Raw genomic sequence first — 144,179 nt, 5'->3', positions numbered from 1 at the left:
ATTGTATTTGGGGGGAACCCACACCAATTTTTTTTTAATTTTGGCGTGAAGTTCCCCTTAAAATCTATACCAGACCCAAAGGGCCTGGGGTATGGACTGAGTTGGGGAACCCACGTTAAATATTTTCCTTGATTTTTAATCTATATTGCCGGGAGCTGGCAATACATTACAGCCGCAAGCAATTTTAAATTACATATTTTTTCCTTTAGAAATGTCATTTTGCTGTGGCACTGTTCTACACATTGCACAGATGTGCCACTTTATAGGCAGACTAAGGGAAACCCCCAGGTACAATATTTAAAGGAATATTTCATTTTTATTGTTTCACTTTAAGCATTATTAAAATCAAAATTTTATGGCAGTAACTTGCATATAAACCTTTAAAATGAGCACTTCATGTTTGTGTCCTATAGACTTTAATAGGGTTCGAATGTTCACTCGTTTTGCCTGTTAGCATATGCCTACTAATTACTGGTTCACTACAAATATATGTTTTTCTTTTTTGATATTCAGCAACATTTAAAAGGGCATTTTACCTGCTATATAATATTTGTGCTGGGAGAAAGCTATGCACTCTCCAAGTTTGTCGGACTCTTCCCATTGATTATCTTTGACGGACACTCCTAGACATAGACGCTGTCAAAAAATTAGTTTCGTTTCTCTCCATTTAGTTTCATACCAAAAAAAAAATTTGTATTTCGTAATTCGTGTACGAAATTCAATTCGGATTCGTGCGAAATATGAATTTTCTTTCGATTCGTAAACTTTTCATTAAGATAACGAAAGTTCGCCAAGGCAACATGTCAGCTCCCTTGGAGTGAACCAGGTGAGTTACTGATGTCTCGTTCTAAGGTAAGTATTTCATAATGAGCTAGTATGGGGTGCATACTAGCTCATTATGCCTTTTGCCTTACAGGTGTAGAATTTTTTTTTGGGGGGGGGGGGGGGGTTATACAACCACTTTAAGACCACGTATCACCTATTCTCTTTTCTTTTTACTCCTTTATCCATTTTTAAAATGTTTTCCTTCTCCTTCCTGAGAGTCAGCCAGAAGTTCACTTGGACTCTCGAGATACATATACCTTGGTGTTGGTGGGTGAGTTTGCCTATTACAGTTGTTTTTGTCCTTTTCCAAGTTAACTGATTCCACTGGAAACATGTGACTGCTTTCCCATTATCTTCAGGGGTTGGGCTCTCCATCTAAACGTATTAAGGTTTTTAATTACTATAAGTCGCTAGGTGCTGATATTGTAGCTCTTCAGGAACCGCATTTAGCCTCTTCCTTCACTCCCCACTATATAGAATATCTATTCGTTATTTTGCTAATGCTATGAAGAAAAACCGAGGGGTGACACTGTGTTTATCGTGACAGGCTTTTATTTACTAAATCTAAAATACTGAGGGATAAAGACAGGCGATATGTATTGGTGAAAGGACACTTGGGGGGAATTTAGTGACGTTTTTCCTCTATTACGCAAAACACGAACCAGGTGGCTTTTTTCCACTCCTTGCTCCGATCTTTGGTGCCAGAGTTTGAGGGAGATGTGATCTTGGCTGGTGACTCTAATCTGACGTTAGACCATATATTAGACAGATCTCAATTATCTCAACTTCAGTCCCCTCCTAAACAAAGCCGAAAATTTGCTCAACTGTTACATCACCATGGCCTTGTTGATGCTTGGGGGTAGGCCAACCCTACCACTCAAGACTATTCCCACTTTTCTAGAGCTCATAATCAATATTCACGTATTGATCATGTCTTTCTCCAAATTGATCTCAGTAAGTCTTGATACATTCGTCTTACCATGTCCCTGTGGTACTGATGTTCTCTAACATGACAATCAAATTGGCTAAATCTCACTGGAGATTAAATTAATCTATACTCGGTAACTAATCTTGCTGCTTAGATATTATTACTCACCTAAAAGCATATTTTGATACTAATAAGGCAGAAGACACCACTCCCGCCATTAATTGGGTGGCACACAAAGCTTCTGTATGGGGTTTTTTGATTCAGTTAGCATCCAGGCTTAAAAAAAAAGCTTGTGCTGAAGTGATCTTTGCCAAAACTAAGGAATATGAAACCATAGCTAGCCAACACAAACGTTCCCCACATCCAGACTTGTTGATCAAATTCGAACAGGCCTGCACAGAGCTCCAAATCTTGAATGAATGAATGAATGAATGAAATACTTGTATAGCGCACAATGCGAACTGAATCGCCTCTAGAGCTCCAAATCTTCCTCACTACGAAAGCAGAGAAATGCCTGTGCTGGTCCAATCATACGTTTTTTACCTGGCATGATCGACCGGGCATGTTGCTGGCAAATAAACTTACCCCTAAACACACACATACAGCTCTCCCAAAAACTAGACTCTCGGGAGGAAATCTCTCCCAAAACCCCCAAAAGGTTCTTCAGGAATTTCAAGATTTTTATACTAAACTAAACACCCCACATTCCTTCTTCCAATAGTGACTTCCTACATACCTTATCTCTACCATCTCTTACAGAATCTTATAGGGAACTTATGGACCAACCCATTACATGTGAAGAAACACAACACTGTCCTTACATAAATCACCTGTCCCTGATGACCTCCTCAATAATTATTATTATGACAGAACCCACTGTAACTGTGTGTATTGGAGGGGGCTGTGGGCTGGCCTCCTAACCACAGACTATAGCCCAGCAGAGAACAAGAGACTAAATGGCAATCTAATGAGGTCTCTATGTAAGTTGCATCCCTTCTCCCCATCCTCCCCCTCTTGTTATTGTGTTTAATTATGTTAGGTCATGGCACGTAGACAAAAGGTGTGGAGACACATCCCAGCGGGGGATGTGTAAGGAGTGGCTGCCTGCTTATCATAGTCCCTTGGTGTGTTTCAACTGTAATTGTTTGAACAGTGTTTCGAGTTTCCATTGGTTCTTCCTTGTCCCCTACCCCCTCTATGACAAGGCTAAGGGGAGTGTCCCTATCTGTGTTTAAAGGTATATGTTTTGTACTTAACCACCTCGCGCCCGCCCTATAGCCGAATGACGGCCGTAGAGCAGGCGCGTTCGTCCGGGAGGCCGTCCCTGGACGTCCTAATGTTTACTTTCGCAATGCGCGCCGCCACGGGCGCGCATTGCGGAAGTTCTGTGTTCGCCTTGTCCCCCGGGGACAGGCAAACACAGATCGCTGTAAACGGCCAATCACAGCGGCCGTTTAAAGCACGATCGGCATGTCCAATGGGAGATGATCTCATATGTAAACATATGAGATCATCTCTCAGCGCCGCTCTCCCTCCTCACACAGACAGAGTGTGAGAGGGGAGAGATGAACGGCTGCAGCGGCAGCCGTTCTGCTTTGCTTTGTTTTGATTAAAAAAAAAAAAGTAAAAAGAAAAGTGCCATCCTCCCCCAGCAGTGCCATCCATCCTCCCCCAGCAGTGCCATCCATCCTCCCCCAGCAGTGCCATCCATCCTCCCCCAGCAGTGCCATCCTGCCCCAGTGCCATCTGCCCCAGTGCCATACGCCCCAGTGCCATCCACCCCAGTGCCATCCACCCCAGTGCTACCTGCCCCCAGTGCCATCCACCCCAGTGCTACCTGCCCCCAGTGCCACCTGCCCCCAGTGCCACCTGTTGTCAGTGCCATTTGTCCCCAGTGCCATCTGTCATCAGTGCCACGTATAAGTGCCATCTGTCATCAGTGCCACGTTTCATCAGTGCCACATAGTGCCATCTGTCATCAGTGCCACGTATTAGTGCCATCTGTCATCAGTGCCACGTATCAGTGCCATTTGTCATCAGTGCCACCTGTCAGTGTCACGTGCCATCTGTTGTCAGTGTCACGTGTCATCAATGCCACTTGTCAGTGCCATCTGTCATCAGTGTCACGCGTCATCGGTGCCATGTATTAGTGCCATCTGTCATCGGTGGCACGTATTAGTGCCAAGTATTAGTGCCATCTGTCATCAGTGCCACGTATTAGTGCCACGTATTAGTGCCACGTGTCATCAGTGCCACGTATAAGTGCCACGTGTCATCAGTGCCACATATTAGTGCCATCTGTCATCAGTGCCACATATTAGTGCCATCTGTCATCAGTGCCACGTGTCATCAGTGCCACATATAAGTGTCATCATTGCCACGTATCAGTGTCATCTGTCATCAGTGTCACGTGTCATTGTCCTGGTGCTTCAAAAGTGTAATAAATAGTCAACAAGTTAGATGTGTAATTTATGTTCCTAGAACACATGATGGCGCTACCTGCATGTTGGGACTCTCTATGTGGCCAGGCTGTGAAAAAGTCCCACACATGTGGTATTGTAATACTCAGGAGGAGTAGCAGAATTTTTGGGGGCATGTCATTTGTGGTATACACATGCCATGTGAGAGAAATAACCTATTACAATGACAATTTTGTGGAGAAAAAAAAAAGAAAAATCTTAATTTTGCAAAGAATTGTGGGAAAAAATGACAACATCAAAAAGCTCACTATGCCTCTTACTAAATACCTTGGAATGTCTACTTTCCAAAAAGGGGTCATTTGGGGGGTATTTGTACTTTCCTGACTTGTTCGGGTCACAAGAAGCGAGATAGTCCACCAGTACATCAGATGTGATCAATTTTGTACGATTCGCACCACAGCTTGTAGACTCTCTAACTTTTACAAAGACCAAATAATATCCACTAATTTGGGTTATTTTTTACCAAAGATATGTAGCAGTATAAATTGTGGCCAAAATTTATGAAGAAAAATTAATAATTTGCAAAATTCTGTCACAGAAACAAAGAAATATCCGTTTTTTTTCAAAATTTTCGGTCTTTTTTCATTTATAGCGCAAAAAATAAAAACCCCAGAGGTGATCAAATACCACCAAAAGAAAGCTCTATTTGTGGGGAAAAAAAGGACAAAAAATTAATTTGGGTACAGTGTTGCATGACTGAGTAATTGTCATTCAAAGTGTGAGAGCACCGAAAGCTGAAAATTGGTCTGGGCAGGAAGGGTGTTTAAGTGCCCAGTAAGCAAGTGGTTAATAAACAGTTTAGGCTCTGCATGTTTAACTCAACAGCTGTGTGATTTTCCTCGTGATTGGGGGGTGGGGGTGAGGGCTGGTTATGGCAAGTCTGCCGACTGCGGGTGCTTTTGGAGAACAGGAGAGACAGGGCTGGCGGAGGTGCCCAGCCGGGGTATCTGAGATCCGTCAGAATTATAAACCGTTTTCTGAACAGTTGGCTCCGCATATGCCTCTCTATTTTAATTTCTTGCGAGTTGGTAGAGAAGTTCCTTTAGATGCAAATAGGGCTTACATTAGCATCATATCCAAATCAAATAAAGACTCCACTGATATCCTTAACTACCGCCCTATTTCATTGATTAATTGTGACAAAACATTTAGCTTTATGTCTCAGCTTTATGTCTCAGTACTTTTCTACCACAATATATCCATAAAGACCAATCAGGCTTTCTAATAGACATGTGCGATTAGTTTCGTACGGAAATTCGTTCATATTTCCGGAAATTAGTTTACGAATTTCGGATCCAAATTTGTAATTAACGAAAAGTTAACAAACCTAAAAGTTAACCACTTCCCAACCGGCGCACGCTGATGTACAATCGGCAGAATGGCACGGGCACGCATATTGGCGTACAGGTACGTTCATTTCTATATGCCGCCCTGCCATCGCGTGCGCGCTGCCATCGGCGCTCGTGTGCCGGTTGGGACCCCTGTGAGTCCAGTCGTGGGTCCCGTGGACTCAATCGCCGCGGGGATACCCGCGATCGTCTCATGGGGAGGCTGAACGGGGAGATGCCATTATAAACAGCATCTCCCTGTTCTGCCTAGCAACAAGTGACACTGATCTCTGCTCCATTTTGCTCCACAGTTAGTAACACGCCCCTAGGAACACTTAACCCCTACACTGCCACCCCCTGGTTAACCCCTTCACTGCCAGTGTCATTTACACAGGAATCAGTGCATTTGTATAGCACTGAAATGACAATGGTCCCAAAAATGTGTCAAAAATGTCTGATGTGTCCGCCATAATGTCGCAGTCACAATAAAAATCGCTGATCACCGCCATTACTAGTAAAAAGAAAATAATTAATAAAAATGCCATAAAACTATCCCCTATTTTGTAAGTGCTATAACTTTTGCGCAAAAAACAATCAATAATCGCTTATTGTGATTTTTTTTACCAAAAATATGTAGAAGAATATGTATCGGCCTAAACTGAGGGAAAAATTTATTTTTATATATTTTTGGGGGATATTTATTATAACAAAAAGTAAAAAATAATGCGTTTTTTTCAAAATTGTCGCTCTATTTTTGTTTATAGTGCAAAAAATAAAAACTGCAGGGGTGATCAAATACCACCAAAAGAAAGCTCTATTTGTGGGAAAAAAAGGACATCAATTTTGTTTGGGAGCCACGTTGCTTATCAGTTCAGTTGTTAGTTAAAGCGACGCAATGCCGAATTGCAAAAAGTGGTCTGGTCTTAAGCCAGCAAAATGGTCCTGTCTGAAAGTGGTTAAAAACCCAGGAAGTCAGCACAGCACAAGGATGGTGGAACCCCTCATAAAGATAAATTCATCATGACAAAAATTCGTAATTGTTACGAAAAGTTAATGAACCTAAAAGTTAAAACCCCAGGAAGTCAGCACAGGGATGGTGGGAACCCTATGGGAATTTCTATGCTTAAGAATTTCATACGAAATTTTCATTAACGAATTTCGGAATTTCCGGATTCAAATTAACAGAAATATGACTGGTGTTTTGTTCACCAATCAGAGGAAGTCAGCACAGCACAGGGATGGTGGGAAACCGCCATTCCTCTCCTTGACAACGAGGTGAGAGGTTGCTAGTCCCTTTGCTCCTGTGCTTCCAGAGACCAGGGGCTAGAGTTGCTTCTCTGCCCCAGGAGGGATGCTGGATCCTGGGGAGGACCCCAGCGGGGGCCCCCTGGCTAGGCCTGTGGAAGATTTTGGGCCTGGCCAAAGGAGTGATGAGTCCCTGCCTGCCTTTAGACAGAGGATTGTTGGAAAGCTGAAGCAGATTGAGAAAGAAGAGGAGAGATTGTTGATGTTGATGACTGAATTTCGGAAGAAAAAGCAAGTTTGTGCCAAATTGTACAGCAAGAAGAGACCGGCTCTGAGGCCTGAGCTGAAGGACTTGGAGCAAGCTGTTAAGAAGCAGAAGGAGCTGGTGAGCTCTCTGGAGGAGAACAGTGGCATATTTAAAGAGAAATATAAGAATGAGGAGCGATTTAATCGCATGAGGAGAGGAGCCGTGTCCTGCATGGAAGGTGATCCCACCAGTGAGGAGATGCAAGTACAGACAGCAGAGAGTGAGAAAGTGGGCCCAGAGGATGAACCCAGCTCTTCAACACCTCAGACATCTGCTGAGCCCTCAATGGCGGAGGCCTCTGTCCCCTTCCCTCCCCAGCAATATGAAACATCTGAGCAGGAGGATGAAGGTCCTGACATGTTGGATTTGATCAACAAACTGGAGTCCAGTCCTAATGCAGCTCCCCAGGATGGTGAGGAGAAGATGGACACCATTCCTAGCCCTGTGGAAGAAAGACCTGTGGAGAGAGCAGGTACAGTGTGTGTGCAGGATGGTGGGATCTTTAATGACAATGGGCCTGCTGAGGGTTGTAGTGCTACAGACAGTCAGCCCAGACCCATAGACAATGTACAGCAAGCAATAAATAACTGTCAGCTTTAGTCTGCAGAGAGGTCCACGGACAATACAGAGACTTTGCCTGGACCAGGCACAGCGGCTGTTCCTGTGAATGGTGGAGGAGATGCTGGGTGTAGTAGTGCTACAACTCTCCAGGAGTCTGCAGCAGCCAAGACTGTGATGGCTCCCAGGATTGAAGCAGAGTGTTCGGGGGAGGGGGTGGGTCCTGCTAATCAGAAGACTGCTATCCCAGCTGATTCAGACTCTCTGCCAGCAGGTTTGAATGTATCTGAGGACAAGACTGCAAATGCTGGTGGTGGAAGAAAAACTTATGCTGGTGTTGCTGCCACAGGATCTGGGAAGGGGGAACAAGAAGGAAAGGAGCATGGGGACGTTGTATCTTCCTCCCTGTTTAAAAGGAGGAATGTTGTCCAGTTGAAATGGGAAGGTGATGGAAACCCCCCACATAGGAGGACAGTGGTGGATAAAATCCTGCAGATGGGGTTTAGGCCTGCAGATATCTTCGCCCTGATCAGTCCGGCAGGTTCCTATGAATATGATTTGTCCTTTATCCATCCGGAGTCTTTGGACATATTTTGGGAGAAGTTTGAACACGTGTGTAGGGGCCTGCCAGACTGGAAAGGGCTCATCCCCAAACTTATTTCACGCCAGCCCCTCATTAAGATGGTGACAGTTCTGGTACGCAATGAATCCATACCCCAAGGGGATCTGACTGTATGGTTGAGGAGGTATGGGGACGTCCTGAGCCCCCTGAGAAAGATTTTGGACGATCGGGGAATATGGACAGGGGGATGGTCTGTGCAGCTAAAATTAAAGGTTATTGACAATGTTGTCCAACATCTGCCATCCTCAGCTTTCCTGGGGAGGGACAGGCTGACCATCTTCTACCCGGGCCAGCCAAAGCTCTGCAATAAATGTGGAGATAAAAGGCATCTTGCATCCTCCTGTCCAGTGATGAAGTGCTCTCTGTGTCAGGGTATAGGACATTTGGCAAAAGACTGTAATATTATCAGGTGTAATCTGTGCAATGCAGTGGGACATCCTTACAGTCAGTGTCCTGAGGCAATGCACAACAAGCCTGAGCTCCTGAGGGAGTTTTTCCGTCTGGACATGGAGGATGCACAGAGCTCAGCAGCTGGAGGGCCTGTGAGTCCATCTGAGTCTGTGCTAATACCCAATGTGTCTGCGTCTCCCCAGTCTGTGCCCATACCCAATGTGTCTGCGTCTCCCCAGTCTGTGCCCATACCCAATGTGTCTGCGTCTCCCCAGTCTGTGCCAATACCCAATGTGTCTGTGTCTCCCCAGTCTGTAGGTAAGGTTTCAGTTGCCAAGAATGTGTCCAATCCTTCTGTGTCTTATCCTTCTGTGTCTTCTAAAATTGCAGAGGCAGCAAGAGGTGCTGAGGCAGGTGCATCAAGTGCGGTGCCAGTCCCCCTCCCCCGACGCTGCAGGGTCTCTGTCATGGGGTGCAGAGGAGTGGGGTGGATGGTGAAGAGGCTGGCCTGGTGGTAGATAAGGGAAGGGAGAGTGGGGGGGAGGATAGGTGTGGGGAGGCTGTTGACTCTGATTTGTCCAAGGATGATATGGAGTGGTTGGAGGATAAAAGGAAGAGGGGCAAAAGGAAGGGGAAGAAAAGAGGTGCAGTTACCTTAAGTCCTGAGGTTTTGCATGTAGAAAATAAGTTTGAGGTCCTGTCTGAGGATGATGATGATGAGTGGGACTCGTTCAGTTCAGCGTCCTCTATGGACGATGAGTGTCAGGGTGCAACGAAGCGTGCTGGTTCTCCCGGCAGAGGGAGTAGTCAGGCTAAGAAGCGTCTGCCTCAACTACCCTAATGGCAGTTCCCACTCCGTTTCTATAGAAGGCTCCATGCATGGTGACGGTGATGTTCCTTAGTCTGGCTCTCCCGTAGGGATTATGTTGTATGCTTTTTGGTTTGCACCATTTATTATGTTCTTGTTTTGTATAGTCATATTCAATTATTTTGTAAATATGTTTTATTTATTTATTATGGTTTTATTGTATATAAGTTGTTGTTTGTAAGATTTTCAATAAACAAAATTAACCCCTCACAATGGGCACAGCGGGTGTACACTCAGACCCGGGAACGAAATTAAAGGTTAAAAACCCAGGAAGTCAGCATAGCACATGGATGGTGGGAGCCCCTCATAATGATAAATTCATCATAACAAACTTGCGTTATTTTAATGAAAAGTTTACGAATCTAATGAAAATTTGTATTTCATACGAATCTGAATTGAATTTCGTACACGAATTACGATTTTTTTTTTCTACGGAACGAAACGGAACAAATTTTTTGACGGCGCCCATGTCTACTTTCTAAACCAATGCCAAATGTTAGATCAGATTCGTCAGTCTATAGCATTGATTTCTGCAGTACATTCTAAATGGGATGCCCCTTGGTCTAGGGAACTAAATCTTCAATTGGGACTACTTATTTACCACTTTGGAGGCCTTTGGATTTGGTTCTACTTTTATCTCATTACTAAACATGCTTTATAACAATCGGTCGGCCCAGTTTTCCATTTGGGGTTATAAATCATTATAGTTTCCTATCCAACACGGAACAAGACAGGGCTGTCCACTTTCACCACTACTATTTGTGTTAGCAATTGAACCCTTAGCTGTGGCAATCCGATCCCACCCTAGTATACATATGATGTAGACAACAAGAGCATAAATGTTCCCTGTTTGCTGACGACATCCTCATGTATGTCACTAATCTTGAAGTCACCCTGCCTACTCTGCTAACTTTCCACCAATTCCACAAATTTTCCTTGCTCTCATGGCTTTCTTTAAATATAAAAATGAAGGCCCTTAATATTTCTTTACCCCCCTTGAGGGTGCGAAAATGACAAACTACCTATAATCTTCAATGGGCATCAAGCTCCCTCCCATGTTTAGGCAACCAGATGATGTCTTCCATTAACACCATGTATCGGGCTAATTATCCTTCACTCTTTCGTCGACTCCCAGAAGATCTTTAAAGCGGGGTTCCACCCTAAAGTGGAACTTCCGCTGATCGGAACCCTCCCCCCCCTCCGGTGTCACAATTGGCACCTTTCAGGGGGGAGGGGGGTGGAGATACCTGTCAAAGACATATTTACACCCACTTCCGGGCATAGACTCCCGTGGGAGTCTATGCCTCTTCCTGTCCTGCCGCGCTGTCTGCTGGGACACACACGGGTCCCAGAGACAGCGCGGATAATTCCTATTGCGCTGCGCGACTTGCTCATGCGCAGTAGGGAACCGGGAAGTGAAGCCGATTCGCTTCACTTCCTGATTCCCTCACCTAGAAGGGTGGCGGCAGCAGCCGAGAGCCGAGCGATCGACCGGCCTCGGCTGCCGGCATCGCTGGAACCCGGGACAGGTGAGTGTCCATTTATTAAAAGTCAGCAGCTGTAGTATTTATAGCTGCTGGCTTTTAATATTTTTTTTGTAGGTGGAATCCCTCTTTAACAATTGGCAGACTATCCCTTATCTTGGTTTGGTTCAACTCTATTAAGATGACATTTTTACCCAGGATAATTTATTTTTTCTCTGTCACTTTCACTTGTTACTCTCCATCTCACAACAATCTTTACCCAAAACGCACACATGTGTCTTTACAAAGCATTAGTAATTAGCATTAGCATTGCTAATACAAATTTAAAATGAATCACTTTTTTTGTGCTTTTTATTATTTCCAAATATTCATAATTTGAGCCCAAAAAATGTAATATGTGTACCAACATCAAAAATCAAAATGTAATTCCCAAAAATGTGAGGGTAATATTCTACTCTCACCCACAAAAATCCACCAAATATCACAGAATAAATCAAGAAGAATAACTCCTGAGTAATGTAATTCCATCACCTGTCCAAAGAAATGCAGTATTTATGAGTATTTATGTGTATTTATGTGTAGGAAGTTACCACACGTAGCAGCTCTGTAGCTTAGAGGTTAGAACTTCTGCTTAGCATCCCTGAGTGTCTGGTTCAAATCCCCAACATGGCGCTTCATGTAGAGAATAGGGATGAGCCGAACACCCCCCGGTTCGGTTCACACCAGAACCTGCGAACGGACCGAAAGTTTGCAAGAACGTTAGAACCCTATTAATTACAATGGACGCAAACGTTTGAAATCTAAAGTGCTAATTATAATGGCCAATATGCATGTTATTGTCCTAAAAAGGGTTTGGGGACCCGGGTCCTGCCCCAGGGGACATGTATCAATGCAAAAAGAATTTTTAAAAACTGACGTTTTTTCTGGAGCAGTCATTTTAATGATGCATAAAGTGAAAAAAAAAGTGAAATATTCCTCTAAATATCGTATCTGGGGGGTGTCTAAAGTATGCCTGTGAAGTGGCACGAGTTTCCCATGTTTAGAACAGTCCCTGCACAAAATGACATTTGTAAAGGTAAAAAAGCCATTTAACCACTTAAGCCCCGGACCAATTGTCAGCCTAAAGACCAGAGGTCTTTTTACAATTTCGCACTGCACTGCTTTAACTGGTAATTGCGCGGTCATGCAATGTTGTACCCAAATTAAATTTGCATCCTTTTCTTCCCACAAATAGAGATTTCTTTTGGTGGTATTTGATTGCCTCTGCGATTTTTATTTTTTACGATATAAAAGGAAAAAGACTGAAAATTTTGAAAAAAAAAGATTTTCTACTTTTTGTTATAAGAAAAATCGAAATAACTCAATTTTAGTCATACATTTAGGCCAAAATGTATTCAGACACATGTCTTTAGTAAAAAAAAGTCAATAAGCGTATATTTATTGGTTTGCGCAAAAGTTATAGCGTCTACAAACTAGAGTACATTTTCTGGAATTTACACAGCTTTTAATTTATGACTGCCTATCTCATTTCTTGAGGTGCTAAAATGGCAGGGCAGTACAAACCCCCCCCCCAAATGACCCCATTTTGGAAAGTAGACACCCCAAAGAAATTGCTGAGGGGCATGTTGAACCCATTGAATATTTTTTTTTTGTCCCAAGTGATTGAATAATGACACAAAAAAATTAAAATAAAAGTTTACAAAAAGATGTCACTAAATGATATATTGCTCGCACATGCCATAGTTATATGTGGAATTGCACCCCAAAATATATTCTGCTGCTTCTCCTGAGTACGAGGATACCACATATGTGGGACTTTTTGGGAGTCTAGCTGCGTACGGCACCCCGAAAACCAATCACTGCCTTCAGGATTTCTAAGGGTGCAAATTTTTGATTTCACTCCTCACTACCTATCACAGTTTCGAAGGCCATAAAATGCCAAAATAGCACAAAACCCCCCCAAATGACCCCATTTTGAAAAGTAGACACCCCAAGCTATTTGCTGAGAGCCATGTTGAGTCCATGAAATATTTTATATTTTGCCACAAGTTGCGGGAATATTACAAACTTTTTTTTTTTTTGCACAAAGTTGTCACTAAATTATATATTGCTCACACATGCTATGGGCATATGTGAAATTATACCCCAAAATACATTCTGCTGCTTCTGCCGAGTATGGGGATACCACATGTGGGGGACTTTTTGGGAGCCTAGCCGCGTACAGGACCCCGAAATCCAAGCACCGCCTTCAGGATTTAAATATAAAACGCTACCAAAAAAAACTGTTAGCGATCGCAGGGATCAGGCCTGACTCTGCGAACGCTGCAGTTATGTGTTTAGTGTTTTGTAAGTGACAGTGATCGATCGATACTGCACTTGGGTGGGCTGGGCGGAGGGGCAAAACGCAGGTGCTAGCAGGTATCTGGGCTGATCCCGCTAACAATGCGTTTTTTTGGAACCCTAACCTGCTGGGGACGCTAGTATAGATCTGATCAGATCAGATATTGATCTGTTCAGATTCTATACCACTACGGGAGGTTTATGCTTTGCGCGTGGGTGTTAGCGGTACTGGCACTAATCTAGCGCTGCCTGGGGCGACGCAGACCCTGACCCTAAAACCTAATTGATATCACCCGCCGGGTGATCAGGGGGTTAAACCTTTATTGGGTAATAAATGGTGGGTGCCCTGATGCTATAAAAAGCAAACTAAGTAACCAGCGTCACCCGTAACACTTATACGGTGATCACTGGTGAAAGGGTTAACTAGGGGCAATCAGGCGGTTAAAATCTTTATTAGGTAGTATATGGGGGTCCCTGATGCTATATAAAAACCTGACGGGGAACCTAAATAACTAACTGGCTATCCAGCGTCACCAGTGACACTTATACGGTGATCGCTGGTGAAAGGGTTAACTCTAGGGGCAATCAGGGGGTTAAAATCTTTATTAGGTAGTATATGGGGGTACCTAACACTATAAAAACCTGGCGTGAACCTAAAAAATAACTAGCTACCTAGAGGCACCAGTGACACTAATGCAGCGATCAGAAAAACGATCACTTAGTGACACTGGCAAAACGGGGTGAAAGGGTTAACTCTAGCGGCAATCAGGGGGTTAAAACCTTTATTAGGTAGTATATGGGGGTCCCTGACGATATAAAAACCTGGCAGTGAACCTAAAAAATAACTAGCTACCTAGCGGCACCAGTGACACTAATGCAGCCATCAGAAAAACGATTGCTTAGTGACACTGGCAAAAGGGGGTGAAAGGGTTAACTCTAGGGGCAATAAGGGGGTTAAACCTTTATTAGGGAGGGGTAGGGGGCTACCCTGGACCTAACACTAACTGCCCTGATAGTTTTTACAGTTACAACTGACACTAAATGCAGTGATCAGTAAATAAATGATCACTGCAATCAGTGACACTGTGACGGGGGGGGGGGATCGGGGGGGTGATCAGGGGGTGACAGTGTGCCTATGTGTACCTATATGTCAGTATAGTGATTGGTGCACATTTACTATGTCTTCTCTCCTCGCAGGCCGGTCAAAAATACCGCCCCGAGGAGAGTGACATCACTTCCTCCTGCCTGTGTTTACACTACACAGGCAGAGGAAGCTTCTCATTCGCCAGGAGCGAACGAGAGGGGATGGCCAGAAACCAACGGCCATCCCTTCATCCCGGATCGCTCCTGAAGCAAAACGGACTGCCACAGCCACAGCCACAGCCACAGGGGGTCTGATCGGACCCGCCACCCGCTGGAAGGCAGGCACGTATGGGTACGTGATTGTGCCCATCCGTGCCATTCTGCCGACGTATATTTACATGCAGGGGTGGTTAAAACTGCTTGCGGCTTTAATGTAAAGTATGGATGAAAAATGGCATGGCTGCCCCTTTGGGTCTTGTATGGATATTAAGGGGAACCCTGCACCCAAAATATGTAATGTCAATGTTAGAGCCGGTTCACACAGGGGCAACCCGTCAGGCGAGTTAGCCGCCTGACAAGTCGCGTCCCGCTCTCTGTGCAATGGAACCGTTCTAATCGGAGCAACTCAAGTCGCTCCAACTTAGAAAAGGGTTCCTGTACGACTTTTGGGGCGACTTGCATTGACTTCTATACAGAAGTCGCTTTGCAAGTCGCCGGAGTGGTTGCGTCCAGGTCGCCTGAGGCAGTCGCGCTGTAAGTCGTCCTGCCTCAGTATGAACCGGACCTGAGGCAGATGCCTGTGTTGCACAAATGAACTACACAACACCAGCAACGAGAGGGTAGATTCAGGTGCATGCTGTGCAGGAGGCACACTACACTGACTGAATATTAGGCAGATGCCTATGTTGCACAAATGAACTACACAACACCAGCAAAGAGGGGGTAGATTCAGGTGCATGCTGTGCAGGAGGCACACTGCACTGACTGAATATTAGGCAGATGCCTGTGTTGCACAAATGAACTACACAACAACAGCAATGAGGGGGGGTAGATTCAGGTGTGTGCTGTGCAGGAGGCACACTACACCCACTGTAACAGCGCTAGGTTAGGAAGCAAAGCAAAGCTGACACTGTCCCTGCCTACCCTGCTCTCTCCGTGAACACTCACTGTAACAGCGCTATCTAAAGAAGTAAAGCACAGCTGACACTATCCCTGCCTATCCTTCTCTCTATGAATGCCGCAACACACTACACAAGGCCGCTGCGCTGGCAGCCTTATATATAGTGTGGGGTGTGTACTAAACCCCCTGAGCTATAATTGACCACAGGCATCCAACCTGTGGCCAATTATGGCTCTCCTCGCTGCCGGCGCTGTGATTGGCCAAGCATGCGGGGTCACAGTGCATGCATGGCCAATCATCAGCCAGCGATGCACTGCGACTGGCTCAGTGCATTGTGGGCTGTTCGTATCACATGAATTTGATGCAAACGGCCCACAAAGTTCTGGTTTCGGCGAACGGACGAACGGCCGATGTTCGATTCGAACATGGATTCGAATCGAACACCGGGCTCATCCCTAGTAGAGAAGCAGGTCCTATAACTATGTCTAAATGTAGTATTTATGTGTAGGGGGGTTCCACCATCATTGTAAATCTTGCCAGATACACTATTTAGCCAAAAGTATTGGGACACCTGCCTTTACACAGAAGTGCATTTGTGAGGTCAGGCACTGATGTTGGATGAGAAGGCCTGGCTCGCAGTCTCTGCTCTAATTCATCCAAAGGGTGTTCTATCGGGGTTGAGGTCAGGACTCTGTGCAGGCCAGTCAAATTTCTCCACCCCAAACTTGCTCATCCATGTCTTTATGGACCTTGCTTTGTGCACTGGTGAGCAGTCATGTTGGAACAGGAAGGGGCCGTCCCCAAACTGTCCCCACAAAGTTGGGAGCATGAAATTGTCCAAAATGTCTTGGTATGATGATGCCTAAAGAGTTCCCCTTACTGGAACTAAGGGGCCAAGCCCAACCCTTTGAAAGTCAACCCCACACTATAATCCCCCCTCCATCAAATGATTTGGACCAGTGCACAAAGCAAGGTCCATAAAGACATGGATGAGCGAGTTTGGGGTGGAGGAACTTGACTGGCCTGGACAGAGTCCTGACCTCAACACAACAGAACACCTTGAATATGAATTAGAGTGGAGACTGTAAGCCAGGCCTTCTCGCTTCTTGTCCAACATCAGTGCCTGACCTCACAAATGCACTTGGAAGAATAGTCAAACATTGAGATAGACTCACTCCTAAACCTTGTTGACATCCTTCTCAGAAGAGTTAAAGCTGTTGTAGCTGCAAAGGGTGGGCCAAATGAATTTTGAACCCTACGGACTAAGACTGGGAAGCCATTACAGTTCATGTGCATTTAAAGGCAGGCATCCTACTACTTAGGCCAATATATTGTATATTGCTTGTGACACTGAGCATGGCTATGGACTTAAAGGGGTTGTAAAGGTAAATGTTTTTTCACCTTAATGCATTCTATGCATTAAGGTGAAAAAACATCTGACAGTGCCTGCCCCCCCCCCCCCCCCGTTTTACTTACCTCACCCCTCAAAAGTCCCGCGCTCGTCCCCGACTTCCTCTTCACCACTCAGCCTGGCCGCTGATGGATGGATGGAAAGCAGAGCAGCCATTGGCTCGCGCTGCTGTCAATCACATCCACTGACGCGGAGCGCAGGGGGGCGGGGCCGTGTGATACAGCGAGTGGCTATAGCCACCAACTGGACTGTATCACGGGAGTGTGCCCGCAGGTGCTTCTCACCATGCAAGGGAGCTCGCCTGAACGTGAGAAGTACCTGTGGGAGGAAGCAGAGACAGCCGCCGAGGGACCCCAGAAGAGCAGGTTCGGGGCCACTCTGTGCAAAACGAGCTGCACAGTGGAGGTAAGTATAACATGTTTGTTATTTTAAAAAAATAAAAATTTTAACTTTACAATCCCTTTAAGGCTGGTTCTCACCACAGATATGCAGATACCATGTGTGAGGCTGCCTGCTGGCTTAGTGGGTAGCAATTCTGTCTAAAGCCTCATACACACGATAGGACTTTGTACAAACTTTCCCTTGGATTTTTGTACAAAGGGCGTTGGCCCTGAACTTGTATTGCATACACACAGCAGGACTTTTTCAGCCAACTTTTACCAAATCACGTGGTTTTTCTGCTCTTTACCGCCACCTTTGGTCAACTTCTGTATTTATGTCTGATCTTTTGCATTGGTTCTGAGCATGCCTGTTTGTACTTTGTACAAAAGTCCTATGGTTTTCTGTACACACGATCAGACTTTGCTCCATCGGACTTTTGTTGCCAGAAAGTTTGTCCGTTCGCACAGCCAACAAAAGTCAGATGAAAACCCAAAAAGTTTGTCCGATGGAGCGTACACACAGTCGGATGTTGCTCCAAAACAGCTAATTTGCATGTTTGTTGTCAAAAAGTCAGATCGTGTGTATGGATCTGCGTTACATCAGAGGGGGACGGGGTCACCCATACATCACTGGGGAACCCCATGGCTTCCCTCACCAGTGTCAGAGGGGGCGGGGTCAGGTGACGGGTGGCCCCTCCCTCCTAATATAAGAAACGTCAGCGCTGGGATCCCCGCAGTGTCTCCGCAGTGGAGACAGAAGACGGATGCATGTTTGGACAGCGCTGGACTGAGAGATCCCCCGTCGCTGGATCAGATCAGCCATCGCTGGACCTCGGAGAGATGATCATCCGTCGCTGGATAGCAAGAGTGGATTAGCACTGCTGGAATCTTTTTTTATTTTTTTTATTTTTAATAAAGGAATTTTGCAAAAGTGTGTTTGTCTTATTTAACCATTTTTACACTTTCTTTGTGAAATGGTACCCCCTTACCATTTCAAATGGGAGGGGCCGGGATCTGGGGGTCCCCTTGTTAAAGGGAGCTTCCAGATTCTGATAAGCCCCCCATCCGCAGACTCCCACAACCACCAGGCCAGGGTGGTGGGGATGAGGGACATGGTGGAGACAAGGTGCTTTGAGGAGGCACAGACGACCCAAAGCATCCTCCCAATGTTGAGGGCATGTGGCCTGGTACGGTTTAGGAGGGGGGGCGCTCTCTCGCCCCCTCCTCTTTTCCTGCGGCCTGCCAGGTTGCGTGCTCGGATAAAGGGTCTGGTATGGATTTTTAGGGGGACCCCCACGTCAATTTTTTTTTAAATTTGATGCGGGGTTCCCCTTAATATCCATACCAGACCTGAAGGGCCTGGTAATTGAATTTAGGGGAACCCCCACACTTTTTATTTTTTTTTATTTTTTATCAATGTATGAATTGTCGGCTCCCGTAATACAGAGAACACTCAATGAGAACACTCATTGAGTGTTCTCTGTATTACGGGAGCCGACAATGGAAAGTGATTTTAAAAGACTTTTTTCCCCTTGCGAAATGACACTTTGTGCGGGGACAGTTCTAAGCACGGCAAACATGCGCCCCTTCATAGGCATACTATAGACACCCCCCAGGTACGACATTTAAAGGAATATTACACTTTTATTGTTGCACTTTAATCATTATTAAAATCACTGCTCCTGAAAAAACTGCAGTTTTTAAAACTTTTTTTTGCATTGATCCATGTCCCCTGGGACAGGACCCGGGTCCCTAAACACTTTTTAGGACAGAAACTTGCATATTAGCCTTTAAAATTAGCACTTTAGATTTCTCCCATAGACTTGTATAGGGTGTTCCGGCTTTTCGAATTTTCCGCGAACAGCCTTAATTGTTCACTGTTCGCAGAACAGGTGAACAGGCAATGTTTGAGTCGAACATGAGTTCGACTCGAACTCAAAGCTCATCCCTACCCACTAATAAAAAAAAGCTGCTCTTCTTCTGCGGCGGTCTTTCTCTGCTGTGTTGTCACCCGCTGTGTGGCGTCTCTTACACAGCCATGGAGCGGACTCTCCGTGTGACATAATCGGATGGCCACAGAAGAAGAGCAGCTTTTGTTTATTGGTGGGTAACCAGCTGCGCGGAAGAACACATCAGCGGGAGAAGACAGCGGTGGCAGCAGAGATAGCTCGGGGAGAAGAAACATCAAACTCTAGTAAATGTAATTTCTATGTATGATTGTGCTATGTCCAATAGGCTTGTGGTCAGCACTTCTAACTTGAACAACTCAGGCTTTGAAGGACTTATGGGTTCAAATCCCACAAAGCGATACTAAAAGATTGAATTGGTAAAAAAAGGCAAATGACTATTAGCCAGTTAGCCAAAGCAGCATATGCTGAAAATAGGTGAATGCCAATTAGCCAATGAACTTTAATTTGGCTGATTGTATTATATTCAAATGCATGCAATGATATGTAAGTATTCAATACTATTATGCTGTGAAATTACAACCACAAACCACACACTAGCTAACGGGCAGTTTACATATCTTTGTTTGTTTATTTTAATTTGCTTGCACACTGAAAAAATAAACACAGATGGTGGATGGTAGGTCGGCTGCTATTTGAACTTGTACCGTGAGTGCCGTGGAAACAGCTGAGTAGACCACTAAGCCATTGTGCTAAGTACAAGACCTGCATAATAGTGTAGTATGATTAAAGAATGAAAATAAGTTTACTACCGTGTTTCCCCGATAGTAAGGCACCCCCGATTGTAAGACGTATCAGGAGTTTCAGAGGGGTCGGCTAATATAAGCCGTACCCCGAAAGTAAGACATGTGTCTTACTTTCGGGGAAACACGAGGGTATCCCTCTCATCTAGCTGCGCGCCGCCTCCTGCCCACGTCCGCACCGTCCCCCTCTCCATACGTCGCCGCATCTGCCATTTCCCTCTGATCTTAATGAGCGCCGCCTCCTGCCCACGCCTGAGCTGTCCCCCTCTCCATACGTCACCGCGCCGTCCCCTGCACTTGTCACTGCCGCCTCCTGCTTAAAATACGGTAATGCACACAGTATTAATCATACATCAGTAAAACATACACACTGGCATACTGGGGTATCATCTGCTGTATGTAACCCAGTGGGTATCAGCAGGTGTCACACTGGATTAAATACAGCAGGTGGTACTGTATCACACTGGGTTAGATACAGGTGTAGGTACAGGTTTGCATTTTGCTGTGCCCACATGAGCTGTTTGACGGCTTAGGACGCGCCTACCGTATGCAAATTTACTCGGGCACGTCCCTACTCCAAAGAAACCTCCCCCCCCGCCCGTCACAGAAGGTAAAATGCATATACACTAAAAAAACACATTTTAAACAGTTTTTTTAGCTGTCAGTGCCCCTTTAACTGCGGGATGCGGACGGTTAGAGCGGGATGAGCGGAGGGATGTGGAGGCCGCGGGAGCAGCAGTAATGTTTTCCGTGGTCCATAAGGACCATGGACAACATACAAAAACACGCTGTGTGGGATACTGTATGGGGCTGTAACCCTATGGGAGACTGTGATACGGAACCACAAGCAGTGCTTATACCGTATGCTATATTTTAGCCCCTAGACATGAGCGCTTCCGGTTCCAGTGGTAAAAGGAAGAGTTACACAGTGGAGTATAAAAAAGCGATTGTCGAAGAATCTTGGGGCAAAAATGTAGTGCAGTTCTGCAAGGAGAAAATGTTGGATCACCGACTGGTCCAAAAATGGCGTGCAGAATACACTAACCTGAGTGAAAAAGTGGAGAGCGGAATGGCTAAAAAGCGCAAGATTGGATGTGGTCGGCAACCAATGTATACAGAGCTGGAAAGCCTGGTCTCTGAGTGGGTTGCAGACAGGAGAGCAAAGACATTGGTGGTGACCAGGGCTCAGATTCAGGAATATGCCCTTGCAGTGTCGCCACAGTTTGACATTTCCCCTGAACAATTCAAGGCATCACAGCACTGGGTGGATAACTTTCTTGAACGCAATGACCTGTCTTTGAGAAGATCCACAACCCTCTTTAGGTTGGAAGATGCTGAGATTGTTAAACGTGCATTAGCCTACAAGAAGTTTGTGGATGATATTGACTTCTCTAAATACAGTCTTTGCAACATGATCGCCATGGATGAAACTGCCGTGTTCATGGGCCAAGCAGCTCAAACCACCATTGATCAACGAGGTGCCTCCTCAGTGTACGTTCCCTCCACCGCTTATGAAAGTGCACGTGTCACCTGCATTTTGACGATTCGTCTGGATGGCACTAAAGCAACACCGCTACTCATTGCAAAGGGCAAGAAGGAGAAGATTGAGCGGGTTTCTGGCATTTATGTGCTGGAAACTGAAAAAGCCTGGGCCACACAAGATGTTATAAGAAAGTGGCTTTAATGCTGCCGCTTGTAATGCGCGGGAACAAAAGAGGGATGCTGATCTGGGATGCAGCCAGCACACACCACGCCAAAACCATGAAAAACGTCCTTCATGAGCGGAGAATCGACCAAATCATGATTCCTGCAGGGATGACGGCTTATCTTCAGACTCTCGATATCGCCATTAACAAGCCGTTCAAGGACTATCTGCGTGTGGAAATCAATGACTACATTGAAAACCGAATGGAGAGAAATGTACGTGGGAACTTTGTGAAGCCCAGACTGCCAGAGATTGTTAACTGGGTGAAGAATTCTTGGAATAAGATCACTAACACCTGCGTTGCAAATGCACTGCGAGCTGGCTACCTGGACAAAGCCTGCTCATTTCAGGACAGTGCCGTTGCTACCCATGAGAAATATGGGCCAATGATTCGGCAAGAAATGTCGTCCCGAGAGTCCCAAGAAAATCCACAGGAACCTAAGAGTGTGGATGTTTATGATGATATTCCTGAGGATGATGACATTGTTGTCATGGAATAAATCTGTTTTATCTTCCAGTATTCCACTGTTCGTTCTTACCATTTTTCATTGTTTTACATGTTATGCAATGTTGTAACAAGACATTCTTGGCACTTCCTTTTATAAAACAGTTTTGTGGTGAATACAATACTGTTCAGGTTGTTAATAAATGTTAATTTTATGGTTAAAACAAAAAATTCGACAATTTTTTTCCAATATAAGACATACCCCGAAAGTAAGACATAGTGGGGCTTTTGGGGATAAAAAGAAAGTAAGACACTGTCTTACTTTCGGGGAAACACGGTAGCTTGGAGAGAAGGGGAGAAACTGCTTTCAATCACCACCCCTGGCAGGTCACCGCAAACCCCACTATGGGACAATCCTAGTTCTGCCTGAAATATGTGGGCATCCAAACTCCCAATGGTGGACCAGGCTGCATATATCGCGCTTGTCCCATATAATTAAGGGAAACGTATTTGAGTCCTTTGAAAATTCACGGGGTAATTTTACATTAGATCATACATTTTTCTATAAGTACCTACTCCTTCGACATGCCATTCGGGCGCAGTTTGGCTCCCTGACCATAGAGCTTAAGGAATCTCCTATGGAAGACCTGTTGTCCTACCCGGATCTTACTAAACAGGTTACAACTTTCTATAGTCATCTCTCCAGGGTAGGGGCAGACCCATTTCAAAATTCCTTTATGAAATGGAAAAGATTGATACCTGACCTGTCAGAGGAGGGTTGGGAGGAGGCTACAGAAATTTGTTTTCAAGACATTATAAGCACTTCCGATCAATATGTACAATTTAAGTTTATTCATCAGTTGCATTATACTCCGGCTAGACTGGCTGGAATGGGTCTGAGAGCTGAGGCCCTGTGTCCTAGATGTACATTTGATAAGGCTGATTTATACCATATGTTCTGAAGCTGTCCTAGGCTGGATTTGTATTGGAAGGACCTGTTTAATTTTTTTGAAGAACATCTTGCTTTCCCGGTACCCCAAACCCCAGAGGTGGGGCTGCTGGGTATACTGAATGACTTTATCCACAGGGCATCAGCTCGGACTTTACTACATACCATTTTATTTTATGCATGTAAAGTGATCTTATTGCACTGGAAAGAGAGTGACCCTCCAAGGATTCAATCCCTATATGGTATTATTAATGGAGAACTCCCCAAATTTAAAATTGTGTATAAAAACAGAGCTTGTTTAAAAAAGTTCCATAAGGTGTGGCAGCCGTGGTTGGATCTCTCTGGTTCTTTCTGGGGGGCAGTCCTATCCTCGCAAGTCCCCTAGGTGGGGCTGTGGGGGTTGGGCCGGGGCCTTAGGTTACTTGGCGTATTCTACTGGTTACTGGGGGGAGGGGGCGGATTATGGAAGAAGTCGGTAGTTATATGACCCTACGAAGATGCTACGTATGTTAAAAATGGTGATGCCCAGTGGGACGGTGGCTTGTGTGGATGTGATGTGTGTGTGTTGGGATGCCTGCTTGTCTTTTTGTGTCTATGTTTTGTTGGGGTTTTCTTTGTTTCTGTGTTTAATTGTTTTGATTACTCCTGTGGTGTGCCCTCACCGTCTATTTTATTTTTGTGGTGCTCCGAGTACCACCATAGCTTTTGCTAAATATGATGGTGTAGGCAGCGAGCTGTATGTCAGCTCGCTGGCTGGAGGGTTACCTACATGGGCAGTGCTCGGGCCACTGCATACATCACTTTATGCTGAATTCTACGGGTTTATACCTCTGTCTGTACATCTGGAGTGCTGCTATTCGATATGTATCCTGATTGATGTATAAGCTGTTCTGTTGAAAACTTAAATAAACACCTTTTAAAAAAAAAAAGAATGAACATAAATAATTACGACTTTATAGCCACCTAAATAAAAAAATAAAAAAAAATAAAATACAACATACAACAAATAGGTAACCTAAATGTTTAATACATGTAACGTTACAGAATAGCAGACATTACTATGTTATAATCATTCATAACTGCATTTGTTAGCAAACGAAGGAAAAAATCTAGGAATACTAATTGCACTATATATCAACAGTTGCACACAAAGTAGAGCACATCTCACATAAAATGTTTCTTTCACATGCATGGATCATGGTTACAGTGCAGTTCTATATAATAACTTGGGGAAAAATATGCATTCGCGTATAGGAGGATGCGCTAATTAGTGCAGATTTTAAAATTTACTAATGCTTGTTCGTTGCTAATAGCGCTCCTATTCATGCGCACATTCGTCTGTTGAACTTTTACTTGGCTAAAATGCGCGCTATTATTTGCAATAGTGCCCAGTACTTCCTGGCGCTATAGTAAATGACCCCCTATATGTCTTAAAACTGTATGATGAGCTTGGTCTCCCTAATTTACAAGCTTACTATCAAGCTGCTCATCAAATAACTCAGCTTTCCTACACAACGTCCAAGGGATTTCCACCCTTCTGGGTTTCTATTGAGGCTCTTTCATGCCACCCATTTGCCATTGGCTCTCTAATGTGGCTTCCTAGCCGCCTTCACCCCCCTATTTTGTGCCCCACCCTATCTCACACGCTAGCTGTCTGGGATGAAGTACGACATCATAAATCCCTGTAGTCCCCACATATCCTGCTAGCCGCCTTGTTCTGTAACCCTGAGTTCTCCCCCAGCATGACTCCTGTGTCGATTCAATGGTGGCTCAACAAGGGACTTTTTAGAATAAGAGATTAAGGGCTCTTTCACACAGGACAGATCCCTGATGATCGGCCCCGTGGACATCCGCTTGCTCAGCGGGGATCGATGTAGCAGGAAGATGACAGGTACGTCTATGGAGCATCCGTTCAGGTCTGCCTAAAAAACTGACAGGCGGACCTGAATGGGTCGGTCGTGTGAAAGAGCCCTATCTCAATGGGGATCAGCCACATTCTTTGCAATATTTTAAGGACACATCACAGATGCCCTCTAGTGAACTGTTTAGGTAAAATATGCTTATTTCTTTTGTGCGATCTAAACTTAACCTATTAGATGGACCCCTTACAAACTTTGAATTATCTTGCCTAATGAGGGGCCTCCTATGGGGACAGGTATCTACGGTATATGCTACTCTTACTGACCCGAATACTAAGCTCCCTTACATGCTTTATCCAAAGTATCTATTAATACAACACTAATTGCAAAAAAGCTAAAAGCAAATTACAAGACCCTTATTCGCTGGTATTTGGTCCCAACCGGGGTTACAAAGATGCAGCCATCTGCATCCCCCACTTGCTTTAGACGTTGTGGCCAGATAGATTCATGTTTGGTGGCAGTGCCCTGTTGTCACCAGATTTTTGATTTGAATATTTAACCTGGTGTATTTTGTGACAGGAGTTAATATTAGTAGATCCCTGGAACCGACGCTCACGAAAGTGATGACAGAAACGCGTCAGTGCGCTGCTACATTGATATTTTTAAATATTTGCTATTTTTGCACTAGCGCTGCTAATATTTTAGAAATTTTTCTTTGACATTTTAGAATAGCAGCTGCTGACCATTGTGTTATCAATATTTTTTCTGTGTGCGCTGAGGGAGGGATAGTGAACATAGTTTTTTTATCTCTCATTCTTTGATAATATACACTTATTGTTTTTTTTGTTTTTTTTACCAAAAATATGTAGCAGAATACATATTGGCCTAAATTAATGAAGAAATTAGATTTTTTAAATTTTTTTATTGCATATGTTTTATAGCAGAAAATCAAACATATTTTTTTTTTTTCAAAATTGATGGTCTTTTTTTGTTTATAGCGCAAAAAAAAAAAACCCACAGATGTAATCTAATACCACCAAAAGAAAGCTCTATTTGTGGGGAAAAAAAGGACAATTTAATTTGGGTGTAGCGTCGAATGACCGCACAATTGTGAGTTAAAGTAGTGCAGTGCTATATCGCAAAAAATGGCCTGGTGAATAACCAGTTCCCGACCGGCGCACGCCGATGTACGTTGGCAGAATGGCACGGGCAGGCATATTGGCGTACAGGTACGTCCATTTTTAAATGCCGCCCTGCCATCGTGTGCGTGCCACCGGTGGCGTGCTCGCGGGCCGGTTGGGACCCCCGTAAGTCCGGTCACTGGTCCCGTGGGCTCGATCGCCGCGGGGATACCCGCGATCGTCTCACGGGGCGGCTGAATTGGGAGATGCCGTTGTAAACAGCATCTCCCCATTCTGCCTAGAAACAAGTGATGCTGATCTCTGCTCCATGTGATTGGAGCGGAGATCAGTGTTCACTAAAACAAAGCCCAGCCCCCCACAGTTAGTAACACGTCCCTAGGAACACTTAACCCCTACACTGCCACCCCCTGGTTAACCCCTTCACTGCCAGTGTCATTTACACAGGAATCACTGCATTTGTATAGCAGTGATTGCTGTATAAATGACAATGGTCCCAAGAATGTGTCAAAAATGTCAGATGTGTCCGCCATAATGTCGCAGTCACAATAAAAATCGCTGATCGCCGCCATTAGTAGTAAAAAAAATTATTAATAAAAATGCCAAAAAACTATCCCCTATTTTGTAAACGCTATAACTTTTGTGCAAACCAATCAATAATTGCTTATTGCGATTTTTTTTACCAAAAATATGTAGAAGAATACGTATCGGCCTAAACTGAGGGAAACATTTTTTTAATATATTTTTGGGGGATATTTATTATAACAAAAAGTAAAAGATAATGCGTTTTTTTCAAAATTGTCGCTCTATTTTTGTTTATAGCGCAAAAAATAAAAACTGCAGGGGTGATCAAATACCACCAAAAGAAAGCTCTATTTGTGGGAAAAAAGGACGTCAATTTTGTTTGGGAGCCACGTCGCAAGACCGCGCAATTGTCAGTTAAAGCGACGCAGTGCCGAATTGCAAAAAGTGTTCTGGTCTTAAGTCAGCAAAATGGTCCGGTCTGAAAGTCGTTAAGGGAGTAAATCCTTCTAGTCCTTAAGTGTTTAATCAGGCAGACCCAGCTGTGCACAGCTAATAAAGGAAATTGTACAATTAAATTGTATAATTTCACTCCCTGACCCTAGGTTCACACATATGCGATGCTGGAAGCGGCACAATTCCAGTGTGGGTTCCCGCATCGCATTTCTCAAGTCAGGAAAGTAAAAATACCCCCCAAATGACCCCTTTTTAGAAAGTAGGCATTCCAAGGTATTAAGTAAGTAGCATGGTAGATTTTTTATGTTGTAATTTTTCCCACAATCCTTTGCAAAAGCTTTTCTATTTTTTACAAAATTGTCATCTTATCAGGTTACACCCCAAAACACATTCTGCTACTTTTCCCGAGTATGGCGATACCACATGTGTGAGACTTTTACACAGCCTGGCCACATACAGAGAATCAACACTGAAGTAGTACCTTCAAGCGTTCTAGGAGCATAAATTACACATCTCATTTCATTCCTACCTAACACACTTTTGAAGGTCCTTGAGCACCAGCCCAGTGGAATTACCCACAAAATGACCCAATTTTGGAAAGCAAACATCTCAACATATATTCTATGAGGCATGGGCTGCAGATAGGTACTCAGGTTCTCTGATGGGCTGGAGACAGGTACTCGGGTAACTTGATGAGCTGCAGACAGGTACTCGGGTACTCTGATGGGCTGATGACAGGTACTTGGTTACTCTGATGAGCTGGTGACAGGTACTCGGGTATTCTGATGGCCTGGTGACAGGTACTCGGGTACTCTGATGGCCTGGTGACAGGTACTCGAGTACTCTGATAGCCTGGTGACAGGTATTCGGATACTCTGATGGGCTACAGATAGGTACTCGAGTACTCCGATGGGCTGGTGACTGGTATTCGGGTATTATGAAGGGCGGTGACAGGTACTCGGTACTCATATGGACTGTGACAGGTACTCAGGTACTCGGGTACTCAGATGAACTGTGACAGATACTCTGATGGACTGTGACAGGTACTCGGGTACTCTGATAGGCTGTGACAGGTACTTGGGTACTCTGATGGGCTGTGACAGGTACTCGGGTACTTTGATGGACTGTGGCAGGTACTCGGGTACTCAGATGGACTGACAGGTACTCAGATGGACTGTGACAGGTACTCAGGTACTCTGATGGACTGTGACAGGTACTCAGGTCCTCTGATGGACTGTGACAGGTACTCGGGTACTCTGATGGACTGTGACAGGTACTTGGGTATTCTGATGGACTGTGACAGGTACTCGGGTACTCTGATGGACTGTGGTAGGTACTTGGGTACTCTGGTGGACTGGGATAGATACTTGGGTACTCAGATGGATTGTGACAGGTACTCGGGTACTCAGATGGACTGTGACAGGTACTCGGGTACTCTGATGGACTGTGACAGGTACTCGGGTACTCATGGATTGTGACAGGTACTCAGGTACTCAGATGAACTGTGACAGGTACTCGGGTACTCTGATGGACTGTGACATGTACTTGGGTACTCTGATGGACTGTGGCAGGTACTTGGGTATTCAGATGGACTGACATGTACTCGGGAACTCTCATGGACTGTGACAGGTACTCGGGGACTCTGATGGATTGTGACAGGTACTCAGGTACTATGATGGATTGTGACAGGTACACAGGTACTCAGATGGACTGTGACAGGTACTCAGGTGAACTGTGACAGGTACTTTGATGGGTGGTGACAGGTCCTTTTTATTGGGGGGGGCAATCAGTGTGTGTTTTGTATGCTGTAGGTGGTAACGAGATGTGTGAGGAGGAGAACCCAGTAACATCTCGTTACTGTGGTTTGTTTACATTTAGTGATCGGCTGTGAAAGGATCACAGCCGATCACATGGTGAACAGCCACCAGCCAATGGCTATTTACCACCGTCAGTGACGAGCATTGTTCCCGGGAACACACTGCCACCGACGTGCACGCGCAGCGCACTGCCGATCGCGTGCATGCGCCGTGCAAAGTGGGGGCGGTACCACCTGTGATTGGCCGTGACTTCATCAGGTGGGGCTGTGGGGGTTGGGCCGGGGCCTTAGGTTACTTGGCGTATTCTACTGGTTTCTGGGGGGAGGGGGCGGATTATGGAAGAAGTCGGTAGTTATATGACCCTACGAAGATGCTACGTATGTTAAAAATGGTGATGCCCAGTGGGACGGTGGCTTGTGTGGATGTGATGTGTGTGTGTTGGGATGCCTGCTTGTCTTTTTGTGTCTATGTTTTGTTGGGGTTTTCTTTGTTTCTGTGTTTAATTGTTTTGATTACTCCTGTGGTGTGCCCTCACCGTCTATTTTATTTTTGTGGTGCTCCGAGTACCACCATAGCTTTTGCTAAATATGATGGTGTAGGCAGCGAGCTGTATGTCAGCTCGCTGGCTGGAGGGTTACCTACATGGGCAGTGCTCGGGCCACTGCATACATCACTTTATGCTGAATTCTACGGGTTTATACCTCTGTCTGTACATCTGGAGTGCTGCTATTCGATATGTATCCTGATTGATGTATAAGCTGTTCTGTTGAAAACTTAAATAAACACCTTTTAAAAAAAAAAAGAATGAACATAAATAATTACGACTTTATAGCCACCTAAATAAAAAAATAAAAATAAATAAAATACAACATACAACAAATAGGTAACCTAAATGTTTAATACATGTAACGTTACAGAATAGCAGACATTACTATGTTATAATCATTCATAACTGCATTTGTTAGCAAACGAAGGAAAAAATCTAGGAATACTAATTGCACTATATATCAACAGTTGCACACAAAGTAGAGCACATCTCACATAAAATGTTTCTTTCACATGCATGGATCATGGTTACAGTGCAGTTCTATATAATAACTTGGGGAAAAATATGCATTCGCGTATAGGAGGATGCGCTAATTAGTGCAGATTTTAAAATTTACTAATGCTTGTTCGTTGCTAATAGCGCTCCTATTCATGCGCACATTCGTCTGTTGAACTTTTACTTGGCTAAAATGCGCGCTATTATTTGCAATAGTGCCCAGTACTTCCTGGCGCTATAGTAAATGACCCCCTATATGTCTTAAAACTGTATGATGAGCTTGGTCTCCCTAATTTACAAGCTTACTATCAAGCTGCTCATCAAATAACTCAGCTTTCCTACACAACGTCCAAGGGATTTCCACCCTTCTGGGTTTCTATTGAGGCTCTTTCATGCCACCCATTTGCCATTGGCTCTCTAATGTGGCTTCCTAGCCGCCTTCACCCCCCTATTTTGTGCCCCACCCTATCTCACACGCTAGCTGTCTGGGATGAAGTACGACATCATAAATCCCTGTAGTCCCCACATATCCTGCTAGCCGCCTTGTTCTGTAACCCTGAGTTCTCCCCCAGCATGACTCCTGTGTCGATTCAATGGTGGCTCAACAAGGGACTTTTTAGAATAAGAGATTAAGGGCTCTTTCACACAGGACAGATCCCTGATGATCGGCCCCGTGGACATCCGCTTGCTCAGCGGGGATCGATGTAGCAGGAAGATGACAGGTACGTCTATGGAGCATCCGTTCAGGTCTGCCTAAAAAACTGACAGGCGGACCTGAATGGGTCGGTTGTGTGAAAGAGCCCTATCTCAATGGGGATCAGCCACATTCTTTGCAATATTTTAAGGACACATCACAGATGCCCTCTAGTGAACTGTTTAGGTAAAATCTGCTTATTTCTTTTGTGCGATCTAAACTTAACCTATTAGATGGACCCCTTACAAACTTTGAATTATCTTGCCTAATGAGGGGCCTCCTATGGGGACAGGTATCTACGGTATATGCTACTCTTACTGACCCGAATACTAAGCTCCCTTACATGCTTTATCCAAAGTATCTATTAATACAACACTAATTGCAAAAAAGCTAAAAGCAAATTGCAATATACACTTATTGTTTTTTTTGTTTTTTTTACCAAAAATATGTAGCAGAATACATATTGGCCTAAATTAATGAAGAAATTAGATTTTTTAAATTTTTTTATTGCATATGTTTTATAGCAGAAAATCAAACATATTTTTTTTTTTTCAAAATTGATGGTCTTTTTTTGTTTATAGCGCAAAAAAAAAAAACCCACAGATGTAATCTAATACCACCAAAAGAAAGCTCTATTTGTGGGGAAAAAAAGGACAATTTAATTTGGGTGTAGCGTCGAATGACCGCACAATTGTGAGTTAAAGTAGTGCAGTGCTATATCGCAAAAAATGGCCTGGTGAATAACCAGTTCCCGACCGGCGCACGCCGATGTACGTTGGCAGAATGGCACGGGCAGGCATATTGGCGTACAGGTACGTCCATTTTTAAATGCCGCCCTGCCATCGTGTGCGTGCCACCGGTGGCGTGCTCGCGGGCCGGTTGGGACCCCCGTAAGTCCGGTCACTGGTCCCGTGGGCTCGATCGCCGCGGGGATACCCGCGATCGTCTCACGGGGCGGCTGAATTGGGAGATGCCGTTGTAAACAGCATCTCCCCATTCTGCCTAGAAACAAGTGATGCTGATCTCTGCTCCATGTGATTGGAGCGGAGATCAGTGTTCACTAAAACAAAGCCCAGCCCCCCACAGTTAGTAACACGTCCCTAGGAACACTTAACCCCTACACTGCCACCCCCTGGTTAACCCCTTCACTGCCAGTGTCATTTACACAGGAATCACTGCATTTGTATAGCAGTGATTGCTGTATAAATGACAATGGTCCCAAGAATGTGTCAAAAATGTCAGATGTGTCCGCCATAATGTCGCAGTCACAATAAAAATCGCTGATCGCCGCCATTAGTAGTAAAAAAAATTATTAATAAAAATGCCAAAAAACTATCCCCTATTTTGTAAACGCTATAACTTTTGTGCAAACCAATCAATAATTGCTTATTGCGATTTTTTTTACCAAAAATATGTAGAAGAATACGTATCGGCCTAAACTGAGGGAAACATTTTTTTAATATATTTTTGGGGGATATTTATTATAACAAAAAGTAAAAGATAATGCGTTTTTTTCAAAATTGTCGCTCTATTTTTGTTTATAGCGCAAAAAATAAAAACTGCAGGGGTGATCAAATACCACCAAAAGAAAGCTCTATTTGTGGGAAAAAAGGACGTCAATTTTGTTTGGGAGCCACGTCGCAAGACCGCGCAATTGTCAGTTAAAGCGACGCAGTGCCGAATTGCAAAAAGTGTTCTGGTCTTAAGTCAGCAAAATGGTCCGGTCTGAAAGTCGTTAAGGGAGTAAATCCTTCTAGTCCTTAAGTGTTTAATCAGGCAGACCCAGCTGTGCACAGCTAATAAAGGAAATTGTACAATTAAATTGTATAATTTCACTCCCTGACCCTAGGTTCACACATATGCGATGCTGGAAGCGGCACAATTCCAGTGTGGGTTCCCGCATCGCATTTCTCAAGTCAGGAAAGTAAAAATACCCCCCAAATGACCCCTTTTTAGAAAGTAGGCATTCCAAGGTATTAAGTAAGTAGCATGGTGGATTTTTTATGTTGTAATTTTTCCCACAATCCTTTGCAAAAGCTTTTCTATTTTTTACAAAATTGTCATCTTATCAGGTTACACCCCAAAACACATTCTGCTACTTTTCCCGAGTATGGCGATACCACATGTGTGAGACTTTTACACAGCCTGGCCACATACAGAGAATCAACACTGAAGTAGTACCTTCAAGCGTTCTAGGAGCATAAATTACACATCTCATTTCATTCCTACCTAACACACTTTTGAAGGTCCTTGAGCACCAGCCCAGTGGAATTACCCACAAAATGACCCAATTTTGGAAAGCAAACATCTCAACATATATTCTATGAGGCATGGGCTGCAGATAGGTACTCAGGTTCTCTGATGGGCTGGAGACAGGTACTCGGGTAACTTGATGAGCTGCAGACAGGTACTCGGGTACTCTGATGGGCTGATGACAGGTACTTGGTTACTCTGATGAGCTGGTGACAGGTACTCGGGTATTCTGATGGCCTGGTGACAGGTACTCGGGTACTCTGATGGCCTGGTGACAGGTACTCAAGTACTCTGATAGCCTGGTGACAGGTATTCGGATACTCTGATGGGCTACAGATAGGTACTCGAGTACTCCGATGGGCTGGTGACTGGTATTCGGGTATTATGAAGGGCGGTGACAGGTACTCGGTACTCATATGGACTGTGACAGGTACTCAGGTACTCGGGTACTCAGATGAACTGTGACAGATACTCTGATGGACTGTGACAGGTACTCGGGTACTCTGATAGGCTGTGACAGGTACTTGGGTACTCTGATGGGCTGTGACAGGTACTCGGGTACTTTGATGGACTGTGGCAGGTACTCGGGTACTCAGATGGACTGACAGGTACTCAGATGGACTGTGACAGGTACTCAGGTACTCTGATGGACTGTGACAGGTACTCAGGTCCTCTGATGGACTGTGACAGGTACTCGGGTACTCTGATGGACTGTGACAGGTACTTGGGTATTCTGATGGACTGTGACAGGTACTCGGGTACTCTGATGGACTGTGGTAGGTACTTGGGTACTCTGGTGGACTGGGATAGATACTTGGGTACTCAGATGGATTGTGACAGGTACTCGGGTACTCAGATGGACTGTGACAGGTACTCGGGTACTCTGATGGACTGTGACAGGTACTCGGGTACTCATGGATTGTGACAGGTACTCAGGTACTCAGATGAACTGTGACAGGTACTCGGGTACTCTGATGGACTGTGACATGTACTTGGGTACTCTGATGGACTGTGGCAGGTACTTGGGTATTCAGATGGACTGACATGTACTCGGGAACTCTCATGGACTGTGACAGGTACTCGGGGACTCTGATGGATTGTGACAGGTACTCAGGTACTATGATGGATTGTGACAGGTACACAGGTACTCAGATGGACTGTGACAGGTACTCAGGTGAACTGTGACAGGTACTTTGATGGGTGGTGACAGGTCCTTTTTATTGGGGGGGGCAATCAGTGTGTGTTTTGTATGCTGTAGGTGGTAACGAGATGTGTGAGGAGGAGAACCCAGTAACATCTCGTTACTGTGGTTTGTTTACATTTAGTGATCGGCTGTGAAAGGATCACAGCCGATCACATGGTGAACAGCCACCAGCCAATGGCTATTTACCACCGTCAGTGACGAGCATTGTTCCCGGGAACACACTGCCACCGACGTGCACGCGCAGCGCACTGCCGATCGCGTGCATGCGCCGTGCAAAGTGGGGGCGGTACCACCTGTGATTGGCCGTGACTTCATCACGTGGTAAACAGCCATGCCCAATGGCTGTTCACCCCCCTCGGTGGCGAGCAGTGTCTCCATGACACACCGCCACCGAAGGAACAGGGATGCATGGGCACAAACTTGGGCGCATTCCCTATTTAAATGGGAGGCCGTCATATGACACCCTCCCAGAATGAGAGCCGCTCCGCCTGGCCGTCACATGACGGCCGGCTGGCGGCAAGCGGTTAACCATTGACCTGCCCTCATGACCAATTTGGGTTTCTGTTCTGATAAGAATGTTTTCAATCAGTGTGAGTTTTATCTGGTCGCTATTGTTCTCTATTTAATCAAAAATTCAATAAACAGATGGAATCTGAATTCTATAATTTATGGCCATTTTAACTGTCATTGATTTATCTTCTTTCAGTGAATGAGCCCAGGTTCACACTGAGCTGAGGGAATGAACCGTGCGAGTTAAACTGAACTCGCACGATTTCACTCCCGCATGTCAGTCCCGATTTTGGCCACGATTTCAGAGACATCTGTGCAGGTTTCTGCACAGATATCAATGTAAATTGCAGTCCAAAAGCACAAAATGTAGTACAGAAACGACTTTTTGAAATCGGTGCATTGCTGCAGTTGCAGCGTCACACCGATTAGGACAATGCCATTGACGGCAATTGCAGCCCATTTGACATGTCAAATCACATGTCAAAATGCTCCATTGTGAACCAGGGCAGAATCTGATTTGCGATCAGAGGATTTAAATGAGAATGGTAAGGAGAAGCCCAGGAATGGAGTAATCCATGGGCCCTTTTACATTTCTCCATCGTAACATGTGCTGCTGCTTTGCACTGATGTTTATTTTCAATTGGCACTCCATGCACTCAGTCAACGCACCTGTAGCACACCGCAACTCATGGCAGTGCATGGTAGTGTGTTGCAATGCATTTGACAGAACAGGTCATATGCTTTTTTTTAAGAAAGTTAAGGTGCATTGGTACTGGTAGAAAATGTATTTGAATTGGCTGCCTTGACACAATGCATGTTAATTTGCAACATAATGCACATGTGGTTCATGTTAATATTTGACAATTTGCCCACTTTTTGCAGACATCAAAAAGAAGATGAAACCCAAATACAGTAAAACCTTGAAATACGAGCATAATTCGGTTCGGAAACATACTTGTAATCCAAAGCACTCGTATATCAAAGTGAATTTGGTTCCATAGGCTTCAATGGATCAAAAGCGTGTATTGAAAAATGCTAAATGCACTTGCAATATGCAAACTGCATAGGTGTGAATCAGGCTTTATACTCAGTTGTGACATGACGCTACTTGTATATCAAGACGTCGCTTGTTTAGCAAGTCAAAATGAATTAAAAAATGTTGCTTGTCTTACAAAACACTCTCAGACCAAGTTACTTTCAATCCAATGTAATAGAAAGACATTAATCTAAATTTAAACCGAAGGTCGACTCATTAAAAAAACTCAACAATATAGCTCATCTATTTATCTCCTTTAAAAATCTCAGGAAAAAAAAAAAAAGCTAATTTCATATGTTTGAACAACATATGTCACTCACAATAAAAGGTTTGTTTGGCTTTGCTTTCAAAGTCCAATTTATGCATGTTGGTCCCCTAGGCTAACTGTCTTGTGCCTCCTCTCATCAAAGGAGCTGTGTGCCCTCCTTCCCCCAACCACACATTAATTACTATAATCTGCTAATAACAGTATACCTCTAAAGTATATGTCTGGATGTAATTGAGGGGGAAAAAAAAAGCAAAACCTATGCAGTACATATCTGTAATACATTCATCTTGTCCCAAGGTTTATCCCTTTAAAGACCCTGCAAGTACAGAAAAATAACTGTCAATCTGCCAAAATGCTCCTAATTTTATAATATGGACTACATGCCGATTTGAGCAAGGGCTTTTTGCTTAGCTTGAGCCGCACTTCTCACCATAACCTCTATACTGTACTATCTTGTTGGACTCAACCCCTAATCCAGAGGCGGCTTTAGGAGGCCTTAGGTCCCACCCATAATGGGAAAAATAATTCAATCAATAAAAAATAACAGTGTGCCATTATTCAGGATGGAGGCGGGAAAAAGGGTTGGTAAATGTCATTTACCAGCCCCTATCTTTACCTAAATAAAACAATGAGTGATGGGTACTGATCACTTAGTGTGTTCATTTATAATTGAAGCTCAGTAAACTTTGTTTACTATACTTTGGTTTATGAATTAACAGGAGCCTCTGTCTCCTGTTTATTCATCTGCAGTGCAGCTGATGTTACAGAGAAAGGAACTTGAGAATGTGTTTTCTCAGTCTCTCTCTCTCTGTCTCAATAGTGAGACTTCAGGGGTCCATTTAGACCCCTGATATCTCACTAAAGAAACCAAAAGGGGTGCGGAGTGTATGGAGGGGGGTGGTATGCACACGAGAGGGGTGCGGAGTGTATGGAGGGGGGGGTGGTATGCACACGAGAGGGGTGCGGAGTGTATGGAGGTGGGTGGTATGCACATTAGAGGGGTGCGGAGTGTATATAGGTGGGTGGTATGCACACGAGAGGGGTGCGGAACGTATATAGGTGGGTGGTATGCACACGAGAGGGGTGCGGAGTGTATATAGGTGGGTGGTATGTACTTGAGAGGGGTGCAGAGTGTATGAAGGTGGGTGGTATGTACATGTGAGGGGTGAAGAGTGTGTATATAGGTGGGTGGTATGTACATGAGAGGGGTGCAGAGTGTATGGAGGTGGGTGGTATGTACATGAGAGGGGTGCAGAGTGTATGAAGGTGGGTGGTATGTACATGAGAGGGGTGCAGAGTGTAAGGAGGTGGGTGGTATGTACATGAGAGGAGTGCGGAGTATGGGAAGTGGGCAGTATCAAATACACCACTGGTCACTGATGCATTAGTGACCATTGGCAGTTAATTAACCCCTTTGTGCTCCATTAGTGACACCAGTGTCAGTGTTTATGAACTCTTTCATGCTACACCAAATAGGGATTAATTAACACTGACACTGGTGTCACTAATGCAGCACAAAGGGGTTAATTAACTGCCACTGGTCACTAATGCATCAGTGACCAATGGCAGTACATTAACCCCCTCCATGCTGCATATTAAAAATAACATTGTAAATTAACCCCCCCACGAGTTATTCACTTCAGTCAGTTAAAATAGCAAAGCCAGTGTGACAACACTGCCTCACGTCGGGCGGGACTAGAAAGCTCCTGTGAATGTATTGGTTAGTTTGTCATATCACTAAGCATACTCGCACAGTTGCACCGATCTGCTGCAAATATAACCCAGACAGTGTAGCAGCGGCCGGCAGGTGTCACGGCTGTCTGCTGCAGTATGGAGTAAGTGCATTTTTACGAGGTCTCCCCTGCCCTCCAACCAAGTCCGCCTCTACCTCCTGGCGGGTTCAGCAGTGGTCGGCAGCTCCACCTCCACCTCCTCACCCTGCCAGCATGGGGACACTGACGGGGACATTCCCTCCCAATCCCATTCTCCAACGCACAAATCAAGCAAATTAGGTGGCAGTGAGGCCCCTAGGAGCACAAGGCCTTAGGAAATCGCCTTTTTTTGCCTAATTAGAGAGCCGACTCTGCCCAAATCAACAGATGCTATACACTGCATTGATGATGGCCAAATAGCCTGAAACAGCAGAATGCAGTATATTATTAGCCTATTTTTTAACTATACATGAGTGGTTTTGAATGTGTTTCTGGCCAGAGGGACGAAAAGCAATAAGGTGCTTGGCTTAACCCACTGTTAATAACATAGGTGTGAACAACACAAAGCAATCTCCTGCTGTCATGTATCAGATAAGACCAGAACTGTGTGGACTGCAATAGAGGAAACCCAAAACATGTATAAGTGAAATATAATCATTTATTAAGGGAAGTGAATAATATAAGTACAACCAAACAGTGCAATAAATCAACCAACAGAGACCCCCAAATAACAACAGACAGATATGTACAATAAATAGGAAATACCAGAATCATAAACGATAGGCAGGCCAGGGTCATGCACAGAGGATCAGTAGATAAACAAGGGCAGTCCAGAATCAGACACAAGCCAGGCCAAGGTCATACAACGGGAGATCAGCAGATGGGGTAAGGAACACAGGACAGGGAGAGGAGGGACGGATCAGACTGCAGGGCAGGGATGATAGTAACAGGTGGGACAGGATAGGGACCAGGACAGGGAAACGGGTTCAAGGTTCAAGATTCAAGGCTCAGGCTCAGGCTCAGGCTCAGGCTCAGGCTCAGGCTCAGGCTCAGGCTCAGGCTCAGGCTCAGGCTCAGGCTCAGGCTCAGGCTCAGGCTCAGGCTCAGGCTCAGGGCACAAGGACAATACCAAGGCAAACATGTGAGTGCTTGCCAGATATTTATAGGCCTGTGATTGGCCTCAATTGACACCTGATTGTAGGAGGTGCTGTCTGCTCCATACTGCCAGGATCCATCCGCTGGTGGACGCCAGTACTGCAGCCCAAAGATGACAACATCAGCAGGGAAATGCTCTCCTGACAGTTCCAAACTGCCAGGAGACACCTGCTGGTGGACCTCAGTACTGCATGCCAAAAGACATATCAGCGGATGGAACATTTTCTGACACCTGCACTCAGGAGCATAGTCCATGTGTAAGTGGTATAGCCAACCCTTTGGATAGAATAGGAAAAATCATAAGTCTTGCTGCCCTCCTAAGAACAATGGGTGTCCTTAGAGCTGAAACATTGAAAAACAGGGAGGGCACACTGACCTTGCATAATATTAAAGATAACATTTATTTAAAAAAGCATAGTAAAAGCAAGAGTCATACTCACAAATGTTTAAAAAGGCTTAACACATAGTTGCCAATAATCCCGAATTTCCCGGGACATTCCCAGGATTTAGACCCTCTTTCCGATTTTAGTGTTTCCTGGGATTTCCCCGGATTTTTCTTTTGTTTGCTAGAGGTGCGCAGCCGGCGGAAATAATGTCTCCGGCCGCCATTTTCCAGAAAACCAGAACATTGAGCTCAGCAATGGGCAGCGGCGGGTGTCATTGGCCAAGCAAGTCATATGAGGGATGGACGGTGGGCATGAGGGTCTGTGATTCGCTTGGAGGAGCTGGTCACATGTGGATGCAGGGCTGGACTGCGTCTGTGGGTAATCTCGTCAGCCCTGCATGCTGCCGGAGTGAGTCCTAGCTCGTGCTGTGTGTCTCTGTCTCCTGAGGTCAGTCTCTCTCATCTGATCTGTCAGCCGCCCCCCCATTCTCTCACCCGCCCCCCCCTCTCTGTCAGCTGCCCCCCTCTTTGTCAGCCACCCCCCTCTTTGTCAGCCAACCCCCCTCTCTCTCAGACACCCCCCCTCTCTCTCAGATGCCCCCCGTCAGCCTCCCCCCTTTCTGTCAGCCCCCCTCTCTGTCAGCCGCCCCCCCTCCTCTGTCAGACCCACCTCCTCTACCAGACCCCCCTCTTCTCTGTCTGACCCCCCTCTTCTCTGTCTGACCCCCTCTTTTTTTGTCTGACCTCCTCCTCTCACCTCCCTCTTTCCCTCCTCAGGGGGTGGGGGCCCAATAATTTCTGTATGGGGCCCCAATAATTTCTAACAGCAGCCCTGTGCGTGAGTGCACCATTTTGGATGTGCCTTGACCTACCCCCTGTCATAGAGGCTCTATGACAGGGGGTAGGTCAGTATGGAGTGTAGGGGTCCCTCTATGACAGCGGGTAGGTCAGTGTGGAGTGTAAGGGTCTCTCTGAACAGAGGGTAGGTCAGCGTGGAGTGTACGGGTCCCTCTATGTCAGAGAGTAGGTCAGTGTGGAGTGTAGGGGTCCCTCTATGACAGGGGGTAGGTCAGTGCGGAGTGTAAGGGTCCCTCTATGACGAGGGTAGGTCAGTGTGGAGTATAGGGGTCCACCTATGACAGAGGGTAGGTCAGTGTGGAGTGTAGGGGTCTGTACTCTGTATGTAGCACACTCCTGATCTCTGCACTGTGTACCTAGCGCACTTGTGTTCCTGCACTGTGTACATAGCACATTCCTGATCTCTGCACTGTGTAGGTAGCACACTCCTGATCTCTGCACTGTGTATTTAGCGCATTCCTGATCTCTGCACTGTGTACCTAGCACACTTGTGATCCTGCACTATATATGTAGCACACTCCTGATCTCTGCACTGTGTACATAGCACACCCCTGGTCTCTGCACTGTGTACATAGCACACCCCTGATCTCTGCACTGTGTACGTAGCACACTCCTGATCTCTGCACTGTGTACATAGCACACTTCTGATCTCTGCACTGTGTACATAGCGCATTCCTGATCTCTGCACTGTGTACATAGCGCATTCCTGATCTCTGCACTGTGTACATAGCACATTCCTGATCTCTGCACTGTGTACCTAGCACACTTGTTATCCTGCACTGTGTACGTAGCACACTCCTGATCTCTGCACTGTGTACGTAGCACACTCTTTATCTCAGCACTGTGTACATAGCGCATTCCTGATCTCTGCACTGTGTACGTAGCACATTCCTGATCTCTGCACTGTGTACGTAGCACACTCCTGATCTCTGCACTGTGTATGTAGCGCACTATTGAACCCTGCACTCTGTACATAGTGCACGCCTGAACACTGTATGTAGCGCATGCCTGAACTCTGCACTCTGTATGTAGCGCACACCTGAATGTTGCACTCTGTACATTGTGCACCCTTGAACGCTGCACTCTTTATTATAGCTCAATCCTGAACTCTGCATATCATGCACTCCTTAACTCTGTACTGTTTACATTGTGCAATCTTGAACTCTGTACATAGCGCACCCTTGAACTCTGCTTTCTTTAACATTGCACACTCCTGAGCTCTGCACTCTGTACATTGTGCACTTCTAAACTTTGCAAACCCTAAATTGCACACCCATGCAGAGTAGTGCAGGAAGTGGCTGTAATAAGACCTCTCTCATAGCGTGATCCTCATTTGCTCCTGTCCACCCCAGGTGCTCGTATGTGACATCACCTGGGTTGGACGGGAGGAGCGAAGAGGCCGGTGTGAAGGATCACGCTCTGAGAGAGGTCTTATTCCAGCTGTTTCCTGCGCTACTCTGCATGAGACTTGATCCACCCGTCAGCTGTCTGTGATTGACGGGTAGATTGCTGCGGAACCCCTGGGTACCTCTCGCGGAATCTCGGTTGAGAAACACTACTTTAAAGGAACAGAATTTTATTTTTTTGTTGCGTTACAACCAGTGCCCACCGGTGCCCATGAGTGCTACCTTTCAGTGCCCATCAGTTATGCCTGTTCATGAATCCCATGAATAAGTCTATTGATGATGAAACATGTCGGGACGTGGCTATCTGGCGAACTTAGTTGTGGATTAGCTTGAGTTCTGGGTGACGTGCAGTGGGGCTGGAAGGAGGAAAACAAAGGAGATTGCTGGAAACACCCACACTGGCCTCTAATCAGCTGTGCGAGACCGAGTGTGAGGAGGGGTGAGAAGGAATCAATTAATTTCTCTAGTTAAAGGTCCGCCGTGACCACCAATGCCCCAAGATACTGAGATACCTCAAGTGTTCAAGTGTGGAGTGGAGTGATTCATATTTTGGCTTGTTCAGTTATTTTTCATGTGAGTGCATTGAATTTTGGTTTATTTGGATTAAAGTGCTTAACTGTATTACGCTATTAGAGACTTCCGCTGTCATTCTTTCGCAAGGTATATTTACATATAACTTGATGAGAAGGGATCAAGATACACCACAGTCTGGTGGTATACAGCGGGCATCTATCTAGAGGATATAAAGCTTGTCTTGCCAAACACGTGAGTGTGAGGCTTATGAGCCGGTGAGTGCACCCACAACGGGGGTTTTCACGATCACAGCTGGTGTGGTGAAGGAGCAAATTAATTTTGGCGGACACTGATTATCACTTTGCACGTGGACTTCATTATTCGGATTTCATCTTTTCGGATTGATATATATATATATATATATATATATATATATATATATATATATATTTTATTTTTATTTTTTTTTATTTGTTGATTCACGGATTTTTATGTACTTTAATAAATTTTGAGTACCTGTTTAGATTGGCTAATATTTATGTGATTTAATTGCACTTGGATATTTTGGGTAATTAAGTTATAGATATAATTTTTGGGATATTTATATATATATATATATATATATATATTTGCATGTTTAGCACTGTTTATATATATCTACGGGTATACATGTGAGTGTTACTGTTATTTTGTTTTTATTTTTAGGCAGGGTGAGGTTAAGCATTCACCTATTGAGCGCTACGTGTCACATAATTTTTAGTTTTTTTGAAAATTATTGCACTGATTTGATATAATGTTTGTTTAAGTAGCAGCTGAGGGTATAGGAGAGGATAATTGTAGCGCAGTGGTGATGCACATTTTGGAGGGTATTTGAGTTTATGCATCAATTTGGTTTCATGCCTGTCAGTGCCTCCTCATCAGTGCTGCCTATTAGTGCCCATCATTGCCACCTATCAGTGCACATAAAGGCTGCCCATCAGTGCTGCATATCATTGCCCATCAGTGCAGCCTCATCAATGAAGGAAAAAAATAATTTATTTACAAAATGTTATAACCGAAACGAAGAAAAAACCTTTTATTTTTTCCAAATTTTTTGCCATTTTTCATTTGTTTAGCAAAGAAAAAACTTCAGTGGTGATCAGTGGCGTAGCGTGGGGGGTGCGGAGGGGGCCGTGGCCCCAGACGCAACGTTTAGGGGGACGAAATTCTGGCTACCTCCTCCTAAATTTACTTTCCTGTGTCCCCACGCTCTGGCTGACATGCTCAGTATCCAGTGCCCTGTGATTGGGCATATGGGGTCATGTGCGGCGGTGGGACTGGCCTGTCCATGACCGCAGTAGATCCTGGAGTCCCGCCTGTGCACATGTTCAGTCTCCTGCAAACTTTGATTGGGCGAATGGGGTCATATGCGAAGGCGGGACTCCAGGAGCAACTGCGATCATTAACAGGCCAACCCCGCCGCCGCACATGTACCCATACGCCCAATCACAGGGCACCAGAGTCTGAACATGGCGGAGTGAGGGGGACACAAGAAATAGATAGCGTGAGCTGCCACTGTCTTCTCCTCCTCCTCCTCCGGACCGATGGAGAACAAAGAAGAGAAGGTGAGGCTCCCTCATGATCAAAAGAGTCATGTTGCTGGCCGGGGGGGGGGGGGGGGGGTGGACACGGTCTGGGGAGTGGAACCACCAGAGAGAGAGAGAGAGAGAGTAGAAGAGCAGCTAGAGTCATGTAGTGTAGTGGTCAGTATAGGAATACTCCTGTAGGAGGTAGTATAGTGTAGTGAACAGCAGGCCCGGACTGGGACAAAAAATAGGCCCGGGCAATTTAGACTGAGCAGCCAATTTTCCAGCAACCGCCCGTTCGCGAGGGCAGTTGGTGACGGAATAATCACGGAGTCAGTCCTCTGCACTGTAATGTAATGGGGGCACTGTGATATAAAGGGGACTACACTGTAAATGAAACTGTAATGATTACAGTCCCCTTTAACAGTGCAGTTCCCTTTTCATCACAGTGCCCCTACCAATCACAGCCTTCCATTACAGTGCCCCTTACAGTCATGCCCCCTCATTTTTCTCTGTAATCACAGTGGCCCCTTTTACTCTCTGCCTCCCCTGCACAGTCCTACCTTTGGCAGGGCAGAGGCAGGATTCAGCCTGTGTGTCCTCTACTGTCTCTCCCACCCCTCCAACGATGTCCTCCTATAAGCAGAGTAGGCGGGAGGAGCTGTAGATCAGGATTATATGAACGGGTGATTACCTGCTTGTTGATATTAAGACTCCCACTTTATTAAACCTGTATTACCATTGATTAGGTCTTTCTGCACCAAGGCTTTGTTCTCTTCTTTTTTTACCTATAATATTTTAGGTTTTCCCATTTTCCATTTTTCTTTTTTTCCTTTTCTTACTCTTCGTGTTCTTTCATTTTTATCCTTTATTATTTTATCCTTTATTATTAATTTTTTCTCCTTTTTTTCCTTTTCTTTTATTATTATTTATATTTATTTTTATATTTATGTTTTATTATTTTTTTTCCACACTTTATTTATATATTTATTTTTTATTACTTAGTTAATTGTCTTTACTTGTTTTTTTTTTTTAAGTGTATTTTCATCCATTTTTCTCAGTTGCACCTTATCCTCTTAAATTGTCTCCTTTTCCCACTCATTTCTTCCTTTTTTCCTATTTTCATTTCTCTATATTCTTTATCCTTTTTTATTTTTGACTCATATTTTTCTCATTTTCCTCTCCTTTTTCTGTTTATTTTTTTCCTTGTTTTTCTCTTTATATATCCCCCCTTTTTTTCTCTATCTGTGCTTCTTCCTTCCTTCCCCTCTTCTTCCCCCTTTCTGCCTCCATTCATTTTTATCTATTTACACTTTCCTGTGTCCTCCATTACTCCTTTTATCGTTTACCTGTTTTCCTTCTGTGCCCCTTTCCTTGTCTCCTGATCTGATGGCTTCACTTCTCTCTATGCACGTTTACTTTCTTCTCACTCCTGTTGGTTTTTTTGAATGGACGTAATCTGCCTGGGTGGGCGGGGTCTCCAGACGTCATACGTTTCCATTACATGAGCGGCCCCAGCCCTGGCAGCGTCCCCGTTGCCTAGCTATCGCCGGCAGCAGTGCGTGTGCGCGGACAGCAATCGCTGTTTTGATTGGATCCGACCTGCTGCCTAGCAACCACGGATCCCTGCACTCACGCTGTTCAGTGTCTCCGGCTCCTCCTGCCCCTGCTCTGCTGATAGATTACATTGTCGGCAGGGCAGGAGAGCCTGGAGAGGAGACACAGGCACATCCGCACAGCGGGAGGTGACCGCGGCCTGTGTTAACCCTCTCCAGGCCGTGGTCAGCGCTTACCCACCGCTGTGCGGCCCGGTCATCACCAGATATCGGACTGCGGCCCCAAGGTTGATCCCGGCGGGCCCGGCCCACCGGGCAAACGCCCGGTGTGCCCTATGGCCAGTCCGGGCCTGGTGAACAGTATAGTGCAGTGGTTAGTGTAGTGGACAGTATAGTGGTCACTATAGTGGTGCAAGTTAGGGGGCGCAAATTAACTACCTTACCCCGGGTGCTGACAACCCACGCTACACCACTGGTGGTGATTAAATACCACCAAAAGAAAGCTCTAGCTGTCTCAAAATAAATGAGAGCATTGCATGACCGCACAATTGTCAAAGTGTGACAAGCTGACGGCGCTAAAAGCTGAAAATTAGCCTGGGCAGGAAGGGGGTGAAGGTGCCCGTTAAATGGTTTAGAATGCTTTTCGATCCGGCTGTACAGTGACTGCATTGTAGAGTTGGGACAGCAGGTGGCGCTGCCTCGCTAACAGCAGCGTAGAACGTCGTCTAGATGAGCGCTTGGTGATCATTAGTTGTGTTGGATTCTCTCTGAGGTTGATCATTAGGCCTGTGTTGGTACCCGGAAGCGGTGTGTGTAGTGATGGCGGGATATTTTGCAGAACGATAAGCCGGGCCGCTCGGGATAAGTTTGGGATGACTCGCCGTACGCTCAACTTTCATCCCTTTGAGGAGGGAGCGGACTCCAGACGGACGGAGGGAACACAAGGGGACAGGTGAGCAGGAGCTCCGCCAACTGCTGTCTGTTACCTAAGAGAGCCGGCGTCACCTGTATACAGGAGACCTAGACCTCCCCTCATTACCTGTGTACAGGAGACCTCCCCTCAGCCCACCTGTATACGGGAGACCTCCCCTCAGCCCACCTGTATACGGGAGACCTCCCCTCAGCCCACCTGTATACGGGAGACCGCCCCTCAGCCCACCTGTATACGGGAGACCGCCCCTCAGCCCACCTGTATACGGGAGACCGCCCCTCAGCCCACCTGTATACGGGAGACCGCCCCTCAGCCCACCTGTATACGGGAGACCGCCCCTCAGCCCACCTGTATACGGGAGACCGCCCCTCAGCCCACCTGTATACGGGAGACCGCCCCTCAGCCCACCTGTATACGGGAGACCGCCCCTCAGCCCACCTGTATACGGGAGACCGCCCCTCAGCCCACCTGTATACGGGAGACCGCCCCTCAGCCCACCTGTATACGGGAGACCTCCCCTCAGCCCACCTGTATACCGGACCCCTCAGCCCACCTGTATACCGGAATACCGGAGACCTCCCCTCAGCCCACCTGTATACCGGAGACCTCCCCTCAGCCCACCTGTATACCGGAGACCTCCCCTCAGCCCACCTGTATACCGGAGACCTCCCCTCAGCCCACCTGTATACGGGAGACCTCCCCTCAGCCCACCTGTATACGGGAGACCTCCCCTCAGCCCACCTGTATACGGGAGACCTCCCCTCAGCCCACCTGTATACGGGAGACCTCCCCTCAGCCCACCTGTATACGGGAGACCTCCCCTCAGCCCACCTGTATACGGGAGACCGCCCCTCAGCCCACCTGTATACCGGAGACCTCCCCTCAGCCCACCTGTATACCGGAGACCTCCCCTCAGCCCACCTGTATACCGGAGACCTCCCCTCAGCCCACCTGTATACCGGAGACCTCCCCTCAGCCCACCTGTATACCGGAGACCTCCCCTCAGCCCACCTGTATACCGGAGACCTCCCCTCAGCCCACCTGTATACCGGAGACCTCCCCTCAGCCCACCTGTATACCGGAGACCTCCCCTCAGCCCACCTGTATACCGGAGACCTCCCCTCAGCCCACCTGTATACCGGAGACCTCCCCTCAGCCCACCTGTATACCGGAGACCTCCCCTCAGCCCACCTGTATACCGGAGACCTCCCCTCAGCCCACCTGTATACCGGAGACCTCCCCTCAGCCCACCTGTATACCGGAGACCTCCCCTCAGCCCACCTGTATACCGGAGACCTCCCCTCAGCCCACCTGTATACCGGAGACCTCCCCTCAGCCCACCTGTATACCGGAGACCTCCCCTCAGCCCACCTGTATACCGGAGACCTCCCCTCAGCCCACCTGTATACGGGAGACCTAGACCTCTCCTCAGCACCTGGAGACCTAGACCTCTCCTAAGCACACCTGTATACGGGAGACCTGTATGATATGCTATGGGTCCACGCATACATTGGCATTTACAGGGGTATTCGTAGAGGAGCGTCTAGGCCTCATGCACGCAGGGCATGTACTAAACTCTCCTAAATGTCTTTCCTCTGGTCAGCCACGTTTTTTGCAGAAAGTTTTTTTTCCCTGTCAATTGAAATCAACACTCAAGCGATTTGCACAACTAGTGGTAATGTGCATCTAGAGGCGTTTACAGGCGTCAAGCATTTTTTTATGCTAAAACGTAGCTGCGCCTGGACGTGATGGCAGTGTTTTTTTTCTGCATGTAAACACCTATGTCTGTGTGGACACATAACATGTAGGGGCATTTAGAGGCAGAAAAAACCCACTAGACGCTCCTACAGGCAGCATTAAAATCTGTGCCCGAGCTTTTAGGCCTCATGAACATGGACATAAGAATTTGGGCTGCCAGAAAAAATGCCTCTAATCGAATGTTTTTTCTCTTGTGTTCTAGCTACTAAAATAAATTAACGTGCATAAGTGGACATTTCTACATATTTGTGTGCAAACATTGAAAAAACTATTTCCAGCGAACGCATAACTGGGCTATTTTTCTTTCCACCGCTGAAAAAAAAAATTGTGAAGGAAAAAATTACTTATTTACAAAACAGAATAAATACAACCAATAGAAAGCTCTATCTGTCTGGAAAAAATAAACAAATTTTGTTTGGTTACATTATTGTATAAAGTACCTCTGCGCCAACCAACTTGACAAGAGGAATGAAAAGATGCTGCAAACACTGGAGGGAGCTTAACCTACTCCCTAGGCAATATCAATTAGGTGGTTTTAGTGTTGCGCAAATGGGAAAATTCAAGAAAAGAGGGGAGAGAGTGGGGAGTGGGTAGAAAGGGAAAAACAAGAGGGAGGGGGAAGGGAGGAAAAAGAAAAGGGGAAGAGAAGGAAGGGGGAGGGAGGGGGAAGGAGAACAAATGAGTATGCAGGTAAAAGGATAGAAGGGTCAAGATCAAAGAGTGCTAGTGCGAAGTTGGAAGTGTCTAAATGTGCAAAAAATCCTTAATCGGTTAATAAAGTGCGTGCTAGACTGAAATGTTATGGTGTGGCAATCAAATATAGATCCTAATAGAGTGCCATAAAAATAAAACTCACAATATTGGGTAAATGCCTAAGTTAATAGACATACAAATCATAGATGCTGTGCAAAACTGCAATAAGATATGCCAAATGTGAACAGTAAATAAATATATAACTTAAGGTGATAATCCAAAATATATGACTAGAAGTGTGCAATAAAAATATTCACATAAGCACAATCCCATGTGACATGCCAAGTGAGAAAACACAAATATCAATCCAATATAAAGCAAAATACATATTCCATGCAGTGCTTTAAAGTGCAAATAGTGCTGGCAGCAATAAAAAATGTAACAGCACAGGTGAAATGATAAACACATAAAATAAGGTGCTGGTAATCAGTCTGAGCTATTCAGTCCTGTGAGCGTGCTGTGTTCTAAGGGGAAGCACTTTGCTTTGAACTTCAGTGACCCATGCAGACATACATGTGCAGTGACTTTTTCCTCCTATTGTCCAGTAAGTGGACGGATGTGCCCTTACCTCACGGTTGTGAGGTTACAGCCTTAATCAAAATATAGATGGATAGCTTGCTCCTGTTCCTGGGATAGGTATGCCTCACAAGATAAAGAGATAATGTCCCATAGTGTAGTAGTTTAAACTGGTTGAATTTTATTAAATATAGCGACAGGGTACTCACATTCTGAGTGAATAAAAACTGCAATAATAGAGCAACAAGCAGAGTAACGAACGGTGCGTTCCAGTGTCCTTCCTGGTATCTCTCTCACTTCCTTCCTTGCGCATTCGTCACCATTCGTCACGTGAAGAAGTCACGTGACGGTGACGAATGCGCAAGGAAGGAAGTGAGAGAGATGCCAGGAAGGACACTGGAACGCACCGTTCGTTACTCTGCTTGTTGCTCTATTATTGCAGTTTTTATTCACTCAGAATGTGAGTACCCTGTCGCTATATTTAATAAAATTCAACCTGTTTAAACTACTACACTATGGGACATTATCTCTTTATCTTGTGAGGCATACCTATCCCAGGAACAGGAGCAAGCTATCCATCTATATTTTGATTAAGGCTGTAACCTCACAACCGTGAGGTAAGGGCACATCCGTCCACTTACTGGACAATAGGAGGAAAAAGTCACTGCACATGTATGCCTGCATGGGTCACTGAAGTTCAAAGCAAAGTGCTTCCCCTTAGAACACAGCACGCTCACAGGACTGAATAGCTCAGACTGATTATCAGCACCTTATTTTATGTGTTTATCATTTCACCTGTGCTGTTACGTTTTTTATTGCTGCCAGCACTATTTGCACTTTAAAGCACTGCATGGAATATGTATTTTGCTTTATATTGGATTGATTGATATTTGTGTTTTCTCACTTGGCATGTCACATGGGATTGTGCTTATGTGAATATTTTTATTGCACACTTCTAGTCATATATTTTGGATTATCACCTTAAGTTATATATTTATTTACTGTTCACATTTGGCATATCTTATTGCAGTTTTGCACAGCATCTATGATTTGTATGTCTATTAACTTAGGCATTTACCCAATATTGTGAGTTTTATTTTTATGGCACTCTATTAGGATCTATATTTGATTGCCACACCATAACATTTCAGTCTAGCACGCACTTTATTAACCGATTAAGGATTTTTTGCACATTTAGACACTTCCAACTTCGCACTAGCACTCTTTGATCTTGACCCTTCTATCCTTTTACCTGCATACTCATTTGTTCTCCTTCCCCCTCCCTCCCCCTTCCTTCTCTTCCCCTTTTCTTTTTCCCCCCTTCCCCCTCCCTCTTGTTTTTCCCTTTCTACCCACTCCCCACTCTCTCCCCTCTTCTCTTGAATTTTCCCATTTGCGCAACACTAAAACCACCTAATTGATTTGTTTGGTTACAGTTTTGCATGACCGTGCAATTATTCAAAGTGTGACAGTGCTGAGAAGTGGCCTGGGCAGGAAGGGGGAGAAAGTGTCCTGTATTTAAGTGGTTAAAGTGGAACTTTAGTCAGAAAATGAAGTCCTGCTAGATCACTTCAGACTGGCCCCTTTTGCAGGTATAGCTATGTAAAACATTAAAAATAAGTGTCTATACTGTTTCAAATACAGTAATACACCGTCTCACCCTGCTCTACACATGCTCAGTTGCTTTTTTTCTGTTTAGGCGCTGGCTAATTTGTACAGGCCAATCTGCTGACAGCCTTTAAGAGGATTTAAACCCTCCTATCTTTTACAGCCAAGGAAGCTGCTTCTGTTGGATCTGTTACTGCCATGGTGCTGCTCATTTGTTCAGTTATGACACCAGGCAGTTGATGGTTTAACAGTTTGGTTGTAGACACAAGCAAATGTGACAGTTGACAATTCCAGAATTTTTTTTTTTTTAAACTTAAAGTGGTTGTAAAGTCACTTTCTCTACTAACTAGAATCTCCTCTGTTATATCAGGTTAAATCGCTCAGTGCCTTTTTGTTTAAAAAAATAAAATAAAAAAATAAAAATAAAAAAAAGTGTGTGTGTGTGTGTGTGTGTGTGTGTGTGTGTGTGTGTGTGTGTGTGTGTGTGTGTGTATATATATATATATATATATATATATATATATATATATATATATATATATATATATATATATATATATAATTTTTTTTTTTTTTTTTTTTATTGTCATTTTTTGTGTATAGCGCAAAAAATAAAAATCGCAGAGGCAATCAAATTTCACCAAAAGAACATGGGTATTACAGCATTGCATCACTGCGCAATTACTAGTTAAAGAGATGTAGTGCCAAATTCTATAAAGTGCTCTGGTCAGGAATAGGTTAAAACCTCCCAGGGCTGAAGTGGTTAATGTGGAATGTATGTTTGTTTCTTGCTAAAGAAATTTTATATTTGATCAACAATAAAAACACTCGTTATTACATATCTAGAAAAAGAGTTAAAAAATACTTGGTGTTGTATCACATATGATAGTCAAAATAACATATGCACATTTCGCATGTAACCCTCCTTAATCGGGACCATATGTTGTCAATTTTGATAGTTGTCCAACCATTATTTTACCCAGTATAATCCAGGGGTTCACATAAAAGGATGCCTGTCGGCCCGTGGGAATACCCCAGAGAGTCATAACCCCTGGGCATGAAGTCCAGTAAAGGGCCCTAGGACAGGGCTTGACAAATTTGCTTTGACCCTAGAAGCCAGCTAAAGTTAGAAGGCAGTTTTTATTTTATTTTTTTGCCTACTGATTACTATCACCCCCTTCCTGCCCAGGACAATTTTTCAGCTTTCAGCGCTGTTGCACTTTGAATGACAATTGCGCGGTCATGCTACACTGTACCCATATGACATTTTTAGCTTTTTTTTTTTTTTCAGACAGATAAAGCTTTCTTCTGGTGGTATTTAATCCTCACTGTGATTTAAATTTTTGTGCTAAATACATGAGAAAAAAAATAAATAAAATGTCTTTATTTCTGCTATAAAATTTAGCAAATAAGTAATTTTTCCTCTACACTAATGTGGTGATGCTGCACTGATGAAGCTGCGCTTGCATTGCTGGAACAGTGGTAAAGCTGCACTGCTGGGAATCTGGTTAGGCACCGATCTGCCATGTGTAGACTTGACTTGGAGCCCTCCAGGGGGGAACCAGGGTGCCCTGGGGATCCTCTGCGAGATGGTAACCTGCTCGGGGCCACTGCTGAGCCCACTTACAGCCGCCGGTTCCTCTTGCAGGGAGTCTCCATGGACAGCATGATAGACCGGCACCCAGTGGGAGAGTGGATTGAGCCGCACAGGAGACACTGCCTGCCAGCGGCTCCATTACGCCCACCGACCCACCCCTCCAACTACACCTGCATCTGCCCTAACATGCCATTCACAGTTCCATCCTCAGTGCTGCCACTCACCACCCCCGGCATCAGAAAACACTTGCTGGTCCCCCGGCAATGTTGTGCCTGGCTGCAATCGCACCCACCCCATGCTAGCCACTGAGGCTGACAACAACCCAGGTGCCAGCCCGCATTTGCAACCTGGCGTCTGGGATTTGTCGAGCCCTGCCTTAGGAGCACATTTAACGCTTTGATCGCCCATAATGTTAACCCTCTCCTGCCAGTGTCAGTATAGTTACGGTGCATGTTATTTAGCACTGATCACTGTATTGGTGTCACTGGTCCCCAAAAAGTGTCAGGTGTCCTATTTGCCGTAATGTCGCAGTCCTGCTAAAAATCGCTGATCGCTGCCATTAATGGGAAAAAAAAATTCCATAAAAATATCCTCTAGTTTGTAAAAGCTATAACTTTTGTGCAAACCAATCAATATATGTTTATTGGGATTTTTTTTTTTTACCAAAAATATGTAGCAGAATACATACTGGCCTAAACTGATGAAGAAATTTTAGATTTTAAATTTTTTTTTTTCAACATTGTCGATCTTTTTTTTGTTTGTAGCACAAAAAATAAAAACTGCAGAGGTGATCAAATACCACAAAAAAAGCTCTATTTGTGGGGAAAACAACCCCATACATTTTATGTGTAGAGCGTCGCACAACTGTGCAAGTATCAGTTATCAAGTAACTCGGTGCCATATAGCAAAAAATTGCCTGGTCATGAAGGGAGGTAAACCTTCCGGGGCTGAAATGATTAACAATACTCTGTAAACGTCTGAAACTCAGGTGACCAGTTGCTGGAGTTTTGGGAGAGGAATGTTGTCTCATTCTTGCCTGATTTATGATTCCAACAGCGACCTTGGTGAAAAATTGAAGCGCCACTCAAAGCTGAAGAGTTCTTCTCTAAATTCACAGAGGAAGGGATGCCAGCGAGTCAATATAACTATCCAGAGAGTAGTGTGCATCTAAATAGAAGAAATGATGCTCTACCAGCCAGCCCATTTGACATGAAAGTAAGAAGTGTCCTCAGCCTTTGTGTTTCCACCAACAAGTGGTGTAATTCCTGCCACTGGTGTAAAGGAAACCATCACAGCCATGGCTGACTTTGCACCTAAAGGGGGTAGAGGTTCAAGGGGGCAGTAAAACCACAGCTCAGTTGTAAGGTAAAACCTTACAACGGAGCTGTGGTTTTACTGCCCCCCTACATCCCATTGCAATGAGCCACACCAGTGTTACCAGAGCCGGTGAAGCTATTAAGTTTCCCTGATTGTTACCAATCAATACAGTGTCACCAGAGCCAGTGCAGCCAGCTACAGTGTTCCTGATCACCGCCACACCATTGCAGTGTTGCGTCTGTCTGCTGTCTGTTCTGACCCATGAATAGTTTATTGACCACGTTTCAGCATGCTTTCTGCACCAATCCTTTGCCTGTTTGCTGACCATGTCTTTGCTTGCCAACTGAACTGACCCATCTGTACGTCCTCTGACTGTTTTTCTGGTGGGATACCATCTCAGCCATCCCCTAAAGACAACTGCACTCCTAGAAACACAGAGACCCTCTTGTTCTTCCTTTCTTCAGCCTTCTGTACTTATTGGCCTGTGAACATGGCATTCCTGGGGGCAGCCATGTACCAGTAGGCTTGGCTCATAGGAATGGTGACTGCTACAGGTGATATTACACTAAGCTATATTTCCTGACCCATCTGTGCAGAGGCGGCCAATACAGTAATGTTTTTGATATAATTGGTTGATTTTTGTGGTAAGCAAGATGCAATGTCCGGTACATAATCAGTGCAAACTTTGAAAATGTCTCACACATGTTATATCCCTATACTCAGGTTGAGTAGCAGAAATGTGTTTTGTGGCAATTTTCTTTTTTTTTTTTTTAGTATTCCCATGCTGGGTGTGAAAATATCTTATTTAATGAACAAAAAGCGATTTTTTTTTTTTTTTTTTTTTTTTTTTTTTTTTAAAGACTCGCTTTGCCTTTTTAGAAAATACCTTGGGGTTTGCTTTCTAAAATATGGTTATTTTGTGTGTGTGTGTGTGTGTGTGTGTGTGTGTGTGTGTGTTTTTTTTTTTTTCCTCCTGTCCTTCAGGGACTCGAGAAATATGATAGACAGTCAAAAAATTTGACGTGTTGTTAATGCTCCTTGGATTTTGGGCCCCTCTATGCGAGAGAACTTGATGAAATGACAACTGTGAAACAACACATTTGATTTAATTTAACATTTTCCGAAAATTCTGACAAAAAATAAATAACAACAAAATAATAACAACTTTAAAAAAAAAAAACTCATTGTTCCTCTTACTAAATACCTTGGACTGTATACTTTCCAAAAATGTGTCCTTTTGAGGGTATTAGTAGTGTGTTGGCATTTTAAGGATTCAAGAAATGAGACAGTCAGTCAGTACATAAAGATTGATTACTTTTCAAATATATACCATGGTTTGTACACACTGTAAAGCCCCTTTTCAAATGGACGATCCGTTCAGGTCCGCCTGTCAGTTTTTCAGGCGGACCTGAATGAATGCTCCATAGAGCTCTATGGAGCGTCAGATGTCAGCGGTGACATGTTCGCTGACATCCGCACTGCTCTGATCCGAAAGAGTGTAATGGAGGAAAAAGCTATTTTTCCATCCATCATCGGATCGGGTGACGATGGACACTGCGGTCCATCGTCATCCGATCTCCCATAGAGGAGAGCGGCGCTGTGACAGGTCCGTCCCTGCGCAGTGTGCAGAGACGGACCTGTCATCTTCCTGTTCAGCGGAAATATCCCTGGGGTGGATCAGCACTGATCCACCCCGTGTGAAAGGACCCTAACTTTCACATAGACTAAATAAAGTACACCTCTTCTTTTTTTTATTTATTTATTTTTGTAGCAGAGTTCATTTTGTCCTGAATTTATTTCGATTATTTCTAACGTTTTAAAACAAATTTAGAATATTTTTTCCCTTTTATTTTATTTTATATAGAACCCCCCCCCCCCCCTATAAAAAAAAAAAAAAAAAAAGCCTCGATCTTTAAAATTATTTAAATATGAGAGCAATGTTGCACGACTCATTTGTCAATCAAAGTCTGACAGCGCTGAAAAGAGGATGAGTCTGGTCTTCAAGTATCTGCTTGATTTTGAGCATTGTGATTCTACCATGTAATTTGAGCATATTGCATAAGCTGGTGGACAGGTGTTCCCTGTAAAGTGCTTGGTATATTTTTATTATACAGTTTTCTCTCTCAGCCTCATACTCTTGTACAGTTGCTTTTCAGTTCAGTCACTGATTTGGGCCTGTGGGAATAGAGCTTGTTTGTGTTCTATTTTTATTTTGGCTTTATTTACTTTCACACCTTCAATCTTTTGGTAAACATTTGTGGGGTTGTTTGTTTTTTGTTAGGTGTTTTAATTTTTTTTTTATTTCTTTCTTGTTCAATTGTTTATTTACATTTTCAATACATGTAGCAAAAAGGGGGTGAAATCCCCAGAATGATTCTTTTTTGGTAGAAATATACAATGAGCAGCAGGGTGTATCATGTTAACACAAGACACAGTTGAGTTGCTTACACTGGCAGACATCTTTTGTAACAATATGGAATATAAGCAAAAGGTGATTCAAATTTAATTTTCTGGTTTACAAAGGAAACGGGGATCTTAAATACCATTTGGTATATATGTCTTTTGATAGTGAGGCAAATCTGGTTTTAATAGGATATAGAGGCTTTCAAAAGAAGAAAATAAGGAAACTAGGAAAGAGAAAAGAAAGGAAAGTGTGTAGGGGTTGGGGAGAGAGTACTTGAGCACACACACACACACACACACACACACACACACACACACACACACACACACACACACACTAGCTGACCATTTTTCATTCACCATGGACCTGTTTAGTTGAGAAAGTACTTTGGAAACCGTTAACGTGGAGGATTTCCATGAATGGGCAATCATTTGGTAGCCTTAAAAATATGGGTGATTCATTTTGCTGTGGAATGCGAAGACATATCTAAGGGGTTCAGCAAGGCCTCTATAGGGGTGTGTGTTTGTTTTTTGTTTTTTTTGTTCCCCCCCCCCCCCTTCTTCTGATTTGATCCCTTCTGGTTCACAATTTTGACTTTTCTATAATATCCATATGATTCCTAAATTGAATGTATACTGGGAAATTCATAAAGAATGTCTGTGGCACTCTTTAGAACTCCTTCGTGGACAAGTCCATGACCCCAATGGACACTCCATCCTCAGTGCAGCTGAACTCCTACGTGCTGCTGCCAAAAGGTATTTGTAGCTGAGTGGGCAGAGCCTGATGGCATCAGGTCCTCTCCCCAGTGGGTGGATCCATACCCATTAGACAGCCTGCTTTTGGCTAAAGTATTCTCCCATTGCCTGCTGTCAATAACGAGAACAGTGGATGGGAATCTAGTCTTTAAACTTCCCTATCAGGATGTGCCCACTTCCAGCATCACTGGTTGCTAAGAGCCTATTGGCTGTGTAGCAAACTGTGTCTTTGAAAACCACTGATAGGAGGGGGAAGAGGAATCGGTTGCAAACATGCCACCATGCTTCAGAATGTACAGAGATGGGCACTCTGCCTGTCCGTGTGGCAGCTTTTTTTTTTTTTTTTTTTTTTTATGCTGGATGCTCTGAATATTATTGTTTTTTGAGCTTATCGACAGGTTCATGTCAAATGGGTATTGCATTCCTGTACAAATCTAAATGAATGCAAAATTTGTTTGAACAGATACACAAGCCCAAAGCCTTTTAAAAAGTATAATGTTCAGTATTAAAATTATTTTGAAAAATCTGCCTTTTTATTGTCATTATTAAAACATATGTAAACCTGAAATCAATAATGTTATTTATTGCAGCCCACCAGTCTTTTAATGTAGTGGCTGCATTTCCTTTATCTGGTAATGTTGTGTATAACACACTGTCTACGCTAATTTCTCTATAGTATCTATGGAGGGAGCCTTTGTTGTCACACAGGCTAGACTTCACGTTTGCCTTTGTTCATCTCCATTACAGGGTGGATTGAGAGGATTAGTAGCTTACCAAAAACAATGTTGTTTACGCTGTTGTTTCTGCTCATAGCAAGTGACAAACACATTGCGATTCTGTTAAAGGGTAAGTTCATCTTTTGTAAAATGTTACACCCATATTTGGGTTGTAACAGGTTACAATTGCTCCGCCCGCCCTGCCACCGCATCCGTTCAGTGTTCTCTGAATGGATGAACAAGTACCTACCACTGCACTGTTGTTCATTCTCTCATTTTCAGTGTGTGTGTCTTGCCCATATGAGGTACAAGCAGACAGAGATACACTGAGAAGTCTGCAGGTGCAATGCCTAACAGGCTTCAAGAAAAAAAAAAAAAAAAAGCGTTTTTTTTTTTCCTGCAAAGAGATGTGCATTTTTATTTATTTTTTAAAAGGTGAACATCTTTAAGATCAACGGCAATTTTTGGAACTCGCTAAAAAAAAAAAACTTTTTCCCAGTCTGATCAAAGGAAACACTTACCACTGGTAAGCTGCAATATCACATGTTTTGCCTTTGGGTTTAGATGCATCTTATTTCTAGAAAAAAAAAAAAAGATGAGTGCTAACAAGAAATAGCTGTGTTTTTTATTTTGTTTGTCATGTTTTATCTGGTCTTTTCTTTTCAGAAAGCAACATATAACCGATTTCTTCAAACCAGCTTGCAAACCAGGTATGGTCCTCTGTACACCATAACTGCTATATTATGAAATTCGTTCTAACTACTGCATGCTCAAATATGCCTTCTGTCCCACAGGTGCACTTAGCTCTGCAAATAAAAATGTAATTGCCAATAAGCGCTTAAAACTACAGACCCAAGATGTGGACTCCTGCAATTCTAACAAAATTCCACCACCCAAAAGGCAGAGGAAGAGCCCAGCGCAGTCCCCCAGCAAAAGCCCCATCTTAGAAGCCTTTCTGAAAAGCACGAAAGACAATCGAACCATTGTAAGAAACTTTCAGGCTTACTGTGAAAAATGTGGCATGAATGTACTATCTCCTAAAGTAGTAATTGAGAGACTAACTTTACCTGTCGGCACACTGGTTAATTTAAAAGAAGGGTTTAAAAAATGCTTTGACAGTACAGAGGCTGTCACTCGAAACCTGTCGTCCTTAAAACGTTTACAATCTAAAAATTTAAGACCGCTGCCATTTTATGAAAAATCTCACTATAATCAGCAATTTTTTGATAAAAGGAGCCAAACGCCAGTAAGTGGACAAAGAGGTCACATTCCTCAGAAACCTTATATCTTAGTAGACTCCTGGGCACCCCGTAACAGGTCCCATGGAGGAATAACGAAGGAAAGCAATCATGAGGCGGTTAGTCTGGGGAAATCAAAGGGACGTGAATTTCTTTCAAAGGTATGGTTGCATGTGGCTTTGCAGTTATTTCTTGTTTGTTTTGGGTTTTTATTTTATTTTTTATCTTGTGTTTTCATCACTGGATTGTTTGTTTTAGGTTTGACATTACAAACTGCAACCTATATTGACAAAAGCTATTGAAGACCAATTGGCTTATAGGTATAAGTAATTCCAGTAAAAAAAATAAATAAAAAGCATTTGACCTGGATAGATTAGTAATTTCTAGACATGATGCACTGAAAAAAAGTTTTGTGTTTTTTTTTTTTTTTGTTTGTTTTTTCACTTGTGGTGTGTTAATGTGGTACTAAAGGTTTCTTTTTTCTACAATAAAAAGGATGTTTTATTTACCTGGTCTGTGCAACAATATTGGACAGAACAGCCCTTTTTTTTTTTTTTGTTCTGCATTAGGGTAGAAAACCCATGTTTGTGCCTCTTTTCCCCCAACTATCTGTCACCACTCTTGCTCCAGCGCTGTGTCTGCCAGCATCCCAGTTATCCTCTCTACCTGCATTTATAGGACACAGAGGCAGCAGCCATTGGCTCCTGGTGTTGCCAATCAAAACCTGTGATTCTTGGTTGGTGCCATGCCGTATGCGTGTGCATCTGTGGATGCACACAGCCCGGCAGGGAGCATACCCACACAGCTTGCTACAGACACGCTCGTAAAGGAGGGTTGGCTGAGAGTGCCCACAGGGGACCCCAGAAGAGGAGGCAAGGAACCGTTCTTTTCAATACCGTTGCACAGAGCAGGTTAGTATAACGTGAAGCTTTGCAATCCTTTTAACACCTCTTCTAGAGTCCTCTGCCGGCGCCGTTCATTCATTCTTCTTGCGGGTTCACACATAGAAAGCCATGTGCTATGGGGGTACTTATGCAGGCACACTCCCAACCCAGGCTGTATGTGCCCATAGATATAGCACAGCTCAGCCATTCTACCAACTCCCTCCTCACAGAGATTGACTGACAAGAACAGGAACCTATGGTTCCCGCTGCTGTTTCCTCTGAGGACAGAAAGAGAGAGCAGCGGAGCTGCAGGCAGCTGGGCAAAGCACTTGATCGAGAAAAGACTGGTAAATATTTGGGGATGGAGGGGGATGTGTTCAGGTATTGGGAGGTTTTTTATTTAATGCTGAGAACTACTTTAATGCATGCCGTAATGCATATTGGTGCACCAGAACACGATCATTTTGTTGTTTATATACCTTTAAAGGAACTCTCCTCTCAACAAATGGAAAACTGTTTGTAATCCCATGGTCACAACAGTTTGACCTCTAATGTACCATTATTTTGCCAGGACTAGCCTCTGTGATTGGATGCACTGCTGGCTAGCACACATTCATTCAGATATGACTACAGTGTTTATCGGTAGCATTACAGAAGGCAATAAAATGAGGTACAAAAAGTGTTGTACGAGGTACAACACTGTTTCTATGTGGAAGTGTTTGTGGGGGGCCCTGTAATATTCCCTATGTATGAAGCAGTATTTGCTTCTCCTTAGAAAGGTCCTCACCTCATTGGCATTCAGCAGAGTAAATTACTTTCTATATCTCTATATGCATGATTAGAGACACATCAATAAAGTGAGATTCACCAGTTAATGGTGAATGCAAAGGAAATAAAATGCTAAAAAATGAATTTGGTTTCATTGTATCTTCAATGGCTAGTTGTATCAATATTTGTTGCATTATCTAATATACTTGCACTGGGCTTAAACCTCTAGAATCTTTTTTTTTTTTTTTTTTATAGTGTGTGTGTGTGTGTTTGTGGATTTTTGTTGATTGATCAGAAAACTTTTCATGCTAAGTCTTTGTATTTATTTTATAGGTAAATGGAACATCTGTAAGTATTAGGGAAACTTCAAATGTCAAAACTAGTTTAGGTAAGTAAAGAGCTATTCTGGTCTTCTTGGTCTTGTCTTCTGGCACCAGCATGTAATATATTTCAGCTTACCAGTCTTTGGATGTGTTGACTGCATTAAGCTGGCTATACACTGATTGAAATGTGGCCAGTTCATCAGGGACTGGCTGAATTTCGATCAGTGTGTGACCATCCCTGCTCAACAGAAGTTGATTGTTTGATCCTCTCTCAGACCATTGTCACAGTAACAAGTACCTCTGTTCTTGTTGTAGGTGTAAACTTTACATTTTGGATTTGCCCTCACTTTCATAGAAATTGCTGATCTGCACAGTTAGAGAGAGTGGGTCACTGATCTTTTTTAAAGTCCTGATTTTAACCCATCAATTCTATGCAAATTTCAAAAAAAATGTACCTTTTAGTTTAAGTATTCTACAATCGTTAAACATTACAGTATACCAGTGTTTTCCAAACGTTCTAAACAAAGGACCAGTTTGTTTGTCCTTCAGATTTTAGGGGGGCTGGCCAGTGGGAGTAACAATGCTTCCAGTTTGGAGGTCAGGAGGACGAATAATGCCCCATCATTGGTGTCAGTGGAAAGAATAGTGTTTCTTCACTGCTGTTAGTTGCAGGAATAGTGCCCCAAAGGCCGGGTGTCAGATTATTATTATTATTATTATTATTATTATTATTATTATTATTATTATTATTTTTTTCCTTTGTCTTATCAGGGAGATTGCCCTTCATTTCCTGTTCTGTAAGTTATGTAATACAATTCAAAGGAAATCTCTCCAAATGGACTTTTAAATAGTTGTAAACAGAACATTGTTTTTTTTTTTTTCCATCACTTTCAGTCTAGTGACATTGGTCACTAGGACAATTAAAGAGGATAATTCTCCCTAGCATGGACACAGACAGAATTAGTTTGCACTTTAAATACTTTAACCACTCCTGTCCAGAAAATAATGAAGTTGTAAGTATAAAATGGATGGGAAATCAAAGAGGTTCCTGTATTGAGAAAGGTACATGTAAGCATACTGTGGACATTTCTTGTTAAAGAATGTTTACAATTCAGTTTGTTCCTGCAAAATTCACAGCCTAGTTTCCAACTAAAATGTTTCTAAAATTTGCAGAATCTGAAAAAGCAAGCAGCAGTGATTTCGAATCGGAATCTCCTCTCTTCCCTATGGGACCTGTCACTTTAGAATCCAAGAACTCTGACTGCTCTACACCGGACACTCCTTTTAATGGTTCAAAAAAAGTCTTTCGGCGAGTTGACCGGGATAGTGTGGACAGCGATGAATCGTTTCATGCTTTTTCATTAAGCTCTGATGAAGAAGAGGAGACACTCAAACCTCTTGATGAGATTATGAAAACTGTAGCACAGCCTGTGCCAGCTACCCCACAGAAAGCAGACTTATCTTCACTTTCGCTATCTCAGTCACCAATCCATGATACTCCGGTAGGTATAATGTTTATTTTTTTAATGAATGTTCTTTTCTTATGGAGATTTTTATGGCAGTACACAGAAAAAAAATGTAGCGTGAAATACCTTTATGCCTCAACCCAACCACCTCAATACCACCATACGTATACAGTATTTATGGCCTCGCATTGAGGTGGTTTTACCTGGATCATGGTTGAGTCTGCAATCAGTATCAGTTTCCTTTTTCTTTTTTTTTTTAACAGTCGATTTCTTTAATTTAAGTGATATGAGCAATAATACAGCTGCTGGATCATTTTCACAGGTAGCGGAAAGGGGGGGTCCCCCTCCCACCGCTTTCTTTTCCAGGCCTCCCATTGGGACAGACTAATCCAACCAGCGGCATTAGGTGAACTGAACAGAGAGGGGAACTGACTGTTCCTTCCCCAAACTGAGATCAGATTTTTCAAGCCAGGGCCTCATGCACACAGGACGTTTAAAAACTGCCAGCCCTGCTGCCAGGAAAAAACAGTATTAAAAACATGCTGTAAAAACACTTCCTATATTTTAAAACCGCCAAACACAGCTAACAGCTTATCGCAGAGTTTCAACGCATTTAGCAGTGTTTAGGGTCGTTTTTGTGCTTTTTATTTTTTATTTTTTCATTTACAGCTCTACAGCCTCTGCTCCTGGAAGCACAGGCTGTCCATTTTGTGTGCATGGACACATAGGGTAACATAGAGGGTCATTTAGAGGCCTTAAAAAGAAAAACGGCAGACGCCCCCCAAACGGCAGCTGTAAAAACGTCATGTGTGCATGAGCCTTTAACAATTTACAGACCGGACCATTTTGCTGACGTACATCGGCGTGCGCTGTTCGGGAACCGGTTAAAGTGCTATTGAAGGCTCTGTTTGTTATTTATCAAAAAATAAATAAATGTCATATTTTACCCACTCCTTGCAGTGGTTTTGCACAGAGGTGCTCCTGGCCCCCCCCTTCCTTGCCCAGTGCCCCCATAGCAAGCTGCTTACTATGGGGACACACGTTCCTGCTATCTCCTGAGCCGTCTGTGTGTCCATAAGACATTCAGAGTGCGGCCTTGCCTGTCGCTGCTCCCTCCTCACTGGCTATGATTGACAGCAGCGGTAGCCAATGGCTTGTGTGTCCCAGCCAATGAAGAGGAAGAGATCTGGAAGAGTTGCTGCTCTCATGCACCTCGCTGAATCAAGATGGGGCTTGGGTAAGTATGGGGGGGGGGGGGGGCAGCGAGGGATGCTGCACTGGGAAGGTTCACTTGCCTTCTCTATCCTTAGCGGACTGCATTCTTAGTGCTTCCTATGTTTTCTGTTCTGTATGTGCCATATATTGGCACAACCCTGTTTTGAGAGTATTGACACAGGGGCGTGTGCACAGCGATGAAGTTTAGTTGTTTTCTCATAGATCTGGTTGTACAAAACCTGCTTTTTGTTTGCTGCCGAAAATGTACCTTTTTAAAATCTCTGCTCATATTTGAAGTCACTGTTTGGACCATTCCTTTTTGATGTGCGTCAACATATACTATTTTAAAACTGCTCTCTCCAGTTCCGTGCTCTCCACCCTCTCCTTAGCAAATGCCATTCACCCAAACTAGGAAGTAATAAAGTCTGATATCAACTGTTGTGGACACATAGAGCCCTGAATGCTGTTCTCTGCCCCGTTACTGTGCCTGCATGTTAAAGCTCATTATTAAAATAGAGGCTGTGGTGTGGAGATCATAGTATCACACATTGTTCTTTGCTTAACACAGCAGAGAAAGCTCTGTGATTGAAGGTGGCCCATCAAATGGTTTTGAAACATGACGTGACTAATCTGTTATCCCCTTTCTTACGCCTTGTTTTTTTTGCTTGCTTTAGACGTGTTTGGCAGCACGTCAATTGCAGGCAGGTACTGTAAATGATGCCCTGTATTTTTCCTCCTGCAGCAGCCCTGACCCTCCCCCCTACTTCAGCTGCGGAAGATTATTTCAGGGTGGAGAGCAGGGGAAGGGCCTGGTAAATGTCATTTACTGGCCCTTTACTTTTCTGAATGAACACAGTGATCTATACCAATCCCTGTGTTCATAACTGATGCATTGTAAAGTGTTTACTATGGTTCGGTTTGTGGATGAACTGGGAGAATGTACAGAGCCCTTCCTGTTCTCATTTCTCTGCCTGAAAAGTGAGACATCAGTGGGCTTTTTAAAAATAGAAGAAAACATTTAAAAAAAAGACTGACACCATCCACTGCTCTACTCACTGTCCACTATCCCTCTGACTGACACTGTCCACTTTTATGGTAGGCTACATTTATGTTTTTAGTGACGCACTTTTTTTTTTATTATGTTTTTCTTTGTTTTTTCTTACTATGTAGTTAGGCCTTACAAGATAAAAAAAAAAACTGTAAACAGTAAAGAATGATCTGTTCAAGTAGATTTTCACCTCTCAAAAGTTGCCTACCCCGCTGTAGACCAAGCACATTTTTAAATGTATTCATGTGGAGTGTTTTTCCATCCTTTTATTTATTTTTTTAAAACCTCACCTAGCATGCAAATCATTCATAATGGCTAGAAGTTCTGACTTGTATTTCCAGGTCAACTTTCTGTTTAGTGGAAAACGTATGACTATTGGTGTATTTTAACAGTGCTAGGTCCCACTGTCAGAATGGTGGGATTCCTCCATCTTTGCTTTTGTGGATAGAGCAGTCTCTTGGTTGTTTTTTTTTTTTTTTTTTTTTGGAACAGAGGTCGCAGCCTCCATATTTCATTCTGGAAAAAAAAAACCTTGCTTCTACCCCTGCTGGCAATGTTGGTATGTCCTTCTGCATATGTAAAACGAGGGACTACCTGGTCTGTGCCTGCTGGCCAGATGTTGAGAAATGCTGCTTTGCATAATTGAAAAATAATGCAGGTGAGCACATCACAAACTCCTATTGAATATAGACAATTTTTCCTTGGAAGCATGTTTTCGCTTGGCTACATCTGACATGGTTCTGTGCCCTTCTATGTAAGCTGAAACATTGTCATTGTCAAACCAGCGTTTTTTGGGAACCCATATTACCCTCCCACTTCTTATTTTCTGATCTTGGTGGGTTTATGTCAGAAACCATGAATCAGACTGAGACAGAAGTACAATTAAATCACACTTGTTTATTAATGAAAATAAAAAGGTAAATAGAAAAAGCGTAGTCAAGCATAGCCAGAGTCCAGTAACCAGATCGGATAATCAGCCAGGCCTGAAGTCAGGGATCCAAGTAGAGCAACTGCAAGCAGGATAAGGAGCCAGAAGGGATGTCGGCAAGCCAGTCTGAAACAAACCTCAGGAGATGGTTCCTTGTCATGTGACCAACGCGAAGGCAAAGGTGAAGTGAGCTGGAAGGCTTTAAGTAGGCAGGTCAGAAGAGCATTATCGGAAACAGCTGGTAACTGTGGAGAGAGAGAAGAGAGCTGGCAATTAGCCGACAGCTGAGTGGCCAGCCCAGAGGAGGAAGGGCTAAGCCAGTCCTGACAGTTTTTAATGATTTAGATTTAATTGTAACTGAGTACTTCAGAAAGAGTTTTTGGCCTTACTTTGGCTTCAGTTGTCACTATAATGTTAATTACCAAAGTTCTAAGAAGGTTATGACCCTCAAGACATATGTGGACCCTTAAAGATTTAGAGTTTGACCTGCATAGTACAATAAAAAGAACATTCATCATAATGGTTTGGTATGCTTGATGAATTTTAATAGTTTTATTTTATTTTATTTTTAAAGGCAAATAACAGATTAAAGGAACTTTTACAAACTCCTCGCTATGATAACAATCTGTTGTTTCTAGTAAAAGAGAAAGAAGAGAGCGAAAGGTATGTGCAGCCATGTTCTAAAATGATCCATTATACTTGTGTGTAAAAAGAAGTCTTTAAAAGCTTGGCTTATTGAAATTGTAGCGAATGCTGGTGAAAGGGAGATCAGTAATACGTTTTGCAGACTTGGAATATAGCCATGACTTCTCTTATATTGGCCCCTGTTTAAAAAATACACACACCAATTCCTGTGCTAACAATAGAAGATGTACTAAGAAATGCTAACAACTTCTAAATATCGCAATTAACTGCACAATACACTTGTAAAATGTACTTAAATGAATAACCAAAAACTCCAGGGTCAGGTGTGTAATGCATCATAAAGTATTTGCATATGTATACACTACATTATAAATGTGCAAAAATGGTTCACCCAAAATCAAATCCAAACTGTCCAAAAATATGTTTTAATTGTCCCACCTCAAAGTGGAACTAAAGTCATTTTTATATATAATAAATCTTCTGCCCTTGTTTTAACTTTGGATAGTAAAACTGATTTTTTTTTTCTGACAGTAAATACCTTATACAGCCCACTTCCTGTTTCTTGTCTGGTAATAAGCCTAGGCTTATGACATCATGCACAGCTCTTTTTCTCACTCTGGTGAGAGTTTGCCAGGAAGGTGTGGGGGGGGGGAATTTCTGCAGCATATTTTGGCAAGTTAAGAATCGCAGTGTATATATAAAATATGAAAAAGTGGTTGGAAGGAAGCTTCAGAATGCCAAATATGTTTTTATTACAAATTCTGTGAGCAGACTGCAGTAACTCTTTTAGGCCCCTTTCACACGGGCGGCTGTTCTGCCGCTGTTAAAAACATGTTTTGTTATTTTGAAATTCAGAGAATCCTGGCACAGCGTTCACTTGCAGTTGTACATTGCGTTTAGCTGCGTTTAGCTGCGTCTGCGTTTAGCTGCGTTTGGAAAATTCTGTCCATTTCTGATGTGCTTCCTATTGTTTTTCTTTCCTTGTTGCCGCTGCTATCTGCAGGAGAAATGGTACACTGCGATTACCTGCGGTTATGTGCTTATAGCTGCGCTACATCGCACCTGGACGCATACAATTCTATTTTTTCTATTCGCACCGAACCGCATGTAACGAAATCGCGGCTAAACACTGTGTGTGAATGGGGCCATAGGAAAGCATTGCGTGCTTTTAGCTGCGGTAGAAAACTAGAAAATCCGCAGCTAAAAGCACCATTCTATCCGTCCGTGTGAAAGGGGCCTAAATGGGATCAAACTAAAGAAGTGTCCCAGAAATGCTTAAATATGTTTCCTTTTTTTTCACCGTAGGTGGAATAGACCAGTATACAAAAGCTAAAAGTCTAAGACTAGTATAATATCCAAAGGACAGAGTCCAAAGTGATCTATTTTTCTTGCCCATTGGTGGACAAAGAAATTCAGTGTCGGCTTATATTGTCACCTACAGAAGTATTGGACACTGACAAACAAAGTAGGACATCCCGCACTCCTGGCATGCTTCACTTTTTTTTTTTTTTTTTTGCTAATGTTCTAGGAGGATGGATGTTTTTTCTAAGCAGGTCTCTATGTCCAGCCATCTGGATCGTTGCTTCCTAAGGGGTGCCAGACACTGACCCCGCTGGACAGGCTGTTGCTCCTAGCCTTTTGATATTTACTTACATAGAGACTAGGCTACCCAGCAACATTAAAGTGGTTCTAAAGGTAAAAGTTTTTTTTTTTAAATCTTATTGCATTCTATGTATTAAGGTACAAAGCCTTCCCTGTGCTTTTTAGAGCTGCTTTCTATGGGAACACTCGCTGAAGAGGAGGTTCGGGGCTGATCTGTGCAAAACCGTTGCGCAGATAAGTATAACCTAAATATTAAAAAGAAGAAAAAAATTTCATTTAGAATTGCTTGAAATTTTTAAAGAGCTCTTTATTGAGCTTTAAGCAGCAAGCAAGCCAAAATAAAACCGAAAATGTGTTCTCGGCTCACATTTTGTCGCAGTGGTGACTTGTAAGAGATATCTATCATCCATACAATATCTACTATATAAATCATCCCAGCATTAACGCTATATGCTCATTCCTAAAAGCACCCATTTTAAGCCTGGGTTCACACTGCAGCACGCTTCGGCGTGTCTCCATTCACCATTTCAAATTTTGGGCTGAATTCGAACCTGAAACAGACCAAAAGAACCCAGCCTTAAAGTGTTTGTAAACCCTAGTCCTGAAATCTGATCAGATCACATATTTCTGTAGTGTTTACTTGTCTCCAAAGCTCTTAGGCCGCGTACACACGCGGGGACTGTTCGCTCAACTTTGTCCGCTGAACAGTGTTTCGGCGGACAGTCCGCTCGTGTGTGGGCTTTCAGTGGACAGTTTCAGCGAACAGTCTGCTGAACAAAGTTTTTCGGAATTTCCGAAAAACTGTCCGCTGAAACTTTGTTTCAGCGAACAGTCCCCTCGTGTGTAGGCTTGTTCGTCAAACTAAGTTCCGCGCATGCTCAGAAAGGATTTACACGCCGAAGTTTGCATTGCAGTGTATAGGACGTCGTTTTCTAGTCCCGTCGTACGTGCCGTTCACGTCATCGCGCACGGTTTCAGCGGACTGTTCGTTCGTCGTGTGTGGCCAAGTCCGTCCATGCTAATTTTGAGCGGACTGTCCGCTGAAACTGTTTGACGAACAAAGTTGAGCGAACAGTCCCCGCGTGTGTACGCGGCCTTAGGGTCGTTTCTGTTCTGGTGCTTCGTTTTTCTGTTTTCAGCATGAGTCAATTCTGAGAAGTTTTCCAGACTTTCCTCTGCCTATGTGGAAGGAGGAGGAGTGTCCCTTACCTTCAGTCAGCTCTCACACAGTGTATAAGAGCTGTATCTGCAGCTCTTCACCCCCTCATCTGTATTCCTCACATATGCAGAATGATTTTATCACAATTATGCTCTTTTTCGTAGAGAAGAAAAGACTGCAGATAAATAAGTACAACTTATGTAGGAGGATTTCTTTAATCTCTGTGTATCAGCTGAGGCTATTCACTTCACTGCGCATATGAGAGGGTTTACAACCACTTTGATGGCCAATCTTAAAGGGACCATATAATATACTAAGTTAATCAAGCATATTTGTAATCATCCCTTTGATTACATGGTCCGCTTTATTTTTGCCTTTTTGTTGCTTATTGCTCAATAAAAAAAACTTTTTAGAATTTTAATGATTATCTTTGTTTCTACACATACTTCTTTCTCTTCACCTACCTTTCAAAGACTAACATCTGCAAGTGTGACCAGGCTAAATGCAGGGCTATACACATTTAATTTTTCTTTAGTTCAACCAGTGAGTTGAACAAAAAAAAAACCTCACAGATCCCCGCATCCACACAAGTGATGTGACTGTAGGAATCTATCCCACCATACTATTGTATTCTTTGTTTTAGAAAAGTACAACACAAATCTGAGTATATGCGGTTTTGGGTGTGTATTATTCATTTAGCACTGGAGTTTTTTGTTATAGTCTCTATTTAGTGTAAAAAAACAAAAAAATAATAAAATAACAAGAAATCTATGAAATACAAATGTAAACATAGGAAATCAAAATAACTGGGCAGATTTGTCCGTGTTCTTGATGGCTGAACATGCCAGGGTGAAAACTGTGTGGGAAGTAACGGGGCACAGGGCTGTCATTCTTTTTCTAACTTCAGAAGTCATAAAGGCAGGAAAAGCATGTGCATACCGGGTATCCCATCCTTTTATTGTAGATCAGAGTAAAGCACGGATTAAGTCCCAGAGCATGCACCCACAAAAGCAATTTGGCAATGGCAGTTTCTATGTTTTCAGTTAATAGTAAAACATTGGTCCATGTAAAAAGCAGGATTTGTCATTAAAACGAGGAGGACCCAAATGACTTATCAGCAAAAAAACATTTTTTGAATTTTTAAATGCAAATTTAATATGCAATCACAAGGCATGACGCCCTCACCGACTATCTGCCCCCACCCCTAATTATGATGCTGAATGGCAGATCGCCACAGGGGACGCTCCCATTTTTATCTGCAGTTTTTCTTTCTCGTAATCGTTTTTCAGTTGGTGTCCAGGCCTTGTAATGTGTCAACTTGTTATCATGTAACAGAATCAATGCAATCGAGAAGCAGCTTCACAAAGACCTAGAAAGGGGACAGGGAGTGGCTGATGAAAAAGTGATGGACAGTGAACAGAATGAAGAACTTACCGACGAACACAGGTAATCCACTTGTTTACTGAATTTCTATGTTTTCCACTTATATTTATATTTACTTTGTTCTGAAGTACACCAGGAACTGTATTTCATCCATTTTATCCCTATGACAAAGCAGTGCTCTAACTCATCCCTTTAATGTATTCATTAGCTATTAATTTTCTGTAGCTTGATTAGGTCTGTGCCCATTGTGGATTTAAACCGCTACAGAAACTTGTATAAAGCTGAAATTTAGGGAAAATTCAAAACTTATCTTACAGTTGGTCTGCCCCTGCATTACACTGGTTAAATTCTCAATTTTGTGTAGGTTATTTATGAATCAAATTTTACATACCTCGTCACCAACTCCTGCAGGTAGGCTTCCTATTTGCTGTGTGACTAGTAAACTGAAGTTGCCTCTCTGTGGCGTTTCAACATTCAGTGGCACTCTGAGCTGAGGTCTCCACATACGTTGCGGGATCAGCAGTCCTTCATTGTAAGTTAGGATGCCGAGGGTGCACCATTCTATTCCAGAGCATTGGAGGGAAAAGAATGGTGGCTGCTGGTGGGAGTAAGGGATAAGGTAAATCTGCTTTTAACAGTACTCTAGACAAAAACAAGCCCAGCTGCAAAGTTAGTTTTCAAATTTTTATATTGAGTTCAGCTTTAATGTGTTTCTATAATTTTAAGGCAGTGTGTCTCAACTCTAGATTGCCTCCATGACATTACCAACTTGAACCTTATATTCAGGACATACAGTCCAAGTATTTATATTATAAATATATACACAGTATACAGCGTGTGTGTATGTGAACATTTCCTCCTTATGTTTCATACATAAGTTACAATTTATGTTGGGAAAAGGCTGCCAAAACTCCTCTTTTCATGGTTCCTTACTTTAATTCCCACCACCATACTGCCACAATTCTGCAGTTCAGTTACACTAATGCTGTTAGCCTTTTATTTGGGACTGCTATAGCATACTAGGAACATTCTATAGCATAGTGTAGTAATAGAATTAGGAATGCATATGTGGAGGAAAGTAGAGAAGATGGTTTCTAATGTGTTCACACAAACTTTTAAGTTCAGAGGGAACCAGATTCAGATCCCACAGTCACCAGAGTCACAGAGGGAGCTACATGAGAGGCTCTGTTTAAAAATGTCTAACTCAAGGATTGAAAGATCGACTGTTAATGAAACAAGGTAATCCTGTCAGAAACCAGGCCCTTGATGGTGCTGAGAGCCAAACACTGATCCATACCCAGCTGCAGAAAGAAGATGATTTGTCACACAAAGGAGCTGCTAAAGTCCTGTTAGGCTAGGTTAACACCTGTGTGGGCCGTGGTTTGCGTAGGCAAGAGAGCCCATTTGTTTTAATAGACTGTCATGCCACGTGACACGCAGGACAGAAGTCCCTGCACTATTTTTTAAACTGCAGCTCGCATAGTAGCCAAGGTTCCCAATACGGGTGAGATTTCCAGTGACAGCGGCGTGCCATTAGGATTAATGGCTCCCATCTGCGGGTCCCACATTTCTCTGTGTGGGTGGTTGCGGCTGCTGGCTGGTATTTGTGTGGGTCCCACAGTGGCACCACCCGTACAGATGTGAACCTAGCCTTGGGATGCTAGGAAGCTTTGAGTCTATGACCAAGTATAGTATGCCTGCCATGTCTAATGATAGACTTTATGGGAAGCGGCCTTCCTAGCTGTTCGAATCATAGGTAACACAACTTCAAAGATGCCCCTGAGGCAAAAAAATCATCTACATGTTGTTCAAACCAGGGACCGTAAAGTAGGATGACAAAATAATCCTTAAAGTGGAATTCCAGTCAAATAAACTCCCTTTTATTTCTTTGAACTATATAAATTTATAGTAACCACTTTTTGGGTTGCTGAATGCCTGATTGGAAACAACTTTCTGATGCAGACATTCAGCAGTCCACCCCTCTTCCACCAACATCATCTCCTCTCATCAGCGCAGACAGACACTCCCTCATTCGGTTGTCAGTGTTTATTCTCTCAGCCCGCACCATCCCTCCCCCGTTCGTGATCTCACAAGCTTTCTCATGAATGAGGATACACAGGTGTCCTGGTTTACGAGAGGGCTCCGACAGGGGAAGCGGCTCCACCAATCACTCTAGCCTTGATTTGGGTTGTGGCTGTGAATGAGAGCCGAAAATGAAACACGCCAAGTAGCAGCTCTCAGGCTTAGAAGAAAGAGAGATTTTGTTCATAGGACAGGCAATAAACCACTAAAAATTAAGGTAGAAAAACAGTGATTTTTGGAGCACATCAATCAGGTTATATTACATTAATAACTGCTTAGGACTATTTGGGGGCAAGGGTTTCCAAGCACTTTAAAGTGACACTAAACATACACTGTTTATTTTACGTTGCATTTTTTTTTCCTGTATGTGTACACATGTGTGTGTGTGTGTGTGTGTGTGTATATATGTATATGTATATATATATATATATATATATATATATATATATATATGCCAGTCAGCCTGGGTCACGCATCTCTTAGCCTGTGTCTTCAAATAAGAGGGAGGTGAAGCCTCCATTATTCTACATGTAATATTCCACCCTCATTGTGTTTTGCTGGTTAGTGGGCATGAAGGGAGTGGGCTGTCATTTGCCACTGTGTATTTATCGATGTGTGTGACTCTCTAGTCAAATGGGCTGCTCAGATGTGATAGGGAGGAAATGCCTTGCATAGAAACTCACTGAAAACTAAGCATGTGCATAGTTGCAGAGTTGCCACCACAGCTGCAAAATCCCTAGCTGAACTGGGGACCTGATCAAAAAAACAGTACTGCAGGATTAACCAATTTTTATACAGAAAATTAATCTCATAGTGACCGAGTGAGTATGAACAGCATGTAATACACCATTTATTGATATTTTTATGAGGGTTTAATGACGCTTTAAGACAATGATTATTTGCCAGAGCTCATAGAGCATCTGCCAGGAGCCTTACCAGGTCAGTGTATAACATCCTCTCATATCCACACAGTTGCGGGGTAGTTGCAGTGCAGGCCCATTCACCGTGGGTATACCTCCAGATGCAGCCACAGCATGTGTACACCCCCAGTTGCTCCCTCTGCAGCTAAAGGGGGAGAAGTTGGGGGTGGTAAAAACAGCTTAACCATGTGGTTTTACTGCCCCTCCAACCTGACATGTGAACAAGCCCTTGGGTTACATCTGCGTGCTGCATGTAGGGCAGCCCATTCATTTCAATAGGCTTCCCTACCCACAAAAATGCAGGGAAAGAAGTCCCCAAGCTTTTTTTTTTTTATTAATTTTTTTATTGCACTGCACCAAAAGCCCCCCATGTTTGGGGTACCATTAATAATTAACGGTACCCCTAAAGAGCAGAGCATTCGTCTGTGTCTCAGGAACGAGTGCGACAAAGAGAATTCTTGTTGCTCAGTGTATTAGTGCTCGAACGAACACAATCGGACCAAATTTTAATGGTTCAAAGAATGTCAGGCAAAATGTTCAGCCTCACGCATGTTCACTTCATGAAATCTGGCCCTCTTTGAAAAAAGTTTGGACACCCCTGTACTAGAGGATCCCTGTACCTGGAGACATCCCAGATTTAAAATATCCAACATAGATCTTGCCAGTGCTCGTTGGCTCACTGGACATATTTCCAGTATTTAACTAATCTGGTATGAATAGCTACCACTGCATGCTGGCCGACTGGAGAGACTTCCAGGATTTTCCATATCTGGCTTGGATTTTCCATCAGCGGTTGATAGTGTTATCTTTCAAACTAAGGACTGCGTTTCTGTGCGATGCAATTTGAGCCTATTAGTTTTTAATGGGATGAATAACAGTAGTAAAAGTAGTGCATGCACTGTGGGGGCGTGCCTTGGATGTGAGCCGGAGAAGACAAGCCTTCAGAGCTCCGTGCAGATCCATTCTATTAACCCTGACTACTGACTCTATTTTTGCCGTCAGGTGTCTATCTGTTCCTCCGAGCATTCTGGATCTCCTCCGAGCATTCTGCATCTCCCTATCGCAGTGATCGTGCCTGCTATAGGCTGGGGAAAGGCACACAAGGACTCAAAATCCCAGTGCCCTGGGAAGGGGCGGGCTGCTATGTCACTGGCCGCCATCTTAGCATCCACTTCCAGAGCGCAACGTGGGCAGAGGATGCAGCAGAGCCCAGCGGTATCCTCTTCAGACATGGCTTCTCCTCCAGAGTCGGCATCTCCCACGCTCTTGGAGGCAGCCCCAGATTCCATCACCAAGCCTATACTGGCAGCTATTGAGGGATTCAAAACCATGCTGATGGTCTGTATAGAACACCTGGCATCTGAATGCACCTTGATCCGCCATGATCTGGACAAAATAAAAGGGAGGCTTAAAGAGGCTGAGGACCGGATTAGCACGGTGGCAGATCAGCAGGGATCCCAGGCCTCACAAATTGCGAAACTACAGTCGCTGGTGAGTTCATTGGTCAATAAAGTGGACGATGCAGAGAAAAAACTAAGGTGCAATAACATTTGTGTGGTGGGCCTGCCTGAGGGTGACTTTAATGCCATATTAAGTGCCACCGTGGACTCCTCACGGCTACAGCTTCCTCAATGGAGCTGTGGAGATGGAAAAATCCTACCACCAGGAGCTTCTCCCCTAAAACCCATAAATCTTCCTCACGGATTGATCTTGCGTTTTGCTAATGCCACCATGCTGCAGTTGGTGAGGGGTGCCAGTTATCTAGCTGGTAGTTTATTGGACCATACACCTTTATCTGTACACATTGGTCTCCCTTTGCAGATTAGGGGGGGAGCATGGAGGTTGAACTCAAGCTGGTTGGAGGTACCTATTGTATGGAATGCCTTCAAGACATGTATGCGTGGACAGTATATATCAGCCATTAAACAGGCTCGTAAGGCTTTCAACATCAAGTCGCAGGAACTACAGGATAATGGAAGGGCCTGTGAACTCACTCGTGCCACTGACCAGTCAGATGTCATATATATTGCAGAGACTCGCTGTCTTCTGGTGCTGCACTACACTGAGCTAACGCATACTTCTTGGGCTGAGTCCATTTTTGAACAAGGAGATAAAAACTGAAAGTTTTTTGCTATTTTAGTTGCATAACGGAGTCCAGACATATATACCTTTCATTAAAAACAAGCGGGGGGGGGGGGATATCCTCACTGATCCGACTGCCATTTTGGACACTTTTGTAGAATATTATAAAGCAATATATGCGACTATTCCGGCTTGCAATGAACAGGAATTGGAAGCATTACTATCTTCCCTGAATATTCTGTTCTTTCTGAGATGGATAGAAATTTCTTGGAGGCCGAAATCGCAGAGAAAGAGATTGAAACTGCTACTAGAGCCTCCCCCCCTCATAAATATCCAGGTCCAGATGGGTTTTGTATAGAATGGTATAGGCTACATTCGGAGATTCTGGTCCCGAGACTTAGGGCCTTGTTTCGTTTCTGTCTAGAAAATAAACTTCTCCCAGACATTCTTATGGAGGCTCAGGTGATTCTGTTGCCTAAACCAGGCAAAGATCCCTTGGCCTGCTCTTCATATAGGCCTATAGCTCTCTTAAATCAAGATCTTAAGATATTGGCCACCAGGCTGTCACGGTTTATCACTACCCTGGTGGACATAGACCAAACAGGTTTCATTCCCCAGAAGTCTATGGACACTAATCTTTGCAGGCTGTTCGCACACCTACAGATTGACCATGTTAACTCCAGGGCTAGAGTGGTGGTATTCTTGATGTGGCTGAAGCCTTTGATTCCGTGGACTGGAATTATGTCTGTAGTGCTACGACATATGGGGTTTGGGGATGTTTTTATGACATGAATATCTTTGCTTTGTAATAGTCCCAAGGCGGCTATAAAGATTGGCACGCCTGTTTCCCCTCAGCTTGCTGATGGTAGGGGAACATGTCAGGGGTGCCCTCTCTTGCTATCCTTGTTTGCTCTTGCAATTGAACCCATAGCCATTGCTTTGCAAAGCTCACCAGAAGTGAAGGCGTTGCTGGTAGAGGGTATCTGTAAATTCACTACCCTTTATGCAGACGACATGCTTCATTTTACAAGATACAGGACCATCTCTAGAGGCCCCAATTTGGGTCCCCTGCTCCTTCTGTAGGCGTGTGAACAGTCTGTTTGGCTCCTTCCTGTGGTCTACATCATCCCTGGATTAGTCTCTGCACCTTGCAGGAACCTTTGGGACAGGGTGGACTGGCATTACCGGACCTTTTCAAATATTTTGTAGTGGAGCAAATGATAGTTAGCCGATGGCTGTTGAGAGATAATGGGGATGCAACAACGGAACTGGAGGCAGCCCTTATGGGATCTTACGAGGGTCTGTTATCGGGTATATAGGGGTCCCCATGCGGCATCATCTTTTGACTGGCTCGATGCATGCGACAAAGCAAAGGTGTTGATGAAATCTGATACTGGGGTATGGTCACCAGATACCTCCCCTGTGGTTTAACCCTAGACTGCCCTTTTTTGGTGTGATACCCACCCGGGCCCAGATAATTGGGTCTGGTATCAAACAATTGTATAAAGTGGGGTGAGGGAGAGGGGAAACTACTTATGTTTGATCAACTTAAAGATGAGCACAGCTTGCTGAACTGGTATCTCTTAAACTATTTTCAGCAGAGGCATGCATTCTTGACAGTTTGGTACAGACACATTGGATCTTGGTCCTCTCTGGAACTGTTATGTGATGAATCCCTGCAAAAACCATTGTCAGAAGTATATAAAAAATTGTTTGTGGAAAGGCCAAAAAATGCTCAGAGTGTATGGACACTTTTCTGGGGGATGACTGGGATGATATGTGGAATCACTCGTTCGGGTTTCTGGTGTCGGCTCGTGATTGGCTTTTCTGCAAGGATAGCCAGTATTTACAGTACTAGTGCCACAGAATGCTGGCACTGTACTACTAATCCTGCTCATTTTGACCATATATTCTGGCACGGCTGACTGATTTTACAGTTGTTCTGGATGGGGGTTACTCGTACCATTCAGAGCTTGATGTCCCTTCCCATCCTCCTGACAATTTGTCTGCTTGTTGGGCCTGGTGGATGAGGTGGCACCACGTAGGGCCTAAAGCACCATGATATCTCTTTCCCTGTTCTATGCATGTAAAGCAGTCTTGTCATGCCAAAAATGGTCTGAACCCCTTACAGTATTTTACTGGAAGGGCATTTTCAATAAAGCACTAACTTTTATCTAAGCAGGGGTTGTCCCAAAAAGTTTGAGGTGGTGTGGCAGTGCTGGCTTGCTGGCAACAATACTCTAACCTAACTGTCTAAGGGATGGGTTATTGCAGTATGGAACTTGGTGAACTGAAATTTTAAATGTGACCAAGCAGTTGTCAGAATACTTGAGAAGCCAGTTTATACTTTTCTAGTATAATGATGTTTTGTTGGGAGGGCTACCAGTTCTGATTATGCTCCTGCACTTTATAGAATGTTGCACAGGGGAGTGAAGGGGTGAGGATGCTGGGATGGGATGTTTTTGTACTGTATATGTTGTTTAATGTTGAAAAAAACAAAAAACAAAAAAAATAAACGCCCTGCAACTTGATTGCATGGTACTCTTGTGCAGTGCGTTTTTTTAAGGCCCCTTTCACACTGGGGAGTTTTTCAGGCGCTACAGCGCTAATAATAGCGCCCAAAAAAAATCTGGCCCCTTTCACTCCAGTGGGAAAGCCGGAGGGCTTTCACACTGTAGCGGTGCGATAGCAGGACAGTGAAAAAATTCCTGCTGGCCGCATCTTTGGCCGCTCCTACCCGCTTTGCGGGCAGTTTTAACCCTTTTTCGGCCGCTAGTGGGGGTTAAAACCACCCCGCTAGTGGCCGCATACTGCTGCTAAAATGACGGTAAAGTGGCGTTAAATATAGCGCCGCTTTACCGCCGACGCCGCTCCCGCACCAGTGTGAAAGGGGCCTTACAGATTGCAGCTGCAATACGTTTTTTAAGTGGTGTGGGAACTGCACACAGAATGTGGGTTCCCCACACTGCATTCTGGTGTGTGTGTGTGTGTGTGTGTGTGTGTGTGTGTGTGTGTGTGTGTGTGTGTGTGAATGGCCTTAACCATGAACAGCAGAGCTGAAGGCGGCACTCAGTTGAGTACACTAGCAAAAAAACATGGCAGCACAGTGGTATTAGCATTACCCTATGCTGGGCAACAGCTTTTATTGCCTGTGTTAATTTCCTGTATGCAGCAGTATACCCCAACAGTCTAAGAGCTCCTGTGTTCCTCAATGGATGAGAAAGATGTCACTTTTAGGTGGACTGACTATACTTTTTCCTTTTTCATTATAAACAATTGTATGGGTCTGTTATAATGGCAGTCCTTGGCATCACAGTAATACTATTGTTTCCAGGAATGTTTTGGATCTGGAATGTTTTTGTAGTTTATTCTAGAGGAGTTTTTGAACGCACCTTTACTCGCTTTACAGGGACCTATTGAAGAAATTTTCAGTTGCCACAAATGCAATACCAGATCACCATCCAGGAGAGGAAATATTTGATTTGTCTCAATCAGGAAGGATCTTTAACATTTGTACTCTTAACCTGCAACATTTACAATCCATCTCTGGCAGCTCTGAAGAAATTATAATTTTCAGGTAACCTAATGATCTTCTGGATCAGTAATATACTCATTTTGTAGACATAGGTTTATAGGCATCTATTTTTACCTCCTTTTCCTGTATGTTAATTTTACATTAAATTGGGAAATCTCAATTCTTGGCTCACACCTACAGGTGCGACCATATTTCTCTGCGCAGGGCAGCCCTTTCAGTTCATGGGTGGCCCTGTGTGCGAGAAACATGGAAAAGAAGTCCTTGATTCTATTCCAAAAAACGTACCAGGTTAATCTGTATGGTGCTATGGCACCATGCTGTTTGATGTGCATGAAAATGAGCATATTTACAGATTTGTGGGGGTGCCATTAACAACCAATGGTACTGCCGCATGTCTGCTAAAGGACAGCACCGTTTTGCATGCATTCCTGATGCGCAAATGTCTGAGCCTAAAAGTGGACTTTTGCTCTTGGTGCCAGTCAGGCTTTACACAAATCAGTTTATGGCTGTTGGAGGTCTTTCACTGCCTTGTATTTTTCCTGTGCAATGCATCTCTGACCTTAAGCCTGGTACACTAACAGTTTTTCTCCAACCGAGCGGGGGCTAAACAGAATAAAACTGAGGAGCTCAGGAGAAGCTGCTATACTAATGATCTGATGTTAGCACAGCGCCCCCCGCAGAGCTAGTGTGTTCTGACATGGAGATACCCCCCCCACCGCCAGAACGCACTGGCCAGCACTCTTCAATATTGGCTAAGAGTGCTGATCCATTGCAGATCGGCAGACCTTTTTGAGTCATGCCCATTCAACAGAAGCCAGCCTGGCTGCCATACACACAGGACGAATTTATGCCCTTAAGAAATGCATTAAAATTGATTGATTTACAAGTACAGAGCTATTTAACACATTCTGAATAACCAAGGACCATTGGGCAAAATCATAGTCTATGTCCTGACCCAAGAGCAGCTGGTTCCTTTAGGGCTATTAAAATGGTATGAATCCCAACCACTGAGTAAACAAGCAAGTTTGTGTCTAGCCATGCCCTAATGTAAAGCCTGATTGAGGCCCCATTTTCATTCTGGGATCTCTCAGCTATTTATGAATTGCTATCTGTTGTCTAACTCTGTTTTATTTCTTTATGCAGCTGTATTCCTGGAAATCAGCTTATGTTGGCCACAGAAGGATTCCTCACTACTTTGTATCAGTTTAAGCAATGCCCTGAGGTTTTAATGAGATGGTTGTTTCAGGTAAGAAATTTTAGTTGGTGCAGTAGTCATAATAGAAAATTATAGCGTAATAGAGATTAGTATTAGTAATAGAAATTAAACTTTTTTTTTAGTCTACCTTAAAGTGGTTGTAAAGGCAGAATGTTGTTTTGTTTTTTTTCTGTAAAATCAGTCTGTATATGCAGCATAGCATGCTTGTTATACTCATTGTGGAACTTAAGGGGTTAAACCTCTGCATTGTGTAAGGCTATTTTATCCTATATGCATAGAGCCTCCCCCTCCTGCACTGTCTATCTGGGGAAAGCCAAGTAATACAGGCAGCGTAGCCAACCTGCACATGCTCAGTTGTCTCTCTTATGCTGGAGAGAACAGTTTCTTGTTCTAAGAGCTTGCCAGGTCACATGATAGGGACATCACATGTGGGTGTGTATACAGTCTGTAGTGAAAATCTCCTCCTTCCTGTACTCTCAGCACTGGAAAAACCTGCAGTTTATCGTGTAACCGTGGTATACAGATCATCCAAAAAGGTATATGGGGCAACATTTTAATGTAAAAAGGTTTATAAGCTTTGGGCACTGGGGAGCAGATGAACTATTTTCATATTACTGGGTTTAGTAACACTTTAATGCATCCTATGCAAGAAGGGGAAAAAAGGAAAAAGGGGCTGCAAGATGACAGAGTACAGACCGCTATATCCAAATGTTAATTTTATTAGTGAAAGGTAGTACAATCTAAAATCATGGTGCTGCATTGCAGCCACCAAGTGAAGAAACATAAATTCTGCTTAGCAAAGCAAAATATGCATGCTATGCAATGACACACAAACACATGACATTAAACAAAAATACAAAAACATAAAATGTGCGGACACCAAGTCAATTGACACAGTATTCTGATTGGTCAATTCCTTTGCGTTAAGAGGAAATGTACCAATCCAGCTGGCTTTAGACAGGAAAGCAATGACCTAAAATAGACATTTTCTTGAAAGACTATTCGCATAGAAAACTCGGGAGAGCCAAACAAAAAGTAGCCCGATACGATGGAAAAGATCTCAAAAAGACAAATCAGAAAGATGGTGGAGCTTATCCTGGTCCAGTGAGAGTGATCACTCAATTTGGGACCCAATGGAGCACAGTAAGAGATTCTTTGCAAACCTTGGGGTATCCTAACCAAAACACCAGGTCTAGCAAACATAGTGGGCCTAACCCCAAAGATGGTAGCTAGGAGAGCTAAGATCCTAGGAGATAACCTGAGCAGGTCAGAGTTTTCCAAGACAATGGGAACCTCCTGGTTGTCAAAATACCCAAGCGTATGTTCCCATGCGGACACTGCCAGGTTATTCTCCCATGTGGATAGGACTAACACATTTAATGATGCTCTGGGTGAACGCAGTTTTCAAATCATAAACTGTGCCACTAACAAAGTCCTCTACATGTTGACTTGTCTCTGTAATTTATATTTAGGGAAAACAAAATACCAGCTTGGAATACGCATCGGTGAACATGTGTGTGAAATCAGTGAAAAAACCCAGACAAACCTCTAGCAAGACATTTTGCCCAATTTCATAAAGGCAGCCTGTAAGGCATGCAGGTTAAGGGCATCTATACACTGAAACTGTCACCAAGAATAGGTGATTTCAATCTGTTAATACTACAGAAGAAAAGTGGAGGATATACAGATTGACATCACTCTGGCCAATAGGCCTTAATACTGAACTTAATTTGCAGGTTTTCTTGGAAAAATAACTTCCCTCCATCACTCGCCTCCCAACAGTAGCCATTTTTAGCAGTTCCTAACTTCAGGGGTTTTCATATACTAGTAGTGCTCCACTCATCAACATAAATACATATACATGGCCAATGTAGACGATATATACAATAGTCCCTGCTGCTGGACTATGTATATCTATCCATACAACTTATTGCTGTAAGTGTGGTCAGTGTTATATGTGTGTTGTATTCTGTTTCTTCTATGTGTTTCTTATCCTCCTCTGCTCATCTGTCTGAAAATATATAACTAGCAGATAATGGTTGGATATGATCTCTTTACTGAATCTATTCTATATATAGCTCTGTCTAACATGTTAGAAACTGCCTTAACATGTGTAGAGCCAATACAAGATCCAAATCGTCCTTGAAACCATTACACCCAGAACTTGGAAAAAAAATGAAAAATAAAGTTTGGATATATTCTAGAATAAAGTTCTAAGGCCTTGGGATACGAGATCCAATGTGCTCCCAGACACCACAGGGATCTATTGCTATAATAAGCATCCTTAGCTACAGGGCCAGAGAACAGTGGACTGATAGACTGCTTGGGAAATAACAAATTTCCACCGCATCAGCTAATAGTAATAGATTTACAAATGATAAATCTATTCAGGAGAAAGTTATGTGTTGGGAGTTACTATGAGTAGGCTCTAACATTGTTGTGATTCCACTGTCAAACCTCTGTAAGGTCCATGGATGAGGCCCAAGCTGATAAATCTTTAATAAAATTTTTGGTAGGAGTGGGTCTATCGAGTGGGTGCCATGTGTCATTAAAGTCGTCCATAATTTTGCAGATCAATAAGGGGCTGCCTTTTCCAGGAGAGCGTATTGTAAATCATCAGAGAATGGGGGAGGCAGATATACATTAACTATCACATATCTCTGATTTCAGAGTGTAAGCACCAAAACCTCGAACTTGCCCTGGGGATCATAATGCACATCCTTGATTACTCAAGGAAGAGATCAATATAGAGCCATCTCTAGAAAAGGAGGAATACATTGCATGAAAATCCTTTTGTACCCAGAGTCTTTTTAATGTGAGTTTTGCTGCCCGTCAGGTGTATTTTCTGCAATAGAATATGAGGGGTATTGATTTTAACATATTAAAACATCAGTGCTCTCTGGTAGGAGGTTTATAGTCTTCTGACATTACAGAAGAGCACCTTCTGACTCAAGGTTACTTCTGAACATGGAGACGCAAGAAGTTCAATATGGAGAGTGTAACTGAAATATTTGGCCATCAGGGAGAACCAGAAGGGCAGCAAAGTCCTATATGAGAAAGCACACAAGGGACCCGGGAAATACAAAAATATCCCTAAATAAAGAACCAAATGAGAACTTCTTGTCCGTGCACTGCATGAATATTTTAAGGCAAGCAGCGATGGGGCTTATTCCATAGAACAAAAACGGTATAATAGTTCCATCCCAGGCAAGCTAAGAACACTTCACTAGTGTAGGGCCATCGGGAAAGGGGGGAATCCCCCCTTGAGCCCAGTTATATCGGAAAATGTTCTGTTGAAAATACACACTACTCGGTAAGGGTTGCTGGTGAGTGGCAAGGTGGATAACTGTAAGTTTTATACAAGGGGGGAAAAAAAGAGATTTAACCTGGTAGTGTCCTCTTTTGTTCATTGAGGGACACAGCCAGATTGTAACCATTAGGGTGTTAGGCCACTGGCAGGAGGCAGATGCTAGGTACTACAAAAAAAGCACCCCCCCCCCCCCCCCCCACCTGCGACACACAGCTCCTTTTTGTTTGTTTAGGAGTTAGGACCTTTTCTTATCTTCAGGTTTTTTGACCTACTTGTTACTGTGTTTATAGGAACTATCTATGTTTATTTATATCTTTTGTAATTATTTCCAATGCAATATGACTTTTTTATTTTTTTTGTCAGTGCTGCAGTGTTTGTTTTTATTTTCTGTATAATTTTTTTTCTCTGGAGTGGATTTGTATTCCATATTGTCAAAATTTTCTTGCAGATGGTTTCTGTTCATCCATCTTACGCCATATCCATTAAACTTTTAAATGCCTTGATTGAAATAACGTGCAACCATCGTAAGTATTGAACACATGTTCATGCATCTGCTTTTTTCCTGTCTTAATTGTTGATCATTACAAAGATTTTCTTTCCTATAGTTACAAATCTTGAAGAAAAGCCCTGGGTTCCAACTTTACTGGACATAGCAACTGTGTTTGCCAACATGGGGATTGCCTTCAAAACTCTTTTTTCTCTTCCACACATTCAGCCAGCTTTCCGTGACTCTGACCTAGTGTAAGTGCTTCACTTTTTATTTGTCTGTCTTTCCTGGGTTGTAAAATATCTTGTTGAAATGATGCTTGATCAGGCATTAGTTCTGTGGAAAAATAATCTGAAATGCACAAGTGATTGTTGCTGTTGTGAATTATATCAAAGAATTGTATAGAAAACCTGCTTTGGAGCATAAATGTTTTATAAATGAGCAGCCACTTTAAGCAATTTGTGGCACTCGCAGCCAAAATATAATGTATGGAAGCAGTGCTAAATCAATAACCAGGTGATTAAATCCTGAATAGGTATTTGTTAAAACAAAAATGTGTTTTTGATGACTCCAAACTTGTTTTGTGACAAATATGCACACTGAACTAATTTGTGAAAAAAATAATCAGTCTATAAAAGCCCATCAGTAAGGGCATAAAAGAAAATGTGTTTAAGAACAAAGTTCAAAAAAAGAAATAATCACTTTGCTATTCAATTATTCCTTGAGTGACCCTACCTTCCCATTATTTAGTGCTTCCACCACCGTGTGACACCAGATAAATAAGCCTATTGCCGTATCCTGTGGACCATCATATAATATAATATGGTCAAATGTGCAAGATAAATCCCTTTTGAATAGGAAGTCTCCAAATGCTAGGTAGGTATCCAGTCAGGGTTGATCCATCTAGCTTCTCCGCTTTTCTGACTCCCCTATGCTCCTTGCCCCGGTACAGCTTCAGCTCAGCCGCTCAACTCCTCTCTGTGTCTGAAATAATTGGATTGCGAATTGATCATTTTTTGAACTTTGTTCTTCAACACATCTCCAATTGTGCAGTCTTTACGAATTTCCACCCTAAATTCAATTTTGATCTTTTCAGCCACTTCCAGTCCAGGCCAATAATGACGTTTCTGCATTTGTCATACATGCATAAATCTGCTTTTTTTTGCGCTAGAAAATTACTTGCAACCCTCAAACATGATATATTTTTGTAAGCCGAGACACTGTAACATAAAATGGTTGCTGTTGCATTTTTTTTGTGTCGCACGGTGTTTGTGCAGCAGTGTATCAATCGCAGATTTTCATGAAAAAAATATACACTTTTAATGAGTTTTAGTGAACACACCACAATATAATATCCCATTTTTTTTTTTTTATTTATTTTTTTTTTTTTTGGGTAAAACCTAAAAGATGATGTTGCGCTGAGTAAATAGATACTGAACGTGTCAACTTCTTTTTCTTTTTATTTATTTTTTTCTTTGTGTTGCCTGTGGAACAGCACCAAACTATGGTGAAAATAAAATAAATCCGTAGGTTAAACTTTAAATGCTTTTTTACAGGTTACCATTTTAGGATTATACAGGAGGTCTGGCACTAGAATTATTACTCTTGCTCTTACATTTGCAGCGACACCTCATGTGATGTGATCACAGTTTACATATCCATGCGGGATATGTATGCTGGTTTTCGGGGGGGGGGGGGGGGGGGGGGGGGTTGTGCTTTTTTTGTATCAACTTTGTTAATATCACAAGGGATGAACAGCATCTTTTGTGATCGCATGGGCTGTGACGGGTGCTCTTTTTGTAAAGATCTGGGGTCTGCAATACGACAGGATATATTTTAGGTGTTAAATAAAGGAAAGTACTGCAGATCTTTGTAGATTTCCTCCATTGTATTAAGGTGATATTAGGTCAATGCATCCATCATTCCCTTTTTTATTTGAAGAATTGTATGGGACGGCAATTTTGGCAGCTGTATAATTCTTTCAATGTAACTATTCCCTCTTTGTAGTGTCAGTCAGTTTCAGACCTTGACATGTACACATACATATGGCTAAACAAATGCCGTAGCTGAATATGTGTTTCCATTTATGACCACCAACTTTCTTTATTTACAGATCTGCAGTACCTGGGTTGGTGTCAACAGAACAAGGAACTATGTGCACAGAACAAATTTTTTCTCGTGTTCCAGCATCTCAGATCGCTCATGTAATTAAGGTATCAGCTTTATGGTGGTTTAAGATAATAAACTGATAATTCATTGCTTTAGCCACAGGCACATCTGTACTTGTGTTTTGCTACTGATGTGATGGTCAGGTGCATATAAAGTGTTACTTATTTCAGGTCACAGTCAGATAACACCAGAATATCTGTAAATCATAAAATTGCCAATATAAGTTGAACCTGAACTCAAAGTGAAATTTCTTTTGTTTCGGGGACATCTAGAAACATTAATTGTGCCTAGACAGTACCCTGAAAACTATATTTTTCTTGAAATGAATAAATTACAGCGCTCGCAGTAGTACAAATAATGTATCAATGAAACCTATTCATAAGTAAGTGGATGTCCATATATTTTGCTGACTGATGTGCTCCAATTCATAAAATGCGATCCTTCTCCAAAATTCAAAGTGCACCACGCTTCCTCCTGTGTCTCCACTCACTGGATGGAATGGACCCTCAGCTTTGCAGTCTAGGGGTCGTTCAGGCTTATAGTGTTAGTCATGGATGGCAAATTCACATCAAGATATCAGGAAGAAAAAACTATTTTAAAACCATCAAGGAGATTACAGTACTTGGGGCTGGTTATAGATACTGTACAGAAGAAGGTATTCTTACCCCAGACAAGAATCAGTTACATTGTAGGACTAATTCAACTTATCAAAACAAAGAAAAATCCTTCCATGTGGCTGTGCATTGTGTTATTAGGGGAAATGGTGGCCTCCTTTGAGGCCGTCCCTTAAGTGCAGTTTTCACTCAAACTGCTTCAAAACACCATCCTGTCTGTCTGGAATAAAAAGATTCAGGCCTTGGTTTTTTCCAGTACTCTTGGCTCCCAACATAAGTCTGAGCCTAATTTGGTGATGGTTATCCAGCAAAAGGGAAAATCTTTTCTACCGGTATCCTGGAAAGTGTTAACAGATGCCAGCCTTCTAGGCTGGGGAGTAGCCCTGGAAGAAGATTCTGTCCAGGGGAGATGGTCCAGATTAGTGGACCTTGCCTATCAACATTTTGGAAGATTCGGGCAGTATGTCTGCCCCTAGAATCTGGGACGGTCAGACTACGGGACTGTCCTGTCTGGTTTCAGTCCGATAAGGCCACAGCGGCGGTTTACATCAATCACCAGGGGGGCATGAGAAGTCGTGCAGGCCAAAAAGAGGTGAATAATGTTCTAGCTTGGGCAGACCACAACATTCCTTGCCTATCGGCAATTTTCATTTCAGGAATAGAGAATTGGCAGGCGGACTACTTGAGTCACCAACAATTATTTCCGGGAGAATGGTCTCTTCACCCCGACATCTTCCTATATGTCAGAGATCTTGATTTTTCCGAGATCATAAAGATGGCAGTAGGAGTCCTTCGGCCGTTATTGCCAGACCTTCTAGCACAAGGTCCAGTGTTTCATCCTACATTACGGAAGAAAAATGTAACCGGTTTGACTGTTGAATCCCACTTTATAAGATCGTGGGTGATATCCTTCGGTAGAGTCTACTTTGATTAATGCCAGGAATCCGGCTTCCAGAATCATTTACTGTAGAGTCTGGAAGGCATATGTTTCTTGGTGTGGTTCCAGGGGTTGGCACCCCAGGAAGTATGTCATAGGCAGGATCCCTGATTTCCTGCATATGGGATCTGAAATGAAGCTGGCCTTGACTTCTATCAAAAGCCAGTTCCCGGCCTTGTCAGTGTTTTTCTCAATGGCCTCTTGCTTCCCACTCTTGGGTAGATTATTCAGGGGTTAACACTGATTAATCCCCCTATCAAGGCACCTCTAAATCCTTGGGATTTAAAATTGGTCTTATCGGCTTTGCAGAATCGGCCATTTGAGCCTTTACGAGAAATTCCCTTGGTTCTTTTTGACAAGAAAGATAATCTTTCTGGTTGCCCTTTCTTCTGCTAGAGTATTGGAACTAGCGGCTCTGTCTTGTACAAAGCCATATTTGATCATGCATAAGGATGAGGTGGTTTTATGTCCTCATCCTGAATTCCTACCAAAAGTGTTAACAGGTTTTCATTTAAACCAAGATATTATTCTTCTTTCTCCCAGAGCCTCAATCCAGGGAATAGAAGGAACTACGTTCCCTTGATGTAAGAGCAATTAGAGACTATTTAAAGGCGACTGCTCAGGGTCGCCAAACACGTGTTTTTGTTTTTACCGCCAGAGGGTCCAAAATGTGGACGGGCAGCGTCAAAATCCACTATTTTCCAAATGGATTTGTCAAGTGATTGTTCAAGCTTCAGCTTAAAGAAGAAAATTCTTCCTTATGTTCGAGCACACTCATCCAGGGCGATTAGTGCCTCTTGGGTGGTGCATCATCAGGCTTCTATGGCTCAGATCTGTAAGGCCGTGACTTGGTCTTCGGTTCATACGTTTATCAGATTTCATCAAATCGATATTCAAGGTCATACGGATATTGCCTTTGCAGGCTGCAGTATGAGTCCTCTGGCCTCCTTTTTTTTGTTGTCGCCCTCCCTTCAGTTGCCATTGCTATGGGACATCCCACATAGTAAGTACTATGGCTCTGTGTCCCCTGATGTAAGAAAAGAAAACCGGATTTTTAAAGCAGGTTACCTGTAAAATCCTTTTCTTTTCTTACATTAGGGGACACCGAGGTTCCTCCCTACTTGGTTTACACTTGTATTGCTTGGCTACAAAACTGAGGACTCCCAGTAGTGTGAGGGGTTATATAGGGAGTACACTTCTTGCCTTAGGGCGTGCCAGTGTCCATCACCTATCAGTGGCCCTATAACCTACATAGTACTATGGCTGTGTTCTCCCCTGATGTACATCAAAGAAAAGAATTTTAAGCGGTTTTAAAAATCCTGTTTTTTGTAGCTGCTGACTTTTAATAAACAAAAAAACCCTGGAACTCAGTTTTAATGGTATATTGGTACATGGTTGAGCTTGAATTTAGAAAATACGTGGACAAAGGTGAACTTGGCCTTTAAGAACCAGACGATTGTGGGAATGGAGGAATGCTGAACAATATGGTCACTAATATAAAATATGGGCTGCTTGTATTTATTATACTACAACTGATGCATGCAAAACCTCTATTCTAAAATTACTATTCGCACATGATTGAGCAGAAGAGTCTTTTATTGACACAGTTGCATTTGAGAGATGGTGAAATGAGGATCGCTAGTAGAGTTGTGGACTTTTTTTTTTTCCTCACTTGGAACAGAGTGTCCAATCACCATCCTAAGAGAGTTGAATATGCCCGGGCACGTCTGGAGGGATGCTGGGGATACCATGCATGACATGGCAGTAGGTGCAGGGGGCCAGCATAGCCAGGCCAAGGCACATCTCGTGCTCGCGCCAGTATGTGCTGCGTGGTCAGTCTAAATTTCCATTCGATTTACCAAAACTATGTATTAGGAGAACCCACCTAAGCAATCCATTCAATTTGTATCAAATCAGGAAGGCCTTTGCACTACATAGCTGATGGTAAATCTAAAGGAAGATGGTGCAATTAGATTATACATTATGTGTGCACCTTAAAGTGATTGTACAGGCTCATTTTTAAATTTTTATACAATTACAAACATACCATACTTGCCTCCATTGTGCAGCTCGTTTTGCACAGAATGGCCTTGATCGTCGATTTCTGGGGTCCTTCGGCGGCTCCTTCCCACATCAGATAACAACCTAGGAGAAGCGCTCTCCCGGAGTTTATCTTGCGGGCGCGCTCCCGAGTCCAGCATTTGCTTCCATAGACACGAATGCCGGGCTTGCCCCATGCGCCCATGTCATTGAATTTGACATCAGCTGGAGCCAATGGCTGCACTGTTATCAATCTATCCAATCAAGAGCCGGGACCCAGTGGTGAGAGGGACAGCGCATCCTTGCCGAGGGAAATGCGGGGCTCGGGTAAGTAAAAGGGGGGGGGTCACTGCCAGGTGTTTTTTCACCTTAATGCATTAAGGTGAAAAAAACACGAGGGTTTACATCCCCTTTAAAAGAAGAAGTAGGAAAGTGGATAAAAATGAAAAAAAAAAGACAGGGATATATCCATGAGGGAGGTGTGGTCCAGAGTGGTAAAACACTCCCTAATCTGTAAGGCAGTTGCCTATGACATTTCTTGAAAGGTCACATGCCACAGAAAGGGATGGGGTCAGGAAGCATTTTTAAAAATATTGAAACGAGAGGTGAAGATTTAAAGCTTCCATGTACTAGGTAAGTGAAAGATAAGCAAGTTGGGATGGCTTGGGTAGAAAAGACATTAGAAAAGGTTTCTATCTATTATGAAAAGTGAAATTCTGCCCGACAAGGTGAACTTGGCCTTTAACATCACCTCTGTCTAGCGATCAGAGAGCTGACCAAAGCCACAATAAAGGTAAACCAGAAAGCAGCAAAGTAATCTAACTGGCTAGTGCGGGTAAGTGTGACACAAGATTGGCTGCTCAAAACTGCAAATCCTTTGTCAGGTAAAATGGTAAACTTGAATGTATCTTTACTGGTTTGTTTATTGCTTTGTCTTGAGTTAAACTTTTTTTTTTTTTTTTTTTTTTTTTCTTGAAATTTTTATAGTACAAGAAAAAAAATCATGTACATAACATAGAGCTCAGTAGCTCTGATTCAAAGTGCTTAACAAAAGCAAAAGTCAAATAGGAGTAAGGAAAGGGGAGGTATATTTACCCGTATATAATGAAATGGCATAACATGACAGAGCAAAACAATATAGTGAACGATAGTACCTTCATGAGTGGAAACATTGTGGAGTTGTACTTTAAGATCAGGAATTAAATTCAATTTTTTGATGTATAATCAGTTTTTTTACAGTTCTGTATGTTTCTTCACAGTTCTTAAGCTTGTGTACAGCAGTCTACAGGGAGAGCTATCATGACCTGGAAATCCTTGCACTTTTGGTGATGCTTTTAAAAATACATCTGGAAAAAGAAATAAAACACATTCCTGTGATGGACTTGCATTGTCTCATTGCAAATCTTCTTCAAAATATCAAGGACTGGGTAACTATTGTAAGTAAATATAGCAAATTTAAATAATCCATTCTCTGAAGCCATTCTGCTACTTAAAATTCACTGATCTTTTGTCTCCAAGATGCCAGAACTCTGCTTTGCTATGAGTGAACTTTCCAATCACCATCATAATTTCCTAAAGCTGCTACAGCTTGTTCCCACCTTTGAGCTTCGTGGCAGGTAACTCTGAGATAACTATATTTCTTTAATATAACTCAAGTAATATATTAAAATCAAGCTTTTTGCTAAAGGGTTTGTTTTTCCAGCTTTGCATGGAGACCTACATTTTAAAACAGGTCATAGATGTGATTTTCTTTCCCGCAACCATGGGTTTTTATTGTATGATCATGCTAGATGCATAATGCACAATTTCAAACATCAGGCATTGAACATTCCATAGTGTATTGTTGCATCTGTTCATTTAGAGGACGTAATTTTTTTCATATACCACTTGTTAGTAATACATTTTAATCGCCCGACTGCGTTGATTGGGGAATCCATTGGGGAATCTATCCTGTAGAGCTATTGTACTCTCTTGTCTCTGCTGAACCAGGCCGAAACCATCTAGTACTGGCTTAAAGCGGGAGTCCACCGGGACTCCGCGTTTTTTTTTAAAGCTAGCAGCTACAAATACTGCAGCTGCTGACTTTTAAAATAGTGACACTTACCTGTCCAGCGCGCCCGCGATGTCGGCACCCGAAGCCGATCTCTAGATCGTCACTCGGGTGCTGCCGCCGCCATCTTGGGTATGGGAATCAGGAAATGGAGCCTTTCGGCTTCATTTCCCGGTTCCCTACTGCACATGCGCGAGTTGGGCTGCGCAATAAGGACGGTCCCCGCTGCCTCTGGGATCTGTGTGTTTCCCAGCAGGCAGCGGGGCACTTGCGGAAGGGGGCGGGCACTTGCGGAAAGGGGCGTAATCTACGCCCCTTTCCGCAGAGAGCTATCCCGGAAGTGGGTGCAATTACCTGGATTATCCAGGTAACTGCACCCCCCTCCCCCCTGAAAGGTGCCAATTGTGGCGCCGGAGGGGGGGAGGATTCCGATGAGCGGAAGGTCCATTTTAGGGTGGACCTCCGCTTTAAGTGTATGGTATTGTGCCTTCCTTTCTTACAAAGATATTGGTATCAGTCACCAAGAAGTGGGAAGGGAAGAAGCTTGGTTTCAGGCTAAGGATTGAAGTTTTGTCTCAAAACAATAGCTTGCCATAACACCTTTCATCACTGCTCTCCACTGTACTTTTGAAGGGCTCAGATTTCCCCTCAAGGAACGATGTACTGAGAGAAATAAGCAGTTCACCATTGCTGACCACATCCAACAATGCTAGTTTCCTGGTTATCATGCTTGGCATGCAGATCTACACACCATTTTTTTTTAATCTAGGACTTTTAAAGGTAGTTCATGTGTCATTAAATGGTACTCATTAAAATTAATCGTTTTATTTTACTCTTATTAAAATACCATAAATGCATACAAACATATGCAAATTGGTAATGAATATCCAATATACTGTTTCTACATTTCCTGTACCCCACACCCGAGCATTGGAAACCTCTTCAGGAGTTTAGGAAGATGATAGTTGTCAGCACCATTAAAACCATTTGTGCCATCTGTGCATGCAAGGATCCAGCCAGAAATGTAAGTCATAGAAGATCACAGAGGTTCCTGCCCCAATGCTGGTGTTGTCCTTAATATCAGAGATTGTTGAACACAATACATTAGTTTTAGCAGAAAGGAGGATTGATGTCCTGAGTATATTAATTATTTCAAAAGACTGGAAGGTGCCAGATTATGTTTAGACATTTATTTGGGATGCACAGACTTCATCTGTGTAATTAAGCATCCATCTTAAGACAAGCAGTCCCCCCCGTCTATACATGGAGATCATAACAGTTGGTGTAAAAATCCTATTTCTGCAGTATTCTCCTGTATCTCCAAAGTATCAATGCCGTCTGCTGATGCTCAAACTAGTGTTTTATTGTTTTATATCCCTGTCGCTCCCTCTATCCAATGACATATAGAACACTAGCTCGAGCATCAGTAGTCCGCATTGTCACTATGATTTGACGTCTGTAGTACCTTTTAAAAATCCCCATGTTTAAAAAAATTTGTGTGTATATAATTCTCAATGAAGGGATTCTGGTATTCCCTGATTTGGAAATTCCTTGTACATTTACTCTTTGAAAAAACTACATTTGCTGCATGCTTGTTCTGGGTTACTGACCTTACCTTAAAGTATTAAAGCCGATCTTCTCCCTCAAATTGAACTTCCCATCTCTCCACCCCTCCTTCCTTCCTCTGCACAAATTTTTTTTTAGATGCTTATTTTAGGAAAAGACTATGGGCCGCACCCTCCAATGCACATCACACTCGCCTGTGCGAATGATGTGAACCGGGATATGCACGTCACATATTCCAGGAGGCAAAGTCCTTTCTTTCACAAAGAAGGGAGGGGGTCAGGCCTAGCAGCAGGTCATCAGGAAGCTGCCAGCAGAGCCCGGATGAGCTGTCAGTCTCACAATGATGTCACTAACAATATGGCATTGCTGTGGTACCTGATCAGTGGCAGAAGAGAAGAGGATTCTGCAGGACAGCCCTGGATCAACTGGGTAGGTGACTGTGTGGCCTTTGCAAAACCTGCAAGCTAATCAGAGTTTTAAAAACAAATGGGGGGGGGGGGGGAGGAGATCTGCTTTAAAGAATATACAGGAAGTACTTAAATATTTAAATATCACTAGTGTGTGTGTGTGTGTGTGTGTGTGTGTATATATATATATATATATATATATATATATATATATATATATATATATATATATATATATAATATAATTTTTTTTTTTTTTTTTTTTTTCTTTTTGAATTTAAAGAACTAAACTGTATTTGAGCATCACAAACTGAAATTGCTATTTAATTCATATAATCAAAGCAAACTCTTTGATATCTAAAGCAAGGGCTTTGAAAAACACCACCCTAGCATTTCTAGCCACAGCCATATTGAGTAAGGGCAGATGATTCATGCATCTGCCCTAAATCATTTATCCAGAATTATTACATTCAAATGGGGAGCTAGTCTCCAGTTTTCTGTAAACTCCAAAGTGCAAAAGATATTCAATATGTACAAGTGAAGTGAAAGTAAGTATAAGGCCCCATGCACACGAGACGCCGATGCAAACTCTGCTGAACGCATGTTTTAAAAAGCATAAACCTGCGTTTAAAAAAAAAATGCGCGTTTTGCCACGTTTTCATACCGCATTTAGCCGTGTTTGTAAAGATAACGTCATATAGACCCTCCCCAAGCTCAGAAAGCATGTATTAACTATTTCTGCCCTTTTGATCAGAGTGAGCAGCAGCAGAGAGAGCATTTGTATACTTGCATTTGCCTCTCTTTCTGTGTGTTTGTTTTTTTGGGGGGGGGGAAATGGATCCCATATTGAATATATGTCAGGAAATGCTCCTGCTGTTGCTCTTGATGAGGCAGCAACATCGCTGCAAATCGCGTGAGTGGTCCAGAGTCAGAGCTCGTCGATATTGGACCCATCCGTTGATGGCACAGAGAATGTCCATTGGATATTTCATGGTGGGGGGGTTGGGGCTGACTAGACATTGGTATGTAGGTTTTTCTTTGTGGAAAAAATACATTACTATGCTTTGGTCAGACTAAGTGGAGTCACTGATTAGATTAGAAATTGGATGAAGGGTTGGGGCAAAGAAGTGGAGGCATTCCCCATTGTCTAAGCTACCTAAAAAAAAAAAAAAAAAAACCTTTTTTTTTTTTTTCTTTTTTTTTTTATGGCATTGCATCAGTGAGGCTCTGTGAACTATCTAAAGTAATTACGTCATTTTAAACCTTCTTTTTTTTTTTTTTTTTTTTTTTTTTTTTTATGGTTTACCATCATATTTCTGAGCTTTCTGGTCCAAAAAATCGGGTTCCTTGCTTATAAACACGGGTGCTACGTTTAGCTGCGTTTTTTGCGTCTGAAACGTGGAAAAGCAAAGTGTATGAACTCATTTTTTTTTTCTTCTGGAAAAACTAGGTTAAATTCAACTGCATAAAAACGGGGAAAAAAACGAGACTGTGTTCATGGACACATAGGATAACATTGCATGCGTTCAGGGGCAGTTGAGAAAAGTGTCCAACTGCCTCTGAACGTGCGTTTAACAGCGTCTTGTGTGCAGGGGGCCTTAGCTGCTAGTGGGACAGTCATTAAAGTGAGTTTACTTCCTGGAATCTATCTGCCCTTAGCATAGGCATGCAGGTAGAGGGCATGCTTAGCTGAGAAAACCCCTCCTCCTCTTCTCCAAATAAAAGAAAAAAAATGCCCTTGAAGAATCCTGGGATGTATGACGTCAGTTTGGCCAGAAACCTGGAAGCAATTGAAAAAAAATGTACAAAAAAAAAAAAAAATTAATGAGAAACACCTTCCTATCTAATATACTATTAAAAAGTTTTATTGTTGATTTGGGTGTTTAGTTCTGCTATCATGTACTGTATAAAATACCAGTCATAGTGGGTGGGCAGGTCACAAGAAGAAAAATGTTTGTGTATCAGAGTTTTCTTGATCTGTTGATATACATGATAACAAGTTGTTGGAAGTGATGGAAAGAAAAACAGATAATTTGTTAACAAAAACCTGGTCCAGTGTACTTACCCTGACTACACAAATGTGCGTTGTGTTTTGCTTGTTTTGAAACACTATAACATGTTAAAAAAAAAAAAAAAAAAAAAAATACAAATATAGTATATTGCCTTTGACCTGACCAGTAAATGCTCAGATACTTTAAAAGCTACTTTAAAAGAGATGTTGTGCATCTTATCCATTTTTTTTCTTCACATCAGGGAACTAAGAAGACATGTCAGCCTTATTTTCATATCGAATATCCAGCATGGACTCTGTACAGATATACCTCTGGATTATGTGTCTCGGGTTTGTACCTGCAGTTTTTTTTTATATATATTATTTTTTATAGTTTTATGGTTTTTGGTAGGGATTCCTTGTGGCATGTTGAGATGTACTCAGTGGTTCATGTTTGCTTATCAGATGCTGCTGTTGTGTACTTGTTTGTCCCAAATGAAGCCATCGTCTCTGGTGAAGAAAATGCAGTCACTTCCAGAAAATGAAGCAAAGACATTCCTGGACTTGGATCAGGAGGTATTTTATAGTTATATTTCTATAGTATGAGAAACTATCATTTCTGTTGGAAAGCTGGGACCTATTTATAGAAATCGAATGTCATTTGGATAGTAGTGAAGTTGTGCCATGTGCCATGTCTATGGCCAAAGTGCTGTATAAAGCGTACCTAAACAGTCCTTTTGCTGCAGAAGTCACCACTGTCTTGAGTCTGTTAAATATGCAGTTGCCATACGGCACGTGATCAGCTAGGACAGTTATTTGAGGGTTGAGAGCTGACATCAACACACTGGACACCAAGGGATGTCTTGAATGTAGCATATATTGCACATTTTAAAAAGCAGAATGTTATACGTTTTTGACTAAAGTATAGCTTAAGGCAAAATCTTTTTTTTATTTATTTTTTAACAGGAAAAGGTAAAACCTCATATTTCGGGGATTACAACCCCTGCCAGTTTTTATTGGTGTCTGTGTCCCTGTTAAGGACATTCACCCAATCTATCTGTTCTGCTTACTGTTATGATAGCAAGCTGTAAAGAAAATCCCAAATTTTGGGTTGGCCCCAGAAAAGTAATAGAGGGGAAATCTTCCAATCGGGACACTAATTCCGGTGACCTGGGGGTCCCCAAGGAATTCCCTTTATTTATTTATTTTTTATTTATTTTTTTAGGGATTTCCTATAAACTTTTTTGGTGTAATTACTCACAGCAGAAGCCGATCTGCAGATGCCGGGCACTGGATGTCCGCTGGCACCCGCCGATCGTCTGTAAAACACATAGACCTGAGATTTAAACAAGGCAGATCTCCGTTCTTTCAAGGGGAAGGGATGGATTTTGTTCGTGCAAAGCAGGGAACAAATCCATCTTTTCCCATAGTACACAGCAACACTGGCTAGGCACACAAGTAACCCATTAATCGACCTAGATGTTTAACCCCTCCCCAGCCATTGTCATTCGTACATTGACGGTGCATATTTTTAGCACTGACCATGTATTAGTTTCACTTGTTACCCCAAAGTGTCAAGTGTTGGTGTACGATTGTCTGCAGCAATATCTCAGTCCTGCTATAAGTTGCTGATCGCTGTCACTACTAGTGTTAAAAAAAAAAAAAAAAAAAAAAAAAAAAAAAGGAGCAGTGTACACTGGACGTTATAGCGTCTACAATCTATGGTATACATTTATGGAATTATTAACCAGTATTTTTTTTTTTGTTTGTTTTTTAATTCCATAAATGTATACCATAGATTGTAGACGCTATAACGTTCACGTAAACCAGTTAGTGTACACTTCTCCTTTTTTTTATTTTATTTTTTTTCCTTTACCAAAAACATGTAGCATAATACATGTTTGTCTAAAATTATGAAGAAATTCCATTTTGTAAAAAAAAAAAAAAAAAAAAAAGTTTAGGTTTTACAACTGAATGTAAAAAATATTGTTTTGTTTTTTTTCTGCAAAATTGTCACTTTTTTTTGTTTCTAGCGTAAAAAATAATAAAGGCAGTGTTGATCAAATACCACCAAAAGAAAGCTTTATTTCTGGGTAAAAAGAAAATGATACAAATTGTATTTGGGTACAGCATTGCATGACACTGCAATTGTCAGTTAAAGTAACAGGGTTGTATAGCAAAAAAATGGCCTGGTCATGAAGGCGGGGTAAATCTTCTGGACGTCAGTTGGTTAAGGACTCCATCACATTTCTAACTGGGGCTTTCTTTTGGGAAATGGTTAAATTGGTGGATAGAATTTGGTGAGCACTACATGCTGGATGAATATATCTGACAAAAGCTAGGTATTTTTTTTTAATTTTTACTGTTAATCACTCTCATCCTGCCCAGGTCTCCCAAACAACCTGCTCATTTCTCTTTCGTTCATTGACAGACACAGCTCATTTAAATCTTGACCTTAGGGTTATATCGCCACCTTCAGGAGAGGACTAGGCAGAACATGTAAAACATGTAAAAACAGCAAAACTGCACAGCACCGCCCAGGGGGGCGGTCCCACTCGCTATAACCCCCTCACTCTGCTTCCTGCAGCTCAGTTTTTTTCTGCCTAGTGTAGAAGGACTTGGCTCCCTGAGGGAACCATTGGTCCTGGGAATTTAAATTAAATTTTTTCTGCAATTCTACAATCAACAGCCGGGCTGGGTGACAGGCTGGATAATATAGATCCTTGTAGTCTCCCCAGCCTGGCCATTGAGCGTGAGCAGACCCTAGCTACACGCTGGGTCGGACACGACATGACGCTTTCCGGTCCAGGGGAGGTCGGTGAGGTCGGTGAGCTATATGCTTCGGGTCACTGCGGTCCGTGTCGGCGGCTGACAGCCACCCGTACTGCTTGGGTGATGGGTCTGTGGTGGAATGCGTCAAGCAGTCCCGACAGGAGGGGTAAGTACAGCTCCACCTGCCTCAGCAGGATGGAGCAGCTGGGCATTCCCTGGGTGGTTGACTAGGGGGTCTCTCACTCTACCTTTTTTCTCTCCCTGTCCCTCATTCCCTCCTCCCCATGCTGTGGCTGCTGTGAGACTGGGCATGAGGTGTGGTGCATGTACATGGCCGGGTGGGGGCTCCAGGCCTTGGCCGGGGGGAGGGCTGCGCTGGCTGTCGGGGTCCGCTCCTTCTTCCCCCTGTTTTTTCTGGCCACAGTGAGGTGTTCAGGCTGTTTGCCATGAGGGAAGGCCACTGCTCGGTCTGCGGCCATTTTCCTGTGGCCTTAGTCAGTGTATTACTGTCAGACATTTTCTAGAAGGTTCGGCGGCCATTTCCTTGGAGTTTTTTTTTGCTAGAACAGCCGGTGGCCATTTTTTTTGTAGCCTCTGCGTGGTTTACCTCTAGCGCTCATGGCTGTATGCTTCCAGAACAGCGCAGTTTTTACTCAGAACACCTCGTGACTGTCACAGGGCAGAGCGGATAGCGGAAGCACAGCGCAGTACCTGGTCAGGGTGATGAGTCCTGCGGGGGGCCCATCAGTCTGCGAGCAGCTAGGAGGGTGGGATTTTGTGTACCTTGCTTTAGGTCCCTGAGTAGTGGCAGGCGAGTGAGGGTCAGTATAGCGTCAGAAGCTGGCGCTTCTAATCCCAGACATCCCTGTTATTGCAACCGGCTCAGCTGCATAAAATGCGGTGCCTAGGGATGCTTTGTTGGCGGTCCCAGAGTCCTTTGTTGCCAGGGGTGGAGGTGGCGTGTAAACCCCCCCGTCTTCTGGGGAAAGCTGATTCAGACTCGGGCTCGCTGTGACAGGCAGCCCCTGTTCTGACCTGTCAGAGGATGCGGACCAGGACCATTTGGACAGTGAGGATGGCTGTGTCCAGGTTAGCGCTGGAACAAGCACTAGTAGGAGCACTTATCACAGCGGTGCGGGATACCCTGAAGATACAGGATACAGCAGGGGCATCTGCAGAGGTGGCAGTCCTGCAAACCGGCCTGCGTGCCTAAGGTGTTTCTGTATTTGACTTATTTTGATAAGTCCATTTACAAGGAATGGGGAAGCCTGCAACGGGCCTTTTCAGTCCTGAGAAGAATGGCAGTGCGTTACCCTTTTAAGGAGAGCCTCCTGGGAAAAAAAGGGGCATCTCCTCCAGTCGTTGAACCCCCGGGTATCCAGGTTGAATAAGTAACCACGATTCCGATAGGACTCCTGCCGACAGGAGGGCCAAGGTAGTGGCCCGGTCCATGTTTACGGTGGTGGGGTCGGCGTTACGACCTGTGTTGGCCACGGCCTTGGTGTCGCAGACACTTACTAAACGGGCAAAGTTGTTGCACCATGAATTGGTGGAGCAACAGACTTCCCTGGTCTGTGTAGAACTGGCAGATCAGTGGGTGCATGGCCTTAAGTATGTCTGATGTGGCACTGGATACGGTCCCCCTGCTCTCTAGAGCATCAGTATTAGCAGTGGTGCTACGGTGCCTGATTTGGCTGAAATGCTGGTCTGCGGTCCAGGCATCTTAACAAGCATTGGCGGATTTGCCCTTTCAAGGTGAGAAGCTATTTGGGGCCTTGTTTGACATTATTAAAAATGTTACTGGTGGGAAGAGCACGTTGCTCCCACAGCCCAGGAAGGGTAAGGAGCCATGCCGTAGGCGTCTGTCTCCCAGGTATGTAAGGCTACGACTTGGTTGTCCATTCACACTTTCACAAAATTTTACAAAGTTGACATGAGCGCATCTTCGGATGCTTGATTTGGCCTCAAGGTTTTGCAGGCGGCTTTGTAAGGTTGCAATTCACACTTTCATTTAAGTTACAAGGTTGTTGTGTTGATTTTCAGATGCATATGTTGACCGCAGGTTTTGCTGGCGGCCGTTTAAGATGGCAACTCCTCTGTTGAGGAGTTTCTCTTTGTTGTGGGTAAAGTTATTTATTGTGGTTTCCACCCCTTGTCTTTGACACTGCTTGGGGACGTCCCTAAGGTCAAGATTTAAAAGAGCTGTGTCCATCAATGAATGAAAGAAAATAGGATTTTTGTACTCACCGTAAAATCCTTTTCTCTGAAGTTCATTGACTGACACAGCACCCACCCCTCCTATTTATGTTTGTACTGCTTTTTGACGAACTGAGCTGCAAGAAGCAGAGTGAGGGGTCATAGCCGGCGGTACTGTGCAGTTTTGCTGTTTTTACATGTTTTACATGTTCTGCCTAGTCCTCTCCTGAAGGTGGCGATATAACCCTAAGGTCAAGATTTAAAGGAGCTGTGTCAGTCAATTAGCGAAAGAGAAATTAATAGGTTGCCTGGGAGACCTGGACAGTATGAGAGTGATGAATAGTAAAAATTAAAAATCTAGCTTTTGTCAATGAACTTCAGAGAAAAGGATTTTACGGAGAGTACAAAAATCCTATTTTTGCTTATTTTCCAAAAACTGAAAACTCTATGCTTCAATGTACAAAGGCACTAAACTAATGCTGGCCATACACCGTTAGAAAAGCATTTGAAAAAGCGTATAAAACGCTCAACAAAACTTTCAGAACATTAGTGGGCTAATTTTCAAATGTCGAAATGGCAATTTTAATGGAAAAAACGAACCGCAATTTTGGATTTTTTTTTCTTCCCCAAAACAATTGTTTTTCAAAAGATTAGTAGTGTAATCGATCAAAACTAGTTTAAAAAAATAAAATTGACAGTGCATGCATGTATTAAAATGTAACCCCGGAAGTCAATTCAACAAGCAACAGACAGATCTTTCTTGCTGCCTCCTTATCCAGTGCCATTATTGCCCGCAGCAATTGTCATCTTCCTCTTCGCACCCATAGCTAGACCATAATCCACAACTATGCAGAAGGTTTGGACACTGGAAGACAAAAAACATTAGTTCAGCCACCCCCCCAAAACACCACTTTAAACCGTTATGTCTCAGTTTTTTGCTTTTTTGCATATTTTTCTTTTTCGTCAGGTAATGTATTTATTTTATTGTAGATATTTTATGTTTTGATAACTTCAATCAAGACCCGAAATACACTGCTTGGGCTGTTCTCCTTATAACTGCTATCTGTGTCCGCTAACGCTCGGCACTGCCTTGGAGGCCATGTCTGAACCCTGCTGGGCTACCCTGGGCTCTGCCAGTGGTGCTTCTTAGGACTTTGGGTACTGTGTTAGCCACAGAGCTCTTTGAGTTGAGGGCAATGGCACAGTTTAGGCTTTGACTCGGTCTCTAAAACCCAATGAATAAGCTGGACTTTCAGCTCTGCCAGTGGTGCTGTCCAGACATTTTGTACTGCGTCAATCAGCTGCAAAGTGTTTTAGTGTCCACAGCTATTGTGAAGCATATATATATATGCCATGACTCTAGAAACTAATTTTCTAGTACAGCTTTTGGGCTTACGTTTATGGCTTTTTCCTTGGAGCTACTTTGGCAAGCCCTTACCACAACTCTCCAGAATAGTAATGGTGTGGTTACTTCCCCTGTGCCCCTCCTTTACATGTCTGCCACTGGCGCTTTCCAGTCATTGTGAAATTTGTCACGCCTGTTAGTCGCAGGGTGTTTTGTCTCAAAGGTCTGCGACATCATTTTAAACCAATCTCTGAACAGTTACTCATTATTGTAGCCTTTTGGCTTACCTGTATAGGTATTCCCTCAGCACAGTTTTAGAATCCCTAAACACAAGCCAGTTTATTAGTATTTGAAGGTTCTCTGGTCTCTGACCTTTCTCACTGAAATCTGCCAGTGACATTTCCCAGTCCACATATATTGAATCAGTTAGCTGCAGTGTTCTCTATATCCAGTGCAGTGGAATGATCTGCTGTGACCCAATCTCTAATAACTTGTTCTTCATTTTAGCCTTTAGGCCTAAATTTGCAGGTTTTTCCTCCGCACAGCTTGAGAACCCTAACTGCAACCAGCCATATTAGGCTGACGAGATTAGAGGCACTGTTAAAAGTTCCTTTTGCCCAGGCGGAATCTATTGTCCAAGATACAGTGACAGTCACTGGCGTTTTCCAAAGCTTAAAGGAATGCATTTAGTGGTTGGTGAGTGGAACCTGGCACATGTGGAGGCAAACTAGTGAGGGTTAACTGAGTTGCCCAAGCCTTGTGTTTTGCGGTAGAAGCCCCGAAGAACACGATTTAACAGGTATCTAGTTTTATTCTAGTATGTATTCACATGTGCAGGATTCTGTGGGTGAAAAGCCCACAGAAGAGGACTTGGATAATTGTATTCAAAAGATCTCTGGCTGAAAGAGTTCCCCCCTTGCCACTTAAGAAAAGGGGCAAGCATCTGGCCCTTTTGGAGGTTTTGCTGTTCCAGTATCTGGTTCCTCATCAAGGCAGTCTTTACTGCGCTCCCAGGCCATCGGGTCCAGACAAAACAAGTTGACAAAACCAAGTCCAAGTTGTCTTTCCTGCTGAAAGTTGCATAAGCATTTAGTTTGAATGAGAACATTGTTTTGCATTCTCTGTGTCCTAATCCCTCCTATCAGTGGCGTAACTAGAACCTTCAGGGCCCCGATGCAAGAAACCATGAAGGGCCCCCCTGAACCCCAGCCAGGGCCCTTCCCTCTGAGTCCGACGGTGGAACTCCAGGGCATGGTCACAGGTATGACCTTTGTGAGCCCCATAGTTCCACCACTGGCATCAGTAGTTTTTTTTTTGGGTGCCCCATTGGGGGACTGTCCCTAGGCAGGATGGGGTCCCCGTCCCCAGAAGAGATGAGGTCCTTTTCTCCAGGGCAGATGAAGTTACTGCCCCCAGGTGAGAAGGGGTCCCCAGGGGAGATGGGGGTCCCTATCCCCACATGAGAAGGGGCCCCTGTCCCCAGGGGGAGATGGAGGTGGTATGTAGTGGTGTGTGGGGGATGGGTACCTCTCACTCACCCTCACCAAGCTGCAGGCCACGCACTCATCAATGTTGGCCTGGGCTCCATCCAGTGTGCTGGACGGGTGATCAGCATATCTCCCAGAAAGACCTTTCATCATCTGTGTATGACGGGGGAGGAGGGGGGCTGGCAGACAAGCCTGTAGTGTCCTCCGGGAGCCGGCTCTCATAGGGCTGCACTGCATCTGTGTGCTTAAAGTTTATTTACCCGGGAGAAGTATGCAGTGCAGTGTGGGCCGGACTCGGGGGGGGGGGGGGGGGACTCTGGCTGGGGAGAACAGACATCGGACTGAGCGGCAATGCATGGAGCAGGAGAGGGGTACTCTGAGGAGCCGGCCGAGGACACAGGTTATTTGGGGAATGCACAACTAAAGAGCAGCCAGTGCGATAGTCGAGTATGGAGCTCTGCTAGTCACACTCCACCTCGTGTGCATGGTGCACTGGTACCCCTAGCTGCCTATGCTGCTGCCGGCCATATGTAGAGGGGGCTGCATGGGCCCCCTGCAGCACAGGGCCCAGTTGCGTTCGCGACTGCTGCACCCCCTATAGTTACGCCCCTGCCTCCTATCCTAAGAAAGTGAGGCGTCATTATTTGGATGTAGTTGAGGTCATTAAGGTCTACTGAATTCTTCTGCGTCTGTACAGAAGATGGATTCCTTGTTTGTAGTTGCAGATGGTCCAAGAAAGGGACATATGACCATTTCCAAGTGGACTTGTCAGACTGTGTTTCCGGTTTGTCTTTTCCCATTCCTGCTCGTTCGACCAGGGCTTTGAGCATATCCTGGGCTTCTCATTATTGTGCCTTCTTAGGTTTGCAAGGCGGCTAGATGGTTTTCTGTCCATTTTCACCAAGTTCTGCAGAGTTGATGCTGCTTCTATAGATGCTAGTTTTGGCTGCAAATTTTTGCAGACATTGATTTAAGAGAAAATTTGATTTTTTTGTTTTTTGTACACACCTTTAAAATCCTTTTCTCTGCATTCATTGAAGGACATCTGATATCTTGAGTGATTTTTAGGTCTCGGTTGTTGTCTCTATTAACTGTTGGCTACTAACTGAGCTGTGTGTTGCAGATGGAGTGGTTTAGTAGCCATCGGCAGGGGTCACTAGGGTGTTTTTTTTTTTTTTTTTTCGTAGCATCCTACTCCTGCAGGTGGCATAATAACCTATTGGTCACCATCTAAATATCTGGCTGTGTCCTTCATTGAACGCAGAGATTTTTTATGGTGAGCACAAAATCTGATGGGATCCTGCCCCTCTGGTATTAGCTTTATGTACTGCTTGCTCACTAAACCGTGGCATGGCTGTTGGAGATTTGGGTTTTACAGGTACTAGCTTAACATTTTTTTTTTTTTTTTTTCAAACCACCTCTAGGTGCCAGTATAACCACCCACATCTTTCATATATGTGAATGTGCAGTCAAATACTCAAGGTGCCACAAAAAAATCTTGATCAGACACCTATATGAATAAAAAACAAAATAATAACCAAAATGTGCCTTAATCCAAAATGTTTTTTTATGCATATGAAACTATAGAGATAATCTCACCTGATTATTTATTAGGTCCAGTGGTCTGACTAGGTTTGGCGCTGCTGCGCTGGGTGGTCTAAGCACGAGTTTATCCTATTGTTATTTTTATAGTATAACCCACATGTCATGGGCTATTCTACAATCCTTTTTCCCTCAATGGACTTTAAGAAAAAGATTTCATAGTAAGCATACAAATCTTATTTTAAATTTTTTCACGTTTTTGTTTCTTTCAGGCATATTATTTGACTTTCAGTCTTTTACATTTGGTCAACGATGCAAGCAGCTCAGATGAACCTCTTTCCTTTCAGAGAGTAAGTGGATTCTTCTCTGCAAAAGTACACTATTTTCTTTAACAATATTGACTGTAAAGAACTATCCAAGCAGGAAATAAATAGCTGTCAGTCTTATGGTTACATTTTTGGGGGGGGGGGGGTTCAAGCATGTGCAATGAACTATTGTATACATTGTATGATTGGTACTTTTTTTTAATGTTAGATATGGTTTTAGAAAGTGCAAAAGCGATACCCAAGAAACCCATAATCCACATTAACCAAACCAAGGTATTTGGTGGTTGGGGATGCCAGTCTTTAGGAGACCCTGCCATCAGATCTTAAATTCTATTTTAAATAATTTCAGTATTAGATCATAATATGTTCATCATGTAATATCTCATTATTCTGTCCCGTCTGTCTTCTGGATCTGAGACTTCTGGGAGTGTCAGGGCTGGCACAGAGAGGGATCTATCTGCTGCTTTTGCTCTCCGCCTCCTGCCCCTATGTTACTGCTGTGTGGCTGCCTCTAAAGCCAGTCTTAGACTAATCGAATTTTGGCCAGTTCAACATGAAACAGCCACATTTTGATCCATCTATGGCCAGGCTGGTTGTACTGAAGTTGATCTTTTGATCGACTTCAGTACAACCAGCCTGCCAGGTTTTTTTCATTCATTGTATTCTGATGGCTGGGAATTCCCCATCAACGCTGACTTTTGATGGGGGAATAAAGCAATATTCTTTCCTTCAAACCGTGGTTGCATAACGTATGGTCTACCTCGAGCATCCTGTTGTCTTAAAATGGGTACACACACACAGTTCATTTTGTTCAAGCAGTGGGTTGGACAAAAATAACCAGACAGATCCCTGCATCAACACAAACGATGTTGATGCAGGGATCTCTCTCACTGAGACACATTGTATTTCACCAGAATACACTGTTCAGTGCATGCAGCCATTGGCTGTGAATACTGAGCGAATGCTGGTTTTCTAGCATGCCTGTTCAACAGAAGCCAGTCGTTATACATGGACCAAAAGTTGACCAGTTCCTGCTGAACCAGCCTATTTTTGTCCGGTGTGTACTGAGATTTACACTCTGGCTGACAGCAGGAGTGTGTTGCTGGGAGGAGCAGTAAGGGCCCATTCACACAGAACGCAATTATTTTCTGGTTGTCCTTGTGGGGGCACGTTTTAAGATGCAGTAAAATGCCTGTCGCTTCACTGTGTGAATTCAGTCTGAGGCCCCTTTCACGCTTGTGTGACTTGTCCTGCGACTTGGGACTGTAAAGTCGCATGAAAAGTTGTACTCCATGATTTCCAATGAGTGCCATTCATATCTGTGTGACTTCAAAATAGTCCCTGACTGTACTACTTTGGTCTGACTTTGATGCAAGCTGAGGTCCATAGACCAAGTTTACACAGGCATCCAGTGAAATCGTGGAAAAATCACACAACTTTTAAGTTGTGGTAATGTGGAAGGGGTCCGAGGCCCCTTTCACACTGCCAAGACTTGAAAATTAAGCTATTTTGCCGTGATTTAAGGGAATGCTTGTGTAAACTTTTTGGTCTATGGACCTCAACACGCATCAAAGTTGGACCAAAGTAATACAAGGACTACTTTTGAAGTCTCACAGATATGGATGGGAATCATGGGGTATGACTTGTCATACGACTTTGCAGTCCCAAGCCACAGGAGAAGTTTCACAAGTGTGAAAGGGGCCTAAAAGACCATACTTATACACTGGTATGGAAACCACCTAGGACTGAAATACTGTACCTAAGGATTACTCATGTATTCTATGTAGTGACAACACTGGCTGCAAATCCAATGTGATAGCCCTCTGCTTTATATTGACCACAAGGGAAGACTTTCAAACACATTAAACAAGTCTGCAAGCTGAATTTACAATTTTCTTTAAAGGAGGATGGGATCTGGGGACAAGGTTTCTTTAACTGTAGTAAGTTTTTTTTTTATATATATATATATATATATATATATATATATATATATATATATATATATATATATATATATATATATATATATATATATATATATATATATATATATATATATAATTAATTACATACACACCACATGTAGCATGCTGCGTGCCTCAGCACCTGTGTGAATGAGCCCTAAAAAGGACATAGTTTACCAATATTGCAGAAGAAAATATATAAAAATGCTTTCGTATAAAAAATACTTTAATATATTAAAGTATTTTTTATACGAAAGCATTTTTATATATTTTCTTCTGCAATATTGGTAAACTATGTCCTTTTTAGGGCTCATTCACACAGGTGCTGAGGCACGCATCGTGCTACATGTGGTGTGTGTGTGTGTATGCAGGGCCGCTGATAGAAATCATGGGGCCCCGTACAGCCTACCTGACGGAGCCCCCTTCAGCTCCAGCCTGGCCCCGCCCCTAGTCCCTCCTCCAGACCCCGTCTTGAAACAAGGTGTAGGTTTGTCTACAAGTGATATTTGTTTTTCTCCAGCCAGTTATAGGTTTGATTATCCAAAAGAAATACTGTTTTCAGATGAGAACAGACCTTGTTAATATCTATATGTAATACAAACCATTAATGAATAAATAAAATGGTATTTTGAAAAAATTAGGGAGATTAAACAAATGACAAAGGTTGAAAAAAACAACAAGCCAGGTCTCATTAAAGATAGTTTACTGTAGATAGCTCAGCTCACTTCACCACAACATGATGGTATGAACTAGCCTGCTAGAAGACAAGGCATTTTGCGGTGGGACAGCAGTGGGACTGTGCTGGAATAGATACCCAACACAGTTCTACCGAACCTGGCGTGATGAACAAATTATTGAATTTTTCCGTATTCTATTATTTAATCTAATTTAAAAATAAAGAAACAAAATCCAAGTAGCAACTTTTAAAATTGAAAGGGACATCAACACAAGCATGTACCTAGTGTTAAAACCGTGGGCGTTTTTATATTTTCTGACCCTTTTTTTTTCTCTACTAAATTCTTATCATAGCTAGGTGATCAGACATAATAAACAACCCATTGCTTCTCCCTAGCCTGTGCAACTACACCACTGGGACTGCCATGCATGATCTGCCATAGGTTATATCATAGATTATAACCAAGTCATATTCAGTATACAGAGAATAGTGAAATGTAATGTAATGTTCAACATTTTTAAAGTACAAAATTGCTTAAGATTTTTAAAATACAGGATTCTAATCACTGAGTATGACACAAAAGCAGGTCAGTCCAGTTTTGTGTCATCTTTTAGGCCTCATGAATACACACCTCACCTTGTCCACAACTTCCAGATCTCGACTCGATCACCCGGCCCCTGCTCTCTCTGCTTCTTGTTAGTCACGTGTAGAGAGAGAGAGGATTGGGAATATCACTCCGCAACATAACCTTTCTATGCTAATGCTGGCCGGGACTTGTGTGGTGTGCGGAGCGTGATGTATTCCTCCGCGCCCGAAATAGAAGAAAGAGTCGTCATCCCCCCCCCCCCCCCCACTGCAGCCGCATACACAGCGTAGAGCACAAATAAAAAAAAAATAAAAAAAACTGTACCGACCGGGGGGATGCTGGTGGAGGTGGTTATCTGCTGATAGCGTTATTTATGGGGATCGGTGGAGGAGGAACTTTTTTTTTTCTTATACATAGAACTTTTTGTAGTTCAGGTTGCCCGATCCCCCTGCTGGTCAGGCCCAGTACAGCAGGGCCAGATGTACTGGCCTATCAGCGGCCCTGTGTGTATGTATGTGTGTGTGTGTGTGTGTGTGTGTATATATATGACCATGATTCTCACAACGTAAAATCTTTCACATTATACAATTTTTTTTTTAAATAAGCTAACTTTACTAGTGTGTGTGTGTGTGTGTGGGGGGGGGTTACTTTTTTTTTTTATATTTTATTCCTTTAAAGTATTTTTTCTTTTATAAATTGCATTTGAAAGACCGCTGCGCAAATACAGTGTGACATAAAATATTGCAGCAACCACCATTTTATTCTCTAGGGTGTCTACTAAAAATATGTGTGTGTTTGGGGGTTCTAAGTTATTTTATAGCATAAAAAGAAAAAAAATTAACTTGAAACCAGCAAAGGTTTAGTGTTTAAGTGGTTAAACTTTTTTTTTCACTTACACACAGTCTTGTAACACAATTGTTACAATGTTTATACTTGGTTCAACTGATAAAGAATGTTTTGATTCTTGGCAGACTGCCCGTTTTTTTCTCTTCCTTTCTTTTGAAGGCTGCGGCTTCAGAAGAGCAGAGAGAATTCTTTGCATAGAAAATTGTAAAACGCTTTAGTCAAGATTGCGATAACTATTCTTAACGATTCTTGACGATTAATTGTGCAGCTCTAATGTGCACCTAGATCATCATGGTACTGCATACAGACAGCTTATGTAGGGCAGTGGAGATGCAGTGGCTGTAGACTCAAGCACACACCCACTTGCGACTGGCATGCAGGGATGGGTGCATAGCCCTGAACAAAATGTGCATTGGGAGCAGTGCAGCCACCCCTGCATTCCTGTCAATCTCAGATGTGCGAGTGTGTCTGTACAGCTGCTGCCTCTTCTTTGCTCTGCATAGGCTGTGTGCATGCAGCTAATGCATGCTGTGGGCCTCAGCACCCATGTGAATGACCCTTTAAAAGATTATAAATTTAGAGCAACCCATGCACGTTTAAAAAAAATATATATCTTTATTTTGGACTTTTCCCCTTGTACTGAAATCTTTCACCCTTGCTGTAAGGCTTTGAGAACATCTAGTTTCCATTTGGTTTAAATAAACCCTCTGGCCCTGTATTAATCAGGGGAGGGGAGGCATCAGCCACCCAAATTAAAGAGTAGAAGAGAGGAAAGCATTGTGTTGAGAGATGGAAAGAAAAACCTGATAAAGGTCTCATTAAGAGTGCCAATCTTAAATTGCTGGTAGATGCCTGGTAAATTAGACCAGTTCATCAGGGACCGATCCATGTATGGGCACTGTGGTTGAACAGAATTCCATCCACCCAATGACATCTGTACAACCACCCTGCTGGAAAATTTCCTCTTGCTCATTGCTACAGGCTATAGTCTGCAGTGCTGATAAGTGTATTCTGATGGCGGGGAACTCTGACAACTAGTATCTTCAGAAAGATTGGTAATGGCAGCCACCATTGATTTTCCAGTAAAGGTTTGTGTTAAACTTAGCTTTGACTTCTAGCCAGGTCCACTGATATATTTCAGGATGCATTTATAGCAACAGCATTTATAAAATAATTTTTCTCAAGGCAACGTGTCGGGTAAAATTAGTATTGAACACGTCACCATTTTTCTAGGTAAATTTATTTCTAAAGGTGCTATTGACGTGATATTTTCACCCCATGTCGGTAACGACCCATGCAAAGAAACTGAAAAACAATTTAAGTTCAGAAATCAAGTTATGTGTAATAAAATGGAATGGCACAGGGAAAAAGTATTGAACACCTGAAGAAAGGGAGGTGTAAAAAGGCATGGAAAGCCAAGACACCAGCTGAAATTAATATCCGCTGGTTCAGTCTCAACTTATGGTGTATAAAAAGGGGTTTCATTACCAAGGTATCGCACAAGAAACCTCTTATGATGGAAAGCAAAGCGCTCTCTCAAGACCTTTACAACCTTATTGTTGCAAAACATACTGATGGCATTAGTTACAGAAGGATTTCTAAACTTCTGAATGTTCCAGTGATCACTGTTGGGCCCATATTCCGGTGGTGAAAAGAACATACTTTCACCATATATTGGCCATGACCAGGTGCTCCCTGCAAGATTTCTGACAGAGGATTGAAAAGAATTATCAGAAGAGTTGTCCAATACCCAAAGACCACTTGTGGAGGGCTTCAGAAAGACCTGGAAGTAGCAGGTACAATTGTTTCAAAGAAAACCATAAGTAATGCACTCAACCACCATGGCCAATATGCACACTCGCCACGCAAGACTCCATTGCTGAAGAAAAAGCATATTGAAGCTTGTTTAAAGTTTGCTGCATAAAATGGAATGACACAGTAAAAAGTATTGAACACGCTATACATTTGATACTTTGTACAAAATCCTTTGTTGCTAATGACAGCTTCAAGACACCTCCTGTGTGGAGAAACTATATTTGCATGCATTGCTCAAATGTGATTTTGGTCCGTTCTTCCACATAAAGTCTTCAAACCTTAAAACTTCCGCAGGCCTCTTCTATGAACTCCAATCTTTAGTTCTTTTCATAGATTGTTTTCTTTGAAATGTTTGTACATGTTAATTCCAACTCTTTCTGATGCTCTCCACAAGTGGTCATTGGCTCTTCTGATTATTTTTACTCCTCTGTCAGAAATCTTGCGAGGAGCACCTGGTTGTGGCCAGGTTATGGTGAAATTAGGTTATTTACACTTAAACACAAGTTTAAAAACCCTTCTGTAACCAATGCCATCAGTATGTTTTGCAACAATAAGGTTGCAAAGGTCTTGAGAGAGCTCTTTGTTTTTACCCATTATGAGATGATTCTTGTTTGACACCTTGGTAATGAGACACCTTTTTATAGGCCATCAGTTGAGACTGAACCAGCTGATATTAATTTGCACTGGGGCAGGATTGCTAATTACTGATAGATTCCCAGCTGGTGTCTTGGCTTTCCGTGCCTTTTTACACCTCCCTTTCTTCATGTGTTCAATACCCTTTTCCCTGTTTCATTTCATTTTATTACACATAACTTCATTTCTGAACTTTTGTTTTGGTATCTTTGTATGTCTGGATTGCATGGGTTGTTACTGACATGTCGTGAACATTTCATGTCAATAGCACTTTTAGAAATATAACTACCTAGAAAAATGGTGACGTGTTCAATACTTATTTTACCCGCTGTATATGCGAAATGGTAGGTTTGTAATTTTTTCATTACCAGTTAGTGTTTTTAAATGATTCATCACTTGCATATATCGTTTGCAGAAATACCTTGTGAAATTATGCTCGGAGTTAGAGAAGCACGTAAAGAGTGATATCCGTGAAGATGCAAGATTTTTCTACAGAACAAAGGTACTTTCTATTTGCCAACAGACATGGCATATAGCTGTGATACGAATGCAACACTGCTACTTGATCTAAACATACAGTTACATTAGTGCTTACCAAACTGTCTTTTTGTTTTTTATGATTGTTGTGGTACTTTTTTGTTGTACTAGTGAAATAGTATACATAGTGTCATAAAATGTGTGTACTTTTTTTTTTTTTTTTTTCTTTTTCTAGTAATCATAAAAATGTATATTATCTTAGAATATAGTGAAAGTCAGCCACTAGAGGGGATAAAAAAAAAATTCTTCTGTAGCACAAATGATGAGAAAACACCTAGGGCCACAATATAGAAAAATATATATGTAATCGAATATGACAAGATTTTAAAAGTCCATAGGCAGTTCTTTTATATAGTCACCAGGAAAATATGATGGCTGAATGCCAAGTACTGTAATCTCTCCAGGGTCATGCAGCACAACAACCGCAACTCCATAATCGGGAAAAAAATAAGCTGACACAAATGGAAGAACAAGCACAGAGTGCAGGATGGTGTTAGTGATATTAGAAGCTAGAAAAGACAATTTCCAATTACACTTTAAAATGTAGGTAGACGCATAGAAAATTCCTCCTCCAAGGCTCCAGAGAGAAGGCAAAGCACAGCAGTGATCCAGATCTTCACACTGGCAAGCTGTCATAGATATACATACCATGAAAATACTCTCCATACACACAGGTGAACGATTGTGTAGAGATTCAGGTGGCAACAATAGCTGGTGCACAACCAGATGGTGGTTGATGGCGGTGTATATCTAAAGTGTTTCATTAAATTTGCCACGTTTTCTTTCAGGTAAAAGATCTAGTGGCCAGAATACATGGCAGGTGGCAAGAACTACTGCTTTACTCTAGACCAAGTCAGGTACAGTGCATGTCAGATTTTTTTTTTTTACAGATTTGATAACTTCTCTACCTGGAGAAATTGGTTGTGGCATTGACTTTAAGTCTGGATTCACACACATGATGCGGTAACCAGCACGATTCCAGTTCACACTGCCCTCTGCAAACTGCTGCGCCTGTCAATACAAAGTTAATGACACCCCTAGATCAGTTTGCAGATTGCAGTGCTAACTGTGAACTCAGACAGGAATCGGATCACATGGGTGTGAACATCCATGCGATCCTATGCCAGTGTGGGGGGTAAAAAAAAAGATTCCTGCACCTTTTTTCGCGTGATTCCAATGCGAGCTGATCTATACAACTCGCATTGCACAGACATTGCATGTGATCGGCACCGCAATGTGGTGTGCATCACATGCGATGTCTGTTCACAATAGTGTGAACCCAGGCTTAGAAGGTACTTGGCACAGAAAAACAGCTGACTTAGAAGCCCCTGATAGAAGGCCTCAATTCATAGGGCTCGTTCTAAATGTAACTTTTTTTGCTGCCTGTCTTTTTTTTTTTTTTTTTTTTCACATATGTGTAAAAAAATTTTGGTGTGAAAATTTGTTTAAACCCCCCCCCAAACCATATATATTTTCTGCCAACAAAAAACTTAGAGAATAAAATGGCGCTGGTTCTAAACTTTTATGGCAAACAATATTAGCACAATGGTTAATTAGGCCTACATTTTCAGTAAGAAAAAAAATATAAAAGATGATGTTGCACCAGTTAAATGGACACCACACAAGTTTTTTTTAAAGAAAAATACATACCAAACATCAAGTCTTAAAATTTTGCTCGCCCATGAAATGACAACTAATTTTGGTATTTGAAATTTTCCATAAGCAAAACTTTTAAAGCCCTCACAGATTATCAGTTTAGGGTTAAATGTAAATGGCCCTAGAATTATTTCTCTCATTTCAGCATGTGCGGCTGCAGAGGTGTTTTTAGATGTTGTTCTAGGTTCTTTTATGACCTCCTGGATGAGTAGTCGTCATGCTCTTGGAGTAATTTTTGTAGGCTGGTCACTCCTGGGAAGGTTCACCACTGTTCTAAGTTATCTCCACTTGTGGGATAATGGCTCTCCCCGTGGTTCACTGGAGTTCCAAAGCCTTAGAAAGGGCTTTGAAACCCTTCCTAGACCGATGTACATTACTTTGTTTCTAATCTGTTCTTGAATTTTTTTTAGATTGCGGCTTGATGTGTGGCTTTTTGTGATCGGTTAACGTGCTTCACTTTGTCAGACAGTCTATCTATGTGATTTCTTGATTCAACAGGTCTGGTAGTAATTAGGCCTGGGCTTGGCAAGTGAAATTTTAACTCAACTTTCCAAAAAATTGTGGTTAATCACAGTTCATTCGTGAATCAGCATGGGAGGGGGCAATTAATTTTTCACATAGGGCCAGGCAAGTTTAAACAGCTTTTTTCCCTTAATAAATTAATTTAAAAACTACATCTTGGATTTACTTGGGTTTTTTTGTGTAATAATTAAGTTTGTTTGATCTGAATCATTTAAGTGTGATAAATATGCAAAAAAAAAAATCGGGGAAGGAGGCAAATACTTTTTCACAGCACTGTGTGTGTGTGCGCCTGGGGGCAGGACAGGCTCAAAAATGTTGTGGGGGTAAAGTTTGGGGATCAAGTACTTGATTATGACTTTAATATTTTACCCCTTTTTCACTTTTATTTTTATTAAATAGGGAACCAAAGGCCCCTTGTAATAGCATTTTGCTAGGTTCAATTTAATGAGAAATTAGCGGTTTGTTAGACTCCTGATGTCTCGCCTTCCTTCCACTGAAGCTAATGGAGCCCATATTGTACACCATTCATTTCTTTGTCCACCAGAGCTGGGATAACAGTTGAACCAGGAATTGACATAATGCGTCACTTCTGTATTCATTCCAGCTAGACAAAACCAAGGAAACAATGTTCATCGACCTCCTCCCATTTACTTCTGAGCCCATGTGTAAATGGCCTTAAGGTGGGACAGTGGAGCCGGGAAAACAAGGCTGGGAGCCACACTATTGGGGGGGGCGTGTGGAAGCGACCTCTGTACAGCAGTTGGCACATCATATTTACATGCTAGTTGGGATAATATGTAATAACCCTCGCCCCCCGCTGTGGCTGATGTACAAAAGCAAAATGTTTAATGACAGCTTTACTTTTTTGCATCTGCTATTAACCTCATCAGCAGATAAGCCAAATAATTTAATTTCACTGCCCTGGAACTAATATGCAGTTGTGAGATTGCAATAAAGGAATTCTAAATGGAAATTTTACTTTGTGATAGATTCCCTTGGAATAATATACATATTTAAAACCAAAGTCAAGGCATCAAGACACACAAAAAACAAAAACTTGGTACATACTTAGGAGAAGCTAACACTGAAGAGGCTCACATCAGTTTTAACCACTTGACCTCTGGAAGATTTACCCCCCTTCATGACAACAGCTTTTTTTGGGATACGACACTGCATTACTTTAACTGACAATTTACACGGTTTTGCAACACTACCCAAATTTTGACATATTTTTTTTCCCACAGTTTTCTTTTGGTGGTATTTGATCACCTCTGCTTTTTTTTTTTTTTTTTTTTCTTTTTTTTTGGGGGGGTTTTTTGGGGGTTTTTTTGCGCTATAAACAATTGCCAAGCTTCATTAAAGTTTAAAAAAAAAAATCATCATTAAAGCTATAAAAAAAAAAATCATCGCAGCATCAAAAACACACCAAAAAAAAGCATGTTGAAGCAAGTGTAAATGAGCACTAAAGGTTGCTGTTTGATTCTTTTTATATTACTATGTTTCCTTCTAACTATCTGCTTTGCTTCAATACAGGGGAAACTTCATGAATATTGGAAGCCAGCGTGTGAAAGCTCAAGCCCTCCAAGTTCACAGGAAAGTGTTGATGAAGCTTCTCCAGGGAAACCGATAAACATGTCAGACTAAAATGATGCATAAAGCACTGTTTTCTTAGATCTCAGAATCTAACTGCGTTGGCCATGCTCAGTTTAACTGTATATATGTGTTCCATAATTACTATAGGCGTTATATGAAGGTGTCATATAATAACAAAGCAGAATAGTGCATCAATAAGGTAACAAACCAACTAGAGGTAATTAAAAGTAGGAATTGATATTGCATTAATAGAATTTTAAAAGTGGCAATGATTCCCATGGCAATCAGATTTCAGCCGTTATATTTGATTTCTTGTGCAGTCATATGAAGGATTTAAGGATACATTCGCACAAGCGATTTCGGCTGGCACGAATGGCAGTGCCAATAATCTGCTGATTCCTGCTGCTGTTCTTGCCACCTGTGAGCGGCTAGCTACGGCCGCCTAGCCCATAAACTTAACGGGTCGGCGGTGGCCACAGCTACCCTTGGCTGTTCAGACAGCCAGCGATTACCTGTGGTGATCGCTAGCTGTGCCAACAGCCACGGATAGTTAAGGCTGCCGCCAAACAGACATTAAAGTATATTTTCTCAGTGACCCCTGCTAGTCGCTGACAGGTGGCAAAAACTGCAGCAGGAATCGGCAGCCATTGCATTAGGCCAAAGCCTGTGGGCATGTAACCTTAGAATTCAGTTACTCTAAGAAGCCTTAGCCCTATCCAATATGGGAAATAACATTATAAGCACTGCCTAAACACAGGTGCATGAGCCATGTCAGCAGAAAAGCATTTATAGCAGTTGAAAAAATTATCATGGAAGTGACCCCTAAAGCAAACATGTGGCTGGATTCATTGTAGAGCCACTTCCTGAGCCTGCATGTAGTGTTCAAAGTGCTAGAGGTTCCTAAAATCAGAGGCATGCTAAAATTTGCTTCCTAGTTTATGCTGGCTTGGGCGCATAAGCTCTTGGTTGCTTATCCAAGCCGCCGTTCAGTGTGATAGGGCAGTTAGGAGGGGGCGCGTCCAAGAGCTAAGTTCACATTTATGTATTAAAACACTCTAAAGCAGGGGTCTAAAACTGGCATCCCTCCAGCTGTTGCAAGACTACAAGTCCCATCATGCCTCTGCCTGTGGGAGTCATGCTTGTAACTGTCAGTTTTGCAATGCCTCATGGGACTTGTAGTTTTGCAAAAGTTGGAGGGCTGCCAGTTTGAGACCCTTTCTCTAAAGAATCCTGCTATTACTTCATAGAGGTAAATTACAATGGTGGAAAATGCTGCTTGTGTATTTAATTCCAAAGTTTATTTTGCTAAGTAAATAGGTTTTTTTGTACAGAAAGTGTATGGGGGAAAATTGTGTGTTTTGTGAAATAGGATTATGGAATAGTTAAAGCAGTAATGAACCCAAAAGCAAACATTTGTTATATTGCAGCCCTCCAATTCTTAGACGTGATGGCTTTAGCTTCCTTTTTTTTTTTTGGGCCTTTTTACTTCTGTTTTATTTCTAGTGATCTGACCGGTAGGTCGGTTTTTCACAAGGTCAAGCTCTACAGCAGAATGTATCTGTTTAAATGGATGAGACAAACCACTTAACAGTGGCATGGGTGATTAAAATGATCCTCTTTTATTACTCATTTTATTACCTTTATGGCAAAGGGGGGGAAAAAACACTTTGCTGAGCTGGACTTTGTCTTCACTTTGTTAGTGCATTGAAATTTGCTAATATATTTAACGCTACCCTCCCAGACTGACAATGCTGCTGTCTGATATATCCTTCCATGCTCATTTTTGGAGAGTTGTGTCCCACTAATACAGGCAGGAGGTGTATTACAGGGCAGATCACCAGATGAAAACAGGGAAAAGGGCCAAAAAAAAGAAAACTGATGCAGCCATAACATCGAAGTAAGGATTGGTAAGCTGCAATATAATACATTTTGGTTTAATACTGCTTCAAGGGCTTAAAGAGTGTTTCCAAACTATAATCATCTGGCATAATTTTAAGGCTGAATTCCAGGTATGATCTTAATTGTATAACGTCAAGGATCCGGCAACATGAATGCTTCTCATTATTCAATTTTATTCAAGCACTACAGCAGTTGCAACATCGTGAAATGCATTTCACAATGTTGCAACTGCTGTAGTGTTTGAATAAAATTGAATAACGAGAACAGTTGGTGTTGCCGGATCCTTGACTTTATGGATTTTCATTGGATGTGACAGCCTGAGCACCGACACTTGGCTCATATATTTTCCAACATTGCAGTAGAGCTTGGGTGAGTTTCTTGTTTGATCTTAACTGAATACTTGTATTGGTCCAGATTGGACCAACGTAAGTATGCATATCTCATACCCGATGAACAACTGTGAAAACTAAAAATCACTGTAGTTACTACATTGAACGGCTTGCACTTCAGGTCCTGCCACACTGACCTTTAATTCTTTGCCCCCCCTCCCCCTTTTTTTTATGAATACAATGTGTTTTCATTGGAGACGTCACAACCTCCACAATCTTACACAAAGAAAGGGAGTTTTGTTGTATTGTGGCCAAAAAGTAGTTTTTCAGGCACTGATACCGGCCCCTGTTTGGAGCCATTTATAGAACTTAAGGTGGGTACACACTATAAGAAAATTGGGTCAACGATTGTCCAGTTTTCCTTCATGTTTCAAAGCAAGTTGAAAACAAAGATGGAAATGTATGAAAATTCTCATACGACAAAGGCTTTTTTTTTTGATCATGCACAGCCTTTCGTATCTGAATATCTTCATACGAAAACCTTACACGTTAAACAAAACTCTGGTTCTGTTCACGTACGAGCAAAATTTAGAAGTTTATTGGAAGTTTAGTTTGGAAAGTCTGAATCAGATGTTGAAAGTTGTGTACACACAATAAGAAACTGGAACGATTGTGCCTCATATGGAATTTTTTCTCAGTGTGTACCCAGCTTTACTCTGGCAATTTGTGTGTCTCGCATATTTTCCTGAAAGGTGTCATTTTTATGAAACTCAAATTAAACATTTTTGAAGTAATAGCTAAATTAATGCTACAATAAATCACATAAATAGCCTGAAAGCATTTTATAAAAGCTCTTGTAGGTTTTCACGCCACTGTCACCAGAGCTGGTGTATTCATCATTCACACTTGTGGTAGGCATTCCACCTGTCATTCTGTGTACACAGCTGGATAATATGAACTGCCAGCAACCTAGGAACTCCACTTATAATAGGGAATGTTAACACTTGTGCAGAGATCTGCATTTTTTGGCACTAGAAAAACAGATGTCTGCAAGGGCACACAAAAAACATTGTTTTTATGTGTCCTATTTCACCTTAAATTCAGCCTTTGGGTGGGCTGTGGTACAGGAAATCTTACAAGTCTACAGTTTTCTGCCCCGCAGTTCACCTGCACATTTTGTTCCTGTCTGTGTTTCTATCAACCACAGCTCGACTGCAGTGCATAGAAACAAATTAAATGTCCACAGACAGTAAAAGAGCTGTATCTTTGCCTGGACCAGCCTTAAGCCCCCATTCACGCTTTTCATATAGTGAGCTTGCATTCCCACTCATGATTGGGCAATTTACACGCATTTCCAAGTGTCTCGCATAGGGCAGCCCATTCACTTCAATGAGCTGCCCTATGTGCGTTTGCCCAGAAGAAGCTCCTGCGATTGCAATACAATTCTGTGGCACGACCATCACAGCAAAATCGCACCAAATTTGGGGTGGCATTTAGAATGTATAGCACCCAAAAGCCATCGCCAAGCAAATTGGAATCCAACTTTTCAAATTATGAAGTGTGAATGGAGTCTTTTATATATAACACATATTGATCATACTTCATATTTGAGAAAAATCACATCTTAACAGCTTTTTTTTCTGCTTAACCACTTTACGATTTTTTTAGATTGTAAACTTTGTATAAGCTCTGGAAGGACCATCTTTTTGTTTGTATATATTTTTTTCTGTTTGTATATTTAAACTTTGTTCTAAAAATTCTGCAGTCTGTCATATGTTTGTATATTGGTTATTTTATATAAAAATTAATATATAAAAGTACCATGTTTTTGTTTTATTATTCTATTTATTAAAAATTGAATCGTGGGAATGACAGACCACATACTGTGCTTGGCAATATGCTTGGGAAGTACACTGTAATGCTTAGAAGTACACTTTGAGAATCTTTACTGCATTCATAGTTTGAAGAACAAAAGTAAAAAATATCATGCCTACTGTCTATAAAGTATGGTACCATAAATATGTTAGATTTAAGCTATATTTGTGTGTGATATATATATATATATATATATATATATATATATATATATATATATATATATAAATATATATATATATATATATATATAATTTTATTTTTTTAATAAATATTTTATTATCTTTCTATGAAACAACACTGAAAAAATGACACTTTTCTCCAATGTAAAGTAGTGAGTGTACAGCTTGTATAACAGTGTAAATTTGTTGTCCCCTCAAAATAACTCAACACAGCCATTAATGTCTAAACGGCTGGCAACAAAAGTGATTAAACCCCTAAGTGAAAATGTCCAAATTGGGCCCAATGTGTCACAATATTGTGTGACCACCATTATTTTCTAGCACTGCCTTAACCCTCTTGGGCATGGAGTTCACCAGAGCTTCACAGGTTGCCTCTGGAGTCCTCTTCCACTGCTCCCCATGATATCACAGAGCTAGTGGATGTTGGAGACCTTGCGTTCCTCCGCCTTCTGTTTGAGGATGCCCCACAGATGCTCAATAAGGTTTAGGTTTGGAGCCCTGCTTGGCCAGTCCATCACCTTTTACTTTCAGCTTCTTTAGTAAGGCAGTGGTCATTTTGGAGGTGTGTTTGGGGTTGTTATTATGTTGGAATACTGCCCTGTCTCTGAAGAAAAGGGATCATGCTCTGTTTCAGTATATCACAGTATTTGTTGGCATTCATGGTTCCCTCAATGATCTGTAGCTCCCCAGTGCCGGCAGCACTCATGCACCCCCAGACCATGACACTCCCACCACCATGCTTCACTGTAAGCAAGACACTCTTGTCTTTGTCCTCCTCCACCTGGTTGCTGCCACACACGCTGGACACCATCTGAACCAAATAAGTTTATCTTGGTCTCATCAGATTACCGTACATGGTTCCAGTAATCCATGTTCTTAGTCTGCTTGTCTTCAGCAAACTGCGGTTTTTCTTTTGCATCATATTTAGAAGAGGCTTACTTCTGGGAGGACCATGCAGACCAATGTGATGCAGTGTGCAGCGTATGGTCTGAGTACTGACAGCTGACCCCCCTCACTCCCCCCCCCCCCCCCCCCTTCAACCTCTGCAACAATGCTGGCAGCACTCGTATGTCTATTTCCCAAAGATGACCTCTGGATATGACTGAGCATGCGCACTCGACTTCTGTGGTCGACCATGGGCGAGGCCTGTTCTGAATGGTGAATGGAACCTGTCCTTGGCCGCCGTGCTGCAGCTCATTTTCAGGGTATTGGCAATCTTCTTTTAGCCTAGGCCAGTGAGTGCATTCTGGGGTCCGTTTAGTCATCAACCCCTGGCTGTGAAGCCAGTAAGCCAAGTGATTTGCTTAAACTTCAGAGCAGTGGGACGCTAGCAATGGACTTGTGCATGCCTGATGAAGTCCAAAAGCCAGCACTAGGAGGAAGCCGGATTGCCACCTACAACTACTAACTCCAGTTCTAAAGATATAAACAAATGACAGCAGAAACCAAAATGTTCAAATAGGGCCTTCTTTTTCTGCTCCACAAAGGCAAGACCAGACCAACCAATCTCCTAAAATGTCTTATAGACGTTGGCAAAGATATTGTGCTAAGAGGGGAGTTCTAGTACAGATCACTGGATCTGAGGCCTCAGCTTCAAGAAAGATTCCAGACAAACTGATCAGCTCTTCTCCTATCCTGGCAGTCCAAGTAGAGGGTATCTATATGAAGGCACTTGTTGATTCAGATGTACAAGTGACACTGTTGTACCAGGGCTTCTATAATTAACATCTAAAGCACCTACTGTACCTCTACGGAAACTGGAGGTTAAGGAAATTGGGGTGTTGAGCCAAGTTCCATCATGATGAATCTCAGATTATATGATAAATATCAGGCTTGCAATTGATCCCCCTGTAGTCATGCAGAGACTTTTGACACCTTAGCTATCATGCCCCTCGTCCCTCTAGCTCCACCAAGAGCTCACTGATAGTGAGGATGGATACATACTTGGGGGATTAATCCTTGTCTCAGCAAGTGACCCAACAACAAAAAAGTGTAAACCCCATGCTGCAGAAGGTGTACCAATGGTGCAAGAGCAGAGAACCAGCAGAACATGGGAAAGCTGTGGAGGTCTCTGCAGGAATGGCCACAAAGCCCAAGAAATTAGAAGCTATAACTTCCTGGCCAAGACAAAGCAACGTGACTCAACTGAGATAATTTCTGGGTTTCTACTTCTATTATTGAAGATTCATAGAGGGTTTTGCCAAGATAGCCTGACCCCCTCAATGAGCTAGTGAGGATGAGAAAGATGACTCAGAATTGCAGAGACCAGCTAGTTAGGCCAGAGTGCCCAGGATGTTTCTGTCGCTGTGCCCATCAGATGCAGCCCATCAATCAGCATCGCTGTGCCCATCAAAATTCAGTGCAGCTGTGCCCATCAAAATGCAGCCACTGCGCCCATCAATCTGCGTATCAATTTCAAGTCCACTGCACCAGCTAACCCGCCACCACATCTTCCCATATCGCAGGGCAGGCTGCAGCGCAAGGCACTAGTGATTGATTCGGCCACCGCCGGTGCTTACTGTCTGGTCGAGACTAGCAGAGGAGGTGCCGCTCAGGCCATGCGTTCCATGCCCAGTGGGAAACCAGAAGGGACGCTGCAGAAAGCACCGCCCATGTACTACGGCAGTGCCAATCACGAACCCCACAACAAGTGATAGTTTGTGATTCAGGAGCTGTTGATGAGAATCTTTCAAGAGATTCATGACGTAGTGGATTCCGGTGATGACTTGAATTGAAAATTCTCTCCCTCATATTGGAAAATCATCCTCGAATCCCCCCTGCTCATCACCTAGTTGAAATTTTCTTCCAACATTTTGGCCATCTTCAATCCCAAAAAAGCTGCACACCCCTCCCATTTAAGTACAATCCGTCACTACTAGAAAGATGGTAACAGCCTGAAAAGTCAGCTGTTTGCCATGAAACCAAACCCCTCCTCCCTGCATTTCCTCAGCCACTTGTTAAGTACCCTAAGCCTCTCTGGTATGGCTCGAGGTACCGGCAGTATTTCTGAAAATATTGCCTTGGGGGACCTTTTCTTTAACATAGCCTCTAAGTCCCTGAAATCATTTTGTAGGGTGTTCCATCTTTCTCTAACTTTGTCATTGGTACGGATTATATACCATGACAGCTGGGGTCCCCTCCAGCGCCATCCAACAATCCGTCCATGCAATCTTCCGAACCTGAGCGCCCGGTAAACATACTGGTTGGTGATAACGGTCTTTGTTACAGATTGCCCTCTGTATCTTTCAAATAACTGAATCCCCTAGCACTAGTATGTGCCTATCCTTTCTTGTAACCTTTCCCCCATCTTTGTCACATGCTGGTGGGGTCTCGGGGTGGACGTCGCATGCTGGTGGGGTCTCGGCGTGGACGTCGCATGCTGGTGGGGTCTCGGCGTGGACGTCGCATGCTGGTGGGGTCTCGGCGTGGACGTCGCATGCTGGTGGGGTCTCGGCGTGGACATCACATTCTGCTGGAGCAGTCTGATTGGGAACGTCACATTCTGCCCGAGTATCAACAGAATCGTTGCATGCTGGAGGAGTCTCGACGTGAACGACGTGTAGTTGATGTAACATTTTTTCCAACTTTTTGGTTATTTTCTTTCCCAGCAGAGCTGCACCTTGCTCATTTAAGTGAAATCCATCCCTGCTGTAAAGCAAGTAACCAATTGAAAAGTCAGTCCAGGTCTCAATGAAGCCAAACCCCTCCTTCCTGCACCAGTTCAGCCACTTGCTAAGCTTCTTAAGCTCTTGCTGCCTCCTTGGTGTGGGTCGAGGTACAGGCAGTATTTCTGAAAATGCTGCCTTGGAGGTCTTTTTCTTCAATATAGCCCCTAAGTCCCTGAAATCATTTTGTAGGGTGATCCATTTTCTTCTAATGTTGTCAGTTCCAATATGTACTATGACAGCTGCGTCGTTGCCAGCCCCTTCCAACAATCAAGCCATCCATCCGATCTGCAATGTCATGAACTCATACGACCAGGAAACAATATAATGTTTGTTGATCACGGTCATTCTGACAGATTGCCCTCTGTCCCTCTAATAACAGAATCCCCTACTATCAGGATATGCCTATCTTTTTCTTTAAGCTTGCCCGCATCTTCATGGGAGGAGATATTCAAATGGCTGCCCTGGTATTTTGACGGGTTCTCAACATGAACGTCACATTGTGCTGCAGTCTCAACATGAAAGTGATGTTCAGGTGGTGTCTCAATGTGAATGTCACATGTTGGTGGAGTATCCGTGAGAATGACACGTGCTGGTGGAGACACCTTGTGAACGACATGTGCTGGTGGAGACTCCTTGTGACCGTCACGTGCTGGTGGAGACTCCTTGTGACCGTCACGTGCTGGTGGAGACTCCATGTGACCGTCACGTGCTGGTGGAGACTCCTTGTGACCGTCACGTGCTGGTGGAGTCTCAATGTAGCTTTCTTATTCTGTGTCGCTCACTTGGGTAGTCTTGCCTTGGGAGCTGTGTATGCAGTAAATACTGTGTACATCTGCAATAAAAAAAGAAGAATCAGATTTAGCACCTTCACCTATCTATCTATCTTGTAAACAACATCCAATTATGGAGAGAAAAGTTCAAAATTCCAGTGCAAAGGACAATAAATAATCCCAACATGACAGGGATGACTAATATTGGCCTTTCTATAAAAGTTTTGGTTGGCTGGCAGTTATTCTGACCCACTAAAATTTAATAAAAAAGGAAAAGGATTCTTCACTTTTGGGTGCAGTGGAGTAATCTGCAGTGCTTCTGTTTGTTATTATTATTAAACACCCGGCCTCTTTTATTGTAATCCCTTGAATTGTTGCGGTGGATTGATATAGAAGAAGCTGGGAACAGGAAACGCTGCATTGCAGATTGCTCTGCCGCACCCCAAAGTGAAGAAATAGACCCCTCATCCTTGTTTGTGGCAATCCCTATACATGTGTACATATGGGGGTGTGGCCCCTCATCAACGGGACAGAAGGATCCAATGAAAGGGTTTCCTTTATCTTGTATCTACCAATAGTTTTCAAAGAATTTTAGAACAGAAGGGGATTTTAATGGTGCCAAAACACACACAAAGAAATATTATGTTATAAAAATATGTTTATTGGAGTCCTAAGTTTTAAAAGAAACGGGGAGGGGGGGGGGGGACAATGAATGTTGTCCACATTTTATAAAAACAATTCAGTGCACATGTACAATATACACATAAAGTAGCTACTGTAACCAGCGTGATGCTTGTTGCTTGACATGTTTCACTTTTCAGCTTCTTCAGGAGCTTATAAAGCAATATGTAGCTACAAAAAGACAAATACAATTAAAATAAAAAAAATACCAGCAATAATGCAAAAAATGTGCATAAAGAATTATTAGTAAGTATGCATGACTGTAAATAAACATTTCTGTTATCAAAGTAAATGTGTTTTAAAAATATATAACAACATATTATGTATTATGTATATAGAATGTAATCAATCTAATGCACACTACTAAAGGGTCCAAAACTGATATAAGAAGAGGTGGCAATTGATGGCAGGAGGAGCACAGTGGAAATGTAAAAATAAAACAGGTTTTATAATTATATATGTGTGCACTGAGGAAAGATATATCAAGGATCCATAAAGGCCTCAATCAATTAGATATTCAGTTTAGGTTTACCTCAAATGTGACTCAAATGCTCCTTCCACAGAATGTAGAGGGTAACAGACCAGTCCGGAACTATTTCTTCCAGTGATGAAGGAACAATGTCATGAAGGCATGATGAATACGGACACGTTAAATCAATCCACCAGGCCACCTACAGTGTCCCGCCGCCGATTGGCTCACCCTGTCAGTGTGAACCAAGGAATGCTGTTTACTGACACTTTTTGGGTCACATAATGATCACGCGGTAAGAAGCCTCTGTCAGGACTCCGGTGCCAGGACTCTGCAGCCCTGATAACTGTAACTAGCGTGATGCTTGTTGCTCGACATGTCTCACTTTTCAGCTTCTTCAGGAGCTTATAAAGCAATGTATAGCTACAAAAAGACAAATACAATCAAAATAGAAACAACAATAATTCCAAAAATTAGCATAAAGAATTATTAGTAAGTATGCATGACCGTAAATAAACATGATAGCAGGAGGAGCACAATGGGGCCGGTAGAAATACTAGAAATGTCAAAATAAAGGGGTGTATATATGTGTGTGTAAAATATATATGCACTGAGGAAAGAAATATATTAAGGATACATAAAGGCCTCAATCAATTAGATATACAGGTTAGATTTACCTTAAATGTCATTAAAATGCCCCTTCCACAGAATTTAGAGGGTAGCAACAGACCAATCCGGAACTATTTCTTCCAGTAATGAAGGAACAATTTCATGAAGCCATGAGGAATGCGGACACATTAAATCAATAACGTCCCCCAGGCCACCCACAGTGTACCATCTGATAACAAATAGAGATCATGCACCCATCAGCAAGACCAACATCCAGCCCCTGCCCCCAAGGAGCTTACAATCTAATCTCCCTAACACACATTCATACACATACTAGGGCCAATGTACCTCTCAGCATGTCTTTGTAGTGTGGGAGGAAACCTGAGTCCCCAGATTAAACCCACGTAGGCGCAGGGAGAACATGCAAACTCCAGGCAGGTGGCGCTGTGGTTGGGAATGGAGCCGATGACCCCGGTGCTGCCAGGCAGAAGTGTTAACCACTTAATTCCTCTAACTTGTGGTGGGACTGCAGCTTCTTGTATTTTTCTGTACAATGTAACAGCTCCTATGCTGCACTGCATGTGGATTAAGCTGGACTCGTAGGAAGATCTTAGTCTGCCAAAAGACAAGCAGTTACTCATTGGGCCATTTTGTATTTAAATGTCAATTTTTTAAACAGCCAAAATAGAGACATTGGAGTGAAAAGAGAATAGTTTGTATAGAGAGGAAGATGGTGGGAGGAATGGTGGCGCTGGGGGAACTACTTGGAGGATATTAATGGATAGAAATCTGCTGATGGAGCTGGTGCCAGTCTGGGCACTGGAAATATTTCTGGGGAAAAAAAGTACATCAATTTTATTTGGGTACAGCATTACAATTGTCAGTTAAAGTGGTTGTATAGTCTTTTTTTTTTTTTTACTTTTACCTACAGGTAACCCTATAAATGGCCTGATCAGGAGGCGGGGTGTAAATCTTTCGGAGATGAAGTGGATAACTAGGATGTGTTTGTTTTTTTTCAATAGTTTTGGTGTTTTTTCGTTAATATGATAAAAAAAAACAAAAAAAATCCAGTGATGATTAAATAAGACCAAAAGTAAGCTCTATTTGTGTGAAAAAAAATGTATATAAATTGCATTCACATGCAGTGTTTGCATGACTGCGCAATTGCCAGGTAAAGGGGTTGTAAACCCTCGAGGTGTTTTACCTTAATGCATTTTATGCATTAAGGTGAAAAATCTCTTGCGATGCAGCTGCCCCCCAAAGCCCCCCTTTTACTTACCTTTTGGTTATCTAGATGGCAGCTCACCTCCTCCTAGAAGGTTAATAGAGTTGTTTAGCAAGAATGATTTTTCATGAATCCATGCTGATTTCTGCTAATGATACCGTTTTCATTACAGGCATACCCCACTTTTAAGTACACATTGGGATTTATTTACTAAAGCTGGAAAGTGCAAAATCAGGCTAATTTCTGCATAGAAACCAATGAGCTTCGAACCCCAGCTTGTTTAAGCTTTGGTAATAAAACCTGGAAGATCATTGGTTTCTATGCAGAAATGAGCATGATTTTGCACTTTCCAGCTTTAGTAAATAAAATAAACCCCATTGTGTACTTAAAAGTGGGGTATGCCTGTACTAAAATCTTGTATATAGTCCCTTATCATTCCCTCCAAGAGCTTGCATACTATTGATGTTAGGCTAACTAGTCTGTAGTTCCCAGGGATGTATCTTGGTCCTTTTTTAACCACTTGCCTACTGGGCACTTAAACACCCCTCCTGCCCAGACCAATTTTCAGCTTTCGGTGCTCTCACACTTTGAATGACAATTACTCAGTCATGCAACACTGTACCCTTTTTTCCCCACAAATAGAGCTTTCTTTTGGTGGTATTTGATCACCTCTGGGGGGGTTTTTTTTTGCGCTATAAATGAAAAAAGACCGAAAATTTCGAAAAAAAACGCATATTTCTTTGTTTCTGTGACAAAATTATGCAAATTATATTTTTTTCTTCATAAATTTTGGCCACAATTTATACTGCTACATATCTTTGGTAAAAATAACCCAAATTAGTGGATATTATTTGACAAAAATAAAACTCCGAGCTGTAACTAAATACCACCAAAAGAAAGCTCTATTTGTGGGAAAAAAATGATAAAAATTTCATTTGGGTACAGTGTTGTATGACCGCGTAATTGTCACTCAAAGTGCATCAGCGCTGAAAGCTGAAAATTGGTCTGGGACTGAGGGGGGTTTAAGTGCCCAGTAAGCAAGTGGTTAAAGAAACTTTAAAAAACTTCCCTGTTCATAGCTGACTTGTTTTATGTCATAGTATTTACTTGTGCCAATGTCTAATGTTTCCCTTTGTCAGTCTTATCAGCTTTAGCTGATAAGACTGCAGTAATTGCCAGGTTTACATTGTATGTCATGTCACATGGTCACATATTGTTTAGGAGGAAGCTCTGAATGAGTCTGAAGTCTCCTGTGAGTTCAGTGTTGTGGTAGGCAGTCCTGATAACAGATAGATAAGACATAGAGAGTGTGCCGTAAATCAGGGGAGATCTGGGCATGCTCAGTGACTTCATTCTAAAGAACAAAAATGATTACAACAATACTAATCAAGTAAGGAGATATCTACAAGCAGTGTTCATTAGGGATTTTTATGATGATTTACATGGGACAAAGTTGTGGAGGAGGGTTTACAACCACTTTATAGGCTAATATGCAAGATATGCAACAGACAACACCAGCAATAAGGGGTATCTTCAGGTTTATACTGTGCTGGAGGCACACAACACCCACTTTAACTCCTGCAGATGCCTGTATTAGAGAACACCAGCAATAAAGGGTAGATACAGGTGTATACTGTGCTGTGCTGGAGGCACACAACACCCACTAACTCCTGCAGATGCCTTTATTATAGAACACCAGCAATAAAGGGTAGATACAGGTGTATATTATGCTGGAGGCACATAACACCCACTGACTCCTGCAGATGCCTTTATTATAGAACACCAGCAATAAAGGGTAGATACAGGTGTATACTGTGCTGGAGGCACACAACACCCACTAACTCCTGCAGATGCCTTAATTAGAGAAAAACAGCAATAAAGGGTAGATACCAGTGTATACTGTGCTGGAGGCACACAACGCCACTTTAACTTTAAGATGCCTGAGAAAAGAACACACTGTCCCTGCCTATCTAGCTCTTTCCCTGCACGCCGGAACACACTACGCAAGGCCGTCGCGCTGGCAGCCTTATATAGTGTGCTAAACCCCCTGAGCTATAGTTGCCTGTGGCCAATTATGGCTCTCTTCACTGCCGGCGCTGTGATTGGCCAAGCATGCGGGGTCACAGTGCATGCTTGGCCAATCATGAGCCAGCAATGCACTGCGATGGCGTAGTGCATTGTGGGCAGTTCGTGCCACACAAATTTGGTGCAAACGGTCCACAAAGTTCTGAATTCGCCGAACAACGAGCTCATCCCTATTCCCCTTATGTTTCTTATTTGTGTGATTAATGCTGAAACTAATTGACCTGTGATCAGTAGGTCTAGTAACACATTGTTTCTTGTTGGTGCGTTTACCATCTGACCCATGAAATTGTCCTGTAAGACATTTAGGAAATGGCGAGCCTTAGATGAATGCGCGGTTCCTTCCGCCCAGTCTATATATGGATAATTAAAATCCTCCCTTAAAATTACACTTCCCTTCCTTACCGCCATTCCAAACTGTGATAGAAGGTCCATCGCCCCCTCCTCCCTTAGGTTAGGGGGCCTATACCATACTCCCAGTATTACTTTTTATTAGGTTTCCTCCTTTTATAACTCTACCCATAAGGATTCCACCTCCTCCCTTGCTCCATTAGTGATGTCATCCCTCACATTCACCTGTATATCATTTTTGATATACAGGCATACCTCTCCACCTTTTTTTTTTACCCTCCCTGTACCTGACATGTTTTTTTTTTTTTTTCTAAAATATAGCCCACAAAAATTCCACTCGCCTACTCTTAGTTTGCGAGTGGATTTTGAGGGCTGGCGAGCTATGGCTACCTAGGAGCAGGGGTCGAGCACCGCCGGCAGGCGGGTTGTATGGGAGTTGTTTTCTTAGCGATCAGAGGGGGAAGAGAGAGGAAAGCTGCAGCCCAGATTGTCAGAGCACTGGGAACATAACTGCGTTCATTTGAATACCTGTGTGTTCGCCGCCGTGTGCCTTCACATGCGGCCCCCCCTCTTTTTCTGGGCACTTTGATAGACAGATCACCCAAGATCCTGGGACATCAAAGTTCCCTTGGACAAGGGGGATGGGCTGTTTTTAACAGTGCGTGGCGGGGAACACACAGCTATTGAAATGAAAGCTGTTATGTTCCCGGTGCTCTGTCTATCCGGGCGGCAGCTCTCTTCTCTTTCCCTGCACAGGTAGGCTGCATTGGTGACACAGGCTGCATGCTGTTATGTTACCGGTGCTCTGACCATCCAGGCGGCAGCTCTCCTTTCTCTTCCCCTGCACAGGTAGGCTGCATGCTGTTATGTTACCGGTGCTCTGACCATCCGGGCGGCAGCTCTCCTTTCTCTTCCCCTGCACAGGTAGGCTGCATGCTGTTATGTTCCCAGTGCTCTGACCATCCGGGCGGCAGCTCTCCTTTCTCTTCCCCTGCACAGGTAGGCTGCATGCTCTTATGTTCCCAGTGCTCTGACCATCCGGGCGGCAGCTTTCCTTTCTCTTCCCCTGCACAGGTAGGCTGCATGCTGTTATGTTCACAGTGCTCTGATTATCCAGGCGGCAGTTCTCCTTTCTCTTCCCCTGCACAGGTAGGCTGCATTGGTGACACAGGCTGCATGCTGTATACTGTTATGTTCCTGGTGCTCTGACCATCCGGGCGGCAGCTCTCCTCTCTCTTCTCCTGCACAGGTGGGCTGCATTGGTGGCCATGGGCAGGCTATGTTGTTGGACACAAAGTTGTTGCTAATATATATTTTTAGAACTTAATTCTGCGTAAAACATTTAAGTTTAATTTCATGAGATAATTTATGAGGGTGTGTTTGGGGGTGGAATTAGGGGCGGGGCAACTGGTGGCGAATAACCCTTGAGGCCTGGCTAGTAGCTCAGGCCATGAAATTTTGAGCTCTGCTTTAACCACTTGCTGCAAAACCATGTACCTGTAGCACAGTGCTGAATAGCAAAAATGGAATGGTCATGTAGGGAGTAAAATCTTCCAGAGGACAAGTCGTTAAAAAAAAAAACGGAATGCTGCATTTTTCTGCATCGGCAAATATCAAAAATGTTCATGAATACATGCAAATATGTGCAAATGCAACTTCATAAAGAAAATAAATTTTTTAATACATTTTTAAATAATAATACATTTTTTAATAAATTTTTAATAAATGAATAAAAAAAAAAAAAAGTGCTGAAACTGCACTAAAAAAAGTGTGCATAGTGCTTACACAGTGAACACAGATTGTGGTGTAAATAATTTACAAGCCCCCCATGTGTTCATTTTACCACCAATGGGGTATTTATGGCACGCAGTGGCAGTGATGTTTGTGGAAGTCTATCTCTTTATTATATGATGTCTCCATAGAGGGAAGAGCTTTCCACAGCTCTGTGATCCGAAGTGACAATCATTACCCCCCTTATATGGGGGTTATCATGGTGTCACCGCTCTATGAGCTGATCCCAGCCCACTCATCATCGAGGATGTGATCTGTATGTACACAACGCCACGGTGGCAGCCATATGTGCTCCGTGCAGATCTGCATGTCCCCACAGCGCCCCTCCCCGCCCGCCTCCCGTACAGGCCGCAGCCCGCCGCTCTCCTGAACATACACAGCGCTCCGTGCCGGCCTGTGTGCGGGGCTGAGGAACGTGAGAGGTGAGTGATGAGCCGCAGCTGCTCTACTACAGACCGGGGTGGTGACTGGGCCCGGCTTCTCTGGACTGCCTTCCTCTCCTCGTGTCCGTGTATCAGAATATCTAATGCTGGTGTCCATAGCCATGTCTACAAGCCTCCAGCTGTGATACACTTCTTCCTGATGATTTTGGAAGGGTTGGAACCTCAGTCAGGCTTTAGGCCTCATTAACACTTGCGTTCCCTCGTGCGCTTTTGCATGGACGATTCCGCGTATCGCGCATTCACTTCAATGGGCTGCCCTATGTGCGTTTGTCACCCAATAGAAGCTAGTGCTCCTTTTTGGGTAACAAGCGTCATGCGATTTCTAAAGGCACATTTGGGTGTGCGATAATTGCAGCAAACTTGCACTACCGTCAGGGTACCGTTTAAAAAGGAAATGTGCCTTTAAAAATCGCATGGCCCAATTGTGAATGGGGTCTCACGGCTAGCAGAGAATCCGTGGGGCAGAAACCACAGATGCGTGCGGGTCGCTGCAGACGCTCAGCCTGGACAAAGCTGAGAGGAGCCGCGGCTGTCCGCAATAAATCCGCACGTCATGCGATTACAGATGACTGGCCCTGTACACAGACAGTTAGGCCGCGTACACACGCGGGGACTGTTCGCTCAACTTTGTTCGTCAAACAGTTTCAGCGGACAGTCCGCTCAAAATTAGCATGGACGGACTTGCCCACACACGGCGAACGAACAGTCCGCTGAAACCGTGCGCGATGACGTGAATGGCACGTACGACGGGACTAGAAAACAACGTCCTATACACTGCAATGCAACCTTCGGCGTGTAAATTCTTTCTGAGCATGCGCGAGACTTAGTTTGACGAACAAGCCTACACATGGGCGGACTGTCCGCTCAAACCAAGTTTCAGCGGACAGTTTTTCGGAATTTCCGAAAAATTTTGTTCGTCAGACTGTCCGCTGAAGCCCACACACGAGCGGACTGTCCGCCGAAACACTGTTCAGCGGACAAAGTTGAGCGAACAGTCCCCGCGTGTGTACGCGGCCTTACATAGTAAGTGAGGTAAAAAAAGACACAAGTCCATCCCATGTGTGTGATTATATGTCAGTATTACATTGTAAATCCCTGTATGTTGCGTTCAGGTGCTTATCTAATAGTTTCTTGAGCTTATCAATGCCCCTCGCTGAGACCACCGCCTGTGGAAGGGAATTCCACATCCTTGCTGCTCTTACAGTAAAGACCCCTTTACGTAGTTTAAGGTTAAACCTCTTTTCTTCAAATTTTAATGAGTGGCCACGTGTCTTGTTAAACTCCCTTCCACAAAAAAAGTTTTATCCCTATTGTGGGGTCACCAGTATGGTATTTATAAATTGAAATCATATCCCCTCTCAAGCGTCTCTTCTCCAGAGGGAATAAGTTCAGTGCTCGCAACCTTTCCTCATAACTAATATCCTCCAGACCCTTTATTAGCTTTGTTGCCCTTCTCTGTACTCGCTCCATTTCCAGTAGATCCTTCATGAGGACTGGTGCCCAGAACTGTACAGTATATTCCAGGTGTGGCCAGACCAGAGTCTTGTAGAGCGGGAGAATTATCGTTTTATCTCTGGAGTTGATCCCCTTTTTAATGCATGCCAATATTCTGTTTGCTTTGTTAGCAGCAGCTTAGCATTACATGCCATTGCTGAGCCTGTCCTCTACTAGGACCCCCAGGTCCTTCTCCATCCTAGATTCCCCCAGTGGTTCTCCCCCCAGGGTATAGATTGCATTCATATTTTTGCCACCCAAATGCATTATTTTACATTTTTCTACATTGAACCTCATTTGCCATGCAGTTGCCACTCCATTAATTTGTTCAGATCTTTTTGCAAGGTTTCCACATCCTGCGGAGAAGTTATTGCCAGTATCGTCCGCAAATACAGATATTGAACTGTTTACCCCATCCTCCAGGTCGTTTATGAACAAATTAAATAGGATTGGTCCCAGCACAGAACCCTGGGGGACCCCACTACCCACTCCGGACCATTTTGAGTACTCCCCATTTATCACCGCCCTCTGAACTCGGCCTTGTAGCCAGATTTTAATCCATGTACTCACCCTATGGTTCGTGCCAACGGACCTTATTTTGTACAGTAATCATTTATGGGGAACTGTTTCAAATGCTTTTGCCAAATCCAGATACAACACATCTACGGGCTTTCCTTTATCTAGATAGCAACTCACCTCCTCATAGAAGGTTAATAGATTGGTTTGGCAAGAATGATTCTTCATGAATCCATGCGGATTACTGTTTATGATACCGTTATCATTACTAAACTCTTGTATACGGTCCCTTATCATCCCCTCCAAGAGTTTACATACTATTGATGTTAGGCTAACTGGTCTGTAATTCCCAGGGATGTATTTTGTCCTTTTTAAATATTGGTGCTACATTGGCTTTTATCCAATCAGCTGGTACCATTCCAGTCAGTAGACTGTCAGTAAAAATTAGGAACAATGGTCTGGCAATTACTTGACTGAGTTCCCTAAGTACCCTCGGGTGCAAGTCATCATGATCCATCGTCTGTCCCTAACCGCAGGTCATCGCTGGATGATCGCATACATGTGGATAGCAGCAGCTCCTGTCATTGTCATAACTAAGGTTGGGCTTAGGTGTGTTTGCAACTCCACATGATTGAGCCCGCCTGGAAGCTGACACTCCGCAGCGCTAATTACAGGCAGTGAGACATTTCCGGATCCGCGGCTGCAAAGAACGGGAAATGTCTCACTGCCTGTAAATAGTGCTGTGCAGTGTCAGCTTCCTGTTGGGCTCAGGCACGTGGAGCTGCGACGCGCCTAAGCTCATCCTTGTTTAGCACATGCCTGCTGAGCGGTGCGTTTTGGTTTGTGTTTGACGAGGAGCCCTTTTTGTGTCTCGTTTTTGTTACTACAAATGTGACCGCCCCATAGTAGCTTTACTGCTACAGGGCAGCCACACTGCGCAGAATCACAAATCTATACGTTATTCTGCTCTTCTGGTAGGGGGCATTGCGCTTTTGCTGAGATTAAAGAGCTGTTCCGCCCAAAAAAACAAAAATTAAAAGCCAACAGCTACACATACTGCAGCTGCTGTCTTTTAACAATAAGACACTTACCTGTCTTGGAGTCCAGCGATGTTGGCACCGCAGCTGATGTTTACATCAGCTGTTGGGTGCTGCCGCCGTCATTGTGAGTAAAGGCTATACTGCCGGGAATCCTATTGCGCATGTGTGAGGCCCCGCTCCTCTCTCCTACTGGCCCGGCAACAGGGAAAGGAGGAGGGAGCCCTGCGGTGATGTCACGGGCCACAGCCCGGACTCTCGGAAGTGGGAACGGTATACCTGACCTGTCCACCCTTCCCCTGAAAGGTGTCAATTGTGGCACCAGAGGGGGAGAGGAGACAAATGAGTGGAAGTTCCACTTATGGGTGGAATTCCGCTTTTAACTGCTTCCGGACTGTCCATCGTACATATACTGCGGTAGGTCGACCCGCCTGTGCAAAATCATGTACCTGTACGTGATTTTGTGCACACAGTGCAAGGGGGTGGGCCTGCCACTCCCACAGTGGGAGCCAATCAGCGGGTCAGGCGGCCATGATGGCTGCCGCAACCCACCGATCGTTCACAGGAGACACAGAGCAGTTGTGCGCCCATGGTGTGCAAAGGAAAAGGAAAGTTCCGCTATTTCTATTCCTCCCTATTTTTTTTTTTTTCAGGGAGTGGGTATTTATTTCTGGCACGTATCTGCTCCCACTTCTCCTTGGCTTGCCTAGCCGATCTAAGTGGAAGTTCATCCTCAACCTCCTAGGACATGTCAGAGGTCCCAGGGGGCTGCGGGTCCATTCACAAAGCGCATGGTAACTCATGCATGTGCAATGGGGAACTGGCTGTGAAGCCGCATGAAGTCACAACCAGCCTCCAACATCCAAGATGGCAGCACCGGAGACCTGAAGACTGGTGAAGAGCCAGCCTGGCCGAGGACAGCTCTGGATCCCTGGACTGTTAAAGAGGAGGGCCACCTGAAAAAAAAAATATTAAAAGCCAGCAGCTACAAATACTGCAGCTGCTGACTTTTAATAAATGGACACTTACCTGTCCCAGGGTCCAGCGATGTCGGCAGCAGATGACAAGCAATCGCTCATCTCTCGGCTTCCCCCACCGCCATCCTCTGTCAGGGAATCGGGAAGTGAAGCGTTGCGGCTTCACTGCCCGGTTCCCTACAGTGCATGCGCGAGTTGCACTGCGCAGCTTCACTGGTCCCTGCTGTGTCCTGGGAACTGTGTTTCCCAGAACACAACGGGGGGGCTGGGCGGGGCATTTGCGGCTAGCTATTCCCGGCAGTGGGTGCAGATACCTGTATTATACAGGTATCTTCACCCCCCCCCCCCCCCCCAAAGGTGCCATTTGTGGCATCGGAGGGTGGGAGGGTTCCGATGAGTGGAACTTCCACTTGAGGGTGGAGGTCCCGCTTTAAATGCATTTTTATGAATTCATCCGCTTCAGAAAATGTAGCCGATGACTTATTTTTTTCCAGACTGAAGATCCTTTGGCTCAGCACCAGGTATATCCACTTGCGCTCACTTCATCTGAAATTCATAGCATGAGTGATTTCTTGGCTGTCCTGAGCGTTCACATTCATTGACCGAGGCTTGAAAAAAAAAATATGAGCTTTTCAGGTGGTCAGACCATTTGTTTGTATCGGACTGTCCTCTGATGTCTATGGCCAGCTCAACCAGCACCCGGATTTTCAGCACATTTTTATTTTAATGATTATTTTGTGATGTAATTTGGAATTGTGATCTTAGTAACCAGTAGCAGCTTCTTATTTTCCAATTATGTTGTTGTGTATTCTTTGTACCATTGCTTAGTTTCGTATACAAATGACATGTCTCCACATAGAGGCCTGTGCACCTAAATTAGAATCTGTATTGGTTGGTCATATTGTGACTTTCACAAATGTGTGAGCTGTGTCTCGTCCACATCAACAAATTAAAGGGGATTTTTTTTTATTTTTTTTTATCTGAGTTATCTTGAAATTTGTGAATGCGTAATTGTGAATATTTTTTAGTAGCTGTGCTGTAAAACAAGGAAGTACACTTGTGTGTCGGCGTGACTTTTATTTTTGTTTGTTTGTTAACAGGAAATAACTTTGTAGACATCAGCATGAAAAAATCCAGATTATAGTGTAACATTGTAGCAAAGTGATTTCCCCTGCAGTTATGAAGCAGCTGTTGTGACTTTCGGCTTCTTTTATTTAACTGGAGAATTTGGACTTTTTGAGTCCTAAAGTGTTTTTTTTTTCTTTTTCTATGCTGGAGAGGTGGGTAAAAATGTGAATAATGTTCTATAGCAAAGAGGCAGGCTTGAGGAACGGGTTTGTACACGTACATTCTCTCACTATACGTCACAATGACTTCGAACAGACTACAAGGCTTAACTACAGATGCCTGTAAGTGACATTATATTATGTGCACATTAATTATTATACTTTATGGTAACTTTTGCTTGTTTTTAATGTTGTTGTTGTTCTTCTGCTTGTCATGTCTACTGCTTTTATTCAGAAATGTGTGACTACTGAACTGTGACACTCAGTGCTCATCCAGGCTCCTGAGTTTAAGAAAGGGCTGCGTTGCTCTCTTGGAGTCTTGCCTTGTACACACAGTCGGACATTCCAACCACAATATCCGATAGATTTTTGTCCTAAACTGGTGGTGCATACACACAGTTGGATAAAGTTGTCGGAAAATCCGATTGTTCGGAACGTGAGGACATTTGTTCGTTATGAAGGGACTACGTTCAGGCTAGTAGCCAATCGTTTTGGTCTCGTAATTTGATCTGAGCACGTGTGGCACTTTGTCCGATCAGAATCCTCTGCAAACGATTAGAAAAAAAGTCAGATCTGATTTTTTTTTTTTGTCGGAAAATTTGAGATCCTGCTCTCAAATTTTTCCCGTCGGAATTTCCGACAGAAAAAAACGATAGAGCCCACACACGATCGGGTTTACGGACAATATAATCGGATCGGACCTTTTCCGTCGGAATTTCAGACCACGTGTACAAGGCATTACTATGGTTGTCAGTCCTGTCCCAGAGAAATGCCAACTGGAATTTGGTTGCTGTCAGCAACACAGAAAGTTCTTCAGAAATTAGAGCTGTGATATTAACAGAGGTTTTCTTTTCCAGGGGGATGAGCGCTTTGGTCTATCGCTGCATCAGATGCTATGGAGGAGCCAGCATGGACAATGGCTGTAGCTGAATAAACCTAACATGGGTTTGCGATTAATTGCCGGGGTTTTCCATCTCCCCACAGCGGTCCTTTATGGCTCCTTGTCATTTTTCATTTCCGTCCTGCACAATGTTTTCCTTTTGTATTATGTGGACACTTTTGTTTCGGTTTACAAGATCGACAAGTTGTCTTTCTGGATTGGAGAGGTAAGCTGTGATGATGCACTATTGTGTTTATTGCATAGCAGTGGAGAGAGAAATATTTTGCAAAAACTCATAGCAAATTTTTCAGAAGTTAAAGCAGGAGCTTCACCCTAAGCCTAGTACACACGATTTTATATTTATTTTTTCAACCCAGCGGGCTGAATGGAAAATAACTAGCTCAGGAGGAGCCAATGTACTAACTATGCAATGTTAGTACAGCGATCTCCCCTACTGAGCTATTGTGCTGTGACGGAGATAGCCCCCCCTGTCAGAATAACTGGTCAGAACTCTCAGCCATTGGCTGAGAGCACTGATCAGATGCCAATCAGCAGACCCTCTTCAGTCATGAGTGGCTGCCATACACATTGTCAGTCAGTTTCTGTTGTACCAGCCGATGCCACCCAATATTCAGCTTGTGTGTAGGGCCATTAAGGCCTGGTTCACACTTGCTTTTGATACATTTCTGCAGCGTTTTTTGCGGTCCATTTTTGTACATGCTTTTTTCTAATGATTTTTGATGCATTTTGCATTTTTTATGTTTTTGTTGTTGGGCAGATTAAAAAAACGCATAAAAAAATGCACTACATGCATTTCCATAGTGTGTCAATTGAAGTCTATTGAACCAAAATGCACTGTGTTGCATTTGACAAAGTCCTTGGACCTTTTAAAAAATGCAGCCGCTGGAAAAAAAGCATAGATGTGATTTCCCATTTCCCATAGGAAACCATGTTAAATGGCCTGTAGTGCATATCTGCAAAAAACAAAGTCCACTAAAAACGGACAGGTTTGAACCAGGCCTTCTGCTTTTTGTAAACCCCCCAAACCCCCCCCCCCCCCAAAAAAAAAAATATTTTTGGTATTTTTTTGGGGGGCAGGTACTTAATTTTGGCAGATACCTTCTCCCAGCGAAAGTTTGGTCCTTGTACTTTGATAAATGAGATCAGGCCCTGTTTTAAGCCTGGTTCACACCTATGCAGTTTTGGGGCTTTTTGTGGTGCATTTCTGCACACACATTTTTTTTATTTTTTTTACCTATTTTTCATGCTTTTTGTGGTGCGTTTGCATTTCTTGACGTTTTTTGGGGCAAATTTGTTGTTGGGCAGATTAAAAAAGCAAAACGTGTCATAAATGCATCAAAGAGACACACTTTTATTATTTTACAGGATTTATATAGCTACATGCTTTTCTGCAGCGTTTCTATTGAACCAAAAACGCATCGTTGTGCATTTAAAAAAGTCCCTGACCCTTTCCAAAAATGCTGAAAAAAAGCATGGATGTGAACGTGTCCCATAGGAAACCATCTGTAATGGACTGTAGTGCATTTCTGCTAAAAGCACAAAAAAAATGCATAGGTTTGAACCGAGCATTAGGCCTGCTTAGAATGTTTGTTTTCACATGACTGTTACCAAAATATTTTTGGATTTTGTTAAGCAACAATCAAGACTGTTGGAATGATTGCAGCTCTTGTGGCTAGGAAAATCGTTCAGGGCTCATTCACATTATGTGCACAGACTTGCGTTTTTCTGCACTAGAATATTGCAGGTCTTTGTAAGGCTTCATGTACACTGCTGCTGGTAAACGCACGTTTTGGAGCAGTTGGGCATTTTTTTTCTACTGCTCCTGAACTCTTTTCTATGTTATCTTATCAGTGCATGTACACAGGGCTGTTTTATAGTAGTTTCTAAGCAGTTGAGTTTAGAGGTCTTTTTTGGAAAGCACAAAAATTAGTTCAGGCTCTGCGTTTAGAGGCATTTCAAGAGCCAGGTGCAGTAACTCGCGGTTTGCCGTGTTTCGTAAATAGGCGTTTTTCATTTTTGGCTATTTTGGAAAAAAAAAATTTTTTTATGCAATTCTGGAAGAACTCATACGTCTATTTCCCAAAGACAACCTCTGGATATGACGCTGAGCTAGTGCACTCAACCTCTTTGGTTGACCATGGCGAGGTCTGTTCTGAGTGGAACCTGTCCGGTTAAACTGCTGTATGGTCTTGGCCACTGTGATGCAGCTCAGTTTCAGGGCCTTGGCAATCTTCTTATAGCCTAAGCCAGTGATGGCGAATCTTGGCACCCCAGATGTTTTGGAACTACATTTCCCATGATGCTCATGCACTCTGCAGTGTAATTGAGCATCATGGGAAATCGAGTTCCAAAACATCTGGAGTGCCAAGGTTCGCCATCACTGGCCTAGGCCATCTTTATGTAGAGCAACAATTCTTTTTTTCAGAGCTCTTTGTCATGAGATGCCATGTTGAACTTCCAGTGACCAGTATGAGAGAGTGAGAGTGATTACACCAAATTTAACACACCTGTTCCCCATTCACACCTGAGACCTCATAACACTAACGAGTCACATGACACTGAGGGGGGGGAAATGGCTAATTGGGCCCAATTTGGACATTTTCACTTACCGGTTTACTCACTTTTTTTTTTTTGCCAGCGGTTTAGACATTAGGCTGTGTTGAGTTATTTTGAGGGGACAGCAAATTTACACTGTTATACAAGCTGTACACTCACTACTTTACATTGTGGCAAAGTGACATTTATTCAGTTTTGTCACATGAAAAGCTATAATAATATTTACAAAAATGTGAGGGGCGTATTTTTGTGAGATACTGTATATACAGTGCTCAGCATAAATGAGTACACTCCTTTGAAAACTAAGATTTTAATCAATCTCTCGATGAACACAAGCAATTTCCAAAATTTTGACAAAACTGAGTTTTATAGAACATTGGTTTAGCTGATTATATGCGATTAGAAACCTGCTGCCACAAATGCAGGTAAAGTGAACAGGTGTTCCAAAAGTTCATAAATTGGTGTTCCAACAATTCACATATTTGTATAAAAATGAGTAGGTATTCCAACTTCCCACTTGCAATTCATATAAAATTGTCCTTGTGCAATAAAAAAAATCCAAGATGCAAATGCATCACCACCAAGCTTAAGGGCCGGTTCACACAGCGGGCGATGCGAGGCGACACGACTCGCCTCGCCTCGCTCCCGCAAGTCGCCCCCGTTCTGTACAATGGAACCGCTCTGAGAGGAGCGACTCGAGTCGCTCCGACTCAGAAAAAAGGTTCCTGTACTACTTCTGGGCGACTTCGGGGGCGACTTGCATTGACTTCTATACAGAAGTCATCTGCAAGTCGCCGCTGAGGTCGCGGCGAGGCAAGTCGGAGACGCCTCGCCGCGCCTGCAGTGTGAACCGGCCCTTATAGGTAAGGATTGTCCGCTTATCAAATAAAATGATCCCATAAAGAGATTGTATGCATGTCTCCTCTGAAGATAGGTAATCTGACGGCTCCAAGGAGTAGATCCAGGCTAATGTGTCTCCTTAGTCGCATATCTCACATAATGTGATGGGAGAAGCAATGGTAGAAAAAAAGCTCATAGTGCATTACTGCATAAAAAAACTTTTTAATAAAAAGCAAAAAATGCACTTACATCAAAGTAGTATGAATTGGACAGTTTAAAAATATGTCCTGTACAGCCGCCTGCAGAACAGTTCCGCACGTGTTGACGTCACAATGCTATCTCCGAACCGACTCTTTTCCTCTCAGGAGGCATCGACTGGGAATGGAGGCCCAAAATTACTGAAATGCACAAAAATATCCGCCTAGACAATGCCAGGGTCCATTCTGAAAAAGAAGATTACTGGGACTCTGTACTCCCATTCCCAGACGATGCCTACTGAGAAGAAACATGTTGGGTCGGAGATAGTGACGTGATGTCAACATGTGTGGACTGTTCTGCAGTCGGCTGTACAGGACTTATGTTTATTCTGCCCAATTCATACTACTTTGATGTAAGTGCATTTTTGCCTTTTATTAAACCATTTTTATGCAATGATGCACCATGAGCCTTTTCTCCATTGCTTCTTCCATCACATTATGTGAGATATGTGACTAAGGGGACACATTAGCCTGGAGCCGGAATACCTACTCATTTTATACAAATATGTGAATTGTTGGAACACTAATTTATGATTTTTTGGAACACTTGTTGACTTTACCGGCACTTGTGGCAGCAGGTTTCTAATCGCAATTTTTTTTTTCATATGTTTGTATGATTTATCATATAATATATACAATTGTCATGGTCACATATTTTAAAGTGATATATTTTTTATTATTCATTTCCATTTATTTATTATTTCACTTAAAGCTATTTCTGTTATTGTTGTCACATTTAATTTAGGGACACCTTCACAGTCAGAAACCGCACATCTTATAGATATACACACTCATTTCTCCTCATTATTCAAGGAGTTTTTGATTGCAGCAGTTTCTGATTTCATATATTTCTGAGGTTAAGTGCACCCATTTAATATCATTTCCAGTTGTTGTGTGCAAAAGCATTGCAAAGAACAGGTGAGTATGATGTTCATCATTATTTAAAAAATAAAAAAGTTGTAGAATCGCTTTGGGCACAGTTTTCAGTCAGCATGAGAGCCCAGGGACCAACTGGAAGCTGACATGATATTCTGGATTGTACAGCAGACACAGGCAGGGGTGGTAGGGAGCGGGTTAGACGCAGGCAGGGGTGATAGGGAGGGGGTTAGAAGCAGGCAGGGCTGTTAGTGAGGGGGTTAGAGGCTGGTAGGGAGTGGATTAGATGTAGGGAGCGGGTTAGATGTAGGCAGGGCTGGTAGGGAGGGGGTTAGACGCAGGCGGGGGTGGTAGGACGGGGTTAGACACAGGAAGGGGTGGTAGGGGGGTTAGACACAGGCAGGGGTGGTGGAGATGGGATTAGTGGCACTGGCACTTACTTTCTCTAAGCATCAGCCATGCCTATAGTGATCCCTCTTTCATCATGGGGTCTCTGCTCAGCAGAAAGCTCGGGTGGGACCATTGTAGGGCCAGCCCTGGGCTCATGGTAATCTATCATTTCTTAAAATATTTTTGTACACTGACTACGTGGCAAAAGCCTTTTATTTATTTTCTTTTCTTTGTTTAAGAATGGTTTTGTTTTACTGTCTATATTCATAATGGTTTACTGTTCTTTATAGTCTTTTTTCCAAAGGTTTTATTGTAAATAATACAGGGGTGTGGACATTTAAAAAAAAAAAAAAAAACTACAAGGGATTAAATTGGGGGCCCCAATCTACTTGTCCTGAGGAAAAAATAATTTGAAACAAAACCATATTTAAATAAAGGTTTAACATTGCGCTGTTTATCTCGTCACCTCGCCTGTCTCCAGCACAGTACCTGGGGACTAGCAGGCAGGGGAGAGACCTTGCAGTGTGATGTGCATCAATTGGGTGCTCATCAGGAAAGGGTAGTGCCAGGCTCTCTTAACACTCAGTAGAAGCGCATCTGCTGAGCGCATAAATGAGGCGCCGGCCCCCAAT

General features: G+C 43.1%; 2 protein-coding genes across 5 annotated transcripts in view; both read left to right on the top strand.

Annotated features, from left to right (window-relative positions):
- The first annotated feature begins 45,586 nt into the window (after nucleotides 1-45,586).
- On the top strand, nucleotides 45,587-120,075 carry SLF2 (SMC5/6 complex localization factor 2). Of its 2 annotated transcripts, none has more exons than XM_077455313.1 (20): nucleotides 45,587-46,080; nucleotides 58,150-58,193; nucleotides 58,278-58,882; nucleotides 60,707-60,761; nucleotides 61,870-62,198; nucleotides 65,928-66,016; nucleotides 70,095-70,205; nucleotides 78,636-78,803; nucleotides 79,905-80,007; nucleotides 83,736-83,811; nucleotides 83,893-84,028; nucleotides 85,888-85,987; nucleotides 90,794-90,970; nucleotides 91,053-91,150; nucleotides 95,811-95,898; nucleotides 96,013-96,123; nucleotides 105,162-105,239; nucleotides 112,151-112,237; nucleotides 113,061-113,129; nucleotides 115,984-120,075. In XM_077455313.1, the coding sequence occupies exons 1-20, from the start codon at nucleotides 46,001-46,003 to the stop codon at nucleotides 116,092-116,094; spliced, it is 2,715 nt and encodes a 904-aa protein (XP_077311439.1). In that variant the 5' UTR covers nucleotides 45,587-46,000; the 3' UTR covers nucleotides 116,095-120,075. The 2 variants fall into 2 exon arrangements, with proteins under 2 accessions (XP_077311439.1, XP_077311440.1); XM_077455314.1 differs by having other exon boundaries at nucleotides 45,594-46,080; nucleotides 58,278-58,468; nucleotides 115,984-120,074.
- Nucleotides 120,076-132,206: 12,131 nt separating this feature from the next.
- Nucleotides 132,207-144,179, top strand: part of SLC68A1 (solute carrier family 68 member 1) — a 38,998-nt gene continuing 27,025 nt past the window's right edge. The window contains exons 1-2 of one of the 3 annotated variants that reach the window (XM_077455309.1): nucleotides 132,207-132,396; nucleotides 138,585-138,833. In XM_077455309.1, coding sequence (XP_077311435.1) covers nucleotides 138,669-138,833 — 165 coding nt within the window. In that variant the 5' untranslated portion in view covers nucleotides 132,207-132,396; nucleotides 138,585-138,668. Of the gene's footprint in view, nucleotides 132,397-137,701; nucleotides 137,851-138,584; nucleotides 138,834-144,179 lie in introns of those variants that run through there. The other 2 variants (XM_077455311.1, XM_077455310.1) reach the window with 2 other exon arrangements.

Source organism: Lithobates pipiens, unplaced genomic scaffold, assembly GCF_037356315.1.
Source record: "Lithobates pipiens isolate NorthernLeopardFrog02 unplaced genomic scaffold, aLitPip1_a1.2 Scaffold_25, whole genome shotgun sequence".
NCBI lineage: Eukaryota > Metazoa > Chordata > Amphibia > Anura > Ranidae > Lithobates > Lithobates pipiens.
Note: the sequence above shows the minus strand (reverse complement) of the source record. Positions and strands in the feature narration are given on the sequence as shown.

Coding starts and splice junctions, on each gene's coding strand:
- SLF2 (XM_077455313.1), top strand. CDS start 46,001: ATGACTCGCCGTACGCTCAACTTTCATCCCTTTGAGGAGGGAGCGGAC. Junction 95,899..96,012: donor CTCTGGATTATGTGTCTCGG/GTTTGTACCTGC, acceptor TTTGCTTATCAG/ATGCTGCTGTTGTGTACTTG. Junction 96,124..105,161: donor TCCTGGACTTGGATCAGGAG/GTATTTTATAGT, acceptor TGTTTCTTTCAG/GCATATTATTTGACTTTCAG.